General features: G+C 41.0%; 6 protein-coding genes across 13 annotated transcripts; 3 read left to right on the top strand and 3 right to left on the bottom strand.

Moving 5' to 3' along the window:
* Nucleotides 1-15,735: 15,735 nt before the first annotated feature.
* lonrf4 (LON peptidase N-terminal domain and ring finger 4) lies at nucleotides 15,736-26,377 on the bottom strand. The gene is made up of 12 exons (XM_027284337.1): nucleotides 25,474-26,377; nucleotides 24,121-24,239; nucleotides 23,366-23,488; nucleotides 22,444-22,635; nucleotides 22,211-22,337; nucleotides 21,980-22,055; nucleotides 21,658-21,772; nucleotides 21,105-21,226; nucleotides 20,830-20,988; nucleotides 19,687-19,849; nucleotides 19,388-19,537; nucleotides 15,736-18,869 (listed from the first exon to the last, which is right to left on the bottom strand). Exons 1-12 carry the CDS (start codon nucleotides 25,769-25,771, stop codon nucleotides 18,720-18,722), a joined length of 1,794 nt encoding a protein of 597 aa, XP_027140138.1. The 5' UTR covers nucleotides 25,772-26,377; the 3' UTR covers nucleotides 15,736-18,719.
* A 1,003-nt stretch (nucleotides 26,378-27,380) lies between these two features.
* Nucleotides 27,381-29,817, bottom strand: med7 (mediator complex subunit 7). Its single transcript, XM_010737091.3, has 2 exons — nucleotides 29,653-29,817; nucleotides 27,381-28,403 (listed from the first exon to the last, which is right to left on the bottom strand). Exon 2 carries the CDS (start codon nucleotides 28,392-28,394, stop codon nucleotides 27,630-27,632), a length of 765 nt encoding a protein of 254 aa, XP_010735393.2. The 5' UTR covers nucleotides 28,395-28,403; nucleotides 29,653-29,817; the 3' UTR covers nucleotides 27,381-27,629.
* Nucleotides 29,818-29,936: 119 nt separating this feature from the next.
* On the top strand, nucleotides 29,937-37,409 carry itk (IL2 inducible T cell kinase). The gene is made up of 18 exons (XM_027285074.1): nucleotides 29,937-29,987; nucleotides 31,722-31,879; nucleotides 32,020-32,124; nucleotides 32,260-32,341; nucleotides 32,477-32,602; nucleotides 32,853-32,890; nucleotides 33,523-33,674; nucleotides 33,799-33,864; nucleotides 33,976-34,030; nucleotides 34,450-34,529; nucleotides 34,736-34,878; nucleotides 35,021-35,095; nucleotides 35,373-35,541; nucleotides 35,638-35,854; nucleotides 35,940-36,004; nucleotides 36,106-36,224; nucleotides 36,795-36,952; nucleotides 37,043-37,409. The coding sequence occupies exons 2-18, from the start codon at nucleotides 31,742-31,744 to the stop codon at nucleotides 37,106-37,108; spliced, it is 1,854 nt and encodes a 617-aa protein (XP_027140875.1). The 5' UTR covers nucleotides 29,937-29,987; nucleotides 31,722-31,741; the 3' UTR covers nucleotides 37,109-37,409.
* Nucleotides 37,410-38,474: 1,065 nt separating this feature from the next.
* On the top strand, nucleotides 38,475-55,514 carry cyfip2 (cytoplasmic FMR1 interacting protein 2). Of its 2 annotated transcripts, XM_019273998.2 has the most exons (30): nucleotides 38,475-38,686; nucleotides 43,795-43,944; nucleotides 44,048-44,137; nucleotides 44,901-44,978; nucleotides 45,691-45,792; nucleotides 45,978-46,159; nucleotides 46,248-46,344; nucleotides 46,880-47,008; nucleotides 47,110-47,214; nucleotides 47,298-47,386; nucleotides 47,506-47,743; nucleotides 47,892-48,044; nucleotides 48,239-48,378; nucleotides 48,478-48,625; nucleotides 48,794-48,947; nucleotides 49,070-49,226; nucleotides 49,311-49,407; nucleotides 49,494-49,570; nucleotides 49,665-49,773; nucleotides 49,909-50,028; nucleotides 50,132-50,331; nucleotides 50,411-50,498; nucleotides 50,640-50,783; nucleotides 50,941-51,031; nucleotides 52,280-52,410; nucleotides 54,013-54,085; nucleotides 54,224-54,318; nucleotides 54,406-54,644; nucleotides 55,101-55,248; nucleotides 55,347-55,514. In XM_019273998.2, exons 2-30 carry the CDS (start codon nucleotides 43,828-43,830, stop codon nucleotides 55,512-55,514), a joined length of 3,759 nt encoding a protein of 1,252 aa, XP_019129543.1. In that variant the 5' UTR covers nucleotides 38,475-38,686; nucleotides 43,795-43,827. The 2 variants fall into 2 exon arrangements, with proteins under 2 accessions (XP_019129543.1, XP_019129544.1); XM_019273999.2 differs by lacking the exons at nucleotides 54,013-54,085; nucleotides 54,224-54,318; nucleotides 54,406-54,644; nucleotides 55,101-55,248; nucleotides 55,347-55,514 and adding an exon at nucleotides 52,851-53,032.
* A 3,013-nt stretch (nucleotides 55,515-58,527) lies between these two features.
* hmmr (hyaluronan-mediated motility receptor (RHAMM)) lies at nucleotides 58,528-65,326 on the top strand. 2 transcript variants are annotated; one of them, XM_010737086.3, is made up of 20 exons: nucleotides 58,528-58,712; nucleotides 58,917-59,015; nucleotides 59,106-59,182; nucleotides 59,282-59,359; nucleotides 59,459-59,647; nucleotides 59,758-59,844; nucleotides 59,935-60,046; nucleotides 60,176-60,241; nucleotides 60,470-60,543; nucleotides 60,628-60,698; nucleotides 60,775-61,142; nucleotides 61,236-61,384; nucleotides 61,475-61,710; nucleotides 62,694-62,810; nucleotides 62,935-63,135; nucleotides 63,223-63,948; nucleotides 64,036-64,108; nucleotides 64,258-64,434; nucleotides 64,543-64,702; nucleotides 64,877-65,326. In XM_010737086.3, the coding sequence occupies exons 1-20, from the start codon at nucleotides 58,667-58,669 to the stop codon at nucleotides 64,891-64,893; spliced, it is 3,123 nt and encodes a 1,040-aa protein (XP_010735388.2). In that variant the 5' UTR covers nucleotides 58,528-58,666; the 3' UTR covers nucleotides 64,894-65,326. The 2 variants fall into 2 exon arrangements, with proteins under 2 accessions (XP_010735388.2, XP_027140257.1); XM_027284456.1 differs by lacking the exons at nucleotides 58,528-58,712; nucleotides 58,917-59,015; nucleotides 59,106-59,182; nucleotides 59,282-59,359 and having other exon boundaries at nucleotides 59,510-59,647; nucleotides 59,758-59,843; nucleotides 59,933-60,046.
* On the bottom strand, nucleotides 65,205-83,738 carry insb (preproinsulin b). Of its 6 annotated transcripts, none has more exons than XM_027284487.1 (4): nucleotides 83,670-83,738; nucleotides 82,729-82,834; nucleotides 66,503-66,702; nucleotides 65,205-65,820 (listed from the first exon to the last, which is right to left on the bottom strand). In XM_027284487.1, exons 3-4 carry the CDS (start codon nucleotides 66,690-66,692, stop codon nucleotides 65,675-65,677), a joined length of 336 nt encoding a protein of 111 aa, XP_027140288.1. In that variant the 5' UTR covers nucleotides 66,693-66,702; nucleotides 82,729-82,834; nucleotides 83,670-83,738; the 3' UTR covers nucleotides 65,205-65,674. The 6 variants fall into 6 exon arrangements, with proteins under 6 accessions (XP_027140288.1, XP_027140273.1, XP_027140289.1 ...); XM_027284472.1 differs by lacking the exons at nucleotides 82,729-82,834; nucleotides 83,670-83,738 and adding exons at nucleotides 68,354-68,440; nucleotides 68,542-68,583; XM_027284488.1 differs by lacking the exons at nucleotides 82,729-82,834; nucleotides 83,670-83,738 and adding an exon at nucleotides 68,542-68,657 and having other exon boundaries at nucleotides 66,503-66,634.
* Nucleotides 83,739-144,179: the final 60,441 nt, after the last annotated feature.

Here is a 144,179-nt window from a genome sequence, read left to right on the forward strand (position 1 = left end):
ATGTGTTTTCTTTTTTTCGTGATTTTTTTATTTGTTTTATTTTTAGATTAGAAAATAATGCGGAATGAAATGCTCCACGGTCTCGGAAATAACGCTTCATTATCTCACATTTGGAGCCGATAAACACGCTGTTTCGCCAATGTTTCCTCTTCTGTTTATGGTTTATGAAAAGGCTAAAAACTGTTTTGCTTCGCTTACTGCGGACCAGCTCATCTGTGCAGTGCTGAACTAGTAGATTCTACCTGATGTGCATGGTGGTAATGTGTTGTTTTTAGACAGCTGAAGATTTGACAGAAAAAGGAAAAGAACCTAGGCCGCTGTGATAAGGACTCAGGCACATGATCTATGACGTGAGCTACCAAGCCCCACCTTCATTTCGGTTGGTTTTAGTTGAGTTGTTTATTATGTGTCGCGGTGGTGCTTGCCATTGATTTTTGCTGCAGACATTTTGTCTTCTAAATTATCTCCATGCCCAAACTCTCTTCTTCTCCTCTTTTGCATTTCAATAATGCAGTCATGAAGAGAGGTAGTCTAATTTTGTTTAGTGTCTCCTCCTGGCATATGAGCCATGTTTTTCCAAATCGAGGAGGAAAGGAAATCAATAGTGGTGAAGACGCTGCTGCCAGCTCGTGTTGGAGGGATGGAGTAAAGTCTTGCAGCCATCAGGGAGGAAACAATTGCTCCTCTTTGGACTAAACTACCACAGTCTGTAGCAAAAAACGGCAGAGTCACACATATCCTCATCAGTTGACTCTTCCTCATTATTTTTATCCGAGAAGTCACTTGTAATTCACCTCTCTCTTCCTCTGTTTTCTCCTGTGCCTGCCCCTTGTCCCTCCATGTGTGCTGCGTACACCCACCCACAAGCAGCTGCAGGCAGAGACTGCGCAGATATCTCCGTGGGAGGTTTCATACGCTCTCATATGAGCAAATACATGCAACCGTGGACATGAGTGCACATAAGCCCAAGCACACCCACAGAGATGTTACAAGACTGAAGCCCCGCTCAATAGGATGTAGCACCTCTCGTCTCTCATCCATCCAGCCCTCAGGCCGTTTCTCTCAGTCTGAGTGACTGGCACTCACAGCAGGATCAGATCTGAAGACAGCATCTGACACATTGACAATACATATAAATTGCCTCAGGACAGTCTTAGTGGCTGTTTGATTTCCAAACACATATGCTGCTGTAGACACACGCGTGTCTTTTTTAACCACACACACGCACACATAGACACCATTAAAAAAATATTAGTAGAGTGTCTCATTGGGTTATGCTTAAATACAATTTTGGAGTACTAACCAACAGTATTATCAGTATTTATTCTACATCAACCAGCAACATTATACTACTGATTATACATATTACTCTGTTATAGTTTTACTTTCAGTACTGTAAAGAAATTGTTTAACTTCTTGAGAGATACATTTATTTTCTTTCTTGGCATGAGCCACTTGGTGCCAAGCGGGTACAATTGGTTCGTAGAGACGTTTCACAGAAAAAATCTGCCTGCTGTGGCAGAAATTATGCTCTGAGTGCCGTGAAAACCAAGAAAGAGACAGAGAGAAAATCTGAATACTTCTCTCACCAATGTCCAAAGAATGTTCTTGATTGCCGAATTGAGTCCAATTGAGCTTGTGTTTCACTTACAGAGAACATACGCCAAAAAAAGCATCTTTGAGTATTTTGTGTAGCAAAATCCCTTTTTTTTTTTTTTTTTTTCTTCCTCTTGTAAAATGTTCGAATGACTCATCCTGCAAACATTTTACCCAAGTGGAAATTGTACATTCTGAGAACATCCCTGCTGGTGTAAGAGATATCGCCTTGTAATATCCCCCTCATACTTGTATAACCAGTCAAAGGGTATATGCAATATTGCATCAGAGACGATATTTTAGAAACTTTGAATACAATTATCTGTGTCATGTGTGTATACACTGTGTGTGTGTGTGTGTGTGTGTGTGTGTGTGTGTGTGTGTGTGTGTGTGTGTTTATATATATATATATATATATATATATATATATATATATATATATAATATATCGTGTATTATATATACTTAATAAGGCTTATTTTCCTTGCGTGTGTAGTGTTTTCTTCTTCTTCCTTAGCTTGGCTATTCTTCTATTATCTCTAATTATTTTAAATGTGTGTACTAGGCTCTGTAAATACAGTTTATGTGTATGGGTCTAAGTTAGGTCATAGCTTCAGGTCGAACTTGAAAAATAACTATTTTAATTAGTTTTTCTTCATGGAAATAAATACATGCTCAGATGTTGGGAACGGGTTGGGAACCAGTGTTTTAAACCAACAAACTAATCCCTTTAATCCAAATGCCCCAACTTGACTTTTGTGTTTGGATTTCAGCGGCGCAAACATTGTTTTTCTGTGTGCGCTGTTCATTTGTGTTGCCACAGTGTCTTTTTTTTTAATGTTTGCACTGCAAGGTCAGGAAAATTTGAATTCCTACACATAGTGGCTTTAAGTTGTTTTAACCTCTTAAATTATTTGCTAACTCCTAAAATTCAGGGACTGTGTATTAAAAGGGCTATGATTCTCACTTTGTTACACCCAGTTGTTTTGTCTGCTGCAGTGCAGAGCCAACAAAAAGAAGTACTGTACAGGTGGATAGATACTCGAGGCCCAAGGCAGGACCATCTTAATATTGCTTAAGCACTTCAGTGGTCAGTACACACATCAAGGTTCACAGTTTGAAGCTTCACTTATCCCATTAGCTGTTGATTTATAACTGGTAATGCTGTTATATTGCTCTGTAAATGAAAACGTATGAGGTTATGAAGAGTTATCATCCAGCTGGAGCGTTATTGGTCCTCCTGCCTCTCTGTGGTGTTGAGGGTCACCCAGGGACCAAGTGAAAGGGACAGTCAATCACGAGACAGAGCCTGTTAGTCCGACGCTCTCAAGATTAACTGTCCCTGTTTGAGATATGTGCCTCCTCGTTGTTGCGGGGAACAGAAAAGTTGCTCTGGTGTCAGACCTCCTGAAGTTAAGGGGAAGCTGGCGCCTTGAATCCTACTTCTCTTCCTCTGTTTCCCATCTGTCCATCGGGTGGACGTAGCCAGACGGCGGCCTTGAGGGGAAGATGGATGGAGGTAGTAAACGGGTGCTCGAGACTGAAAGAACGGGAGAGCAGGAGAGAGTGTGAGCGAGAGATGTATGGCAGTCCACATCGCCTCAGACAGAATGACAGATGAGGGGATTATGGAGCAGGGCTACTTTCCACAGTGATCAAAGTTAGGGAGCCTCCCTAAACAATCCAGGTAGACTCCTGGCCAATCACTCTGGTGTGTAGGGTCAAAATCCAAGGAGCAGGAAATACCCTCCATTTCAGTGTAATCTAGGCCAGAATTCCCACCTTATATCTCTTCACTGCAAAGCATTGCTTCAAATGCCATTTCCATTTGTGGAAAAGAAACTGTTTTTTGACAACAGAAGACATTTTTCATTCTACGTTGGTGAGGTTGCTGCGAGCTCTGAGTGGGCAATCTCTTCGGTTTAAGCAGACGTTTTCTTTGTTCCCGTTTTCAGTGTCAGAGTTCACTCGAAAGACACTCACATCGCTATAGAAACATTCTTAACTCTTAAAATTTCATCCTTCCCGCAGGCGCAATGAATATTTATTAGGCACACAAATCAAATTTGCCAAGACAGTCACATTACCTAAAATGCATTACTGCAGTAATGGCGCGTTTAGACTAATGCATTTATGTGAAATTTGAGAGTGACTCTGTGAGAGCCTGGAGGAAGCATGTATGCATGTGCAGGTGTATATATGCATTAGTGTGTGAAGTGTGCAGGTGCGATTTCAGTAAACACGCGGTGAGAAGTAAACCCTGAATAATGGATTCAGCCTCGGTAAGAGTAATCAGTGAACCCTGAGCTCAGCCTATTGAAGTTTAATAACATTCTGAATGTCAGAACACATGACAGCAGAGAAACATAATCCCCTCTCCCTGTAGAGAGAGGCCACGAACTAACTCTAACCCCCACCCCACCTCACCTCAGACACACACACACACACACACACACACACACGCCGGTAAAGCCTTTCAGTTTAGCTGGTGTGATTTAAACAGTGTTTAAAAAGCAGCAAATAAAGGAGCGTTTCAGTTGAACAGAGTTCAAATGTTCCCATTATCTGCAGGGTGCTCTCACCTTATCCCAACCAGGTTCTCTCTGTTTGATATTTGGAATAAAAGTCACATGACATACTCCATGGCATCTAGTGTTTTGGCCATGTATTAATGTTAATGTGAAATCACAACTCGTCGATAACCGAAACCTTGAAATCCAGCATGAGGATGGAGATGTTATTTATAATAGTTACAGTAGAAGCTCTCAGACACCCCCTTGAACTTTCGCTCCCTCACAAGGTAACCACATCATAATAATATTCACACACTTCATCCCACACAAGCTCTTCAGTTAAAGTGGTCAGGGTGTTTTGTTTTTGAGGAGCTCCAGTACAGGTTTTGCTTCTCTTTGGGATTATTTATTTATCCTTCCACATGAGTGCAACTCCACTGAACCTTCAAGTGTCTCTCTTTTTGACTCTTTTGCCATCAAGCCAAAGACATCATTATATATTTCCTCTCTTTGCTTCCCCTCTTTATTCCAACACAAATCTTTCCGAGAAACGAATCATCATTCATAATTTACGGGGGCCCTGCAGTATACGATTCACAAATGTGAGTTGTGCGAAATTGCAATGCACACATTCAATCCGGTTCCATCCAACGCTGCCGTAAGATTAGTAAAGGACTGAGGAAAATATTTCACACGCGTAAAATGTGCAGCAATGCAGACAATAAATTGATTTAACTCTTATCTTCTTCTCCCCTCAGATATTGATTTAATTTAAAATGTTTGCAGTAGAATTAAGCACAAGATATATACTTGCATTAAATCCGCTACGGGTGTAATAGAAGTCAGACCTCATGATAGTAAAACCCATATTGAATTCTGACATTCTCTGAAGCTCTACATTGCATTTTTGAGGTCTTTTTTTTTGGTTTTACCAAATGCTCTTAATTAACTGTCATGAGCTCTCGTCCACTTTATTCATAGCGCCAACTGTCATTAACACTACTAGCCCACCACCTTTGAAAATTGTTTCTCTGTGATTTTTGGAAGTTTATCTTTCTTCGCTCTTAACCAGTGCTCAGGACAATTACCACCACCTCCTGCCAGAGATCTGCCTGCCTGCTCTCTCCACCAACTTCTCCTCTGCCAGCCCAGATTGCCCGCCCTCTGCCATCTCACGAATCCCCTCCTTCAGCTCTGCCATTTCCTCATCGTCCGCCGTTCCCAGTTCCCGTCCTCTATCCAATAAACCCCTGTTTGAAACTCATCCAAGTCGGCTTTTGGGTCTGTTCTGCAGCAACCTCAAACAGCCACATATTTTCCTTGGGAGTAAAAAGAGAGCAAGACAGAGCTGAATATTAGACTTAGATTCAACAGGTGGCCAGAAAGATGAATACAAATGAATACTAACGTTGCACTATATATGCTGGATATGTAAATAAGCAGTTAAACCATTTAGTGCAAATTTCGTTGCCTTGAGTGCTGCTATGTTTAGTTCTGTTTACATGCAAGTCAGAAGCTGATCTTGCTCTTCGTGGATAAACGTTTCAGTCCTCCAGATACACCCGAAGTACTCAATCAAGTATATAAACAAGTTTCACTTCAGTCTGTTGTTAAAAAGCAAATATATCACAAGTCTTATTGTCGCATTAACATGTGACATTTATAGGTAAGTGAAAAGCACTATGATATTTATCCCCGCTCACACTGCTGATTTCCATAATGCATCTCAAAGCCAGCAGCTGATTGTTGACATTAAATAGGGAACACAGGAAGACAGGAGTAGTGAAATCACGATGGGCTAATGATGTCGCCTGAGTCTGAATCCCTCATTATCATGAGTTTGCATTAATTCAGTACTTGATCGCACTCCATCTATCTCTCCTTCGCTCTCTGTCCGTGCCCCCTCACACTCTCACATCTCTGTCATCTTCTACGCCACACTGCCCCCATCTTCACGTTTTTCTCACTGTCCTTCCCTAATCTGTAAAACCGCACATTTGGCTCGGTACAGAGAGTGATGAGAGGAAATGTCACATTCCGCTGCAAGCAGCGGACCATCACACCGGAATGTCAATTGGCTGACTTGTGTCGGGGGGTGGGTGGAGGGATGGAGAGATGGAGGGATGAATGGGCGAAGGAGTGGAGGATGACAGGAGCGGCCCTGTTCCATTGTGTGTTTTTTAAAGACATGGCGTTTTTTGATGATTATTCTAATCCCACCAAGGACCTCTCAGCCCGAACTGGGTGCCTTATCTCCTCTCTGCAGTCTTTCTCTCATTAAAACACAATCACAGGCCACCAACTCTAATAAACCTTCAACTTCCTCTTTGAAAGAAGGCGGAGGGAAGAGGGGGGTCTGTCTGCCAGTCCCTCTGTACGTGACGTGGGGAACGGGAATGCTGTTTCTAATCACCTCTGGCGCAAAAAGCCCATTTAAAAATCATTGGATTTGGTGATGTATTCACTCTTTAATAAAGGCTATAGGGATTATAAAGTGCCCCATGAGTTTTAGGCTGTATGTACCTTGATTGTTTTTGGTTGGAGAAGTGACTTTGAACACATTTCTCTCGGGGCGAGTTGTCCAAAGTTAACATGAAGCCAAACACTGGCAGGCATTGACGCTGCAGCCTGCAATCCTTTCTGTCATATTCCACCCTCTCTCTCTCTGTGTGTGATACACACACACACACACACACACACAAACACACACTCCAGAAAGGATTTTAAACCCTCTTTAATCATGAGCTCAAGTGAATATATCAACCCCTGCAGCTTGGCTTAAATTCAAACATGGTGCAGGGAAGTGGGCCAGTTTGTCGCCCGACCTAACGACTTCAACATTTGGCTTTATAATATGTGTGTATGTACTAGGACTAAGCAATAAAGCAAATTTACTGACATTATGGATCTCTGACAGATCCAGAAATTTACATTTTTCCCCCCAAAAACTGCCGCTGTAATTAACCAGAGAATAACTCAAGCGATGACAACTCCCTGGACATTTAACCAACTATTCAACCCAAAGTCCAATCAGGAAATCTAATCTGTCTCTAAACCACAGTAAGCGAGAATGTGAAAAGACGTGCCATCTACTAATGTATAACTGTAAAAAGATACTACTTTTAACAACTATAGTATCACAGTATAAATGTACTCTATTACAAGTAAAAGTCATGTATTCACAACTTTACTCACTGTAAGTAAAAGTACAAAACTATCATCAGCTAATTATATTTAAAGGCAAACTTCAGAGTACTGTACTAGTCATTATTGGATTGTTATTACAGATGCATTCATGTGTAACAGTTGCAGTTGGAGTTGATCAAGGAGAAAAAGGAGAATTTTGTAAGATATCAGGTAATTTTAGTCCATAACAATCAATAAATTAATTAATAAAGTCTTTATGCAAAGTAACTGGTAACTATAGCTATCATTTTGTCATAAAGCATAGAATTTCTCTCTGAAATGTAGCCAAGTAGGAGTATAAAGGTGAATCAAAAGGAATCATTTAAACTCAGCTTGGATGTGATCCCAAGGAAAAATGAGGCACATCAAAGTAGAGAAAGTGGCGTCTCCTTGTAAAGTACTTCTGCCACCCCCCCACAAAAAAATGACAAAACTGTTCTTTCCAAGTTGTGACGAATATGCAAATGCGAATAATGATTCAGCATAACTGCAGCTTTTTTTTCTGGTCTGCACTGATGACAGTGTAAACTAGTGAGAACTAGTTTAAAACATCTGAAGTTGGGACTTTGTTTCCCGTTTTAAAAGACTGAGCACACACACTGATTTGTATCTTGACCAACACTGGAACTCTGCAATGCAGCAAGCAGTTTTTAAGCATTTTCCACCAGCTTTCCATTTTATTCCCTCTCCCCTGCAGCCTTTTTCTCCTCCACCTCCTCCTGAAATCAACAAGTCCACTAATCAGCATGCTCCAATTATATCGGACAGAAAACTGCAAATCAATAAAAACTGTCTGCTACCCTTTACGGAATGCTGATGATCTAAGTGTGGACCTCGTAGAAATCATTTTGTAATGTACCATTTATCATCTACAGTAACTTTGCAAAGACATTTATCCCCGGTCCAGCTCCTCTACACGTCCGCCCGATAAATTCAGCCACAGAGGTGAGCCACCTTGGGTTTAATTGCTTCAAGTAAAACTACAAGTGAAATCTTGCAGTGCTGTTGCTTGTGTTGTTTTCTAAAAGTCATTTTACTTTGTCCCCAAGGCCATGGCCCCTGCTTGCATGTCAGAGATTCAACACAATGCTCTTTGCATCCAGACACAGCTTAGAGATGTAAGGAAAGGGATTTATGGAAATAATATGCATTAAAAAAGATGAGAGAGGAGCCAAAGTCAGAGCAGGCAGCTGTCATTGGTAGTGATTCAGAGGTCTATGAGGCCTCTCACTTTGTTCCTAAATTATTCATGCAATCTGTCAATGCTGCTGTCTAGGCAGACTCTTCTCCCCATGTGTTCAATGACGACAGAAATCCTGTGGTATGTTCACTGCTATCTTCTGCAAATCCCTCCCAGGAAAAACACACCGCATTTACAAAGCTCCAGCACATGCCATTATATGCGCGTGAGTGTACGTTCTCCCACTCGTATACGCTATAGATACATATGGCTACATATGTGATTCAGTGTCCTCTCTTGTGTTTTTGTTTTTCACCTGCTTCAATTAATTTTCTCCGTTGCACTTTAAGCCTTTGAGTGCCGTCGTATGTCTCTGTAAGCCTTCCCTGATGCCAGACAAATACAAAACACATGGCGGCATATAAATATTCAAACACAAATGTGCACATGTGCACACACCATGCTTTACAATCACACAGACAAGAGCACGAAGAAAGGATATACAGAGTGCTTCCGCTTTCTCTCTCATCCCAGAGAGAAGGAGCTTTGCTGCAGTTCCACTTTTCTTTGTGGGAGACCACAAAAGACAGATATTCCTCAGATGTTGGAAAACATGTATTATTGAAGCTCTCTCTCAAATAGCCCCCTAACATTTCCTGCGCCGCACGATAAAATTCTTAGTATCAAAAAAAAAGAGGAAAAACTAAAAGATAAACTTCCTCAAATGAATATTCATCTGTCAGAACTTGCAGATCTAATGAGGTACGTTCAGTCGTACGGCTCAAAACTGAAAACGCCATGCGCCCCTGATGATCCAGGCCTAATGCCACTCAGCATTAGGACAGATTTGTTTCTCATCTATCCAAAGATGACCACTTTTCTTTTTTTTTCATTTCTCTGGATTTGAGTCTTAAAATTTTTACATGTACTCGTGAATTTATTAAAGTAGTTCTGGCCTCACGTTGGAGCATTTTCAGGCATATTGGGCAAGTCAAAATATTGATAAATGAGTTTCATTGCCAGCCCTAAGTGCCTATTTAAAAAATGCGAGGACTGTTTGTTTCTACAGATGCTGACGTCTACTGTTTGTACAGCAGCCCCGAGGGAGGCTCAGAGAACACATAGTCTGAATATACACACTCACATGCACAGACACACACACACGCTCGTAGATAGATATGCAGATGCAAAGACAAGATATTAAGATATTTTCATGCACACACGCACACACCTTTTTAAATATTGTCTCTGGGTACACAGGGTGTCTGCGTCCAACAGTGATCTAATTAAGAAATGCCCAGTGAGCAGATTATCAATGTAATGGTAACCAAGGCCGACCGCTTCGCCTCCATGACAACCAAACATCAAAATCTGAGAAAGTCCCTGTGCTCAGTGACGCTGAGATGCTTCAAATCAAAGCAGTTATTGACTCATGGCGCCCATGCTGCAGGAAAAAAGAAACACTTCATTCTTCTTTTTTTGTTGTTCTTTATCCACGCCACTGCTGATTTTTCACTTCTCCCCGTCGCTGTGTATTGTTCCTTTGTTACAGGACTTATTGTAATGATAAGACCCGAAGACTGAACGATAAATATGATCTCATGCACAGTTTTGGCTTCCGCTGTTTCCATTCAGACGTCGCCTTATCTTCCAGACGCACCTGCTTTGCAACAAACTTAAATCCCAAATTCACCTGAAGAGGTGAGACGCACTCCTCCGTGAGAACACTATGATGACTTGCTGCTGGGAAAACTATGACCACTAGGTGACGAGATGAAATAGACTGATAGCACTGTATTGGCTGAAACGTGCATATTTGTCAAATTGAGCTGGCCTCTGAATCACTGTGTCCTGTTATCTCGTTTTTTCTCTCCTCTGAATCCCGTTTCCGCACTTCTTCTGCATCGTCTCCCCTTTCTTCAACTGCTGATTTCCTTCTTTCATCACCTTTATCATGATCATTATCCTCGCCATTGTCTTTGGAACTGGTAGATATGATCTTTCACGCCGTTTTTCATTGTTCAGATGGTCGTTATTCAAAAGTTATCTCTCCCATATGTCTCTTAGCTTCCTGTCATCCTTTCATTTAAACTAAATATTTGTCTTTGGCCTTCTCTGCAATGTTCTGAACTTTGAGAGCCTGGTGTGACTTGTTCTCTGCTCTATCGTGTCTAAAGCACTTATCACTGGTTCCGCCAAAGATTTTAAAATCTTTTGAAAGTTTAATTTAACCCCTTGACATTCAGATTTCTCCTTGAGGCAATCCTTTTTTTTATTTTACTTGGCCACTCTGGTAAGTAATGGGCTAATAATTCTCCTTTTGAGTGAAATGTCTAGCTCTTGTCTATTGGTTCTGGCAAAGTAATATACAGTAGTTAGAGGCTCTATATTAAAAGAGGTTGTATGTTATATCAGGAATTCAGTGAGACAAAAAGCCCAAGTTGTGAGCAGTAGTGGTGGGCGGATCGATCCAAATATCGATGATATCGATACTAAGTCGGTATCGGTATCGGATTGATACTAGCCTGGTAAGATCGATTCTTTACTTTAAGTTCCGCTCTTGTTTGCAATGCTGCGGTTTCAGCAAACATATGTTTGCACACAGATTTAGCAATTCAATGACGCATCCACCTTATTTATACTGACCTGTATTTACTTGGTATCGGATCGATACCAAAATATGCAGTATCGCACACCACTAATGAGCAGTAAAAACCAAACAATTAGCTGAAAACACTCTAGATAGCTAAGGGGAACTGTAAAGTTTTGGTTTGTAGCTTCATTGTTGGAAAAAATAATCTGATCATCTGACAATCTTTTCTGTATCAGCTTGTTTCAAGACACTATACAACATTTCAACAACTTTTGAGATGTTTTTATAGCTACACACCTCCATCAAGTGGAAATATTCTGCATGCATTGTGCATCGTTTTCATTTCCCCTGGCATATTTAGTATCTTGAATTCTTCAGCTTCTCCCCTAGAATCTGAAATAAACCTATGTGAGTTCTGAACCAGGTTTAGCTGCAGGGCATGAGTTCATAATGACTAACCCACAACAGTGGGTCGGTGAGATTTAAAGGGATAATAGCGTGCCTGGGCAGATTGAGGACCTTGAGAGTCACAGTTTAAAGGATATATTGGAAAGCGATAAATCATTTATCCATAAAAATAGCAAAGTTAAATCAATCAGATATGCTGAAACTTTACTCCAGAGAGATAAACCAAATTATGCTAAACACACACCGCCGCTGGTAGAGCCAAATGTGGCTCTATTTTATAGTTTGGTCGTAACAGTTTTGCCACATTTGCAAACACGATGAATCACATTTGGCCTCGGAGCATACAGCTGGCCTTGGACACACATGGAAACACACCCTTAAACATCTATTGTACGCACAATACATCATGCAGATGGAGAATGAAGAATGCACACGTCACACACACTCACACTGCGTTTTAAAACTCGTCATTACACTTGTCTCTCTCTCTCTCTCTCTCTCTCTCTCTCTCTCTCTCTCTCTGTCCTTCAGGTGCATAAATATACACAAGCAACATGGCATGCACACAGACCGCTTCAGACAACTGTGTGGACCGTACGCAAGCAGCCCCACAGCCAGGTGTGTGTCTCAACAGGCGGTAACTCTACGAATCAGTGAGCCAGTAGCATGACATCACATCTCCTGCGGTGCCCCCCTCCCAGCTTCCTGTTTCTCTTGTCCTTCATCTCTCAGCAGGCGATTCTGCTTCATTTGTTTTTTGTGGGTTTTTTCCCTACAAGAGATCAGCATAACATTAAAGGACATTCATGTTTTTCTTTTTCTTCTCTGCCTCAGAGAATTCTTTATAGTGGAGCAAAGGGATATCTCATCCATCTTTTTTTTTGACATGTTCGTCTGTCAATAACGCAGCATAGGAGGTCAGATTCTTTTGTTCAGCTCACAAACTACAGGTTTAATGTTTGAGTTATCAAGTGTCTTTGCTCGGGTGGAAAGAAAAGCGCTTTCAGACGAAGAAAAGAAAGTTCTGTAGTCTAATCCTGTGACGCAACTCTCCTGCGTCTCTTTATCTTCCTCTGTTTCTCATGTTTGTGTCTCTTTATGGCCAATACGTTTACCTTGACTTTGCAGAGGCACTGTCACACAGGAGTATACTTGTGGGTTTATCATCGCGTTGACACTCGAGGGGATTATACAAAGACAGAAACAAGCAAGGTTTATCAGCTTCAAACGCACAGGAGAACTCACGCATACTGACTGCACGTACACACTGGGGGAAAAAACTCCAATCCTCCAAAGAAGAGGGGCATTGAACATTTCAAAACACACACACACACATACACACACACACACACACACACACACACACACAGATTTGGCAACTTGAGCTCTTTGCCACTATCTCCCTCTCCACTTCACTCAGCGTCAATTCACCACACTTACATCTGCGGGAATTAACTCCCCGCGTGTTGTCTTTCATGCTATTGTGAGCTAAACAAAACAAAATGCCTTTCACTTCAAAGGCAAAGTTTCTTAATTTCCTAATTGATAATCCTGTTCTTGACATTGTGCTTTGCCAGGCTGGATTTTGTTCCTATGACAACAGAGCTGCATTCATCTTCTGATGCACTCTGCGGCCGTCTTTGCTGTTCCACATTGCACAGAGAGCATAGTCTATTTTAGTCAAGACGCCTGTGAGTCGTACCGTAATTATGGGGGGTAATTATTAAAGATTCACACACATACGCACACTCATTTGTATTAATATGCTTTTCAGGACTGAAACACTCATCTTAACTCTAATTCTCCATGTTGCACTTCTCACATTGACCTTTACCTAACATAAATTCACATGCCACCCCGTGGGCCGCCCCAATGGTCATTGACTCATGGTAATGTCAGTCATTGTGTTAGATCGGAAGCAAAGCTGAAACCTTGTGTGACTAGACTGTGTTACTCATGAAGGCTTTTATTTTGAAGAAAAAGGAAGGAAGTGGCTCTGCTGATGAACTCGTGTAACTTCACCAGTCACAGACTTTTTTTTTTTGCAAAGTGATGCTCTTAAGGTAAGAACATAACACTACAGGTTCTTTAAGACAGTCACAACAAAGTTTTGCCAACTTCAGTTCCATTTGGGCCTAATTTAGTTCAATTTGCATGGAAACGTGTTCTTAAACACTTCAGGTGTTGGTGCAGTTCAATTAACATGTTGCTTTTCATAGTATAAAACTGGCACTATGCACTTTACACACAAAATTGTGTATTTGTTAAATATCTGCAATTAATGCTATATGTTTTTTGTTTCTTTTTAAATCATCAAAATCATGTATGTTCAATGAAAAAATAGAATGAATGAAGTGTTGACTGTGTCAATCAATACTTCAGATGCACAAAGGGAGAGAGGACTGACCCTGGTGACAGCTGCAGCCAGTGGTGACTAAAAACTGATTACAGCACACTGCACTCATGTGTTTGCTGTACAAAGCTGAGCACTGCTGATGTTAAGATATTATTGTTACTGTTCTAAATTGCATTGTGATGACTGTGCTTAGTCTTATTAAAACTGATAACTACACAGAACACTGAGCATTTTATTCTATTTTTTAGATTTATATATATATTTTTATATTTTATTATCATAGGATATTGTTGTTACATTGTAAGAATTTAAGTGGTGCTTAAAACTGATTACTACACAGAACACTGCGATGCAAGCTAGAAGCACTAACGTCTGACTAACTTTGTACAGCAAATATTCTGGTGTTCTGTGTTATACCCAGCAGATTTAAAGTAGTCAAGAAAAGCAAGATGAAAACATAAACAGTGTGTAACTGTACAATATAAATACTGAAGTGGGCGATCAGTGAGATTAATTGTTGTTACCCCCTGTGCCCCCCAACAGAAAACTCTCTGGACCCGCCCCTGCCAAAACATCCTCTCTGTGAGGGACTTTCTTCATCATTCCACCCCTGTGAGGAAACTTGGTCCTCTTAACAGCAGAAATACAAAAACACACACAAAAACCAAACACACATACACACACACATAACCACAGCCAGTTCCCCCTTTTTGCGATAACTCCTACAAAACGCCTGTCATCCTTACTCAGTCATACACAAGCAGGGAGTCAGCGCAAGCCGATGGATCAATTTAGTACAGAAAAGCTGTGGCATTCTTCAAATGTAATGGGCTTTGATGTAGACGCTGAGCTGCATTACAGAACCCCGCTGAAGCCAGTGAAACCTCTTTTCATCTGCCTGCTTCCTATGCAGAAGACGCTGGCAGGAAACGTGCCTCACTTCTGCTACACTGTTTCCCCCCCTTCTCATGCATGGAGGAGTGTGCACGCACACCTACACTCACACATCCTCTTTTACTTTCACTAATTTGAGTTCTTTTTAGCCGCATGGGAAATAATTACTTCCTTCGCAGCTTGTTTCATAGGATTGGTTCCCCCTGGCAGACAGAAATCTAACTTCTGACCCTATTTGTGACACTGCCATGCTCATTTGTAGCCTTTATGAAATGGAAAAGTCATAATCTCATGAGATGTTTTTGTAAAGTATGATTCCATCTGTGTGACACTCTACCATCCTACCACAGCTACACACTGCCCCCTGGTGGTATGTTTGTTCATAGCATGTGTTTGTCTTGAATTGTTTTACTGTATGAAAAGGTTTGTCCACATATTTCATATATATTTTTGATCGTGCTGCATGAATATGACACTTTGCAGTGTCTTTCTTTAGTCCGCATTGGATAAAAAGTAATAACAACTATAAATCAGAAAGACTGTCCCATGACAGAACATAACAAATGAATATGAATGGAACAAATAGGTAACTTTGATATAACCCATTTCCTTTTTCTGTGTGTGCACAGTCATGGTTCCAATCTAATCTAAAAATATCATCCAAACGGACATTCACTGGGAATACCTTCTGTCTTTTCTCATTTTAATTTCCATCCACGAGAGCAGGCCTAGGGCTTGTTTCATTCTGCTGCAGCTGCAGCACTCCACAGATCTCTCCAGTAATTATAACTGTTTCCATGCCAAAGTGTCTCGCTATCAGCATGTGAGGCACGTTTCACTTCCACCACCCCTCCCCTCACACCAATTTCTGTCATGCTGTGAATTGCAACAGATCTCGCCACTTCCATTTGGCTTGTAATGTCACGTCAATGATCAGAAAAATTGGTGGCACAATATTCGAAATCGCTCAAGACACGAGACATGCACGTTAAATAAGGACAATGCAGAATGTGCTTTGAAAAGCTTTATTTACAACAACATTGAAAATGTCATCCGGGACAGCAAGCAAATGAAAAATGATCAGATGAAGATATTTTGTTGTTCTTGGCTTGGAGGTGGAGGAATGAATACAAATCAATGGGACAGAAATTGCTTTCGTTTCAGTTGGTTTTAAATATACTCAATACTAGCATTGAGGTATTTGAGCGCAGACTGTAGAGAATAACAACACATATGAGTAGTTCATGCAGACCACAGACCACTGACCATCAGACCACATCAACCAAAATTTCCTGCAAGCTGCAACACCTAGCAAGAACACGCCATCATGCTGCCTTTCCAAAATACAAAAAAGTCTAGACTCTTCTCACGCTGCATTGCCACCAAGAGCTGATCACTTATAACAATGTGGATTCAGTGCAAATTGTTTTTCACTGTGTTAGAGGACATTTTCTGATCGCAGTGCAACTATGGCTAAAGGATATCTGCCAGGGCAAAAGCTACAGCCTAAATCAGATGGAAAATTACGACTGTGCTGTGGTGCATTAGCGGCATCAAAGTCGAACCTATTAAAAGTTTATAGGCAAATTAAAGCTAGAGTTGAGTTCAAAATAAGGGGGGTGCAATAGTTTATCTTTCAAATATATTGAGCGTTTAATCACACGTTGGTGAGTATGTACTAAGTTCTGTTTGTGATGTGAACGGTGGCGTCTTGATAAAAGTGACACACAAAAATATCCATGATTTGAAAAAGAGAGAAACAATAGTGTGAGAGGGCATCTGAAAGCAAACACAAAATGATTTCGCTGTACAAAAATAATACTTCCCTGATAAGAAGTAGCAAAGGAGTGAAATTCACCTCAGCTGCCATGGACCATGTGTTTATCACAAAGGTTTATGAGGCAGGTCATTCAAAGATTCTCAGAATCTCAGTCCCTTTTTTGTTTTGAGTGAGCTTTCATCATAATCGGTAGCAAAAAAAAAAAAACCTTTAAAAGGTATGTAATCTTCAGTCAGGCAGTCAAATCAGCACTACTAGCTTTGGAGACATGCTGTGATAGGTGGCACATTCAAGTCTTTTACTCTAAACTCAAATTACAGAAAACATTTTTTAAGAAATGGAAAAAACGGTTGCCCTTGAGTAAAGGCTTAGTGAGGGAGTTCTGTGCCTGTTTATCAGGTAACCAAATGCTGCCCCACTATCCACCAATCCATCCACTGAATCATCCTTTTGTTGGACTTTTTTTGGAGGGCCATATCAAGTGTCATGATTACCCCCTTTATGTCTAAACTATATTTACAATATCAGGTTAACAGGGCTGCAGTTCTGTGGTGTACGAACTCTATCTAGAAGAATGTTTTCTGGACTGATTCTCACTGTTTTTAAAGTGATATGTTGGCCACAAAGAGATTGTAGTTTACCGTCCACCATAAAAAAAAGGCACTGAAGATTAACTTCAGAGTCTATGAAGTTAGTCTAAAGTGAACTTCAGCTGACTATTACCCATAAAACACAGAAATATCTATGGCACGTTTATCAAAGTTGAAAAACAAAACCCAGTCTGAGCCGTATTTGTAAGTTAATTTAACATAACATTGCAGCTTCAACATTCCATGGAATAAAGCTCCATCCTTGATGTGGTGTAGAGACTCGCAGGTCGTCTCGTGAGCTGGCCCAGGCACTCAAAGGCACAATAACGGGCCGGTGGTAGAGGGGCCAGACAGAGGTGATAAGTCCGACACAGAGGCACCGCACGGGGACTTAGCCCTAGTCAGGCTCTAGCTTAATCTGGAGGAGTTTATCCTCGCACAAGAGATGTTAAACACTGTCTCCTTGGATTGATGCATCACTTCACAGCATCATATGTAATTTAAATTAAAAACAAAAGAAAACAAAACCTGCTAACACAGATGGCAGCTCACAGAAAAATGACACATTTACAGCTGGCACACATACATAAAGTGCTGCATCAATACCTCACCATCAACATACATAATCACGCAGGTTCATATTGTTATACAAAGCTAGTACTGCCTCCATCTCCCGTTCACTGACAGCCTATTCTCGTTGTTATGACTTCACAGACTTTCTTTTCCTGTCAGATGAGAACAAGCAGGATCCAAATACAGCAGAACATCAGCAGCTTTCATTCGTTTAGGAAAAAAGAAAAAGCATCCAGCTGCTGCTGCTATTCCATGTGACACTATAAATTATTATTGCAAATAATACCAATAGTAAACAGGGATCTTTTAGGAATATTCAATAGCATAAAATGAGCCACCGTCAATGGCTGTTAAGGCCAATAGATACAACATGTAGTGTAATACAGCAGTAGTGTCCTTCAGCTATATCCATGTATTCAAAATGATTACCTGCAAAACATGAACCTTAATTAAATCCCCTGATGTGCATGATCCTAAAACATTCTGCTATTAATGTTTAGCCGCACTCCAAACGTGGCTATGTTGATGCAAACAGTTTGATTTTAATAAGCGACTCATGACAGTACTAGTATACTGCTGTTGCATGTTCATCATCAGGACAGTGACACCTAGTGTCTATTTTCAGCTATATCATTAGGAAAATTGATTTATCTGCAAATAATAATTTACCACTTTTTTATGGACCTTAAATAACAGACAAATCTTTGGTCAACCCTGGAGTTCTTACTTTTAAAGCAAGAACAATGTGCGTTCTGAAATTCCCAGGGAAGAAAAATGTCATTAAGAAAACATACGCAAACTCAAACAACTTAAACCTGACTCGGTACTACTGCACCGTGTTAAGTAAGAAAATTACTCTCTTTCTGCCATTGACCAAATGATTTGGCCCTGAGCTGTGACTTTTAACAGTCCCTCCATGGACCACCAGATTTCAAAAACCCAACCTCTGTGCTGTGAGGGAATTCTTTGATTTCACTCCATTCGTATGTGTGTGTGTGCAATGTTTGACTCTCAGATGGTTGCGGCCACGATGCCACTGTGCTGCGGGTTCTAACTCTGAGAGAAGTATTCAAGAACGAGGCGGACGTGTCCCAAGCGGTCTTTGAGTGACGTCAGGGACAGGACGGTGGTTTGATAGGCTGGGTCCAGCTGGAGGACAGAGAGCAGCCACCAGCACCAGGCAGGACCGTTGGACGAGGCCTAGAGGACAGTTACAAAAGGATTAGAATAGAAATGTAAAACATCAACATTACTGCTACTTATTTTTCAAGCACTTTTTAATGTTTTGTATTTTTTACATTGTGTCTTTTTCATCTTACAAATAGCCAATCTTTCCTATTTATTCCACTGAAATGAGAATATATAAAACGTCTGTTTTTATTGTTGTAAATTTAATGTTAGTGTTGTGCAGTAATGGAGTTCTGAGTGCAGTTTGATTGAAAAAGGTTGGACTACAATAACTGAATATAAAAAGAAAAGCAGACAGTGACAATCAAAAACTAGTTTGTTGCGAATTCATTTTTTATTTCCTGTTGATAAGAACAGACGAACGGTGCATGGATAAAACTGATATATACTAGACTTTGGTTTGCATGAATGTTTTGTATGAATGTGTTTGCATAATTTGTAGGAAGCGGACCTAAAAACCTGGTCACTGTTAGAGAAATATGTTGTTCTAAAGTTTAAGAATTACTAAACATCTCTGCTTAGGCTCCAACCTGAATGTTTTCCTCCTTATCTGGCATTGTGCCGTACTGCCTGTTGATTTGCTCACGAATGCGGCTGCCAAGACGCTGGTACCAGTCCTGAGCCTGCTGGTACACACTGTCATGGAGATGCTGCAAAACCTCCAATTCACTACCATCGACCTGGGAGAGAAGAGGACACGTACACGAGAAAAAGACAAAAGAAAAAAGAAAAAAAACATCAAGAGAATGACAGAGGAGAAGATGAAGTTCAGTAATCAAGTGCATCATCTTAAAGTGGTGCTATGGTTTGTGATCTCTGCACCACTCACCTTGAGGTCCTCCAAGTACTCTATGTCAGCGGTGTGGTAGCCATCTCTCTGGCCTCTTTTAAGCACTCTGAATCTGCTGCCTCCCACTGTGTCCACATAGGACCGTCCATCAGGCAGCAGCTCCAAAGTGTGGATCTCTAACATGCAGCCGTAGTCTGCAAACCTGAGGCACATGAAGCAAAACCGTGAGTCTTTACATTTACACACACCATCCAATCCCTTACCAGGATTTTTGCTCATTAGTCAACGCACAGAAAGGCAAGACTGTATATTCATTGTGTTGCAAAGAAGGTTGGACAAAATTTATGTTAAGCCAAAAATGTATTCAAACTTTTTTAGATTTTGTGCACAGGTACATACATGTTGTGTCTATACTATTGAATTTCACACCTTTTTTAGCTGGGATGCCTAAAAAAAACATAGAAAGCTCAGCAGGGTTACTAGTTCTGCCTTATTCTTTCAATGTAATTGTTTTTAATCTACACTGTTTACATTTAAAGGGTGGTTAACTGAGTGTTTTTAATGAGGCAGATCTAGATTAAAGGTTTATAAAGTTGAAATTTTTAATGAGGCAGATCTAGATTAAAGGTTTATAAAGTTGAAACTAAATGTTTAAATGCAACATTAGTGGTATATTTTAAATAGTTGGGTGTATATCAATAAGAAATGCTGGGAAATTCAATATCGTGACAACATACAGTGGGACTAGGAACACATATCTGGTAAGGGGTGGAAATACACAGCAGATCTCACACCAGATTGGCGTCCATGCTGCTATTTCCCCACCCACTCAGGGTCACATGTGACTGATTTAAACTTTGCCCAGTATGCTGCCTGCTTGTGCCGCATCACTGTGAGTCCCATCAGGCTCCACCTAGCCTGCTGTGAGTTTCACAGTTATAGAAATGTCAAGCACAGTTTTTACATACCCCGTCAGCCCAGTCAAAGAAAAAAAAAAATAAAATAATAATAATACTAATCATAATAATAAAATAAATACTAATAATAATAATAATAATAATAATAAACACATGTCAATTTGTTTAACCTCACCTGGATCAGGACTGGCCATATTCTTGTGTATTCTATCAACCAAAATCTACAATTTTTATGTAAACAGGTTGTTTAAATTGACTTCCATACCTCTTTCCATGCTCATAGCTGCACATGCCAAACTTCTTAGTGCCTGTCTCCATGCAGCGGCGCATCATCAGCCGATATCGAGGCTCAAAGATGTGCAGAGGGCACGGCACTCCAGGGTAGGCCACCGTGCAAACGAATATGGGGATGTCCTTAGTGAGACTGCAAGTTGTAGAGACGAAAGAAAAAGATGAAAAGAAAGAAGCAGAACATGTTTGCATACGGGTGTATTTCGATATGCTAAAATGAAGTGTAGCTTATGTGAGGTAGGTGCCTACTTGGACAGTTCAGCCATCTCAGCATCATGGACCTGTTTCCTCTCAGCCAGCTGCGAGGGGAAAAGTTGGGTCATGATGTCCTGGAGCAGAGCCGTGGGGTTGTACTTCCTGTTTTTAAAGAACTGGGAAGAGAAAAGTGTAAGCAATCTGCTATAATAGCAACCTTTTGATGCTTAGAAGCAATTCAATATATTGCAAAAAGAGTACAGTTCTGAACTGTTTCAAATTTGTGGATATAAAATAAAGATTTATTCATTTATTATTATTATTATTATTATTATTATTATTATATTAGTATTTGTTTTCATTATTGCATGAGAACTGAGGAACTGGGAAGTTCTCTTGTCCTGTAACTTAGCAGGGGTGGAGTGTATTTCTAGAAAATTAAACTGTCAAAAAGTTAAAGCAGAGGAGTGATGCACGTCAGTGATGCCTGACCTAAATGTGGTGTTATTAGCATAATATAAACTCAGCAGCTTCCAAAGTGGGGATGTTTTCGGGGAAACACTCTTGGGTTAAAAATAGATGTATGAAAGTGTCTGTAGGTGGTTACCTCTTGTAGTGGCTGTTTGCAAAGTGGACAGCGGAGGTTGTGATCCAGACTCCTCTCTATGCAGTTTTTACAGAAGGTGTGCCCACAGGGAGTAGTGACTGGTTCGAAAAACAACCTTCAGGGAAAGGGCATAGGCTTTAGTTTAAAAAGTCTAGCTGACAAAGGATATCCATGTTATTTGTACAGTATCTGTGTGTATGTGTAAACATTAACCAGAGAGAGAGAGAGAGCGGAAACAGAACCAGCCTGTTATATGACTCTACGGAAGACAAGGAACAGGCAGCAATGCATTATTGATCAGAGAGTACTCCAGCACACTGACCTAATGCAGAGAGGACACTCAAAGTCTGACACAGTGAGAACGCCCAGAGTTTTCGCCCTGCAGTGACTACTTTCATCTAAAAGAGGGAGAGAAAGGAGCGTTATAACGTCCTACTGAAGAAAGAAGTTGCAATCATTCTGCAATTTCAAACCATCTGGTGGCAATTATGGTAAAGCTGTTTGTATGATTTCCTGATGAGGACAATGATGATGAATATGCATATGTACTTACCCTTCCCATGCCCATCTTCCTTCCTCATCATCATCTCCTCGTCCTCTTCAGCAGCAGGGAGGAAGGAAACGGCCTGGCAGAGGCTGAGGCAGCATTCGGTACCCGAGTCATGCTTCACCTTGGAGCCCTTAAAGAGAGTTGTATCAGTTATAATTTGCAGCGTGTTTGCATTCAAACGCCTCCCACAGCCAAGACATTAAAGCACACATTGAAATATTAAACATTCTCCTCACCTGATGTGCCTCTCTATTCCCTTTTCCCTCTCCCTCATCCCCATGCGGGGGGCGTTTGAGGACCTCAGGGCGAGTCGGGCCCTGGGAGCCGCTGAGGCTGGTAATGGGACAGGGCTCTTTCAGGTACTCGGACACCACTTGCAAAATGCAGGGCACCTCATCTGGCACCGCCACACCGCCTTCCTCCAGAATCTGCCATTTGAATCCATAACATGGAACAGATGAGTCTCATAATGATACATGTGTTTCTTCATTTTCACCAGTTCTAAAAACTAAAAAAATCTAAATTAAAAAGTGATTAAAAGTATTATATTGCTGAAATTGGAAATAAAACTAAACTAATTAACAAGATTCAAAACATATCGTTTGAATTGCAGAACTGTGGTAGTTAGAAGTTCTTTTAAGAAGTATCAACACACAATTAGTACTACTACTGTAACGATCACAACAACAATAATAATTACATAATGAAATATACTATAACTAGGAAGAACGCACGCTACCAAAACAAAACTAACTAAAACTAAACTTGGAAAAAAATTTAAGTTAAAAACTAATGAAAAACCTATAATTGCACAGACACATACTGGAAACAATCTTTAATCAGAGCAGACGATCATGCATGATCATATGAACCATGATGTTACCTATAATGGAAAAATCACATTCATGATATTGTTCAAATCAACTCAAAGTCATCATTTATGGACAGAAGCCTGTTTATAATGAAGTCTGTAAGACCAAAGTTCATCAGTCTGCAGCTCACTGAAAATAATAATTAAAAAAAGAAACGCATGCAATTGTTTCATTTTATACAAATGCTACTCTCGCCGATTTATACATTACAGTCCACATCTTCTAAATTAAAGTTCGGTGTAACTTTGCATCAAGTGACCCTCAGTTGTCAGCAAGATAGACAAACCTTCTTGATCTGGCTCTTGGCAGGAACAAAGTCAGCTTGTAAATTTAGGCAACGGTGGAACTGGATGAGAGCTTCTGTCTGCTGACCCATTTCCAGCAGTACATTCCCTTTTCGAAAGAAGCCCTGCGACAGAACAGTCAGATCGGCACATCACTGTTTGTATCTTGTGTCTGACTCCAGAAAACAATAAAAATTCGACTTAATGTCATCGGTAAATTGATCCGAATTATGTCGCGGCAACTTTTTGCTGCTCTAGCAGTGATCGTCATTTGTATTACGGATCACTGGCAGTTTAACTCTACGCTAGTGAAATTTGTAAGTTCTGCAACATAACAATAGAAATGATTTTACATGGTAGGCATTTCTGCCATAGCTGTGAGAAACCTTTTGGCACTGACTAAATGACATTATGACCTAATTAGCAGTTTGCATAACTTCGTGAACAACATAACATCATTTAAAAAAAAGTGGAAATTGCCTTAAAGGCGGTTAGTTTTGCACACTAGGATAAAATATAAAAAGAAAACACAGTAGCTTCTTTGTGGTAAACTAATGGAGCACACGTTGACTTAAAATTCAACAGAGGCTTGCAAAGAGGAGGTGAACTGAGGTGAAATAGCAGCTCTAAATCTGGTGTCGTTGATGGATGACTTCAACAGATTTGTTCGTGCTGTGCAGAAAAAAAAAAAAAACACAATAAAAGCAAGACATAAATGTTTTGCAAACGCTATCAACGCTATTCCTGTCTCCCTCACCTCAGTCCAGTTAGGACGAAGGCGGCAGAGGTAGTCGAGGTCTGATAGAGCGTCGGAGAAACGCATCATTCCGAAGTTGGCTTCAGCTCTGTACACCTTCAAACTCTGATCATCTGGGACTAAGGATGCAAAACAACAACAAGAACAGAAGGAGAGAAGGAGAAAGACATTTACACACATTTCATTCAACAGCATAACCAAGATTATTCAACAAAAGCATGTACAAACTACTGCTCTTGAATCCTCAGAGTCACTATTCCTGAAAGCTGTTGCTCCGGTCGAGTCATGTTTACTGACATTGTACAGTGAGTGAATGCCCCACTTATCAAGCAATAAATAAATCTGTCAAAGCATAACCTTCAACTCGCCAGTGGAAAAAAAAGAGAGGAAGAAAAGAGAGGAGGACGTCATGAACACAAGAGCCAAGAGGGCTGGAGCGAGGGAGGCAGCATTGTTTAATTGGACTGGCAGAGGTGGCCTAACATGTAGGTTATTCAACACTGATTCACTTTAGCACAAACACTCCTACGATCCCTACTGACTATGTAAACTCATCTAGGGCAGGAGTTGTCCCTTGTACTTCCTCGCTGTTGCGTGCATGAAAATAAGGTCATTTGCAGACACAAAGGATCAGTAGCTGTACATATAAGGCAGCAGATCTGTTTGCATGGGTGTTTCTAGGAATCCAAGGCATTAGCTATGGAAATATTACACAACATCCTCTTAACCATTCCCTGCTTTTCAGGTCATAAGCAGACAGCAGAAATGTACTGAAAGCTTGCTCTAAAAACAGAAATTGTCTGTAGTCCGTGTCCTGTTTTTCAAACAGCTGTTGTACCACTAGTTGTTATGTTGTGTGTGACTACATAGGAAGGACCACGGATTCACTTTTTTTTCCCAGTGCAACTACTTTCTTATGCTGCACAAAGCGTTAGTTTAAATGTTGGTGTAAATGGTTCAATGTGCACAAACAGGACAAACAAGACTCTTGAAAAGGGAGCGTCTGTTTTCTGACCCAGTTATACATTCAGGTCATCAATAGCCTCCCACAGTGAATATAATGATGTGTGCTTTGAGACACACACAAGTTTCCTCTCCTTTTCTGTCATCACACCTCCTGTATCTCACAGCTGTGTGTGCTGTGTTCTATAGAGCAGAATGGGCTGCACCAGCATTGGGCACCAGCCAAAAACTTTGAGCAGTGCGTAAAAGTGCGACTCCAAATTGAAGTGTATGAAATCGTAGGCAACTGTGTGTGTGTGTGTGTGTGTGTGTGTATGTATGTGTGTGTGTGTTGTTAAGCAGATCTGAGACATGTGCAGCTGGAATGATGTTTTGCACATGCCCCCTTACCTATGTCCAGCCCCTCGTCTGCGATGCGTAAAGCTTCCGTGAACTCGTCGGTTTTGAGCTTCTCCAGTATGTGGCACTTCATCTTTGTCTCGTCGGGTCGGCACTTCTCAACGACGCTGATGAGCAAGACGTTATTCTTCATGCTTTTCACCTCTCTTTGTTTTAGTCTCTCTTTGCACAGGGGGCATTTGGACGGGAGGTAACCCCCCACGCACCTCCTGCAGAAAGTGTGACCGCACGACATGGTCACCGGCTCGCACATCAGAAAGAGACAGAGCGGACACTCCAGCAGATCCATGGTGGACGGGTTATATCACCAGAAAAACGTCCCACACCGGGAGAGAAAAAAAAAATGTTGCAAAGCAAAGCGGACGGAGAGGCTTTACAGTGAGACAGTATTGCACGGACATTTAAATAACAGTGACACCTAACGACACAGTGATCGAGTCCCCTTCTTTAATCACCTCTGCTCGGACCCGAACCGGTTTCTGTCTCGCAGGGCAGCTGCAAAATTCAGCTCTCCTCACAAATGTCCTCTTCGTGTAAAATTTATCTATTTCCAGCACTAACTTAGACTTGGTTTGGGACGCATTCCCTTTAGGTTACATGGAAGAAGAAAAAAAAAAAAGCTCCCAGTTGAATGCGCTTTCAACCTCCGGCTCCAAACTCCATAAAACAGCCGCACGAAGCACACGGGAATAATTGCACATTAATATTCTTTCTTTTTCAGTACTCCGTGTCCGCTTTTAACCCATGCAGAGACGTCTCCAAAGCCACAAAGCTGGGTTACCGAGTACCATTACATTACATAAAATGAAGACCACGTGACGCAGCGGCGTGCAATCCCATTGGACGTCAGGATGGTTTTTCCGCCCTGTTGTGAAACCAAAGATGCCGAGTTTCATAACATAATTCCTGCGACAAAAAAAAGTTCTTGTTTTTTTTTTTTCATTTTAGTTTAATTAAAGCACTGATTAAATATAATAGTTGATTGTCTTGTGCTCACTGGAGTAATAATAAAGTGAAGAGTGCAGGTAGGGGATGGAAATCACCTGGTCGCAGTGAAGGGAATCCCAGCAGAGGACAATAATAAACAGCAGCCGGGGGGGCGGGGTGGCAAGATCATGACATAAACCCTGTTATGTGCATCCTTTTGACTTACATACCCTGAAGAAAAAAAAAAAAAAAAAAAAAAAAAAAACTAGGTCATGTCTAAACTTCCGTTTTGTAATGTTACAAAAACCCGTGGTGGAGGTGCAAACTGCAACAAGGAGGCTGAATGTGTTGCAAAACCTGTGTTATACAAATCACTACATGTTTTCTGCAGCACTTGTTAGATTCACTTCTTCATGGCCTGTTGCAAAACATACTGTACAGTGTGTGTGTGTGTACATAAAGAAACAGTGTGTACATAATGTGATACTAACCCAACCATTAAATGTTATATTTAACTTTAAAGGTTTATTATATTTTAAATATATTTTTTCTCATTGGCCAAATGTACACATACACATTTGTTAAACCGCCTGTTGTCACTGGAGTACGCCTAACTGGCTGTGTTGTAATAAGGAAATGGGGATCCGAATAAGGAAATGTATGCAAGTCCTGCAAGAAACTACGGAGCCCCTAAAGGGACATGGGGAAAAAAAAAAAGAAAAGTGAAACGTTTCTAGTGAGCACAAGATTTTTTCCCCATGTCCCTTTAGGGGCTCCGTAAGAAACTGTTAAGGTTAAACAACACAACAAAACACTGGTTATATTGCTACGTACTTTCAAACCTAAAGGGTGTGAGGGGGAATGACTATATAACTAATTAGTCTATAAAAGCTGCCCTTTCCGTAACAACTCTCACTAGATTTGACACACGTCATAGCAACAATGCCGTGTGAATGTCAACAACACGCATTAATGCAATCGGAAAGCTCTTTATTGGAGTTTATTACAAATACTGAAAGTTGGCACCGTAAGTTGGTGTGTGTGTAATATTTACATTGTTCAAATGTCTTCACAGGAAACTGTTCTTAATATCTACATGACAGATTTTTAAATAAAGAGAGAGGTGGAAACACAGCAACCATCTTCATCATTTATCTAAGTACAGCATACAAAAAAAAACAAACACAGGATAGAAGGACAAACAAAAAAAGACAGAAAACTTAAGCAATTTCATCAATAATGCTGCACATGGCAGCGTCTTTGTCCCATATTTTGTCTCTCTTTGAAGTAGGGACGCTCTTGTCCTGTTGACCTGCTGCCATACAGCTGGCACCAGCTTCCTCTACATCCATTGGTTCAGTTTTCAGCCTGGGGGCCTGCCCAGAGGAACACGCAACACTAGCTACCGATGACACACTTCTTGTCCCATCACTAGCACCATCCGCACCCTCCAGCTGTGGCAAGTCATCAGGTAACGAGGCGAGGCACCCCTGGATCATCTCCACCACCCTCTCCAGATGTTTCTGGAACCTCTCAGCCGTCTCTAGCCGCTGTCTTTTCTGCACCTCCATCATCACCCTCAGCGTCTCCCTGGCTTGATGTGGCCTGTATTCATTGATCAGGTGGTGCAAATGAACAAACAGAAGCTTTAAATCCTCGAGCTTCTCTTCGCGCTTTATACTGCCAGGGCTCTTGATGAGGATGTCCAGCAGGTCCAGAAAGTTCACGAGGATGGACATGTTGAGCTTCTTAAGCTCTCGCTTGTGGTCGAACTGCATGGGATGGAGCCTCTCGATGCCTTGGCTCTCCAGAGGCCTGATGATGAGGTCGTCGCATTGGAACTGGTTGCCAAACATCATGTAGCTGTCTCTGATGGGTGGAGGCGGCTTGGGAGCCAGACCCTTGCGGATGTTTTCATCCGTGTACTCTTTGATGTACTGCATAGGCGGAGGAGGCAGGGCGCTTACCTGCTGCGGTTCACCCATGATGCGGACCTGAAACAGTGACACGAAATGTTAATCAGTCTGTTACACAGCAGTCATTAGCATGTCTTCAAACACACTCATAATATAAATATTCAAGTGTCTGTCTATAGCACAAAGCAAACAAATGTTACACAAGCACACGCTTGTTTGAGTCATGTTCTTTCAGTCAACAAACTGTATAAAGAGTACAAGTACCCATTAGGAATAATGGAAAAAAATAAAACAAAGCAGCTGTTCATTCTGTGTTCTCCTGAGTATATTAATTCATGGCGACGAGATGTGTTTTGTACGTACAAATATGAATCTGCAAACTTAACCTGCAACTGCAACATAACAGAGTTAAAAGCACAATACTTGTCATCTTAAGTCGCACAGTTTGTAAACTCAGTAATCATGTTTCTTTGTTAAATGCGTAGTTAAACTTCCAAGATTTGAAAACGTGAAAATGCACGGGGCCAATAATAACATCTTAAAAATTAAGAAATGACCAATAAAAGTTACATACAAAAGCACTGATCTCTAACAATGTTATTTTCATTGTCACAATTATCTTTTTTTTTAAATGACAATGTCACCAAATCTAAAAACTTTCACATCTGGAGTCAGATAATAAAGAATAAATTGTATGGGATACGTTAAACTTGCATGAAGTTGATACAAATGTTCATTTTAAACATGACTTATTATGAGTAATGCAAAGTCTGTTAACATTTAAGTTTAAAAACATTCAGAAAGTGACATTTTCTGTCACATCTACAGATTTAAACACCAGTTATGTCCTTAAAATTTCTGTCACATCTACAGATTTAAACACCAGTTATGTCCTTAAAAAGGTTCAAATGCTTCGTTACGTCAACAATACAGTATCTGACAATCCTGGCAGGCCATAAATAATTATAATAATAATAATAATATGTCATTAATAAAAAAAAACGAAGCTGCGGGCCACATGAACTCTGACAGCGGGCCGCGATTGGCCCCGCGGGCCAGACTTTGGACATGCCTGCCTTTAGAAAGCATGGAGCGAGCGATAACTTTAAAGAGCTACCAAGCGGAATAATTAATAAACATCTTCTCTTTTATTCTGTATATTATATAAACCTTGGATATGTTTGTTTTTTTAGTATAAACAAACATTTTGAGACAAGACGTAGCTATGCGGCTACGTGCTAACCTCCGCTAACTAGCTCCGCCGGTGCCAAACAATGACTCCACAAAGAAATAAGGACGCAAATACAGCTGCGATACTTCCACACACCTCTCAGATGACTCCTCCAGCTGGTGAATGTATATTTTAGAGATTTAAATGTAGCAAAATCTCGCTGTTGAACCGGACAATCAACGATAGCTCATAACTAGCCTAGCACCTTTCCATACATTGGAGTGACGTTCTTTCCCTGTCCCCGAATCCTATTGGCTGAACTGTGAGCGTGACTAACTTAAAGTCGTTCTGATTGGACAAGAGCCCCCGAAGAACTAAGCTAAACGCTGATTGGTCAATTTTGGAGGTCTGGTGAATGATTTGTAGTATTTGATGAATGATGGCTTGATTCTTAAAAACACAGTGGTGTAGTAGAGATACGGCGTGAAAAGGTAGACTTCTCTTCACTTTTGAGCATTTAACAGCTGATTTACTAACCTAACTTTAACTTCAAACATGTTTTATACATTAGATTTTATGTATGTTCTAGCTAAAGTCGTCTTCTGGTGAACAAATATATAATTATAGTAATAATAACAACAACAGCAATAAGAATAAAAGTGTATCCATAGAACAAAAATACAAAACTTTGGTATAAAAATACAAATACAAATACAAAATTGACCCTTTTTTTTAATCAATAAAAGAAAAGCCATTCTGTAGAAATGGGGCATTCACCTTAAGTTCTGATATTTTTCTGTAAATTTGGTTTTGCATATGCAATTGAGCATAGGCTATAAAGTTCATCAATCCGAGTCTGCGAAATCTCAAAAGCAAAACTAAACCTTTACACATTTTTATTGTTTATCAATGATTTCTTTGTATTTTTTTTAGACCTGGACAAGTAATTGTGCTGTTTAATTTGAAAACTGATCTTTTGTGGATACAGTTTAATAAGTTCTGATCCTTTGTGACATTTGTCACTATACAGACGACATTATGACCACACACTTACTTATTTGTTTTATTACTGGAAATATCTGACCTATCATTTTGCATAGTGTTGGCGTTTTGTCGTAGCTCTCTCTGAGCATTAAGACCACACACACACACACACACACACACACACACACACACACACACAAGCTCCTCTCTTTTTCAAATGAGACATAATTAATTTGCATTTTCCAATTCATGGCATTCCACCATAGAGCTCAGTGAGTATTATGAGAAGATTTTTTTTAAAAATAGAAACATTTACCCTACATGTAAACATTTTTATCACCCCTGATTTTCTGACTACTTCATTTTCCACCTATTCCTTTTGACAAAAGCATACCTTACCCTCAGAGAAAATTGAATGTGATAAGTTTGTCCCCAATCCATGTAGCATCCATCTAAATCACTCCGTTTTTAATCTAACTTTCTAAAACTCTGTTATTTTATTCAAAGTAACATGTTTCCCCATGTTGGTTAACCAACTCTGTTGCTGGTTGAAGCTACCAATATTGTTTTTTGAACATAACCATCTAAACAGTCTCTAAAATCTCTATTTGTCTGTGATTATAGGATGGAAGAGAGAGAGATAATAATAAAAAAAGCTGAAACCATCTCACAACTGTTCTATAGAAGCACGGGCAGATAAGATGACAGTGAAACAAGGAAAATAAAAATATATATACAGGCAAAAAAGTCATTTTGTTTGTTTGTTCTTTTATTTTATTTGTTTATGCTCTTCATTTTCTTTTTAGATTACATCACTTGTTACTTTGTTACATTGATTTAAAAAAAACACCTCTGTTCAGTCTTCAGTCAGGATACATTAAACCTAAAGTTCATATTCTGGTGGAAAATGTTCAAAAGTGGAGAGATTAAAGAATCACCTCAGTATTGCACATTCTAGACACTGACTTATTGCAACATAGTCAGTGAAAGTGCATCTGTGTGTGTGTGTGTGTGTGTGTGTGAGAGAGAGAGAGAGAGAGAGACAGAGAGAGTGTGTAGGCATGTGTGTGTGTTGCTAGTGCAACCCATTTCTTGCCGTAAGGATGTGGTTTACCGAGTTCAACAACTTTATACCGGAAGCTCTACGGCTTCTATCAAGTTATCATCCAGTACTTTTTTTTTTTCTGTCACTGCGAGGTGTTCAGTCTGTGTAAGCCAGCACTTACATAGTGTTCTCTTAGTGTTGTTCTTAGGTGTGACCATGTTCCCCAGGGTGATTTTGAGGGGAACTATGATTAAAAAATCTCAACAAAAGAAAAGAACATCTCCATGCAACTACAAAGAGAGGTTTTTCGTGTTGGACACCCAGGACCTGAAGTATTCTGAACGCCGTCCAGGGGTAGGTGATCGCTGAACATACTTCGCTGCCTAACTTTATAATCTGTAGACTTGGCCTGTATATTAAGCTTCCTCACAACCAGCTATAATTGTAATCATACTGATGTAAATATACATAAAGTAAAGATCATGTTCTCTCAGAGAAAGCCCATGGTGAAAGGTTGCATCGAGCTGTACAAAATCAAGTGTGTGGAGATTGTGTGCAGTGATGTTCCCATACCATGCAACTATAAGTACCCTTTTCAGGTGAGCTTTTCAACAAATAGAAACAAAAATAAAATGCGGCTTAATGTTATATACAGTAAGCATAATGTATGACTAAGCATGGAGTAATAGTATGACATAACAAAACCATTTTCTCAAATACAAATGTCTTTACAGGTATTTCATGACAACCATTACCTCTATATCTTTGCTCCAGACAACGATTGCCGTCAGAGATGGGTCAGAGCTCTCAAAGAGGGTAAGCAACTTTAGAACATCATGCTTCAGACAATGATGGCAGTGCAACAGATTACTGTAAACCCTTGACTGTATATAACACACATTCACAAACGTGGTATTTCAAGCTATATTTCTTTTATTCTGTCTGACATAGAGACAAAGAATAACAATTTAGTGGCAAAATACCACCCAAACTTCTGGATGGATGGAAAATGGAGATGTTGTCAACAAACAGAGAAACTGGCAACAGGTTGTCATGTATATGACCCAGAGGGTTATGGTTCGTATTATTTCGTATCTTCTTCCTTTTTATTGATATGTTAACCAGTTTGAGTTTGAGTCTAGTTTGTGTATTGGAATGAGGCTGACATATTTTTATCTAAATGTATATGAACAGAAAAGACATGTCTAACACGTGATCAGGCCAATCTTGAAATCTCAAAAATTGAGTGCTATTACATAACTACATACATTTCCTATTTTGTGTGTCAAAAATGTTCTCCGATATAATTTTTCTAATTTCTCAACAGCTTCAAAGAAGCCACTTCCTCAGCTCCCGGATCCAGAGGTACTATTCGTTAAGGCTTAAATAACATGTGCTGATGAAATGTTTATGGTGTAGTGGTCAGTATTGTTCAAGTTACACGAGGATAGACAAAATAACCTTTTCAATATTTATTCTATAGCTTGTTTGGCTTGAAGTTGTTATTCTTTGAAAGGACTATTTTGCCTTTTTTGATAGTCTTTAATCTTTTGAAATTATGCCCCTTCTTTTTACCCGTGAAGCATGTGGTTTAGGCACAGATGATTTTGTGTTCTGCGCAGCTCGGTTTACCATCATCCATTGCTCCTATCTCACGGTCGAGACCATTTGACATAATATTCTTATTGTTCAGTACAACTCTAATAGCATTGTGATTATTATCGTTAGTCATTACTGTGGTTTGTCTGCTGAGTGTGCTTTTTGGAAAAATAAATGTAAGTGAAAAAATGAAATAAAACTAAATCACTGCTTACTTATTATCTCGCTACGTTGTGCGAAGAGACACTGCTGTAAAGAATTATATGTTTTTAAAAGTATTACACAGCAACTGCTGTCCTCACAAGAGAGGAGTTTATTAATTTGGAATTAATAGAGCTTAATAATATTCCTATGTTTTTAGATAACATATTCTTTGTTTTTTTTTTTATCTCTGCTAGATGATACTGCAAAATTCAGGACAGAGGACTGTCATCGCTCTTCAAGACTACACGCCACTTGGAGACGATGACTTGCCTCTTCAGAAGGATCAGGAGTACACCCTAATTAACGGCACTCACGCTGATTGGTGGGCCGTAAGTAATGACAAGGGGTAAGGCACAAAAAAATCCTATCCCAGTTTGACAGCTTTCACTGAAAAAACAAAACAAAAAAAGACTTTTTACTGTATAATGATGGTCTGTAACTCATGAATGTTTTCCCTAACCCCTCATCAGGGTCACAGGCTTTGTACCCAGTACTTACGTAGCTGAAAAATCAAGCAACAACTTTGAGCGATTTGAGTGAGTTTAATTTAATTCTCTGTTAACTGAACTTCTAACATGTTGATATATGCAATTCTACTCTCTCCTCTCTAGATTTAATTTATTTCTGGTCAATTTGTCTTCTCACAGATGGTACAATAAAAACATAACCAGAGCGCAAGCAGAGGATTTGTTAATGAAAGAGGTAAAAAAAAAAAACAATTTCAGCATTTGAGAATCCAGTAATTATTCCATTTTCTTTTGTGCAAATGCACAAAATAATAATTCCGATGACAATTAGCAGGATGTCGCCCCTGTGTGATGCAGTGCACAACTGCTGTGCAAAATTCACGCCAATGCACCTGCACGGTTAGAATCTGACATGACATGGGACATGAAAAATGTCTCACAACCACAATGTTTCCTCCAATCTTGAATTTCCTGCTGTGTGCTTTGCTAAGTTTTGCAAGTGGGAGGTGGAACATCTATCCATTATGTATTACCAATAATGAATACTGGCTAGTGCTGCTGTAAGCTTGATCAGTAAACATGTTTAACATGTCTGTTACAAATGTATTATTTAATTTGGATGATTGTATGTTATGTTTTATGTTCTCTTTTGAGGGAAAAGAAGGTGCGTTCATGGTGCGTGACTCGAGACAGGCGGGGGTCTACACAGTGTCAGTCTTCACCAAAGCACCGGGGTACTTTTTACTCCCTTCTGATACATATATCTGTTTATTATAATACTATATATACAGTACATCTCACATATATGATGATGTGACATAATATCTTGATTCACCTGCTGTGTAATTACAATTACCTCGACTTGAAATCAGTAGTATCTTTTTGACAACTTATCTTTGGGAATTTGTGTCGCATAAAAGTATCTCTTTATTGCCTTCAGGTCAAATGGGGAGAAGAATCCACGAGTGAAACATTACCAGATCAGACAGACAGAAACAGGGGAGGCCACATATTACTTGGCAGAGAAGTACCTGTTTAGCACCATTCCTGAGCTCATCCATTACCACCAACACAACGCTGCCGGTAAGTGTGCCAACACAATTAACATGAGAAAAAGAAAAGGTAGTTGAGAGGATAAAGCAGCATGTTTTACAAACCATATAGTAAACGGGATTGTGTGATGTTTCATAAAAAATAATATTTTTGTGTGTTGTCTGTGTGGCAGGCCTGATAACACGCTTGAGACGCCCTGTCTCTCAAGATGGAGGTTGTTCCCTGAATATTGCCGATCCTTCAAAAGGTTAGACGCTTGTTAAAATGAAGCTTAAAACAATCTTAATGCTGAAAAATGTTTTTGCTGACCTCTAGTGGTTCTCACACAAGCATGTTCAGGGTGTGTTCTGACTAGTGCTGTGCATCCAACCTGAGACTTTACTTTATTATTATTAAAACTAATTCTTTGATCTCTCTGCTGAAGCTTGATTCATATGTGAAGTCATTGTCTAAATGTGCACATCCTCTGCGTTCTCTATTGTGATGCTTGATTCATCTTTCACCACGTGTTTGCCGCTCCACAGATCAGTGGGAAGTGGACCCCGGGGAGCTGACCTTGGGTCAGGAGATAGGCAGTGGTCAGTTTGGATTGGTGCTTGAAGGGCGATTGAAAGAAAGTAAGGTGGCAGTGAAGATGATCAGAGAAGAATGCATGTCGGATGAGGAATTTAAAGAAGAGGCTAAAATCATGATGTGAGTGCATTTCATAATGTTGCCTTATACTGTCCAGGTATTACTCAAAAACCACTCAGGTTATGTGTGTGTCTCTGTGTGTGTTTTTTTTAACAGGAGACTGTCTCATTGTAAGCTAGTTCAGCTCTACGGTGTGTGCACCCAGCGTTCTCCCATGTGTCTGGTGTTCGAGTTCATGGAGAACGGCTGTCTGTCTGACTACCTGCGAGCCAGGAAAGGGTCTTTGTCTCAGGATGTGATGTTGGGGATGTGTCTGGATGTCAGTGAGGGGATGGCTTACCTGGAAAGCTCCAACTTCATCCACAGGGATCTGGTAAACTAACAGATGAAAGCTGTTTAAGATTACACTTTTGCGTCTCTGCTCTGTGAGTAGTTAATCCTTCCTTTGCCTTGTTCAGGCTGCCAGGAACTGTCTTGTTTCAAAGAACAATGAGGTGAAGGTATCTGACTTCGGGATGACCAGGTAATTCTTTTCACAGTCTTACGTATTGTGTGATATTTTTACAATATTTTTTACAGAGGTTAAACTGCTGTGTAATGGTGTTTCCGCCCTCTGCACTATAGATTTGTGCTTGATGATCAGTACACAAGCTCCCTGTGCTCCAAGTTCCCTGTCAAGTGGTCGGCTCCAGAGGTCATCAAATACTGCAAGTTCAGCAGCAAGTCTGACGTCTGGTCGTTCGGTGTGTGTTAATGTGTCTTTGCCGTCACTCATTTTGTATTTATGTGTGTCGGGCTCACTATTTTTTATCGTCATACAGTAGTCACAGGACACACATGTGCTATAAAACATACGTGCAAAAGATTGAGGAAACCACGGTTACAGAAGACACACTTTTTTGTAACTTCTGAAGAAAAACAAACAGTTTTCATGGTGTGACGCCAACTTGTGGATTTACAGTAATCTCCAAGAAGTTAATACCGTTAGGACCATCACAGAGTTTAAACAGGCAGTGACTTGTCATGGACAAGATTCTTTGTTCAGAAGTTGTGACTTCATCGTATCCAGACAGACAGATGGTAAAGCAATATGTTTAATTACGATTACATAAGTCACAGGGATGATTTCCTAAGTTTAGCTAAGCCCTGCTGCCAAATGTATAAATTTATGGCTCTAAAAGCAGTTTATAATTAAATTGTCAGTCAGTACTTTTACTTTACTTTTACAGACTTCCTGTTATAATCTTTCAAAATGATTTTTGTTTGTTTAAAACAATGTTGTTTATTCTATAACAACTGTTCACCCTGCTCAGGTGTGCTCATGTGGGAGGTGTATAATGAGGGCCGTCTCCCTTACGAGAACCGCTCTAATGCCGAGGTGGTTGAGTCCCTGAACTCAGGCCTGAGGCTCCTGAAGCCCCGTTTGGCCCCAGACGCCGTCCACCTGCTCATGGAGTGGTGCTGGAAAGAGGTGGGCACAGGATTTTATCATATTTCCAGTATAAGAACCGTCAAATGTTATACTTGACAGCAAAACTTTATTATTATTATTGTTTTTCAGAAACCAGAAGATCGTCCATCCTTTGCTCTCCTCCTGCATGAACTGGCCTCCATCTCAGATCTGTGAACCATGATAAGAGTTGAGGTTAAAGAAAGATTCATTATAGCTATATTTATTTATTTATGTTTTTTTGTTTTTTTGTTTTTTTTATCAATGACTTGTCAGATTTTTTAAATCTTTTGATTGAAATGACACAAGAGAGTTTCAGATCCCTGGATTTTGCACTTTATCTGTTTCCTCTGTATACAAGCTCTTACAGTTCACTGCAGGTTCATGTTAAGGTTTCAAATATTCTGTACATTAAACTAGGTGAGATGGTTTATGATGTTTAACCCACTGTTCATTAAATAAATCCATGCGAAACACATTTTTTCTCTCACTCTTTATGTTTTAGCACCAAAATAATGGCAATGTGATGGGAATACATTTGGTTTCCAGAGATGGAAAAAAAAAAAAAAAAAGGTTCCTGAAGAGATTTAAAATACAACTTGACCCAAAATCTATTTTTTGACAAGAAGTCACCCCCCTGTGAGCTTGAACGGTGGCTGTAAAAAGCTTGTTGTTTGTGCTTCTTCTTGAATTCAGGTCAGCTGCAATGAATGTATGATTTAAACTGTCACACGTTTGCCATATGGCTAAATACGGCACCAAATATATGCAGTTTGGATATGGTTACACGCAGCTAGAATAATATATAATAATATAATAATATTTTTAAATAATAAATAATCATCACTGGGACCAAAGTAAAGAGTATATGAAATCACAACTTAACAGGTGAATAATCATTTTTTTGCTAAAGAGTAACCAGGACAGGTGCTCTGCTCTGCAGGCGGTGTGGACGAAGATGGGACTACAGGTCACACAATGCTCTCTGGTCCGGAGAGACATTGCCATATGCACTGTCACAACATATCTACAATTACAAAATCAAGAATGAATCTTAACATCCATTACATATATTATATATATATATATATATATATATATATATAGAGGATATAGAATATATAATAATAATAGTATATATATATTGCTCATGCATGAGCCTTTAACATTTCAGTAATTTGGCCTTGGGTGTTTAGCACAACAACTGAATGTGCATTGTAATATGATTATGCATTATACATCTATTTTGTACACATTTGAAAACAGTGTTTCAAACAAATATATACTGAACACAAATGACCAATGTGGTTCCACTGACATCTAACCACCAGGGGGTCTGAGGTGACTGTAGTTATTTAATCTGGTCTTGTATCATCAATATATTATAATAGCATAGTTTTGGTGTACATTTCAGAATCAATCATATCTGGGGGTGAAGCAGGAGGAGCAGGAGGATGAGGAGGAGAAGAAGGAGGAAGAAGGAGGAGGAGGCTCCTCATCCTCATCAGCCCTCGCTTCAGTGTGACTGTCCCTTTAAGAAAATGCACTTGCAGCCATTTTCTGCTCTTTGTGTGGGGTGGATTAGCACTGGCTGGGGAGGTACTGGGCGAAACTAGAGCATCAATCGGCGGAGAAGACGAGGAGGAAAATAATAAATAATAATAATAAAATAAAAAAAGACCAGCAAACACTGGACCGTAGTCGCTGATCGCGACACCGTCTCTGTATATCGCCGGACGGACATGCAATTTTCAGGTATGTGGATGGAGCCGCAGCAGCAGCAGCAGCAGCAGCAGCAGCGGGGCTGGTGGAGATGTGCGCTGGGTCGGTGATGATGGCTGGAGATCGGAGTGCTGCTTTTTTCTCTCTCTCTCTATCTCTATCTCTTCTATAAGCAGTATCTGTATTTATCCATCCGTGCACACACATTTAGATAAGATAGATCTCTCTCTCGGCCCTTTTTTTATTTTTCGAGCAATCCTCCAGCCCTTGGGTCTTTTTTTTTTTCTCGCGGATTATTCTAACACATGAATGGGATCCCCGTTAGCCTACATCGGCACCGTAGCAGCTCACACACTGAGGATGGGTGGGGTGAGGAGAGAGAGAGAGAGAGGGTGCCTGTGTAAGCAAGTGCACACTGATGAGAAGATGGATCACGGTTTTTTTTTTTTTTTGAGGCTGTATGGGCACGTTTTCTTTTGTTTTTTTACACACACACACACACACACACACACACACACACACACACACACACACACACACACATTTCACATTTCTCTCGCCTTTCATCATCTTAGTATTTCACAAATATCCGACCAACCATGATGATTAGATGATGATGATCAACATTTCACAGCTGTCTGTCTGTCACAGCGGCCTGTATCAACAGGGCCCTGTTACTGATGCACGAAAAAGACAGGTTCACCTACTTCCGTTATTCACACACATGCATGCATGCATGCGTGCACACACACACGTAGTGCACACCGCAGTTTTTGTTATTTTAGTTTTTTTTTATTATTCTAATATATCCATCCGGTATAGATGTGGATCTGCTGCTGGTGCAGACTCATTGAGTTGTAAATCTGTATGCCAGCCCCTTTACCAAGCAGCAGTGATGTAATGATGAGCCTGTTGGGTGCTGATCCATACTACATGGAAGAAACATAATATTTCCAGTCAAGCCTTATTTATTTATTTATTTATTTATTTATTTACAGTCCAAATTTGTCTCCAGGCAGCATGTGACCGCTTTTTTTATTTATTTTTTACACCATTTGGATATGGAGAAGGACAAAACAGCCTTTTCATAGAGAAACAAATCTCAGACGTAGCATCAGATGACGGGATGCCTCTCCGAGAACAAGACAGACCTGATAGATGGGTTTATATAAGAGGTAGTGTCAAGATTATTGACTCGAGGGTGAATTCCCTCACTGATGTCACTGTAATGTGCGCCTGATGAGTAGATCAGTAAGAAAGTGAGCCGCCTAACTAACTCGTTTGTTTGTGAGTAGATCGCCGGAGTCAAAGCAATCAAGCAAACGGGGCTGTAGATTGACTAGCTCTATGTTCCCGAATGTGAGGATCCGCTCTGCTGTTTGCTTTATGTCTTTATATCTTTGAGGGGTTTGTTGACTGTTGGTTGGACTAAACAAGGCTTGTATTGTGTTGGACGTTCTGTGACAGTGTAAAGACTAAATGAGTATACAAAAGAAAAGATAGTTTAACCAGTAAATATGAGTTTATTCCAATAATATGGCTGGAATTATCTTATATATCATACCGCACAACAAACATTAATATAGGTAACGCCTCTACACAGGATATGATCACAAGCAGCTGTTCTTATTCAGTAAATAGCGAGACCAGAAAGTACAATGCCGACTTAAATAACCAACCAACGAAACAGCCACAGAAAAGGGGAAGTGGAGTTAAACAATGCAGGACAAACAATGATGAACCAAAGTATTATTATTATTGACCTTAAAGTCACAAGGTTCCTTCTGACAGTCTGTTACAGACAGTTTTTCTTATACTAAAGGCTGCTGATGCTGGTTTAGGTTTTTGTTTACAGCCCCTCTACCTGTCGAGCTCGGGCCATGTGAGCCGGGCTTATGTTACATATTCATGTGATGCTTATTGTTCCTGCTTCTAAAAAAAAGAGAGCGTGACATCATGGGGATCATGAGACAACAGCACTTTTTTTTCTCTCTCTCTCTCTCTCTCTCTCTCTCTCTCTCGTTCTGTCACATACCTCAGCCGGCTAAGCGCATGATGACACGCTATAGACCGCACAGATGCTGCTGGAACACAAGTATGACTGGTGTCCATGCCTGTGGGTTTTGTCAGTGATCATGTCCAAATGTTCACAATCCACGCTGAACAGATCTCCTCTTATTGTGAGGAGGAATATATATTACAAAACTAGCCTTGGGGGGAGATCCCATTGAGTGGTGTGACCCTGGAGTTGACACACTTTCTCTCACTCTCTTGTCTTTCTCTCGAGGAGAAGATGTAGGCCTATTACGCGAATGGCGAGCAGCAGCACATACCGGCCATGCTTCTCTTCTGCAAATGAACTAATGCTGTTTTTAGCTGTTTTTTCCTACCCTTGTCTCATTCTTCGTTTCTTTTTAAGCACTTCCTTTTTAAACCGTTGATTCCTCATGGTTTAGTCTTGTCATCTTGAAGATCTGACCCCAGCTCTTGATGTGTCAGGTTGACCAGGGGGAATTTTGCCATGTATATCAATAATGTTCTGTGTTTATTGTTCCCCCCGGAGTCCAACAACAGTATGGGCTTTCTAAAAAAAAAAAAAAATGGAGTTGTCATGTGTGGCCTACAGCTAGGTTACTAAGTGTCCAGAGGGGAATGAAGGGGCCCTTTGCCTTGTAACACACACACACACACACACACACACACACACCAACTGTTGAACAGAGTCAGGCACAGGGTGGGAAAGTTTATTCAGCCAACCCGGGCTTCAGTCTGTGTCTATATTCCCAAGCACAGATGGGAGTTTAGTAGCACTGAGCATGTCTGTCTGCCTGACAGAAGCCCTTGTCGCGAGCTGCATGTTTCCTTTTCTACAGCGTGAACAGTTTAAAAATAACCAACCGAGTCTTCAAAGAAGCGGAGAAAGTATGAATCCAGGTTGTGAAGTCGAAGGCAGTGGAAAGACTACAGGAAGCTTTTTTAACTTCAGCGTTATAAGGTTACAGCAGCGCTGTGGGCTTCTTCATTGTGCACCAGTATCATCTCACATCCACAGGTCTTTGACTTTTCTCATTTTCATATTTGCAAGCACATCACTTTATTGAGCAGGAAAGGTTACGGCAAAGAACTACAAACTCCCAGCATGCTAGTTGTGCTGTCTGCTACAGAGATAGATAAAGTCACCTCGTCACTAACTACTGGAATAGATAGATTTGACAGAAGAATCCAGTGAACGTCACTGTGGATGATTTTGCCTGATTGAAATCCATATGTGAATTGCTTCCTCCAAGCCAATCCACTAAAGTGTCGATCACTTGGGCCATGTCAGAGGTACAGTGACTCATGTCTGATTCTGGCCTCGAGGCTGGTGGTTTACCTCATGCAAATATAAACTTTGTGTATGCTAACTTCGACAGTTTTATGTGACAGGAAACTCCACCCATCATGTCATGTGCATGATCGTGTGATATAAGGGTCTGTATCTTTTGGAAGTAACATAGGTCTTTGCTTGCTGCAAGAAGCTATTTATTTTTCTCTAAAATTGATCCCTATAACAATTACAGTCTAATATATATATGATATATATAGATATATATATATATATATATATATATATAATATATATATATAATTATATATATATATATATATATATAAAGATTTCTTACATTTATTATTATAAGAAGGAAAATATGGTATTTTTACACTTACTTTGCCTTTATGATGGTGATGAGTTCCTTCTTACGTGGTGGGAGTAGCAGTCTGTTGCTGAGGGACTAATGTCTTTCCATCTGACAGCTTTAGATGTCTATGTCTAGATGACTGCCACTTACATATAGAAGTATTACTGTGTTTGGAAGTAGGTAGGTCGAACTGCAAGGGTAAATAAAAAGCAGTTTGACTCTAAAACATCCAATAACTCACCTTCATCCTTAATCTCTCGGCCTACCTATGGCAACGAGAAGAGAGACAGCCACGTCTTGGCCCTCTCGGCTCTAGTTTTGCTCTTTCTGGCTGTGAATATTAAGCTGATTATCGGCCCTGTCAGCCCCTGTCTGCCAGGTCAGACGTGAAACACACATTTCTTAGAGGCACATGATATACGGGTGGGCATGTGCACACTGCTTTGGCCGGGCTGGTGTTTTATAATGAGAAAGAGGGCACTGCAATGACTGTAAGGGGGGTCTAGCCATTTATTTCCAGGACAAATCAGATGGGAGTACAGTTATTTAATAGCAGTGGATTTTTAAGCCTTACGCATGAGGTGCACACGTATTCTGCATTCATGCATCTCACACAATATTGAATTTAATTAATAAACATATCACCTATGAGCTTCTGTGAAAATCAGTGGGTTGACTTGCATTTCAAGAATTATACGCTTCAAATATGCCTCCAGTCAAATATGAAGGTGGAACGGAAACAGTTTGAGGCCCCTGCCCTTTACTTCCTCTCAGCTCTAGTCTGGTATTAATATATATATATAGTGAAATGTGAGAGGATACAGGTGCAGAGTGAACATACAGCAGAGCTTAGCTTAACCCAAACGGCAACTCCGCCAAAGAGGAAGTGGAGTTGTCTAGACATGCAAAAACGATATTGGGGTATTTTGTTTCTGAGTGAAAAGTGAAATATTGTGACTACAGCACTGAAATGGTCACTTTGTGTTGTGCAGTACAACAAGTTCCCCCTTATTATTCCCCCACTCATTTGATCTGTCACTTCTAACTTTTGTAAGGTAAATTATTCGACTATTTCCCCATAAGTTAGTTAATATTTAGCTAACACATTCAACCATTGATCATTACTTTTATCTAAGTATTTCAACCTTTTATTCCATACTTTAAGTACAGTATTTATCTGTTTATCCATACTATTTTGGTTATTTTCCAATTATATTTTATATATTTTTAGTTTTCAGTTGTTCTAGCTCAATATGTGAATACCTTTACTTAACCAAATCACATTTCCTGTCCCATCTACCACACAGTCACATATGTATCCACTGGCAACTGCAGAATAAACCCCCCCCCCCCCCCCCGGGGTACAAGCAGACCCATTTTGGGTCTTCTGACCTTCTGCAGCAGAGCTTCTTCTGTGCCCTTATCTCATATCCTCACTCCCTCTTTCTCTATTTCTGTCAGACTGGGGTGTTGTGTGAGTGACGCCTTGTTACCATGACGACCCACGTGACCCTAGAGGATGCCCTGTCCAATGTGGACCTGCTGGAGGAGCTGCCCCTCCCGGACCAGCAGCCATGCATCGAACCCCCTCCCTCCTCTATCATGTACCAGGTACGCGCTCACACACACACACACACACACTGTCGCCGCCAACCCACCGTCATCACTGTTTCCCTTTTTTTTAACTCCTTTCTCCCTCTCCCTCTTTCTGCAGGCTAATTTCGACACCAACTTTGAAGACAGGAATGCATTTGTGACCGGCATCGCCCGTTATATAGAGCAGGCTACAGTCCACTCCAGCATGGTGAGATCTGTGCTCCAGTTTTTTTTTTAAACCACACACACACATGGCATCGTATTTGTTTTACATCTGATTGGTTAATTCAATTTGTTGTTGTCCAGTTTAAATAGTTAGCTGTTCCCCTTTCAGTAAACACAAAGCCGACTGTGGGAAGCAGCCTCACGTCCTTAAAGAGAGCCTTGTTTTTTTCTGAATTGATTATCATTTGGCTCTTTTGTTAGGATTTGGCTCAGCCTGTGGCCAGAGGACACACACACACACACACACACTCACGCTCACACTAATACCGACACACACTTCCCTCACACACTGGTGAATCAAGCAAGCAATGGACCAGTAAACCTCTTTACTCTGATGGTGAATGGAGAGTGTGATTTGACTGGCAAAGAGGGGAAGTGGTGCTTTATTTAACCTTATTTAATCAGGAAGCTCGGTCGAGATTGAAGCCGGCCTATCTGAGAACACTTCTCTCTTCAGCCGGAGTCATGGAGAAATATGTCTCACCTATTTCTGAATGGAAGAAACGTTCCCCTGCTAAAATATTTATGAAACCCCATTCACCTGGAATAAATGACTCATCTGAGATCTATTACATCTGATAATCTCACAATATTTAGTTTTGTTAAGTTCCTTTACAAAGAAAGTCCACGTCTAACATCCACATATTAAGATATTAAAGTATTAGCCATGCAGTAGTTCTGTCAGTTGAATACTTACTGTTATGAAAATGGTTAATGTCAGTGTTGCATTGTGTCCATTTGTGCAGAATGAGATGCTGGAGGAAGGACATGAATATGCTGTGATGCTTTATACTTGGAGAAGCTGCTCCAGAGCCATTCCTCAGGTAACACATAAACAAATAAACACACCCACACACCTTATTATTTTCTTTTCGTGATGTGATCTTGTGACTACCAGACTGAGACTTAACAGAAAGGAGATCCAGTATTAAACCAACCTAACAGCATTTTCTGGGATGTGGAATAAAAATGTAACTTGTATTTCTAGTTAGTTGTCACACTGTGTTCGTCAACCTGCAACACACACAAACCTCATGGAACTGTGAGACCATAGCAGCGGTTGCTAACATAAAATGTGGTTGGTCTATTATCAAACTTGACATCATTCTGTTCTTGAATAAGAAACTGTCAGCGTTTTGGCTTTTACACTGCGGTGCACTTGTTTGGCCAGTTCCATGTGAGATAAAACAGAGATGATCCTATCTTTGAAATGTATTAATTGTTCGTTAACACTGGTGTCTCAGGTGGGACATAATTTCATATCCTCAAATTGAACAATTGCAACTCATACACACATGAAAATTTAGAGACCTCGGTGGTGGGAATCACGTTTACCTTCAAACATACTATATACTAGGTTCAAGGAATCTTTATCACCGAGGGGCAATATGTTGTGCAGCAGCACACAAATAACACGTATACCAACAAATACATACTACAAAATATATATTTCTACTACTAAATATATACTATTAATACTACATAGTGCTGCTTCAAAAGCAGGCTGTATGATGGCGCCCTCTTGTGTTTTTTTAGGTGAAATGCAACGAGCAGCCCAACAGAGTGGAGATCTATGAGAAAACAGTGGAGGTGTTAGAACCTGAAGTGACCAAGCTCATGAAGTTCATGTACTTCCAGGTAAGACGGCGTCTTTAAACCTTAAAAGCATGAGAGACCAGCTCTGCAAAATCCTTTAGGCATGCAATTTCATCTTGGGGTTCTGGGTGTTAAATACCTTTTGACGCAGATAGATGTGTTTTTTTTTATTTTTATTTATTATCAATAAGAAAATCCTTATATCCTGATTTCTTTGTCTTTTACAGCGGAAAGCCATAGAACGTTTCTGTAGTGAAGTGAAGCGCCTGTGTCACGCTGAGAGAAGGAAGGACTTTGTGTCCGAGGCCTACCTGCTCACTCTGGGCAAATTTATTAACATGTTTGCAGTGCTGGACGAACTGAAGAACATGAAGTGTAGCGTTAAGAATGATCACTCTGCCTACAAAAGGTAGTGAACCTTTGAAATAAAGGAATCATTGTAGGATACCTCAGTTGGAGCCAAGTTTAACATTCCTCTCCTCCTCCTCTTCCTCCAGGGCAGCTCAGTTCTTGAGGAAGATGGCCGACCCTCAGTCCATCCAGGAGTCCCAGAACCTCTCGATGTTTTTAGCCAACCACAACAGGATCACTCAGGTTGGTGTGCTGACTCTGCCTTCACAGTGTGTGTGGTGCAAAGTTGACTTTCTGTATGACAAAAGTAAAAAAGATCTTTTGACCGAGACGTAGCTGCAAGTGTTTAGTCTCTAATAGCACAGAAAATACAGCAATCGTGTAACCCTAATACTCCAGGAAATGACATGCTAGACAAGCTGAGTGGATGAATAACTCAACATTTGTGCTCTCTAAAAGGCGACGTGACAGATTGTGCAGTCTGAATGAGAGCGTCTCATAAAGCTATTAACCTAAACATTGACATCAGACCTGCGGAACAAGCAGTATTCACCCAGACAGAAAATGATGGCAATGAGAGCTGAAGATTGTTTCATTTCAAACGTTAGAGAGCACAGTCCAATGATGGGAAATTATTTAGTCTGAAGGCTGAAGGCTCATTGAAGGCCTATCAGAAACATTGTATAAATGATTTTAAATTTTCAAGGTAGAATGAGCCTTTTGTGTAAATGAATTTATCTGAAGGTGACCTGACCATTCCATCTCTGTTTCTATGTAGTGCCTGCACCAACAGTTGGAGGTGATTCCTGGCTACGAGGAACTTTTGGCAGACATTGTTAACATCTGTGTAGACTATTACGAGAACAAGATGTATTTGACACCCAGCGAGAAACACATGTTGCTTAAGGTACACACGTTTTGACACCTTTGCCTACAACAGTCCGATCTTTAGCTGGCTAAATGTCCTTTTGCTGATGTCAAACGAAATCGCCTCTGTCTGTGTGGCAGGTGATGGGCTTTGGTCTGTACCTGATGGACGGGAATGTGAGTAATATCTACAAACTAGACGCCAAAAAGAGGATCAACCTGAGCAAGATTGACAAGTTCTTTAAAGTAAGGCTCTCTCTTTTATCCAGAGTTGCTTTTGTGTGCACGACATGAGTGTGAGTTATCTTTTACTGTGTGTGTTTTTTCAGCTTCAAGTGGTGCCACTGTTTGGAGATATGCAGATAGAGTTGTCACGCTATATTGAGACAAGCGCTCACTATGAAGAAAACAAGTCCAAGTAAGAGGACCTGTCCAGCCTTCTATATATCTCCATGTGTACAGAAATGCTTTCAAACCAACGATTGTTGACCACCGCACCATCTGCCCAACCCCCCAACCCTCCCATTTTTTGCCCAGGTGGACATGCACCCAGAGCAGCATCTCGCCACAGTACAACCTGTGTGAGCAGATGGTGCAGATCAGGGAGGACCACATTCGTTTCATCTCGGAGCTGGCGCGCTACAGCAACAGCGAAGTGGTGACGGGCTCGGGCCTGGACAGCCAGAAGTCTGACGAGGAGTACAGAGAGCTTTTCGACCTGGCTCTAAGGGGTCTGCAGCTGCTGTCCAAGTGGAGCACGCACGTCATGGAAGTTGTAAGTAAAAAATTTGAGGAACTTGGCTGTGTTTTTTTTGTGTGGGTGTGGAAACTGTTTGTGCTCCACTATGTGTGGGTTTAAGTATGGTTTTGCAATTGATCATTTGTGGCTTTGATCCGTTTATAGCTCTCTTTGTGTCTTCCAGTATTCGTGGAAGCTGGTCCATCCCACGGATAAATTCTGTAACAAGGACTGTCCAGGAACAGCGGAGGAGTATGAACGGGCCACGCGATACAATTACACCAGTGAGGAGAAATTTGCTCTGGTGGAGGTCATTGCCATGATCAAAGGGCTGCAGGTAAAAACACAGATGTTGAGAGGCTCTTCTATTGATGTTGTCAACAGCTGGCAACCTCAACAGAAGAGCTACTTGATGGTCAAACAGTAAATTACATCAAACATGAGAAACTATCTACCAAACAAGATCATGTTTATTAGACCTTACGATCAAGATGACGATGATGATCATGGTGTTTTGTGCGGTCTGTGTAGGTTCTGATGGGTCGAATGGAGTCAGTCTTTAACCAGGCCATTAGGAATACTATTTATGCAGCGCTGCAGGACTTCGCCCAGATGACCCTCAGAGAGCCTCTGCGCCAGGCCGTGCGCAAGAAGAAGAACGTCCTCATTAGGTACACGTGCAAAACGATGATCTGATTCTTATGGCTCTTGTTTTCTGACACTTAAAAGACCTAAAGCGCTTCTATAATGCTGTTTTTCTTTGTCTGTAGTGTTCTTCAGGCCATTCGAAAGACCGTCTGTGACTGGGAGGGGGCGAGGGAACCTCCAAATGACCCCTGTCTGAGGGGGGAGAAGGACCCGAAAGGTGGATTTGACATCAAAGTGCCCCGCAGGGCAGTAGGACCCTCCAGCACACAGGTAAGATGAGGGACAAGAACGTGGCCAGAGCCATCACCATAGCCATGTTGTTGCCCCCTACTGGCCTGGAATGCAAATGACACCCATATTGGCACTTATATGGTGAACCTCCTTAGGATGCTCGGGGAAAGAACACTAACACTTTTTACCTTTGTGTTCCCTCTGCAGCTGTACATGGTGCGCACCATGCTGGAGTCATTGATAGCAGATAAGAGTGGGTCTAAGAAGACTCTCCGCAGCAGTCTGGATGGACCCATAGTAGTGGCGATAGAAGACTTCCACAAACATTCTTTCTTCTTCACACACCTGCTCAACTTCAGTGGTGAGTAGGTCATATTCAGGCCACTCTTGTAAAAATGATCTTTTAAAAATTTAAAATGAATTTCAATGCCTGTAGATCTGTAGACATTTAAGCATTTCTGCTCCCTGTCTTGCGCTGTCCAGAGGCCCTGCAGCAGTGCTGCGACTTGTCCCAGCTGTGGTTCAGAGAGTTCTTCCTGGAGCTGACCATGGGTCGCCGAATCCAGTTCCCCATTGAGATGTCCATGCCCTGGATCCTGACTGACCACATCCTGGAAACCAAGGAGCCCTCCATGATGGAGTAAGATAAAACTTTGAGCAACGAACCTTTAAATTAGGTTTGCATATTGAGACTTGATTCTAACTGCAATTCTCCTTCCTCCAGATATGTGCTGTATCCTCTTGACTTGTATAATGACAGTGGCTACTACGCTCTCACTAAGTTCAAGAAACAGTTCCTGTATGATGAAATCGAGGCCGAGGTAAGGTTAAATTTCAAATGTAGTGATCTTTACCTCAGCGTTTCTCTTTAGAAACGGCACCTTTAATAGTGTTTTCTTGTTCTTAGGTAAACCTCTGCTTTGACCAGTTTGTCTACAAGTTAGCGGATCAGATATTTGCTTACTACAAAGCAATGGCTGGAAGGTAAGAGAAGTGACTGTTTTATACAAGTTATTGACAGATACTGTATTGACGCAGTGTCTGCAAACCTCAAAATCACATCCAATGTGTTTTACAGTGTCCTCCTAGACAAGCGCTTCAGAGCAGAGTGTAAAAACTATGGCGTGATCATCCCGTACCCTCCGTCAAACCGCTACGAGACACTGCTCAAACAGAGACACGTACAGGTACTGGAAACCTTAAAGCAGTCCTAGGCTATCAGAATGCAGATCGACAGCACTCATCTTGTCATCTTGAAATAACTTTTTGCACTTTCCGTGTTATATTTGTGTTATCTTAACTGGTCCTCCTGTATCTTCTAGCTGCTTGGTCGCTCCATCGACCTGAACCGTCTGATCACCCAGAGGATCTCTGCGGCGATGTACAAGTCTCTGGACCATGCCATCAGCCGCTTTGAGAGTGAGGACCTCACTTCCATAGTGGTAAGAACACACACCAGTGACACACACGCTTCCAAAACTGGAACAGGACGCACATCATAATCGTTCAACCTACTCATACATACGCTGTATTCCTCCATGACAGGAGCTGGAGTGGCTGCTGGAGATCAACAGACTAACCCACCGGCTCCTGTCCAAGCACATGACCCTGGACAGCTTTGACGCCATGTTCCGCGAGGCTAACCACAACGTCTCCGCTCCCTACGGACGAATCACGCTCCACGTCTTCTGGGAGCTCAATTTTGACTTCCTCCCCAACTACTGCTACAACGGATCCACAAACCGGTCAGTTTTTTTTTTCCATATGTTTGTCTAGATACATTTTTTGAATAGCGTGTGGTTTTAAATGTCATTTTCTCTTCAGCTTTGTACGCACAGCTATTCCCTTCACCCAGGAGCCTCAAAGAGACAAGCCAGCCAATGTGCAGCCTTACTACCTGTACGGGTCCAAGGTATGGTGCCTCTGACTGACTTGTATTTGAGATTACAGGAAAGATTTTCCTAAAATCTTGTAGAAGCAGTGTCTGTAAAGGAAACCCATCCACCCACTGTTCTGGATTGACACTCTTTCTCTGTTTCTTTTCTCTTCTCAGCCTCTGAACATTGCCTACTCCCACATATACAGCTCCTACAGAAACTTTGTTGGCCCGCCTCACTTCAAGACCATCTGCCGTCTCCTTGGTTACCAAGGCATCGCTGTAGTGATGGAGGAGCTGCTTAAGATTGTCAAGAGCCTGGTATTTATCTTCATTTTCCATTGCGTCCCTAAAAACACGTTTCCTTCCCCCCTCAGTGAGCTGCATTCTTACAGGGAATCATTTTGTTCCATCTTTGTGCCGTCTCTTTCCACTTTATCCCGCTGTGTTCCATCTATCTTCCTTTTTCACTTTGCAGCTACAGGGAACCATACTGCAGTATGTAAAAACACTGATAGAAGTCATGCCCAAGATCTGTCGCCTACCGCGCCATGAGTATGGCTCCCCAGGTGAGCTTATACGCCCTATTATTACAGTGAATCAAGTGCATTTGGGGTTATATCTGTAGAATTAACATTTACAACACTAGTTTTCATGCAATTTAAGCTGTGATGGTGAATTTGCCATAGTATGTCATTAGGAAATGCCTCATGTGGCAATAAAAGTTACAAAAGTCTAAGAATGTGATTACAACATGTTACTGTTTGTATGTTTGTATCCTCCTAGGCAGTTTTACATCATGTATAGGGCTAAAGGTGTCAAGTTCATACATAAAATTGTTATATTTTAATGTAACCTTACACATAAAACATTAACGAATAGAAAATGCAGAAACGCTTTTACAAGAAAATCCGAAAACTCAACCCTACTTGAGTCAGATGCATTGTATCGGGTCTATTTTTATCTTCTGCTACATCTAGTACACTTCCATGCATACCACGCAGTTCCATTCCCATTTTAATGCTCAGCCCTTCTCCTTGCTAAGCACTCTAGTGTTTTGCGCACACGCAAGTCAGGGCTTTGAAACATTACTGGAATAAGATATCACTTGGAGTAGCTGTTAAAACATTTGCAGCAGAAGAAAACGCTGACGGCATAGAAAGCACTACATCATCGAGAATCAAGCAGCCAGCGTTGTAAAAGAGTTAGGAGGGGAGTAATTCAGCTAATTGGGGACACAGTGAGGAAAACAGCAACTCTGCTGCTATGAAAATTGGGTTTGAGATAATATAATGTAAATATAACAACAGAAGGAGTCATAAATTATCTAACTGTCAACATGCAATAAGAAATAAAATTCATAATTACATCTGAATAGGACAGAAATGTTTTCAAAAAGCACACCCTTTAAAGCATATGAGGTACTTCACTTCTCTAATTACCTACTTTGCACATTTGCGTATTTCCTGCCCTGCCTGCGTGCATTTTGGCCAGAGCACTGTGCTCAGGTTAAATGTCATTGAGTTGGGATATGATTAGAAGGAGGGCTCAGTAATCTGTAGATTAGATCTAAACGCTGAGCTCTGTACCTTGTTTACCCCCTGTGAACTTACTGTCAGCAGTTAATGATCCTCCTGTCGTCTGCTGTGAGGGCCTGATGCTCACACCAAATGTGGGTCAGGGCAGTTGGCCTGACATCATACCGATAGCAATAGATTATCAAATAATGAGGTATTAGAGGGCATGTTATGCAGAAATATGGATTAAGCAAGGTATCACAGCTGCATTTTTTTTTCCTTCCATTTCTACTGTTCCAGGCATCCTGGAGTTCTTCCACCATCAGCTCAAGGATATCATTGAGTATGCTGAGCTGAAGACAGATGTCTTCCAGAGCTTAAGGGAAGTGGGAAATGCCATCCTCTTCTGCCTGCTCATCGAGCAAGCTCTGGTAGGACATGTACTTTATACACTTCCCTTCAGACTGTTATATTATTACACCCCTGTTCCTATTCCCCACGTTCTCTCCGAGTTGTTTTGACATCTTGAGTTTATCTCTGTACTTTCTTCTCCCCTTATTCCACTGCTTTTCCAACCTTCCCGTGGTTAATTGCCTCTGTGGTCCCTGAGCATGCTCAGTGCTCGGGGGAGGCTGCTAATGTGTAGCTTTTCTTGATTGCCATGTTTCTGTGCGGGTGACCAGTAACCCGGCTGCCTGAAAGTTTCTGCTCAATTTATGACGTTGATTCACATCCTAAATCGAATGTCACGGACAGAAACTGTCAGGCGCCCGGGTTTGCGTGCTCCAAAGTGTGTTTTGATGTTTGTTTGTTTGTGTTTTTTTTCTGAAATACAACTCTATTTTTCATTTCACGCTGGCATCTACTACAGGTGGTAAGGATTTAGGTCTTGTCGTTGGTATCAAAGTAACACAGAAATCAAATGTTTCTCTTTTGATCTCTTGTTGCCTGCTGTGTTTCTCTTTCTGCTTTTTTTCACAATGTTAGTTTGGCACACAGAGTTTCACGTCCAATCAGCCATGGAAGCAAAAGGACAAAGACAATTGTAGACTTAAAAAAAAATGTTTTACTAGAAATTAAGTGAAAATACTGTTTAAGAAGTTTAAAAAATGATTTGTCTTTGGAGACAGATGATTGAATAAATGTAAAAAAACACATCTGGCTGCTGTATTACAGAGTCTTTATGTCCTTGTCTTCCATGGAAGAGGTGATGTTCATTTCTGGTTGGTTGTTGGTGCAGTCTTCACTCTGCACCTCTTCCTCCATTCTCTCTTCTGTTTCTGGGGGCCTGTGATGCCTGTCTACATAACACTACTCAGCTGTCATTCTTTCTACCATTTCTGTCTGACTGCACTGACCTGTGTGTGTGTGTATAGAGTGCCTGTATGTGTGTCTCACTTTTATCATCGCATGCCTGTCTTTTCTCATCCATCTTCCTTTTTAGTTTCAAGATGGTTTTCGAGATGCCGCTTCACTACATTCATTTTTGATTCATGGCTTGCTGTCTTGACTAACAATCACCCTAACAACCACCTTGCTAAATAATCTAGACACCACGTAGCTCAAACACCACTAACACACCGACTTATTACCCAGAGGGATGAGAGTTTATTAAGATGGTTGCAAACTTGACCTCTCGCTGCTAAACCAGATTAGATTGGATGTTGTACTTGTACGAGAATGACAAATTCTAATCCTGTAATATTGGCCTGTCATCATGGCTTGATAAACATAACCCCATGCTACACATAGGCATGCACTTATTCATTCATTTATCTTATCTCCTTCTTTTGCATAAGCTTCAGATAGTGTTGAGTAATTCATCAGTTAAGCCTTTAAAATATGCTTTCAAACTTTGTGTCTACCTGACACAAATGACTTTGAGGACTAAGTTAAGGAATTCAGCTGGAAGAATAAAATCAACATCACCTCATGGCTACCTGCATGCTCTGTAAGGACGTCCATAAAGCGGAGTGGGTGTTCCTTTTTTACTTGAAATGACCGTTTTCTTGTGTTATTCTTAAATCCTAAAGTCTCAGGAGGAAGTGTGTGACCTGCTTCATGCCGCTCCCTTCCAGAACATTCTGCCAAGAGTCTACATCAAAGGTATTCCAAAAAAGGGTTACAGACAGAGGGGTGAAAACACATCATCAAGTTACTCATGTGCAGCTCAGTGCCTATTGATTTATGTGTCATTTTTCTATTGTGTGTACATCTACCTCCTTGTGTTTCTGTGCTATACAGAGGGAGAGCGTCTGGAGGTGAGGATGAAAAGGCTCGAAGCAAAGTACGCCCCGCTTCACCTTGTGCCTCTAATTGAGAGGTTGGGAACCCCACAGGTAACGTCTGCCTGTAGATAGAATAGACTACAAATTACAAACTTTTTTTCCTTAACATACTAACAATACTATTTCTCCCCCACTCAGCAAATTGCCATTGCCCGTGAGGGGGACCTGCTGACCAAAGAGCGTCTGTGCTGCGGCCTTTCCATGTTCGAAGTCATCCTGACGCGCATCCGCAGCTTCCTGCACGACGGGGTGTGGCGCGGGCCTCCGCCCACCAACGGTGTGATGCACGTAGACGAGTGCATGGAGTTCCACCGCCTGTGGAGTGCCATGCAGTTTGTTTACTGCATTCCTGTGGGCACGCACGAGTTCACAGCAGAGTAAGTAGCACCTGGCTGGAGTTTGTGCACCACAGGAGCGCATTTGAAGATGTGCAGCGTTTTGTAGTCTTTTTTTTTTTTCCCCAGTACGCCTTGATGTTGCAGTTTCTGCTCCTGCTTCTGTGGATAAAGCATTCGTATCATGCTGCCATTTATTATGTGGCTGTGCTGCAGTAAGAGAGCTGAAATAAACAAATAACATTTATATAAAAAGATTTAAGTTGTGGTGCGTACACATGATCCAAAAAGAGGACCTTTTTGTCACAATAGCAGCTACTGGAAACACTGTGGGGCACACTTGGATCAGGAAAGAGGAGAAAGGAGTTACTTTAATTAATTAATTATGTAATCTTGTCACATATTTTGGAATGTATTTGCATAAAAGTAGCTGATGGAAATCTTGCACCTCACTTTAATTGTTAAAAACTCTCGTGTTATACGTGTCTTGCCTTCCAGGCAGTGCTTTGGGGATGGGCTGAACTGGGCCGGCTGTGCCATCATCGTGCTGTTGGGACAACAGCGTCGCTTTGACCTCTTTGACTTCTGCTACCACCTGCTCAAAGTCCAAAGACAGGACGGCAAGGATGAGATCATCAAAAATGTGGCAAGTACACTGTATCCATATCATCATAAAGCCCATGAACACACTTCTGGATATAGTTTTTGACTCATACCTTTTGTCTATTCTGTTTTCCCTGACAGCCCTTGAAGAAGATGGCAGACCGCATTAGGAAGTACCAGATCCTCAACAACGAGATCTTTGCCATCCTCAACAAGTACATGAAGGCGGTGGAGACAGACAGTTCCACTGTGGAGCATGTTCGCTGTTTCCAACCTCCTATACACCAATCCCTGGCTACCACCTGTTGAAATAGACCCTTCACACATTAGTGCACCCACACACTCACATACACGCAGACAGACAAACACACACACACACACTCAAACACACATAGCTGTGATACTAATTTCTGCCTCTCCCTGGTCTTGTAGAGGTATAGATTACCACGATGGCTCCCCACAAGCTTCAAGAATCCAAATACGAGATCCTGTCAAACTGTTCCTCTATCTAAAACGTGTCTGTGTTTGAATTCTCGAAGCATTAACCCCCTAGAAGTGGACCAGGTCAGAGGTGGAAGTGTATATTCACCTTTTTCTTTTTTTTTTATTTTACTCTCTGTGTGGCTCTCACACACATTCATGCATGCCTTCTCTTATTCCTTCCGCTGCACACCTGTGGATCGGACCACCGATACAATGCCAAACGAGTATCTCTATCCTGTGGTTTGAAGTCACAGCCATCGGGATTCAAAAACACCTTTTGAGAATTTGCAATCAAGAGCTGAGACAAAAGTAAATCTAACAAGATTGAAATAAATAAAAACAACTAAATAATGTAACAGATAACTAATTTTCTTAGTTAAGTTCTTTTAAGTGATCCATGGTGCTCCTGAGTGCTACTACATCTACTAACTGTACTAGCACAGGCACCTGTGCTACCATTACACGTGACGCAAACCTGTTTATCGTGAAACATTTCAAACCCTTCACTCATCTGATAATCTGGTCTGCCCATGTTCATGAATCATAGTGTCTATTATGATGCACTTCTTCCGTACCTTTTCGTCACCTGCTTGCTTTTTAAAGGAATGAAGGTACGTCGCAGTTTTGATTTGCTTTTATTTATCTCGCCCCTCACATTCAGGTTTTCTTGCTTCCTGCTGGCACATTTTTATTTGGTACCAGGTCCACTGTAAATTTCACTGTTGAACTAAGTGAAGTGTTGAGTGTTGTACTTGTTCTTGTTTTTAATTATGAATATTTTAATTTACACATCCTTGGTATACTTGCCTCTCTACTACTGGCTGGAAAACCTCATCGACTCTTTTTTCATTTCACTCTTTTATCTGTTGGAAAGATTTTTTATACATGAATACAGTGATATTATTTGCAATTTGGAAAAAGACACATCTTCATCTGGGTAAATGTGTTTGCTTTTTCAAGAGTAAAGAAAAAAAAACAACAGCAAAAGAAACAGATTAGCAAATACCTCTAGGTTGTATAAAGACAGTGCTGTACTAGATTAACCTGTTTTGAGTGTGAATGGATGATGTTGGTCTAGCAGACCTATGAAATACTCTGCACATAAAGGAAAAAAAATCATAACTAATATGTCAGTTATAATTAAAGGGCAGTTTCCTAAATATAGTCAGTATTTACTATTGTTGGACTTTTGCTTTAGATTTAGCAGTGTTATCAAAATATGCAAAATTTGTCCCCATTTTTTTTTTTTTTCACATATGAAGGAAAACAAAATGAATTGTTAAGAAGTAACCCTCCTCCAACAGCCCTGTGGTCTTTTTTCTGCTCAGTTTTGAATGAACAATGTTTCTTTTTGTAACTCCGGTGTCTTTTTATCATATTTATTCAAACTCTGACGTATTGTTCATTTAAAGGTTAATCTAGTCGAAACGAAGGTACCAATGTATCATCTCAAAACCTTAGCATGGCAAGTGTAATTTATTGTCATCAATGGCTCCATTTGTGACATGAGGCTTTGTTTATGATATTGTTGTACAAGTGACCATGTTTTGAAGTACAAAAAAACAAGAAAACAATGGAGAAAAGAATATAAAATGTACAACAATGGTCCTGCAAAGGATTTGAAATTATGTTGTATTTCCATGAAATAAAAAATGTTTAACTGAAAAAAATGAAGTTGTGTTTAAGATAAGTTTGAACTCATTTAGCTGTTAACAGACTTATTCGGGTACTTCTGGATCATTTCCTCTTATGAAGATTTAACTCAAATATTACGTTTGTTGACTTGACTGACACTTGCACACAGGTCCATAATTCAATGAAGCAAAGTTTATATAATGTACATGTTTTTTAAAGGCATATATTTATTAATTTAACTAAATAAGATTTGACAATTATTAGGCCCTATGAATGAATAAATAAAGGGAGGAAATGGAAGAGGTGCCAGGTACACCTGGCAGTGTAAAGGAAGATTTAAAACAACATTTAGACATACAATTTTTACAAAACAATTTAACAAAAATATATTTTTTAACACCTAGAAAATGTCACAGGGAAATCAGTATTTCTAAAAAAGGTTATGTTTGAGTTATTACTTCACTTATACTAATACTCAGACATGGGACCAAGTCACACATGTGCAAGTCTCAAGTAAGTCTCAAGTCTTAACCTACAAGTCCCAAATAAGTCCCAAGTATTTTTTTCTTGGGCAAGTCAAGTCCTGTAATAGGTCAAGTCCAAGTCAAGTCACCTTTGGCGTATTGTTGTAATTTTAGCTGCAGAATCTGATCTTAATATGATCGCACTGTGATCATCAACATTATTTAAAATTTAAAAAAATTATAATAATAAATAGATTTTATATTCACATTTCATATTCACACTGAAAACATGATGTGAATAACACTCAAGTCATCGTGTCCCGAGTCTTAAACTTCCAAGTCCGAGTCAAGTCTCAAGTATTTCATTTTTTGTCAAGTCAAGTCACAAATCATAAAAAACAGCGACTCGAGTCGACTCGAGTCCAAGTCACTAAGTCTCAAGTCCCCATGTCTGCTAATACTAATAACTCATTTCCTTTGGTATGCTGATGAGTCTGCATGTCCACAACTGTGACAACTTTATGACTAATCAGCTCTAATTTCTTCTATGCATTCCAGTACAGATATGATATAAAGTTATTTACAGGGACATAATATATACTTTATACAACTAGTCTTATACTTTATAATAGGGTGCATGGTGTTTGGGTTGACACACATTTGAATAAGTTGTTTACTGTCGGGGTTGGGCAAAAAATGATGACGTCACCCAAAGCTGGATGCCTATTGGCCGAACGCACGCCAACGTACCCTTGACGTTATTTTGAAATTTCAGCGGTGAAGCGTTTTGTTGTGTGTGTGTGTGTGTGTGTCACAGAGCTGCACTGCAGCCTTGTCGATAAAATTCAAGACTTATTTTCGCATATCGGATTTAAAAACATGTCGTTTCCAAGAGCCCCGTTGAAAAGGTTCAACGAGAGCGTAGGTAAGTAGCAGCTAAGTAGCCTTAGCACCACGAAAACAAGCTGTGCAACCGTTAAGTGGCGTTAATTTATCTCCAGCAAACTAAGCTCGCTGCTTTTCTATTAAGACGTCGACATTCAGGTTGGATTCAAAAGTACATAAACTTTTAAATTGTTAAACAAAATTATTCAATACCGTGGCTAACGTTGTGCTTTTTGTCCGAAAGGTTGTGCCCCTGCGCCGGGAGCCTATGAGATCAAATCTGGGGACCTGAAGGGAGCTGCTACCTTCGACAAATCTGATAGATTCAGATTTGTTAAGGCAGGTTGGTGACCGTGAGAAGCATAATGCAACTGCTAATAAACACACAGCACGTCTTAAAAAACATGAAGTTTTGTGTATTTTTCATTACCAGCCGCTCTGCCACCACCATCACCCTCCAGAAACCCTCTGGTGTCTCCTGTCCGGAGGACAATGTCTGTTGATGGCCTTGTGAGTTTTCTTCCAGCATGTAATAACTCACATACACATCTATCTGCTGCTTCTATAACAATAATATGAACTCTCTTTGTGTTTTTATCCAAACCAAAGGTTGAAGGGTCAAGTGTAAAGAAAGAGAAGAACTGCATGAGCATGGAGAGGAAGCAGCAGAAACTCCTGGAGAAAGAGGTATAGGTTTATTTGTTGTCTGTAATCAGCAGATGTGTTGTTGTTGTTCCTTTTGAATATGGATTCAGTGTTTTAAACTTCAGCTTTAATCCCCACCAGATAAGGTCCCTGGTTCAGGAGCGAGGGGAGCAGGACCGTCGCCTGCTGGTTCTGGAAGAGGAGCTGAAGAAGGTTGAGGCCAAGCTGCTGGCTACAGTGAGGGAGAAGACGGGCATTGCTGCCAATGTTACCACCCTGGAAAGACAGCGGGCTGAACTAAAAAAAATCAACGAATTCCTAAAAAACAAGGTTTGTTTTTTATCTATATATATATATTTAGATGGTAGTTGCCTTGATTACGTCTGCATAAGATGTGTCTTATATGATTAAAAAGACTGAATCCATGTTTGGTTTTGAAGGTTTCTGCTGACACGACGAAGAAAAGAATCAATTCTCTCACAATGGAGTTGATGGAGGCCAGGAACACTTTAGATGTTAAAAAAAAGGTATGGCTCGTGTACACATACTTTCTTATTATTTGGGAATATTACGCGTTTAGTAGATGCTTATGTACTCTGTGTGTGTTTTGTGTCCAGGAGTTAAGTGTCCTGCAGGTTAACAGTGAAGGTCAGCTGAAGGTGCTTGAAACTGACCTCCAAGCTGCCAAGGCGACCGTCACGAGTCTAAAGGATAGGAATAAAGACTTGGGTAAGATTCAGCAGCAGCAGATAGGACACTGTCATATGTAGAGAAATGAAAGTGGATGAACAGCAACATTTAAAGTAATCAGAGATGTACTTTGATTTAAAAAATAAATAAATAAATTACGTTTTACAGAGGATCTTCATCAAGTGACCAAAACTCAGAACAAAGAGTTGGAGAATGAAAACGCTAGATTGCAAGGTATGATTATAACCAGATTTTTCCTTGACAACACATTTAGTCACGTTTACCCGTAACTGCCTGCAAATATAAGCTCTGGGCTCGTTCGTCTCTTGTACTTTAAGATTACTTTATATCTATATCATTGACCCTGATGTACAAATACAGTTCCAGGTATCAGTCTTCCTTCTTGTGTTTGTGGGTTTGTTCCCGTATGCTTCCATCCATAATGGTGTGTTTATTTTCCAGCTGTGATACGGGAGCTGAGGGAGGAGATCAGAGTTGTGCAGGGGTATCTGGATGCAGCCAATGACGAGATTCAGGTACAAACAACACCTATGGAAGCATATTTCTTACAAAGGTGGACATCCTTTCTTTATGTTTAAGACCTGTTTATGTGTTTGCAGGATCTCCGCTTGAAGCTCAGAGAGAAGACAGCGGAGAACACTGTTTCTGCCTCCCATTTGGAGAAAGTAGAGTAAGTGAATGCTTCCTACAAACAAGTTAGATCTCCACTGTTATACCCTGACACTCATTTGTCACTTTTCCCACAGGCAGCTAAAGACCAAACTAGAGGAACGCATTACTGAGCTAGAAAACGCTCGAGATGTGCTGAGACAAAAAGAGGAGGAGGCACAGAAATTCCAGCAAGAGCTGCAGGTGTCGAGTGATGCTTTAGTGGAGGCGGAGAAGAGGTTGGAGAACCAAGAGCTGGAACTTAAATCTTCACAGAAGCTGGTGAGCGAGATGGAGGAGCAAATAAAGTCGGCCACCCAAGAAGTTCAAGACTCTCAGGCAACGGTTCGACAGCAAGAGGCAGAGCTTGCTAGACTCAGAGAGGTGCTCAGAAGAACGGAGAAGGAGCTGGATGAGAGAGTGGCACATCTTGAACAGAGATATCTGTTCTGCGAGGAAGAGAGAAGTATGTTCGCCAAGGTCCTGTTATGATTTTAATTTAAATTGCTCAAATAAATAGGCACTTGTGTGATGCATGTATTGTTTTTTATTTTTTTAGGCAAGACTCAGGAGCAGGGGCTGAGGAGAGTGGAAGAGTTAAAAACAGAGCTCGTCTTGCTAAAGGAGACTAAAAGAGATGAGAAAAAGAGACAGTTTCAGCTCGAGCAAGAACATGCTGCTCTCACTAAGGAACTGACAAAAGAAAAGGTCACACACGCTTTTTGTCTCACACGTTCTCTTTTAGATTCAATGTGAAATTGCCTAAAGCAGTCGCTGACTCTTTCCTCTTTTCTACAGGCACTTGTGGACTCCCTGACTGTCCTGGTGGAGCAGGAAAGGGAGGAGTCCGAAGAGCGGTTGAGACAGCTGAAGGAGGAGATGGAAGAGGTCCTGGGAGACCTCGCTCTCATGGAGGAACAGGAACAGCAGAAGCAGGAGGTGGTGGAGAGGAGTCAAGAAGGCCTCCAGAGGCTGCAGGAGGAAAACAAGGCGCTGGAGAAACAGCTGAGTGACACCAGAGTTCTGTTGGAGAGGTGAGGGGAAAAAGTATGAAGTTTGAAAGTCGCACTTGCATTAAAAACAGTCTCCTCACTTCACTGCTGGATTTGTTGCCTGTGCCTGTTTGTTGCTATTTAGAGTCACAGGCAGCTGGGAACATGTCCCGGCAAATACAGAGCACCAAGTACAGAAAAATAATTGACAGGTTGCCAGTCCATTACAGGTTCGACACAGACAATGGGTCACTGTCTATTTTTGTTCATGACCAATTTCAAGTTTGCCAAGTCACCTCGCCACACCATCTTTGGAATATGAGGGGAACCGGGGCACATGAAGGGGAACATGATGTTTTTATTAGACAGCAGAGAGTGCACGAGACAGGGAAGATGCTGTAAACATAGCAGGCATCACACTCAACCAACCTTGTGCCTGAAATTTGGCACAAGATGGCAGTCTTTTGACGAGCTGTGGCTCCAACTAAAATCCTTTTCTTATTTAACGAACCTGACAGTGATCTTGTACATTATTTGATTACTTATTCATCTGATTCCTTCAAATGATTTGCCCAACCAGCAGTTGAGAACTCAAAGCCATTTAATTTATTATCATACATGACAGACAATTGTCACATTTGAGAAACTAGAAACCAGATAAGGTTTGGCGAAATGAGAAATGACAACTATTTTGGCACCTTGCTTATCTCGATCAGCTGTTTGCTTGCAGCTCTGCTTACAAAGGCATTATTAAAGCGTTGCTCTGAGCAATTCAACATCAGCAAAACACTTCCAGATATTGGACTGATGTGTTGTCAGGACTGGTATGTTAGAAATTAGGTATGTGCTGAACATTTTATTATTTTTTTATTTCCACAAGCATTAGAACTCTGTAAAATTTAGAAAAGATTAAAATATAAAGATGTAAAATAATCTTATGATCAAGTGTGTATCAGTTGAACTATGTGTTTTAGGGCAGTAAAGTTACTTATAACGCGGCAAAACTGTGTGCTTATGATTTCTAGTAAGAGCAACGATGTAGCAGATTTGAAAGAGCAGCATTTCACAGCAATGAGGGAGCTCCAAGAAGCGCACACAAACTCACTGAGCAAGATGGCAGACATTGTCACGGAGCTGGAAAGGTAAGCGCTCGACTGTCAGTATATCTCGAAGTATTCCTCGAATGTCAGTTTGATTCGTGTCGGCGTTTAGCTTAAAATTCTGTCAGCGTGTAAGGTTCACAAGGCTGCCTGTCTCACTGTTCAGTGCCAAAGAGGCTCTGAGGGGAGCAGAGGGAAGACAGAAAGCGCTGGAAGCGGAGGTGGAGAGAGTGACCCAGCAGATGAAGGAGGAGATGAACAAAGTGGTTCAACAGAAAGAGGAGGAGATCAACAGAGTGAAGGAGGGGTTAGAGGAGCACCAGGAGAGACAGTTAGCCGAGGCGGAAGCCAGGGAGGAGAATACAAGGTAAACTTTAAATTCACTTTCAGTCTGTGTTGAAGTAACTGTCACTTTTCACCCTTTTTAATATTCTCTTTTTCCTTGACTTGATAGAATATTGCTGGAGGTGCAGACTCGCCTTGTACAAAAAGATGAGGAGATGAAGGCCATGGAGGCGAGCCATGCTGCCCTGATCAGTCGGCTACAGCAGGAGCTACAGCTTCAGACAAAGGAGCGAGAAGAGGCACTGGGGCAACTAGAGGAAGAGAGAGGTCAGAGTGTAACTCGGCTCCAAAACGAGAAGGAAAAAACCCAGAAACTGCTAGAGAGGGTCAGCCAGGAAAAAGGAGAAATAATAGAACAGCTCCAACAAGAAAGAGAAGAGAAAGTTAAAATTCAGACAGCCCTTCAGGAGGAAAGGGGGGCTTTGGAAGTTGAAAGAAAGGACCACCAGCAGGCTAGGTCAGAGGTGCTCAGACTACAGACTGAGCTTGACAGAGCAGAGGCGGTAAGCAAAAGCCTTTTGTCTCAAGTAGAACTCAAAGACCAGTCCAAGCTTACTCTAGAAACTCAGCTAAAAATGGCAGAGCAGGACAGAAATCAGCTGCAGTCTCGCCTGATTGAGGTTGAACAAGATGCTTCAACGCTCCCGGCCCAATTAGACCTTATAGAGGAGAAGATGAGGGCTACGCAGCGCGAGTTGGAAGAACAACGACAAGACAGACGGGCTCTGCAGGAGCAGGTAGAAGTACTGACTCAGGAAAAGGTTACACTGCAGTGGGAGATGGAGGAGCAGCGACAGGAACTCCAAAGACAAATTAGAGAAACACAGGAGAAAAGGTGAGCAAGATTGGATTTTGTGCGATTTGAAATGTGTTTTTTGTACAATTTGCACATTTGAACTCCCTATTCCTTTTTTATTCTAAGCTCTCCAAGTTCAGAGGTGGAACACTGGAGGAAACAATATGAGGAGCTGTTTGCAAAAGTCAAGCCCTTCCAGGTCAGTTATTTCACATTAATTAAAATGGGTCAGTGTTGTGTTTTATAGCTTGTTGCACTGCCCTCAAGTGGCCAAAACTATCAACTCATCCGGGTTTAAGTAAAAAGGGTTAAAACCATCTCAATGTTCCTGTTGGTGTGCGCCCACAGGAACAGCTCAATGCTTTCGCAGCAGAGCGAAATGCACTGCTCAACGAAAACGGAGCAAACCAGGAGGAGTTAAACAGACTGTCTGACGCTTATGCTCGCCTGCTCGGCCACCAGAACCAGAAACAGAAGATCAAACACGTGATAAAGCTCAAAGATGAGAACGTCTCCCTAAAACAGGTAACGCACAAGAGCAGTACTATCTGCATTCTATAGCTCACGCACACCTTTTTTGTCTCGTGCCCGTACTTCATCCCCCGTGTTCTTTTTCTTGCCGTTTGTGTTTAGGAGATATCTAAGCTTCGGTCACAGGTGAGCCGGCAAAAGAGTGATCTGGAGCAGCTCAAGGCAAAGCTTCCTGGGGCTCCGTGCCGCAGGTTTGATCCTAGCAAAGCTTTCCAACACAACAAAGAGAATAGGCAAAGTGAAACAACTGAACCTCTTAAAGGTGAGTACGAAACTGTCCCACTGCAACATCCTGAACTTTTAGAGATGTGATAAGAATTTAACAGTTATGTTTTTTTGTTTGACAGTTCTGTTTAGTTTATTTTTTTATTTTTTTTACATGATGCAATTGCTGAAATATCCGTCTGCAAGCCTAATTCTTTGTTTGTTTTGTCAGGAAATCATTATGCGTAATGGAGCTCTTCTACCAGACAAGAACTGACAACTAATTGGCTGTAGTGTTGAGTGTATCCCCCACGTACTGATGTTGTAACAGTCTTTTGCGTTAAATTGTTTCATAGAGCGTGAGGATTTGCGTCATCTGTATTGATTTTTAAAAAGAAATGTTAGGAGCAGATTGCGTTCATATGTGTGTGTGTAAGTGTCTGCATGTACAGGAGCAGTGTGTAAAAATAATGAGGGAATAGTTGGTACATGCAATCCAGAGAACAAAAGTATAGTCAGTATAAACATGTGAAATGCTTCTTTTATTGTGTTTTTTTGAAATTTTATCTCTGCACTTAGTAATTCTTAGGGTAGCAACCTATCAGCAACTATTTCAGGCAGGGTAGCTGTTTATGAATCTTTCTTCTTTGTAAATAAAGCCAGATTTTAATGCGCAACAAAACAAAAGTGTAATTGAGAATTATTGACTTTTGACCTGTGCAAATGCTATGTATACATTTTTTTTTTTTTGGGATCCTCTTGGCCATGCCCATTCTCAGCCAGTAGAGAGCACTCAAGTACTGCAGCCACATGTTGGAACGCAGCAAAAAGCCTTTACAACCCATGTTTCATCCACACAACAGTGTCTGTCAGCTACAAAGAACACAAATTCACGTCCTTACAGAGAGGGGCCCTGGGTTATGGGTCATGAAGCTTTATTTCCTTCAGTTGATAAGACATAGCCAGCAAGTATTGGGCCAGAAATTGACTTCTTACAAGCTATGAGTGGTACTAGTTGTGGAGTGACGGGTCAGTCGCAGTAGCCCTCCAGGTGGTGAATGCTGCAGGGCTTATGGCAGCACTGCTCCACGATGCCTCTCTTCACTTTGGGCTCATCATGGCCAGGCCGAGCCCTCCACGGCCACTGGTACTGTTTGGCTCTTTTAGACAGGAACCCTTTGGAGTAGAGAGAGATTCCATAGCACTGTGTTTAGTCCCGCCGCTGCTGGACAAACCTTCAGTTCCTCAAGCTCAAACCATTTACACTGTTTACACTTTAATGGAGACTTAATGGCTAGGTAATCTGATCTCCCCAATCCATTTATTCTTGCCAGTCTCTACTTCAAGAGGAGATATGACAGTGCTCCAACAGTAGCATATTATAGCCTACACCTAAAGTTAACCTTAAAACATCAATAGATTGTTTGAGGTAGATCATCCAAATAATGTTTTTTTGGAAATAACATGAGGAATTTAGGGATTTGACCAATTTTAATTTCTCACATAGATGTTAAAGCCACAACGAGAAACCAAAAACCTGGCCAAACCAAAGAATTGAAAAGAGGCCTGATGCAGGCTTTGCACACTAATGGTGGTTTGGATAAATGCATATATTTAGTTTAGGGTTCAAAGTTTCCTGCATGTTGTCTTTAAACATTTTTCCTCCAGCAAGTTTCCAAATTGGCATTCTCATTAGACTGAGTCTGAACTTTAAACAAGGCAGGCAGAGACAAAAAAGCCAGCCTGGGGTCTCTGGGCAGTGCCATGCTGTTCCTTTCTGAGCTCCCACTGTCAATGGCACAATTAGAACTTATTTTACACAAGTCAAATAGAAGAAAGCAAGTTAATTTGGCCTTACCAAGCAGATCTCTCAGGTCCCTCTTGTGAGGATGTTTTTGACTGTAGAAAAAGCCCCGCTCTCCGCATACAAAGTAGAGGGCATCCACCAGGTGGGAGCCACACAGGTGCTGGACGGGGTCTGAGGACACCCCTGGAGAGTAGAGCACCAGCAGTAAGAGCATGGCTGCCACCAATGGTACCCTGGCCATAAGAGAGAGGCTTCTTGGACAAAGCACAAGAAGTAAAGATCATACAAAAAATAGTACACATCTGATCAAACTTTTATTATACTGGGTCAAGACAAAGGCAAGAATAAAAAAATAAAACTGAATCCAGCCATCAATACTTTATACCTCAAGGCCAGATGCTTGAAAGCTTAAGGATGAAGTGATGTTAAAATTTGAACAGACCTTTTCTTGATGACACTCAGGCATTACAAAACCACTTTCTTTTAATAGCATTTTGATATAGATCTTTTGCGATGTTCCTATGAAATTCCACCACATAGCTTCAGGCCCGGGAGTATAATAGCTTAGAGACAACACTGAAGTTGCGCAGCAATACCCCAACTCAAAATAAGAGCTTTGAAGTGAGCAGAAAACAACAATTCATTCTTTCATTGAAAATCAAAGGCTGGGATGAAAAGCCGCGGTGAAATGAGGTCTGCAGAAAGTCAGTCAGTCATTGGATGATATTTGACTCAAATCTTTGAACCTTCCAAATTGACGCAAGGTTAAGCAGGCAAAGACCAAGATTAACCAGAAATTGCATCTTGATGACCTCAGTTGGTCTCCAAGCTGCTGCTGATGTGGTAATGATACTTCAAAATTCCTGCAAGAATCGGATAGTTAAACTCGACCGCAAAACTGTGTGTTATCTTTTTGATGTTGGACATTTCGTCGTTTACATTTACAGCCTGCAGCCATCCAAGGTTATGTTTAATGTCATTTCTACACAGCTCCTATTGAAGTAGATTGAAAATTGATTTTATTTTGATTCCTTTTGCTTTATTTTTACCCCTAGATGAGACTTGCGCTATGAAAGTACTTTTCTATTACAAGCTAGAAAGAATGTGCCTGTCCCAATATCACCATGGGTGGATACTGTCAGCATATCCTCAAGGTCAGTCCCCATCCTTGCTGACCAGCTTTAGCAGCTACAGTACTCGAGAGCAGGAAAGAGTTGTTAGTGTTATTAGACAAATCCTATTTGTGATGGATATTCTCCTGGTTTTGAAGTTCAGTTCCATTTTCAAGGTGAAAAGCATATTTAGCAGTCATTTGGAAACTATATAGACCTTTTGTGGACATCTTATAGTGTATAACAGATTATTGGATTGAAAATGAATCATTTTAACAGTGTCTTTAACAATGCACCTGTGCCAGGCATTACAACATTGGCAGAGCTCTCTATCTGGGCCGTCACTCCTCTATCCCTGTTGGCTGTATGCCAGGCTCCTTGGCACGGGAGATTGGTTGAATTATAGATCCTGCTCGTGCTACTCTTTACTTTCATCCCTGGTTATTATACACATAAATTTTCAAAGTTGAAATCTTGAGGGAATACAGAGAACCTTGCTTACCTGTGTTTGAGGCCTCAGTACAGCAGAGCAGTTGGTAGCTACAACTAAAAAAGGGCCCAGGCCTTTTACGACTGTACAAGTCAGAGAAAATATCCACTTGGCAACCTTTTCCCTTTATAACTCTCCACCTCCACCTTGCTTTTGTAACGCTCAGCAGAAAATGCTGAGAGAAAATGCCTCTCATTAACATGCTAACCTGTGAGCTGTTGATCTGTTCTTGAGTGGCACTAAGTCATTTAACTAGAGCGTGAGCCAACAGCAGAATTAAGACAAGGTTGTGACACTTACCCTGAGAGATACCCAGTTCAGCCCCTGCTGTGTGGTGGCCTGACTGGCACAGTTCATAGGTGACAGGGGAACACCATATGCTATGTTCTGGTCACAGAGTTTAGATTAGACTACACTCTTTTGAGCTTGTTGTTGATCTCTTGTGGTGTGTTTAAGGTGAAGCTGGGTGTGTTAGGATAGGTACTTACACAACATACAGTGCATTTCTGAAATTCCTTTCAAAATGTTGGAAAATAGTTGCTGAAAACACGTGAAAAGACTTTGAACAATATATTACTGAAATGTGGAGTTGGAGGTTAAAACAGTTTTTCACATGTTGCCAGTCCAGGATTTTGTGGGCGGTCCTAAAGGGTGGCTTGATGACACAGTAAGGTCACCTTGAGCATACATGTGACTTGTTTCAAAAATGCTGGTTGACTGCTCCTAGGAGTGGGTGTGGCTTCAGTGCATTCAGCACAGTCCTAGAGCTAACAATACTTCACATTTTGACACCTAATTTCATACACTTGTAGATATTTTCAAATTTGGCTGGATGGTTGATAACACGTTCTTTGGTCTGACAAATTCAGAACACATATTTATTCTGACTTTACATTGACTTTAAAGATCCAGTGTGTAAGATTTATGAAGCTCTATTTACAGAATATGGCAAAAAAAATATAGCATTTACTTGGATGAAATCACCTGAAAATAAGAATTATGTTTTTGTTGCCCTAGAATGAGCCTTTTTCGACATACACAGAGTCTGCCGTTTTGAACCAGCATGTTTCTACAGTGGCCCAAAGCAGACAGACTAAACACTGGCTCTAGTTTAGCCGTTTCTTGTTTGTCGTGCGTTTCACAGCCACTGTGGTTTTTCCTTCACGCTTAGAACAAGAGAGTGAAGCGGGGTTCACAATACACAATTACACCACTAGATGCCACTAAATCCTAAACACAGGTCCTTTAATACAATGTCTAAAGAAACCACACACAAAAAAAACTTTTGACATTTCACTTTCTTGGAAATGTTTCTTCTTTTTCAACTAGTTACAATGTGCTACCCTGAAGTATGTTTTGTATTAGTATACTGTTTTGCTGCTTATTTCTGTACCATTTTTGTCACTTTGTATCAATACTTACAGATAATATGTGATGTGTCAGTGCTAACTCAGGTTCCCCTAAAAACAAGAATATATAGTAAAAAAAAAAAAAGAATCATTCATAAAACGCTACAAACACTGGTTACGTTTTTTTCTTGCTTCATTACACTGATTTTGACTTGTCTCTTGTCATGTACAGCAGCTGTTCTTTTTAATTTCAGTCTGCCTCCAGTATCTGAGGGTGGGACAGATTTAGATGAGCGGTGACACACTGTATAATTTTATATCAAATGATGACTCAATTGTCAGGCCCTGAGGACGCAGCACAGCTCCATACTATCACCTCTTTGCCTCTGTGATTTAATTTTGCTTTTAATATTTATAATTGATACAAGGCACCACTCCATGGACATCGTTGTAATGAAAAGCCCTGTAGAGTATAAAATAGAGCATGTACAGGAGATTAGAACGGAGGACAATATGAATACTGACAGAAGATGTTAATATAAATACACTGAATCATTTTTCTTTGGGTAGATTTTTTCTTCTTTTTTCTAGTGTATATATTATTATATAAAGTGTTTGTGAAATTTGGGGCTCTACCATAGACAATGGAGCTCTGATTTGTCATTTAATACTAAGTTGAACAGCCAAAAATATTTTAGAACATGTACAAACCAGAACTTGCTACTTCAGGGACACTTTAGAAACATCTTAAATAAGAACAAACTCAGCACCTATTCACTGTGTATGGAGCCGTGGAAGATATTACGTCTTCCAGTGACTCTCAGGGGTCAGTTCAGCAGTTTTTAGCTTCAGGAAATGGAGGCGCATGTTCCTGAGTATTAGCTGAACTGTCCTCGGAGCAGGACTAATGTGGTTTCTAAAAATGTGTCACATTCCCCTTTTAGCTGTCATTGCAGCTGAAAAGTTAAATGTATTCACTAGCTGTGCGCTCACCTTGAAAACGATCTGGTAAATCCAAATGTATTTTAATAGACGAGACGGAGTTCTGTAATTTTGCTGTAACCTAAAGAACTTTTTGAGCCAAAAAGCCTGAAGATTGATAGAGCTATCACTTGTAAAAGACCCACCATTAACTTCTAAAGCGCTGGGGTCAAGTTACATGTTATTTGTGGTATTTTATATTTGCATGCTGTTATGTCTTTGTACAGCATGGCTCACCTTTTGGTACATGACAATAAATAAAACATGCAATGTCTGGACTAGATAGCTCAATCCGTCTGTAACGTTTGCTGCTTGTTCTATCTTTTCTACACGTTTTTCATTGGAATCTGTCCTCTAACAACAAAAACGCTCTACAAGTAAGTCTTTGGCAGCGATGACAGCGGGGGGTATACATGCTTTTCTGAGAGAAATGTTTCAAAGGAACAGTTCTGACATGTTTTTTTGTTTTTGCACCCATGGGAAGTCAAAAATACAAAGAAATAATATGTAGATTAATATGTAACCTCAGCAATCTAACTGTTACATAAATATCAAACAGGACCCTACCAAAAGCAGTTCAAACATCACACTCAAGTAAAAGAAGACCCTATTAGTAGCCTTCTGGATTATGTGTTCAGGTGTTCATGCTGGTAGATAGCTAGATAGATACATAGATGTGTATTTTTTTCCCGATACTATCTTGTTTCGATGATTTTTCTTTAGGTGTTATTAGTCCAAGGGAGTTCTGAACTTCTTTTCCCTAATGGATGACAGCAGGAGCAAAGTCTCATGATTTTATGGAAATTACAACAGTTTTTAATTATGCCATGAATGCTAATTAGTTTTTTGAGCTAACATATTGGTACCAGGGTTGCAGAACCTACAAACAGTAGCAATATAAAAGAAATACGATAATAGACAGTTATGAAAGATCTCAAATAGTGTATCTTGATACAGTAAATATGACTGCAAATGCCTCTTCACAGTGATCTCACTTGGTCTCTGATGATTTTTTTGTATTAATACAAGCTGTTTTCTATCATATATATGGTAATTTGTTGCAGAAACAAGTCAGAAAAACCAGAGCCAATTAACCCAAAGTTCAACTTTTTCATTTATTTTCCTCAAGGGGAATAAAACTGTTTCTAATGAGTTGGCAATACAAATCTTGTAACTTTTTAGCATTTCTGATGTATGAGAACATGATCAAACTGACACAATCAAATATCCTTTTAATAGGTAAGACAAAGAACATTATGTGAGGGTCCATGTGTGTTAAAGTGGCATTTTAGCAGGGAAGCAGATGTTCATTTCCTTTAAATGACAGTGGAAGAGAGTGCTAATGAAAGGATGGTCTTTGGAGGAATGATAAAAGAGAAAGGTGGGGGGAAAGAAGCCATCCAGCTATCCACCTTGGCACTGCGATTTGAGGAGGTGTTAAATGTAGAACCAGGAAAGGTCCAACTTTGCCATGCTTTGAAAGTCATTCCTCGAGGGAGGAGAGCAAAGCTGCAAGAGCTGCGAACAACAGGCACATCCTTCTCTCCCCGGTCGCATGGCTGCTTCAAACACACACATCAAATACCAGGGAGAGGACTAGCAGACACCCTAGACATGCAGAGACAGACAGAAGTTGGGTGGAAAAGTCGGCTGGGTCCCTAAGGTGGGAGTTGCGTAACTCGTCTTCTCTTCTACTGCGTTTGAGGAGATAAAAGGGAGTGAGGAGTTCAGCCTAGTGAGATGTTGTTAATCTGTTCTGATAGTGAGCCTTTTTACTCCCATAATTATCTCAGACTTTCTGAAGATGGAAACTGAAAGGAAAATGTTTGGGAAAAAAAAAGAAAAGAAAGAATCGTTGACTCACGCAGCAGACAACAGAAACAGCTTGGATCATTATGTTTTTATGTGAGAGTTTGAACCGTAAGAAGGCAGAAGTAATGAGACAGATTTCCATAAGTCAACTTTGAGAGCAGGATACATACAAAAGCTCTGTGAAGATTCATCTCTGCTTAGACTGAGCAAATCTTTGAATATTGAACAACTTCCCTTAAAAATAACCGTAGGTCAAAAAGATAAAGCGTCAAAAAAATGTCAAAAAAAAGTGGAGAACTTTATTTATTTATTTATTTATTTATTGAATTGTTGGCAAGGGCAAACAGTTTGGGTTCTGGCAGGTCAAGCAGCCCTGTCATATGCAAACATTGTCTCATGCAAGCGTGCGCATACACACAAAAGACAGACTGGACACGTCTGCCTGTTCCAGACACTGCCCTCCATGTGTGTCATGGCCTTCTGGCTCAGATCCATGACAGAAAGCCATGGATTTTCATAAAGTGTGTGTGTGTGTGAGAGAGAGAGAGAAGGCTGCCCTGGTGTCTGCACTCTCCTGTCCTGCAAGTGACAGTCACTAATGCAGTACTAACCTCTGTCATGACCTACTTTGCTATGCCACCTCTGTCCAGACCCTTACAGATCACACACACGCATTAATAATGAATAATAGGAATCTCTTTGTAATTCCAAAGGCATTTAAAAAAAAAAAAATGTACTTGATTCATAGCATACACACACAAACACACACACACACATTTGAGCAGATTAGAATTAGAAGTTGACAGGTTGAGTTGGGGAACAGAGCTTGGTAAGAGCATTGTTTGACAGCTGAGAAAATGACTACATGTTATAAATGTGACAAGTCCCCAAGAGAGAGGTGAGACGGGACAGAATGATGGCCGGTTTGATTTTCAGACCAGAAAATAGATTTCTATTTAAACCCTCATGCGGCCGGCCTTTTCAAGTTGAGCTCAGCGTGAGACAAGAGAATTCAATTTAGAATTGGCATTTTTCTAGTTTGCGCGTGAGGCGTCCTTTAGTTTGATGGATTGATACGAGTGCGCCTCACTTCCTCTCCGAAGGCTTCTTTTTTTTTTTCACACCATATCTAAAGTGGGGGGAGATGTGTCTATTTGCAGTGTGACCCTCCCTCCCGGGTATTACCCTTCAATGCACCAATGAGAAGCAGCATCAGCTTGAAATGTGTGTTCATTCACTTCAGCTCGGGACTGATGTGATAGAGTCTTTGTGTTCTTGATGCTGACAGCATTTGAAACCAGTTTTATGATTGATAAAATAAATTAAAAAAACATGTTCGCAATGACTATGCAAGCATGCTGGTGTTTAGCAGGGTAATGCATAATGTTACTGTCGGTTACTGCGTTTACCAGTTTGATTTAGTCTAAGTTAATCAGCACTAACTGTATTTCAGCTACAAAAAATGATGGTTAATCTGTCACCTTCAGGTCTGTAAGTGAATACACAAGCTTACAAACTCTGTGTTCAATGTTCCATATTTATATGCAAACTTGCAGCGGTTACAGATACAAACATAAATGCACTGGTCTACAAAACTACACTTACAGTTATTATATTTAAAGAAAAACATATTCAAACATATGAAAACATCAATCAAACTCACCAAAAAAACAAAACATATAAAAACATTGCACAGACGACAACAAAAAGCTGAACACAGCTGGGACATGCTGGTTGTTGCCATGGTTTGTGACTCATGAAGTTATTGTTGTCAGCTGGTGGTAAGTGGTGACGGAAAATGAACGCAAATGCAAGTTTTTTTTTTCCCCCAGCTGTGTCCGGGCATGTGCATCATTTTTGAGTGTCTTCCGGGAGCCGTTTCTGTTGTCGTTTGTGATATCTTCTCTATTTGGTAGTGTTTTCTCACTTTTGCAGCCTTTTTTTTTCCTCGATATGCGACACCTGTGTTGTCAAATTGGTGCGGATCTTTTCTTGCGTCTCGAGCAAGCTGGAGTGTGTTGAGCTCTCACAGCCACCACAGACGCATCCAAATTTAAACACATCAAACTGTTGTTGAATCAGGACAATAATGGTGGACTGAGTGACTGACATCACCATCTGCCCTTCTAGCAATAATAATCTATCATCAGAGTAGTTAATATATTGTCAGTGTAGTATGTCAGTGGGTGTATATGTAATAATAGGAAATTATTTTCACTTTGGTCACGAATCATCTCGTAGTTACGGTGTAGGATAGATGGAGTTAAATCTTGAGGATTATAGCAAGGCTGTGCAGAGCCACCTGCCATAAGGAATGCTTATATGCTTGTCTGTGTGTGTGTGTGTGTGTGTGTCTACGCATGTTTGCACAAATCGATATGGCTGGTATCACCCCCCTGAGCCTGTCTCCCTCTGCTCTTAGAGATAAAACAGACGTACAGCCAGACATATGAGTGGGATTAACAACAGGCGCTTATTTGGGAGAAGAAAAGAGGCAAAAGCTAAAGATAGAGGGATTTCAACACTTTTCATTATTTTCGAGGAGAATGTGTACAGCAGGTACTGCCAGGGAAAAGGTCAGAATCAATCAATCCAATGTTGTCTGCCAACCTGCCTCAAATTGCATATTGACTCAGTGTAACGGCCTCTAAACCAATGGATTCTGGATTCTTGGATGCATGTTGACAACTTTAATACCACAGTGGAGCTTTTTCTGGAGAAGTACCTATGTGCCGTTATTGGGTATCTCAGGCAGTTTTGAGTTGATGTTACAAAGCCTGAGCTGTTCATCTCCTTCCTGCGCTATTTCTTTCGTCGTGAACTTTCTCTAACATTGCTCCGGTGTAAATGTGAGCGAGAGAGAGAGACGTGCTGGTGGTTATAAGAGCAGAATGCCAAACACGTCCATGTTTGTGTGTGTACACCTGACACCCGAGAGTTATCTCGATCTGTAACTGTCTGCTATCTCCAGGAGCTGTCAGCGCGATACATATAAGCGGTGTGTAGTTGTGGAGAATTGCTGTATGTTGCCTTGTTGGCTTTGAGTTTGCATATAGCATGTTGAACAGAAGGCACTGCAGCTTTGATATGTTGATGAGAACCTTTTATGTTGTGTGTGTGTGTGTGTGTCTCTGTGACACGGTGTGACTATCAGTATGTGTGTCTGCGCATGTGTTAGTCTTTTGCTCAAGAGAGCGGGAGGGCGGCGCTTCAGATGTCCTGTCCTTTCATTCCAGAGTCCTCCTTTGAGGTAAGAGGATCCCATGGAAACTTAACATTTCATTGTGGCTCGCCGCAGATAAAGATTGAATTATCTGTGTTCTCCTTAAATCCCCATTCAATTTTTTTTTAACAGGGATGAAAGATTTTGTCTTTGGTGCCGGAGGAGCTGTGTACCCCCGCTGTTTGGTAATATCTGAAATTAATTCCTCCACCCGTCCCAGATGTGCCTAAACAATTCAAGGGCAGTGTTAGATCCTCAAATTGAGAATTTACTGAAAGGCTTTTGTAGCACAGCCAGTGATAGAGTTTTTTGTTAAGCGTAATTTCTATTTATCATTACTGCGTCCTAGCACAAACTGGTTTGTATGGCCCGGGCAACAAATTATATGTGACGCTCAATCACAAAGGGTTGTTACCCATTAATGGAGGTAGATTTTTGTCCAGTGCGAGAGCAAAAGGACAGAGAAGATAGTTCTTGGAAGTGAAAGTAGAGAACTCCCCTCTGAGTCACAACAAAGAATAATTTCAAGGAACAGAAGGCAGGGTGGGAGTGGAAAAAGGTGAAAACAGAGTCTATCCAGGTATGGCTTGCTCCATAATTCAACAGTATCTGGACCAGAGCTTCTGATCCACACAATATTTCCACTACATATATATATATATATATATATATATATATATATATATATTTATGCACACACACACACGCACATTCACTCTACACTGTATGGCTGGCCTTTGCCCTAGCCCAGTCGATAGCTGTCTCAGGACATGGATCCTTCTGAATGCTGATTCTCCATTGCGGTCTTTATTTCATCTGAAGATGTAACAGAGTTTTCCTTTTCAAGTCTGTATCATATTTGATTGGACTCAGGTGATTAAGCAAGGAAGATCATTCCTGGGTTTGCAGTAGTAAAAATTTTCACTAACACGGAGAAGAAAGTGATGTAGTTTCTCTTTGGTTTGTCCTTTTTAAAAAAGAAAAAAAAAACATAAAACACTTTTGTTTAAATCCTCATTGGTTTATTTTTTTGTGGAGGCAGCGCAACAAGCTGTAAACTCTGTAGAGCGCTGACATACACCACTTTAAGAATTTAGTATGGGCAATGTGTGTTCACAAGCAGTGGTTTATTTACATATCGAAAAGACCTGAGTGACATTAGCATTCATTTTAAGTTGTGTTTGTGTCCATCTAATGATTGTAAGTCCAATATTTACACTTCTTTTTTTTTTAGTTCTTAATCTTAACCAACTCCTAAGGAAAATATCTGTCTCCTTAGCCGTTAAATGATCCGCTATGTTCACCAGCTTGTCTCTAACTATGTCTGTCTGCAGTTTGGTGCTGGTCAATTAGCGTACAGTGTGTGTTTATTTTTCTCTGAACAAAGAAATAAAAAAAATAAAAAAAACTGTCTGCTTCAGCTGAAAATCCACTAACAAGAGACACAAAACAGTGAGTTCAAAGATGTTAACCGTCTGGTCGTCGACTGGCCGCAGGTCTTAACATCTCGTATATACCGGCTTTTAGACGCTTTAAGACGTTGGACTTAACCACTCTGGTGCCTTACCCAAACCCGATCGCCACAACGGGATAATAAACCAACTGTAACCCTCTGTTTCTGTCTCTCTGTCTTCATTCCCACCCCCTTCTGTGGTATGTGGTGATGGCACGCTCGGTGTGGGGTTATCGGGTCGATTGTGATGACCCGTGCATTGCCGTTGGCTCTCCTCACCAAACTGTGTGAGTTGTTGGACAGCACAGGGAGAGTTAATGTGTTGACCCATAACCCCAACCCTAACCCTAACCCTGACTTGTAATGTTGATTTTTAAAACTTATTTGACCTGTTCGATGGATTAAATACATTTAAAATAATAAACCACAAACTGAATTTTAAATCATTACTTTGTGAAAGCACGGGGGTCAAAATGATGGTTCTGGGGGGTGTTGGAATCTTGGTGGTTTTAGTGTTAAAATGGTTTGTTTTGCTGAAAGAAACTGCAGCATGGGGGCTAATTCTTTGTGGGTTTATCACTACTAGCAACAACTTTCACATTACAAACAGCAATTAGATCCATTGCTATTAAAAATATTCATTAGAACACCTAGTTTTTAGTTAAAAGGCAACATGATTTTGGACTTTTTGACTCGCATTCCTGTGGGCGTGTGACCTTTTTGGTTGACCACACCCGTCCAAACCCAAGTCAATGGCCTAAAGCAATGAGAAAATAATAAACTTCAGAGACTTGAGCATTTGCAACACCTGCAGGATTTAGCACATCCTGCTGCAGCAGATGTAAACAAGAAGAAACGACACTCTGAAGAAAGGAGAATTACTAGCACAGAGGCCTTGACACTAACAAGTGTCTAAAGGACAAAAGGGAATTGAAATATGGCTCAAACCGTGTGGAAAGTTAAAGATTCCAGCTTTAAGCATTAAAACAGACAAAAAAGAGTTTTAATAAAGCAAACAGTGTCGATGATTTAGTGTGGCCAACCTGACTTGTCACAGAGGCAATCCTTCTAATAGAACCGCTCTGATTTATCGCTTAGACTCTCCACAATAGAGACCGTAATGGGCTTTATTCATATTTTTATTTTATGAAACACGATGAAAGGGGTCATGGTGGCCATTAAGTGGATTAATGGTGTGTGTTGGGTAAAGAAGATGCTATAAAATCTTAAAAGTTAATGCTGTCATCTGCGGACTGCTGTCCTGATGGAGTGGGAGGGGCCACGCGCAGCTAATAGACATAATTCAGCCAGGTAATGTCGGATAACTGGGGGACAAGATGGATATCACTTGGCAATGTTACGGGGTGTGTTGTGGTGTGCCGACACATTTACGCAGGTTATTTATGCTCCATAATGAAGAGCATAATGAAAATTGGACACAACTATAAATATGAGCAGGGAAAGCGTAATGTGGGGGGATAATCATTGATGCAATTAAGGTGTCGAACACATGCAGTGTGAACCTGGCCTCCCCTGACTCTCTCCTCTTCCTTTCACCAAGGCTGTATTTCATCCCGAAACATCACATTCAATCAGTCAGGGGGGGGATGTCAGCATAAATCTCCAGCTCTTGCACAAGGAGGCTGGCATTTTAAATATGTTAATGCAAAAGCAATAAAGTCGTTGGTTAATCTATCTCTGAGATTATTGACAACTAGTGTTACGCTGTTAGCGGTCTTAATTGGTGTGTGTGTGTGTGTATGTATGTCTGTGGACACCGCTCTCACTGTGTTTGTGTGGGAGAAATTCAGCTTGGTCTAGAAAGAGGGAAGGAGGAAGGGAAGGAGGGAGAGAGAAAGTCAGGCCAGGATATCTTGGAGGGAGAGAGATGGAGACGGATGAGAGGGGGAGTCCGGGAGCTGAAGTGACCCTCCGGACCAGATGCTGATAAACCGCCATCACTGAGCGTTCTGTCAGCTCTGGCTCTCATCTGTCACTGTCACCCTGCTGCATTTCACCCTTTTCTCCTCCTCCTCCTCTTATTTCTCTTTCTTCACTATCTCTGCATCATCTCCCCCCCCCCCCCACCTATGTGTATCCTTTTTCTTTTTCATGTTACATACATATATGAATATCATTCATCTCTTAACACGCTCTCATTCCCTTCCCTTTGCTTCTGTTCTTTAAACGCGCTGCTTTACATCCAGTGTCTCACAGCTTTGACCATTATTTCCACGGACGCAGACAGGGACGGAGGCGTTTCACTCAGCATTTGGAATTTCTCCTCCGTGTTGGTGAAGCACAAATACGTTTTTTGATGATTTCTTTTTTTCTTTTGAAATATGTTTCAAGCGGTTGCACTTGCAAACAGAACAACATAAGCTTTGTACTGGCAATAAGCTACAGAGATGATGTGTTATGATTTCCATGTTGCATATGCTAATGCATGCATAGCTGTGAGGCTTGTGTAACATGTTCAGGTGGGCGTTCCATGCACATAAAGTTCTTTCACTGTTACGCACTGACCTTTAACCTCAGGCTTTAGTAGATTAATGATGACTGGCTGTGTGGTCTTCATTTTGTGTGAGGGTGAATGCTTGAGGACATGCCTGAATGCTTCATCTTTCTTTGATCTGATATTATGTGACGGAGAAGATAAAGAACAGAGAGTTCCAGGTATTTCTTCCTGTGCTTGAATGTATAATGTAGCATGTGGGTGGAGTGCAATTTCAAGATATTAAAGAAAAAAAAATCAAAGATTTGACATAACATCTAACAACACTTTCTTTGCCATGGAGGCTTTTTTGCTTGTTTGTTTTTATAATGCAACAAAAGTATAAAATTCAAAAACAGTGTGATTCTTAAGTCCATTTTGGTTTGAAGGAGTCAAATCACGCTGACACATTGGAGCCACGTATCCTTCAAAAGTAAAATGAGTAAGGGGACGGTGAATGCTGTGTCCTTGCTCGGCAGTAGGGGTTCAGCAGAAATCCCTCAGGTTAATCTGTCTAATAGCAACTATCCCGGCTGTCACAACCAGACTGGGACAGCCACTTGCAGGCTCAGATGACTTTGTTTTGTCCCTGTCAGAGAAAGCCCAACTGATTGGGACTGTGTGTGTGTGTGTGTGTGTGTGTGTGTGCATGTCTCAAAAAAATAGAGCCACGTAGACATTGATTTGTGTTTGGTGGAACAGATCAAATTGTCCCCTCATGCTTGTACCATGGCAGAATATGGCAGAATGTGTATGTGTCTGTTCGGAGTGTGCCTACGTCTGTGTTTGAGGATTATGTGTGTGCGCGCACACACGACATGGCATCCCGATTCCAGGGCCAAACCCCATCATTTTGCGCCTGTCACATTCTGTTAAGTGTTGCTCACACTCCTTCCTTAATTCCCTACATTCCCTTGTCACCCCCGACGTCAATCCAGACGCTCATAAACAGCATCTCTCAAAATGGCATCCGATTCATTACACACCACTACTCACAAAAAAAGGGAGAATACAACCACCTTCTGCCCACACACACAAACACAGCAGTGTCTGGTATAGTGCCAAAGCTAAGCTTAAATTTCTCTCACGTCCACCATGCCTTTATAACATTTTGTTTTGCTTCTGTCTACCGGGACATACATAATACTGTTATAAGTGTATGGATGATGCATAACTTGATACGTGTAGTAGTACTTAATGAGAAAAATTTATTACAAATTGAAACTCTTGTTGTATGATCAGAAGTGAAAACGTCTATGGGGGGATCTACAGGATTTGTTGCTGTATACTATATATAGTATCATCACATTGAAAATCTGTGCATAAAATCAATCAGTCCAATTTGCTCAATGGGGGATATTGTTATAAAATGGAACTTTACAATGCCTAATTCATTTATTTAAAGTAGCTAACTAGTTAAAAACGCCATAATCAGGGTCATGGGGTGTTGGAGCCAATCCCATCTGGCATGGTTTTTTTAAAAAGGTATACCAGGGTTTACCGTGGACAAGTTGCCAGTTCATCACAGGGTTGACACTTAGACTATGACTATGTCACAGTTACATTTGTACCTACGGGCAATTTAGAGTAACCACCTATTGACTGCATGTATTTGGACTGAGGAGGACGTTGGTGGAGCCGGAGAGAGCTCAAGCAGACACAGGGAGAAGATGCAAACTCACAGAAAGAACACAGCTGAAGTTTAAACTCCTGGGTGTAAAATTTGGAAACTTTTGACTTTGGCAACTACTAGTTGTAGATAACGAGTTTCACAAGTTCGGTTAAAGTTGTTTTTTAATGCGTGAGCATGGACAAAATAATGTATCATAGTTCATTTATAATTATAATGCTGCATGAATTATTTTTGACCACACTGACCTGACATAGTATTTTTGCAATTGTCTTCTTACAAACATCCTCCCACTCGAGTCGTGTTTCTAACCCTAACCCCACCTGACAACTTTAAGTCCAGTAATCACCAAAGAAAACTCAGTGAAGAATATCTAGGACAGATACTCAATACTAAGCTTTCCTCACCAGCTTAGTTACTAACTTTGTGTGTTTGACGTCTGGTGTCAGGTGCTGTGTTAACCGCACAGTCCAGTCAAGAACATGTTTTTATCCGTCAATCCATCCATCGCAGATATTCGCTTATCTTTTGCAACGTCCCAGCTGGCTGGAGTCTATCCCAGCTAAAATTGGATGGGAGGCAAGGTCAGCTTATATATATATATATAATATATATATATATATATATATATAAAATCACATATCACACATTTGCCTTAGAGGAATTTTCAATCTGCACAACATCCGAGACCTTCTATCCTTAGACGTGGCCCATTCTTTGAACTGGGTCACGAGAATAGAAAAGTTCCACATACTTTGTGTGCAGAAGGTCTAGGGAATAGTCTATCGGTAGCCATGAAGGATTAGTTGGAAAATAGCCTTGCCGTCTGGAAATGCCACAAGTAAGGGATGAACTACTTTTATTTACCATCCTCTACTGAGGAGCAGCTGCACAATTCACCAGTGTAGGCGAGATAAGATTGGTGTAAATAACAATAATACGTTACAATGAGGTAAAATGCCAGATTGGTGGTAAAATAGAAAAAAAAAGAAAAAGTTTAGTCCCACAAAGCCCCTTAAATGGTTCACTTGTACTGCTGCAGCAGGTAGAAAAGTGCCCAATGCTCAGACCCACCATCCTCAGAGGCACTCAGCAGCCCGAAAAGAAGAAAGAATGTGATCAGGAGTGACACTCTCCTCCATCAAAGTTTATCAGGGCACTCAGCCACCTCAGCTAAAATCCTACTATATCCTATAAAGGTGTCAACAACTTGCGGGCCTAAATGCAAGTCATTTGTTTTGGTTATTTAGGTGTAGTAGATTTTCTTTTTTGTGTGTGTTTGATAGTTTTAGTTGTGCAGGTTCATTCATGTGTTTTATTTTGGGGCCTATTTTGCAGTGTTATTTCATTTCATGCTCAACCATCCCTGACTGATTTTTTATTATGACTTATTATTATTATTGTTGTTGGACTCCCTGAGTCCAACAATAATAAAAACTTGAGTACACCATTTGCAACACTATTGCTGAAATTGAAGAATTGCATGCAGTTTTGTATGTATGTGTGTAAGAAAGGAATTTCACTCAAGGCAACCGTTCATTCTCATGAGTAAGTGTCATCAGTTTCTTTATGGAAGCTTAATCTTCGGCTGCAATGACCTTTTGTACATTCAGGTACAACAGTAGCGTTACTCTCTGTAAAGCTGTGGTTAACGTCTTGCTTTCCTACTCACAATGTGACTCTCTGCAAAACACCAATTAACCCTCATTCACACATACATGCAGTACACTCACCATGTGTTAGAGGCTGTGTGATGGACTGACACTTTCCAGTCTTCAATGTCCACAGCCGGTGGGAAAGTAGAGGGAGAACCATGAAGTATTTTGGAGGTTCAGCCAACTGCTGGGCAAAGATATGAGACAAAAATTTATACACCACTTACACACCAGTGCCCCGAGCCAGAAGAAAATGTAGGGGTTGGACTGGCCACAGGAGATCTGGCTAGAATCATTCTTAGGGGTTTCTGTCTCACCCACAGGGAAGCAATGATTACTATAAAGCACTAACATTGCTATATTTCAAGAGGTATGTGCCAGAAGATGTTGTAAAGTTGTTCTCACAGCAGGCAATGCTGAGCTTTCAGTGAAGTCTCAGTACTAGACTGAGTTGCACCAGCTATTTGTAAGTCTGTCATGAGGTCGGTGTGTACAGTTCCTCCTAAGTTCTTAGGAGCCACTAGTTAGTTTCAAACTAGGAAAATCCAGTTTCACTGTTAAAACGTACCTTACACTTTAGCAAAGTGTAAATCGGTTGATCACCCTTTCCAATCAAACCAATCAGTTGTATAGTAGTAGCTTCTTCATCGGCCATTGAAAGCAGCTACCTGCTACGGCTGGAAACAAGTTTGATTACAGTGATGAGACCAAATTAAAATAAGTTGGGGCCCATAAAAGCAAAACAATGAGCTGAAAGATGCTAAAATGCTTCATAAAGCCGAGGTAATTCTCTGTGGGTTCATCACCATGAATGGCTCTTTTCATGTATAGTTAATTCACCCAAATAGTCTATTCTCAATATAACAATATTGACATCTGGAGCGATGAAATATGAACAAAGACTAGTATGAGAGCTAAAAAGGGAGAAAAATGGACAGTACTGCAGCAAAGGACAGTGTTGTGAGTTAGTATACATTTTAAGCTATGTATATGTGTAAGAGCAGATAAGGCGAGCGTACCTGATTAATGAATGGAGTGTGACTTTCCGTTTAATCACTGCTACAGATGCTGTAGGACATAAACTCCTTCCAAAGGCCTGTGTATTATGATAGTGGTAGATGATCCTACGCCAGGACAGAGGATAAACTAAAAATATATTTGTGGTTTGTTAGTGTTATGATGACACACCGCTGTAAACACCAACAAATGCTTTGAGGATTTGGAGGTAATCATATCATTATTGTTGATAAAGATGCATGACATTTGCTGAAGTTCCCTCAAGCCTCGAGAGGCATACAAAGTACACGTAAAGTTGCCACTGATCTTTAATCAATTTATCCTGCAAAATAAGCCGCAGAAATAGGTGCTGGATGGTGCCGCATTAAAATTCTGTTTCATTTCACTTCAAAAGAGGCTTTTAATGTTTGACGTGTTTACCTTTGAAAGTGGACCTCTTTGAATCATTCCTTTATTGGGAGTTCCTGCTGTATAGTCCCTGGAAATATGTAGGGGAATATTGAGTGGACTGTTCTGTTTGGGGGTCCTGTAGAAATATATAAGAAAAAAACATTCTTAGCATGGTATAATCAACTTGGTAGTTTATGGCTTTTCCCAATTCAATGGGAATTGTTTATTGATGACATTTATCTCCGTTGAGGACTTCAGCAGTACATACTTTGGATTCTAATAGTGCTTTATTTGAAAATCCCAGATAAGTGTATTTGTCTTATTGGAGGAAGTTAGATAGCTAACCCAGAATTGTAACTATGTAGGATATCATACTGAACACAACAAAATAGGATAATGGATCATGCAAAATAGCGATCCAGAACAATAAGTTGATAAACACATTAGGAACCTGCTTTGTAGTGCATCTAAAAAACAGACTAATGAGGACCGTTCAATGTGAAGTCTGAAACATATCCGTATGTTGAGAATCCGACTGGTTTTTATGTATTTCTTTTTTCACTGGAAACAGCCTAATTGTTAATTCCACTAACAGATTGCTGTAAAGGTTGCCGGCAATTGATTCCAGCAGTACCAACAACAGGATTTAATCCATGTATCCTGCATAAATCATACACTAACCTTGAGCGATTTTCAAGCCAAACTTTCCATCTCTATTAAATCTGTGAATTATAATTAACATTGCTGGCGAGTCCAGTATTAGTTACTGTGGCCATATGCTCATCTCCCTCAGCTTCACAACAGCTGAATCAGTGGTCGTCTCTTTTAACCAGAAAACACAATATGACAGCATTTGGCAAGTACTGTTTTCTCATCTTAATGCCACTGCTGGTGCCAAAGCCTTGCTTACTTTTTGATGAACTGGAGCAGAGCGCCAGTAGGTGGCAGTGTTGCTCTTTTGCAGTTCTCCCCACAGGTTTCTTGGCCTCTACTAAGGCCCAACATTGATTAATTAGTTTATGAAATCTTGTGTGGACTTTGGTGTATTGGCTCTTGTCCTCCCCGGCTCTCCACCTCTGGTCGTAGACAGATTAACAGATAAATGGGTCACCATAGAGTATTCCAATGTGAAGTGGAATCAATATCTATTGTCCGGTAATGGCTTCAGAAAACATAAAAGAATCTCTCCTTTTCCTCGTTTCAAACCCAAACCCGCAAACTTTCACAATTTGCCACACTGAGGAAAAGGCAAACTCATGAAAAACATTTCACTCGCTTGAATGTGTAAAATAATGTGTCATTATTCACCAAGGCTGTACCATAGACGAATCAAGGCTTCTTCACTGTCTACAATAACCAGTGAATACTTCAGTGTGTGAAAAAATCTATTGTGCCTTCACAAAATATTCATACATGAGGTGACGGAAAACCTTTCAAGCTTTGCTAAATTGCCACTGGTTGTTAAGCATATTGTTAATTTCAATGAAAATTAATTTTCTTTCATTTCAATTTTGTAAGGTCAACTAACTTTGAATAGCATAATGAGAGTCCACCATTATCATTAAATGTGTCCTGATTGGGACTGGCCTCGACTGAACAGTTTATATGCTTGAAATAGAACAGGAAATTGTGGGTGCAAACCTTCTGGGAAAATGATAAGGAGAATCCTCTTTTTTTTTAATGAATCAATTGTGTTTCTAGCAAAAGAAATTAATTACATACCTAAATATCGCTTATTGAAAGAGACAAAAGAGTTAAACACTTGGCAATCAGGAGATAAAAAGGCACTTAATTTGTCATATAAATGAAATGCTGAATGAAACATCATTAATTAGCAGGAACAATAAGAGTAGTTGTTTGAAGGATACAGTGAAGGGTGAAGGCATATGCTCGTGATCAAAGCTCTTGAGTTGAATGAAACTTTCGGATCAAACGAGACACTTAAATTAACAGCTCCATCAAGAGTCGATAAACAGGGAGATTATTTACATGCACACGCAGCAATGCACTTGTCAGATGGATACTGTATAATGACACGCATATACTGTTCATGCACATGTGTTTATAAGGTGGTAGATCCAGGCTCAGATCTAGTTTACTTGTAAAGGCAGCGTTAATCATTTCTTCATCATTTCATTGGATGTTAGCAGCCCCGATGTAATCGACCCGGTGTGAAAGTCTGCTTTTCCCTCCCTGTCAGAATAGGATGATATGAAGATGTTAGGATTCTGTGGGTAACATGGGCTGCTGAGTTTATCCTTCCTTCGCTAAGGAGAAAAAAATATTATGACAGATACTATGGCTGTGTTCTCCTCCTTGCCTGACAACATGTTATGCATTTTTATCTATAAAACACTCCTCAAGTGTAACGGCAGGACTGGAGAGTCCACAAATCTGTTCAGATCTAGTTCTTCAGCTGGATTGTTAAATAATTGCTGAAGCACTGTTTGTATTAGCAGGACAGAGTGCCCTCTTAAACCTAGGCTCCGACTTCCAGACAGCCTCTTTTTAGAGAGGCGAGCCATGAAGGTCATCACTAATTCAACACTCTACACTCTGTCCAAGCAACAAAAACGTCCCCAAGAAAGAAAAGAAAGCCTCTGTTTAACATATTTAATACCAACCGTGTGCAGATCTAATCACACCAATTCTCTTTGAAAAACCTAGAAAATGGTAATTAATTTTTCATAGTGTGAATTAGAACCCTAATTTGGAAATGTGAGATCAAAAGAAACAATTTCAATAGCTGGCTAGTGGAAGTAATCCTTAGTGGCCAAGGACAAGAGGCTGTGGTCTCCAAGATATCCCCAGTGGCAGCTTCGCAGCAGAATGCAAAGAGGGATTTACTGTTTTTTTTTTGCTGATTCACATTAATAAATCATGTACTTATTAAGCCAGCAACATTCACAGGAGGAGTGAGTCATGCTTAATTTTTTTCATAATTTCATTTCATTTATTATTAGAACCACCTCCCTCTTTTAAATATCATGCATAAATCTGCATTCCTAAACCCGCCCTGTGCACATACATCCCCATAGGTTGTATAGTACATGTTTGACAAGTAGCTAAGTGAGCAGTGCACACATTCAGTACGTTGCAAAAGAAGCAATTGCATTAGGTTGGGATCACTTCTGCAGGCTGGATGGAAAGGTCGCTGAGGTCGTGAATCACGGAGGAATCCTAATCAGGCCTTGTTGCAACTCTAATTAATTACAGCCCAGAGGGCAAGAGATCATACAGAGACCTACAAGCCAGCACACATGCAAACTCTGTCTCACACACACATAGGAACACACACGCAAAAAAAAGGGAAACTGTATCCTTGGATTGTCTTACACTGCTGTACACGTATCAATCAGTGATGCTGGATGTTCTCTGAGAGTTTGTTGATGAAGTGTTGCCTAACCTGCCTTTTATTCTATCACCTTCCCTCAGCCTCTTTGCCCCAGTTAGAAATGTCCTATTTCTAGATAATGACTTTTGACAATCTCCGGAACACTTGCCAGGACTTGTTGCATCCAGCTGTTTTAATGCGCGGGCAACAGCAAGACGGCAGAAATTTGCGATTGTGAAAACAAGGGTGTCCTGGACGCCTTTATAGGCAGCAATCAATTCAGAAATCAATCTTTCAGTGTGATTTTCACATCACACATTACATAATAGCCCAGAGAGAAGCATTTCTTTGAAGAACTGACACTTAGTCTTGTTATTGTTGCGTTTTTTCTTCCATTAGGTTAACTCTTGTCATGGCTGCAGTGGAAAATTGACAGCATGATTTCTCGTCAGTTACTTAGGAAAAAAAAACACACCACGATACAACAGAAATGCACAACGCTAACGGCAGCTCTTTAAAGGATAGTTCGACGTTTCTGGAAATACTCTTGTCTGCTTTTGCTGAGAGTTAGACGAGGAGATCAATACCACACTAAACACAATACTATACTATATAGAGTGAGCAGTCGGTTAGCTTGGTTTAGCACTGGAGACAGGGGGGAAACGGTGAGCTTGGCTCTGTCCCAATGTGTAACATCTCCCTACCAGCACCTCTACGGGAACACGTCTCTTGTTTGTTGAATTTCTGAAAAAGGTTCCAACCACAGCACCTCAGACCTCTAAACTGAACCACCTTCTCTCCATGTCAATGCTATCTCAGTGATCAATAAAACTGTCAGTCAAACGGAGCCAGGCAAAAAAAAATGTTAAGTTCAATTGTTTATTAAAGAATAAGTTCCCTGCTCTCACTGCTCCAAAAGCAATTTAGCAACACAAATTCAGAAAATCACAAAAAGCAGATGGTGACTGAGTGTATTAGGGTTGCCACCTTCAGTGTGGACAAATAAGGGACACATTGCTAGCAGCTCCATGCCTGTGGGATACAAATAATGTGGGAGGTCTGTGGTTCATCCCCCATTAGATTTGAAGTGTCAGACACTTAATTTCCTGCTTTCTGGCAAACCTTAATTCCCAGAATTGTGCTTTTTCTACAGCAATTTGACATTTCTCTGCTGTTCTCAACATCAATGTAGAGAGAAAAAAGTCAATAAGAGTAAACACAGTTTCATCAGTTATATTTATGATCAAAACACCACATCGTAGACATAGTTAAAATGTTTTGATCTGTCAAAATAAACTATTTTGTATATTTGAAAGAAGCAGGAACTCAGTGATAAACTCCGAAACGGAAAAATACCACTATGGTACATGACTGAACAGTGAATTTATTTGTGAAAATAAAATTCCCTTTTTTTTCTACTGTCAAACTGATCAGAACAACTCTCCTTTTGCAGAGTGAGGGAAACGTTGCTTCAGGTTAGACAGTTCACCACGGGCAACAGAAAATACTCTACGGCTTTGTCATAGAGATTGTACATATTCCCATTGACAGGACTGAGCCATTCATGGTCTATCTGCCATTCAGATCTGTATTTGGACAGCCTTTTCATACGGGCAGACTCGAGCAGGAGGTATTTGGTGACATTTTACAACCAGGGCACAATGACGTTGAGTGACAGACAACTTGTCTGTCATTTTAGGTGTCATTCTCTTCAGTGATTTCTGATTTAATACTCTTTTTCTGCTGATGTTTTGTGAAACTCAGTATACTGTGAATACCCGTATGGCACACTCATAACGGTCAGAAAGTTGTGTGTGGACCAATGGACCCTTTTCACCCCTAATGGGGACCATTGGCATTGTGAAAATGCTGAGGAAGCTTTTGGAGCTGAAGTGGTTGCAAGTGGTTACAAAGATTTTTTTTTCTTTGACAGTCAAATGTTGGTGCTAAAGCTTCGTCGACAAAGAAGAAGAAGCGGCCGTCATTTCCGCTCAGTGCATAACGGCCATACTCAAACTGAGACAACACTACGCTGCCACTGTCCTACATGGATGTGTATTAATGGAAGTATCCAAATTGAGACACAGCTAGGCTCTGCAAGCTTGGCTCTGTATCCGGGTATCACATCTGAACCAGCGCCTCTAAAGTAACACATAGTCTCTCATTTGTTGAATTCCTACCAAAAAGATGAAAGTGTTAAGAAAACATGTTGTGCTTGTACACTTATTAGTGAATCCAGAAGGTGCTACGAGACAGATTTTGTTAAAGCGACAGTCACACATGACCGACTATGTCAGTCATTTTGGAGAAACTGGATCTTATCTCAGAGACTGAGATGAGACAGGAATGGCAAGTCCAACAGCACCTCGACACACCCAGCACCATGATGCAGCATCATGTAATGAGTTCGGGTGCATGTCTCTGTGACCGTCCAGAGATCAGTGGAAAAGATTTCTGTCACACGTCACATCACTACGTCATTCACGTGAGCACACGTTGGTGAGTAATTAGGGTAGATTTGGAAACTCTGCTGACTTTGTTGTGTTTTATGTACCCTCAGCTGTCTTCTGGTCTTTTAGTGTCATACTTGATCTGCTGCTGATATGTTTGTCTGCTCACTAACATGGCGTTTTAGGATAACTCAGGAAAATGTGCAGTGTTTTGTGTCTCACTGCCTGCTGTATTATAGTATAGGGGCCGCTCATGTCTGTTGTGTGTAAAAAAAAGACGTGTCTGGAGAATTTTGCTTTTAATTTATACCCCCATCTTTTTAAAGCAGTCCATCAAGCACAGTATAAACACCTTGTCTACGCCTTGACTACTTTTGCACATTTAACTCACCCAGAAATGTATTTGCACACTGTATTTGCACATTTGCACATTGTCACATAACTTCTGCTGCTTCATTAGCCACAGAAGATTGTGGTTTCTTGCAATAAATACTGACCCACAGACGGATGAGACAACTATTCGTTTGGTGTGTGTTATGTCAGATCTCAATTCATTTTTCAAGAGCATTTACTGGGGAATCTGCACTCCAAACCTGCAGAGGGCGACCACACAAGAGATGTCGGTGCTCTCAGCAGGAACCCTTAGAGGGAACATATTTTCCTGCACACCCATTGGGAATGCATGGCACTAAATGTTTGGATGCAACTAGTCTTCTTCACCTGCGCCTGGAAGTAAGGAAGGACCACAATTCCTGATCAATCTGAGAGACGCAACTGGTAGGAAATAAACAACTTTGATGTGGATGTTTAATGAGGTCATGCTTCTACACAACTGGGGTTAATTATTATTAAGTCAATTACAGTTTAAGTTGAATAACTTTGGAATACTAATTATTATTCATGATTTAGGTGCATTTAATTAAGTATGATGATACTTTACGTAACTAGTTTGAGATTCTAAGTTAACTTGAATTACTTTGGTTAATAGAATCTAGAAACTAGGATAACATTGAGGGAAAATATTTACTGTTCTTCTTCTTTTTACTGTTCTTATTCTATTGAATTCTATCATTTATTCATGCCTACTGAAATCATCAAACCTAAACCCATCGTTAAGAAAATAAAAACGGAAGAATAGGAAGAATTGAGTTGTCCTTTGCATCCTTCAATGGTTGATCAAGCATTTTTCAAGTTTGGGCAGAATTGTGGTTACAAAAACACACAGAACTTGACAGTGTGAAATTACTTTTCGTATCCCTTCCTTAACCATTGTAGGGGGGAAAATTCAGCTCTCAGAATACTGAATGTCCATCAGAAGGGGATCCAGCAATGCATACCCATTTATTATATGTTTCCAGTACAAAAACTGAAGGCTAAGCTGAGAGTGAAAGAAAACTGACGCACCAGAAGTGACTCATTCTGATGACGTTCATAAGGACTAGTAACTAATAATAATGGCTGTGTTGATGTGCCGTTGCACTTGCTTTCCGTTTGGCTGTGTTAGTAAAGTTGTGAGCTCCCTAGTTTTTCTTTGACCAAATCTTCCATAAATAATGTTGCTGTAACGTCGAACAGAGCCAGGCTACCTGTTTCCAGTCTGCGGGTTTATATTTATTGGACATCATTTGAGAATACTATCAAACTTCTCATCGACGTCTTGGTGAGAAAGCAAGACATCACCCTGAATATTGCATCACTGCTGTAACAGTCTGGGTGTATTTGTGCACGCCTCTTTAAAAAAATATATCAACAGCCCGGATAAAGGATTTAACGACACAATATAAAATGATGGCACATAACATATTGACCTTGTTTGTTTTTTAGAAAAAAAGAAACCCTTTCAGAAAGGTTATTGTGGTTTTTAATATTGGATACAACACTTGCGTTGGTGGCAGCAGCATTATAAAGGCCAGTGTGTGGGAGCTCTGATTAGCTGTAGAGAGGCCAGCCAGAGGCTTCCAGGGCAGCTCTGTTTGCAAACAGTGAGAAGAGCAAGGGCAAGCCAAAGCAGGAGATCACAGTGTGTGTGTGCGTGTGCATGCATAATGATGTATATAGATTTTTTTTTTTTTTTTCATAAATTGGACAGTGATGAGTAAAACTTTGCTGACTCAAATTTTGGAAGTCTCTTCTAGATCATCATTTCCTGTTTAAAAAAAAAAAAAAAATTGTGATCTTTGACAGGCCCGAGATCAAAATACACTGATCAAAAAAAAAAAAAAAAAAAATTTAAGGTGATAAATCATTGACTAACAAAAAGGATGGCCAGTATGAATATGTTAACCTTGAGTTTAACATTTTTACTAATGTGCTGAGTAGGTGAAAATCACTGACTTAACTTCAATAATGCCAAGTTCTCAAACTCATACTGATGCAGAGTACATATTTTCCTAATCGATTTAGGAGCAAATCCTCCACTGAAGGCAAACAGGACTTTAGTATTCATGGGGGCATGTGTGCCGCTGACTATGTTAATAATGCCGTCTTCAGAGAGGCTCGGGCTATAATGAGGATTTGCGAATTCAAATCACAGTCTGCTACATATGTCAATGCCATCAATATACCACAGCTTGAGATCTACAGTCTCCTCTCCACTTCTGACACACACCGACTTCTTGACCCTTCCCACCTCAACAAGGAAACAGTAGGGAAGTTATCGGTGCTCCCATCAGATAATGACAAGATGATGACTGGCCTCTGGCCCCGGCTTCATGTGTTTACAGGAGAGCTGTTGGCAAGCAAAAGGCATAAAGGGAAAAAAAAAAGTAGAGAAGAAAATGGAGAGAGAGGTTTAAGCACCGCCGCTATTTACTACTTGTCAACATATCAGCAAGTGTGATGCAAGCAGAGTTTGGTGGAATTAAATTCCCCACCACTTTCAAAAATAGAGTTGCAGTCTTTATTTCTTATGGTTACACTGTATGCTTTAAGAGAAAAAGAAACCCTTACAATGAGGCCCCGTCTCTGCTTTAACTATGTTTAATAAATGTTTAATAGGATGAGTACATGAGAATCAATCTAATTTAGCCATTCTCCAGCTCCCTGTGTGTTGAACAGTAAACGTTTATGTAAATGAGAGCTGGCTCGCGACTTCTCCCTCTGGTCTGATCTCAATGCATGCTATTTATTCAACACGAAAAAAAGAGGGAGTTCATGAAAGGATTGTTATTACATCAAGTCGGAGACACTCGCGAGAAGTGTAATTTTTGAACCCTATAATGCTGGGATGAGCACCTGGGTAGCTTAAGCACATCATTATACAAAAGACTGCCTCGTTGCACTGTTTATTTCCTATAATATCCCTGGGTCTCTCTTTAAGCTTCCCAAGCTACTCCTGTATTTTGTACGTTCACTTCTAAATAGTTACTTTGAAGAATGAACTTCGGGTCATTATAGCCGAAGTACTTGATTAATTAAGTAGTTAAAAGAGAAGGCGCAGAGCAATGCTTAGCTGCCTTTTGGTCAACACTTGTTTGCTACTGTTTATTAAAAAGGATCCTTTGGGTGAGGAGACCTCTTAAATGGGGTTAGAGCTTGTTGAAAGGAGCATTTCGCGGTGAATAATTGGATTGCGGCTTCTGGCATGCGCGTGTTTTAAATGTTTGGATCGAACGGTGCCTGGGGTGTGTTTACCTGAGAAGGCTCTACCCCCCCCCACACACACTTCTTCTATCCTTCTTTTCTCCCTCCCGCCGTCCATCGCTCCTCTCCTCCTCTCTAATCAGTCTGATAAAGGATATCCTCTGCAGTCCCCCAGCCATAGCTCTGCAGCAACAGATTAGGCAGTCTGCACGTACGCACACACTCATCGTCTGCTGTTTGGGAGAGATGGTGGGGCCGTTGGAAACGGCCAGGCAGAGCCGAACAGAAATACAGATGGACAAAAGGTACACAAGCACCGGGATGTAAAGTGAATCCACGCAGACACACACTGGTGATAGTTTTTCTTTCACGTATTATAAAATATGCATACTCAGTCACAGGCTTACACATGCATGTGAAGCACGCTGGCGTACACACACACACTAGAGTTAACAAACTCTCAGACTTGAAGTACTCTGCTAACAAGCAGAAGTGAGTGGCTCTGACAAATTGGTGTGCGCTGATGAATTGGTGCATGTGTACTTTGGCTAACAACACTTGGAGTAATGAGCAGGTTGCCCCTAAAGTAACCTCTGCATGCTGAGTTACAAAGATGGATGCTGTCTCGGGATGGCTGCAGGAGAACACATGCTTACACATCTGTGTGTGTGTGTGTGCACGCACGCATGCATATTTGTAAGTTTGCAAGAGAGGCTTTTATATTTGAATGCATGACCAGAATCCTCTCGGGGTCATCACAAATGTCCCCAGACTTTTTATGTGATCACTCCAGCACCAGACTATTTGTGTGCATATAAACGCAGAGTAGAGCCCGGGAAGAGCTCGTTCAGTGGCTTTTACTATTCTAGGCATGTTGTATTGAGACCGTTTGCTCATCTGCAAATGGTGTGCGAGATGCCAAGTCAGAAGCATTAGTAGATGGTGTTGCTGATTTCAGGCACGTTTTTATTTACTCTGAGCATGAAATTAGATCACTCAAGCTGTTTGCGGCACTAGAAAGAGTCTGATTTTGTAACCTCCTGGTAGCACTTGGAGGTCTCCAAAACCATTGTTCCTAAAATACACATGCCAACACTGCTGCCTCTGTGACAAACCCATCATGCTTTACTTGCTATGGCTTTTTTACAGCTTCATGGAACAAGGCAGAGGAGAATACAGCTGCATCTGATGAAGGCTGTGCGTTCATTAAATGCACCAGCGTCGCCGGTTTTTGTGATTCTTTATCAAAACAATGAATACAGGCATATCCTTTTGTATTGGACAATGCTTGCTCACTCGAAATACACTCTCTCTCTGTGTTGCCTCCCAAGTGAGACAAGGCTTGCTCGGTGGAACAGCTTGTGCATCATTGTGCCCTCATTTAGCCTTCCCTGTTGCCGAATGGAGGCTGTTACAAGCCCACATTCTCGCAACTTTGATAGCTGTGGCAAGGAGCTTAAATCACACACTTTTATGACCTAGCTTCCTATACCCTGACACACTAGACTGAATAAGATGACATGCTTTATAATTGGAGAATTGCTGCACCTGATAGTGTGTAGGTGCCTTTTTTTAGATTTACCGTTGATGGAGTTATTAAAGCACAAATCAGTGGTGCCTTTTAATGCATGTGGCTGTTTGTGAGGACGCTATTGCAACATGACACGAAAGACTAAACACCGGTGATTCACAGTGTCGCCACCGTGATGGTCACACCTCTCCTTGACCGCTGGTTTATTTAAGCCATAAAAACACACGGCAACCGTTAAAAGTCAGAGGTTGTCATATTTACAAAGTTACCTTGAAACAAAAAGCAGGCAGGTTATTTGAGCTGAGCACAATTATCCAGGGACGCAGACTGAAACCAGACGGAGAGGAAAGTTTTTGCTGTTGAGTTTGGAAAATGTCCGATTACAGAGTCATGTGGAGAAAGGTTAAATCTCAACACTGTCATACTGGGATCATCAGGCAGTTTTTTTCTTGTATGAGCACGCCTGCTTTTACACATGTGTACGATTTCTCTTTAATAAGGTCCTGAACTTCATCAAGAGACGCGGCATGGTGCCATTATCTGCACCCAGAGAGCCATGCAGGGCCCCAGTGGCTGATGGGATTAAGGAACAAAGAGAATCATGAGATTAGTCGGGGTACGGCAGAGGAGCAGGAGTCTGGAAGGCAACCATTTTGTTTACCTTTGTCTTTATTCTTTTATTCCATTTCCTCGATGTTGTGTTGTGACTCCCTGTCGGGGGGCGGGCGGAGAGTGATATCTTGTTTGGCTCCTGACAGCACCACTTGGAGAGGAAAATGAAAAGAGATGGTGATAACACAGAGACTCACGCATTCACACACACCTCCTGCCGGCCTGTCCACCCCACGCTGTTCATAGGGCAATTCAGCCCTGGCAATTTAGGGGCCGAGTTAAAGTGGAGAGAAAAGCTTAAAATAGTGAGGCAAGGCGAACGAGAGGGGGGGAGAGGAGGGGAGAAAAAAGGAGACCTGGGGAGTGATTGGTGGAATGGTGAGGGACAGATGTAATTTTCAGACAACGGCAGGGAAGTGATGTAATTTTCTGGATGCAATTTGTGTGTGTGTGTGAGAGTGTTTTGCGTGCATTGCATCCGGCTGTCTGCGTGGTGTGTAAATGCGGGACAATGCAGATGCTAAAGTAGCACTTGGATGGAGGACTCATCAACTGAGAGAAACAAAACATGTCATTTTGACACTTGAATCTTTTTGGGAGACACAAAAATTGATTTTGTGATATAATGGCCACCTTCAAAATGAAAGAGAGGGTTTTTCATCTTGTGCGAAGGCTTAACTAGTTTGGTCTCAAACACATCAGTCTTCAGACTATATTAAATGAGCTTTCACTTTAAAACTGATGATTGAGTCACTAATATATTTCCTTTTTTTTCCCCCCTTGCTTTTCATCTTAACAACCCAGTGATAAAACAACATGCGCAGCAACTGTAATCTTGAGCAAATGAGCTTTAAAATTTGGGAAGGACACAATTGATATTGCTATCATTGTGAATTGTGACTTTTACTTTGCCTTCTCTGTTGGATTTGCCAAACTAATGTTGTGCCGGGACAACATTGTTTGATGCATTATGCTCCTGACTGTCTTGGAAGACAATTAGCGTGACAGATGAATTAAAGAATATGAGGCTATTTTCTCCAGGAGATGGATCCCTCCCGCAGCATATATCCATTTATGGGTGCAGGGGGGTGGGAGCTGGCTATTTTCATATCAAAGGAAGGAGAAACATTAAAACTTTAGTGTTTGGTAATTGAATGGTTTAATGGTAGCACTATCAAAGTCCACCAAGGACATCTTTGTTTTTTAACTTAAAATGCAATGACACTGGACAGAAAGTCACTTTAAAGGCTAAAGCTGGAAATATCTTTCTTACTGTGAACAAATCCCATCACAAAACCGAAACCAGTGATTTCTAGTGTTGCGTATTCTATTTTCACATCTTTGTGACTCTTTTGTGAGTACAAAATGTGTATTAATACACAAAACATGCACTATTTAGCCCTGTTTGTGGTCATTTGGGGGCAGTTTAACAAATGTAAAGACACAGTTGTTATTGTCAGCAGTTAACTATTTATACATTCAGCAGACGCTGATCATTACTCGGGTCGTGTTGAGTCAAAGTTAGGTCACAATATTCAATATTAAGTCCTTTCAGATCTTTTTCGGTCCAAACCAACTCCTGAAAGAAGTATCTGTCTCTTTAGCTGCTAAATGTTACACCGTGTTCAATAGTTAGATGCAAATTTTGTTCAGTGCTGAAAACAGCTGCCTACTGCAGCTGGATAACGGGTTGATGAGTGCAGTGACACTGAACTAAAACAGTAAAATTTGGGGGCCGTTAAACCAAAACAATGCGCTTAAAGACACCGAGATGCTCGTCAAGCTGAGGGAACTGCAGAGTTGGATGATAATTCTCTGTGGGTTCATTACTCAAAAATACTGATTAGTGGATTTTTAAGTAGCACTTGCTAAAAACTACAATGCCTGCAGCTGTTTTAACAAGAACGGAAATGAAGCTATATGGGGTGACCTGCTTCTGGTGCCACAGACAGACAAGTGAAAATATAAACTACTAAAAGTATGTGTTTTATGTATTACTGATTTTTGTCTTTTGGCTGCATTTGTTTGCAGATATAAGCATACAAATTCATACTGCAGAGTTATTTACAATCCGCACAAGCATATTCATTTGCATCAATACATCTTTGAAATGTTTAAACCTTAATCCCGACTGGAGTCTCTTTCTCTCCCTCTTGTCCCCTGAGTTTACTCTCCACCCTTTAATTAAAATCAGGATTTAAAGTGAGTGCCACATTTAATTCCTCCCTCTATAACAGTGACTGATGGTGTAGAATTAATCTAAATAAAGCGGGTGATGTCATGTGGTCACCATAAACATGACAGGGCCGGCTCCCGTTGTTAAACCGTCCTCTTACCTCATCCTTCTCTCATTACGCGGACAGCAGGTCAGCCGCAAGGTTGGAAGGTGTTAAACGGAAAAGACAGATTCTGCTAGTTACACCTCCTGCTGGTCTGTGCGTTAAATGGGCTTGATAAGCTTTACTGGGCTATGTCATCATGTGACTGAGTAGCTGATTTAGTAAATCCTGCCAGAGGTTACAGCGAAAGGCAGATATATTACGAAACCCCTCATAATGTGCCCAGATAATTGGGTAGTTTAAAATAAGACCCTATAACTAATCAGGGATATGAACCATTTTTTAAAGGTGTAAACACACAGGTCATGACCACATGAAATCACAAAATCTGTGCAGCCAAGCAGATTTTATTTGTGCATTCACCTGAAGATAAGACAACGTTTATTGGCTCCTCTCGTGACCTCCTCGTCCTTGTGAATCTCAGCGGGATTGTTACTGTCTTGATGGAAGGTTACCTCCCAGTATAAAACATTCAGCCTCTGCAACAACAACTTTATGGAACACCTGTGGGAGCGGGATTTTATGAGCTCATTGGCTGCGTGATTTTACATTTTCCAGTTGGCAAAGTGACATATGCTGCAGGAAACAAACACGAGGTCTTGAGACACCCCCGCTCAAACCTTACCGGTCGCATGCAGATTAGTTATATTATAATGTATACCAAAATACTGTGACCTTTACTGTCCCACTGAGACGATACAACTAAGATTTAAGAAAGCAATGCACAATAAAATAGCCACCTTGAACCATGGGGCCAATTCTCATAAAGGGTATCTGATGGTTCTGCATTAACCACATACCCGTCATTACATTTTGACAAAGTCAAAACGATGAGTCAACAAAGTGTTAATACCCAATTAGCACCCTTTTTTTTTTAAGAGCCTCCAATTACTACAACCATTTGCATGCATTTTGCATAACCAAGCAGGCAGAGCCTGAGCAAGAAGAGCAGTAGTTATATATCTCCTCGTCGGCAGAGCACCTCAATTCTTTTGGGGGCAGTTGAAATTCTGCAGGAGCTCAGTTTTCATTTTCATAGCTGCATTTACATGCTGTCCCACTGTCTGCCCCTTTGAGTTATATCAGGGGGCTTTATCACCTGAAATAAAGCAGAGATAAATGTTGCTGAGAAAGTGTAAAACACAGGCCCCTCAACAGTGTCTATGTGTACTGTGTGTGTGTGTATGCAGGCAGGCATGTGTCTGCCAGTGAGTGTGTGTGTGTGTTATTTAATGCTCTAAATCTTGAGCCCGTGTGTGTGTGTGTGTGTGTGTGTGTGTGTGTAAACTATGAGCATTCTGCAGACTCGGCTTCTCACGCCGTTCCTACGTTTTTGCTGAGGGTGCAATTTCAGCTGCAGGAGGTCACTGTCTGACAGTACACACACACACACACACACACACACGGTCACGCCTAGACATATAACCACTTTTGTACCTATCCTGACATTTGACACACATATGGATCCAGCAGCCTCTAAAAGAAGTCCATTCCCTTAGTGACATTTACCTGGGGTTAGCAGAAATCATTAGTTAAGGTCAGTTTTATAACGTCAGATAGGGGGAAGGGGGATGCCGGACTTGACTCTATCTATGCCACTCCACTGGGCAGTATAGCTGAATACTGTATAGCCATGTGGGTGGGTGCACTGAGCAAAAATGTCATCTGAAATAGATCTGGCACATTCTGATGAACGCTGTGTATGCGGGGGAAAATACAGCTCATCTCCTCCTAACAGAACCATGCTTATACTTAAATTTGAAAAGTGCTTCTCACTGTATTCCATCTATTAAGGCCCAATATCCTGTTTGCTTGCACCTATGGTGCCTCTGTTATCTTGTTTGTACTTTAAACAGTTTTCCCAGACTCGAGCTCCTTTATTTGGGGGATGTTTTGGTGAACCTTTTGAGCTCTCCTGAGAGGCTGACTCAACTCCCTCTGAAAACACAACTCTGGAGAATAACAAGGGAAATCAAAGCACTTTCAGAACTATATGGTAAATAGAAACACAATTGTGTAGTGTACGTGTTGTGTTTGTCTATAAGTTTGCATCTAAGAGGTAATGAGTACCAGTGGAGGGATTTAGAAGAGGCTGATGCACAGAAGCCTTTCTGAATAATTATTTTTCACACTAACTCGCTATATCCCTCATAGATCACTTAATATTCCCCTTTCCCCTTTTCATTCCATACAAGCTTGATTTCTTACAATATACCTACTTAGAGTAGAACATCCACTGATTTGGGATTCAGAGTAGTTCGCTATAGTGCATAGTAATGAGGAAGTCTGTGGACAAAAGAAAACCTTTACAGCTCACGGATGCAAATGGATTCATTAGAAAGCAACCTCATTGGCTCAATTCGAATCAGTTGACAGGAAGGGACGGAAATATTCTGATCATGTACCACTGGCGTAGGTTATTTCTTTCTCTCTCCCCTTTCCTCAATGATCCACTTCTCAACTGACCGGACTTGAGTGTCCGTGCAGACTCATAAGTGGTTAACTGAGCACTGCAGCGGATCCCCAGTCATTTAATGACACACCATGAAACAACACCAGGACATAATGCAATATCATGGCACAGTCCAATTGAATCATACCTTGGGGGTAGGCAGTGAAACAGCAACACCAGTAAAATCCAATAAAGGAAATAGAAGTGACGGATTTGGAAGGTAGTGATGATAAACTACCATTCTTAACAGCAGAAAACAGATTTTTCTTTACCGTTGACTTTCTGCCTATGCATGTCTGAACCTATAATCAGCTACATGCAGTTGAGAAGAAGAGAGAGTTACTGTAGGGAACCGAAATTCTTGCTCATATACACAATCCTTACTCTTCTCATTTGATGAAAACATTTTTTATTCTGACCCAGCACTGGTGAGACAGCGTGAGAGTGCAGAAAACACTGTTCGTTTGCCAAGCTGTGCAGGGCGGAGCACAGTGTGGATTCTTTGCCAAGCCGCGCAAGACAGGACTAGACTAGACTAGACTGGATTCTCTTACTGTAACATTTGCCATGTTTAGGGAATGAGGAGTGGGACATAGGTGGGTAGGACATGCTTTCTGTTGTGTAGAGACGCTTCTTCTTTTTCTCCGTCTTCTTGTTCTTCTTCCTGCTCTTCCCGTTGTCGGATGTTCTTCTTCTTCTTCTGTATTCAGCAATTCCTGAGGCTCATGGAAACAAACAGTCCAACACAAAAGAGATTTCTTCTCTGTCAGCACAATTCTCCTGTTCCTGTTGGGTTGGAAATAGCCTTTGATTGTAGACACACACACACAGAAGAATTCGATTATCTATCATGCGACCATATAGTGTGCATTCGTGCTCATGTCATTGGAAACATACACACGGAGTGATGTGAAGATGTGTTCCGTAAAATTGAAAGTGCCTTCTCAATTGAGAAATAACAAGAAGATACTGGGAATCCCACTCTTTGGGCAGAGAAGGAACATTCTTAGTGGGCTCAGGGAGGTGGACGATTGAGGTATTTAAGGGATTTATCAGATTGTATCTGTCTGTGGTCCTCCTTGTGGTGAGTGGAATAAAGCATTAATCATAAAGGTACTTCAATGATTTGCTAATTATATGGTGAGACTCATAATTAAGGTAACAAATCCTCATGTCAAACTTCACCTCACCATGTAAATGGAGTGTGCATGTTCACGTTTTTTTCTGTCCAATCATATACACATACATTAATTTGCCTCTGTTTCTTTTAGTAATAAACACACTACCAGAGGAGCCAACCACTGTTTTTTCTCAGACTCATTAGATTTTAATGTGCCTTTAACTAATCAATTAAATGGACCATTTTCTCTTTTATTTTTCTTTTGGGGCTTTGCTGCTGTGCAGGGCTGGGGATAGTAGAGTAGCCATCCTGCATGTGTGCTTCATGGTGTGGTTCGAGTCGTCTTAGCTTACCGAGAAGGAGAAACTATGGAAGGCCCTATCTAATGATTTTTCTTCTTTCAATTCTTTATAATTCCTTTTAAAAAAAAAAAATCTTCATAGCTTTTAACTATTATTACAACTTGTTCCTCGTGACTGAGGAAGTTGGCATGGGTTTGGCCTATATTGTGCAGAAGAAGACTTAAATGATGCATGAAACGTCTCGTTTTTATGGAGGGGAAAGCACACGAAGCCTGACAAAGCAAGTTGATAACCACTGGCGTGGTAACCATTATATCCGACAGGGGGATTTAAGTTTTATCAAGCCGGCTAACATAAAGAAAGCATCGCTACGTCCAACTAGCTCTGTGGTACACCCCTCCGGACACACTAACATATTAATATAATGCATGTTAGCATGCTGGCCGATGGGAATGCTATTAGTCTTGCAGGTATTTGGTTATAAAGAAACAGAATTTTGGACAAATTAGGATTTTAATCTGATGGTGGATGAAAGATAAACAGAGTTATCACAGTTCATGCTGAGGAGGATTTGTATGCCTGGTGGCAAAGTTGCTCCTATATCTTTAAATCCAATGTGTTTGTTTCAGCTCTCTGTCTCTCGGTCTGTATATTATTCACTCTATATAGCATTTATTTGCAGGACTTTGACTGAAATGATAATCATCATGCAGCACACACTTTGAATATAAACAGATGTCTGCATCACAAACACAGATACACCAAGGAGCACAGACTCCGCGGACGTGAACTATGGAAGAAAAGTGTATTCTTTCTCAAATTGATCCAAATAAAACAAAACAACCGAGAGGTTATCGCGAGGACACTGGTGTATTCAGCGCATTTGCTGTTCTTAGTGGTTCATGTCAACTGTTTTGGACAGATATCCCTGCAAGTAGTTTGTCCAGGGGAGTTTTCATATTTTATTTACAACACAACAACATTGGCTGTTTTTTTTTGTTTTTTTTTGTTTTGTTTTCACTGGAAGGAGTAAGAAATATGTTGCAAACAAGATATCTAGAGAATTGAAGTGTCTGCATGCATTTATCAAGTTTGTCAAACTTGCCAAAATACTCCACATGGGCAGTTTCCTTGGTGTTCTCACCGAGCTACCCTGATAAATTAATAGTCTGCTTTCCTTATGCAGGGACGGAATGAGCTGGGGAGAAGGGCATGAATATAGTGAACAGTAGGGGACAGTAATTGAATCCCAGAATTATTGATTTAGTCAGAGTATCACTACGGGAGACCTACGGCCAAGATAAGTTGTCTGTAAAGCTCTGATTAGCATTACTGTGCTAATAGCAGGCTTACTATAATTATGCTTTTGTTTCTCCGACTATCTCTCTCTGCTTTTATTCCCACCCTCCTCGTTCCTTTTCTCTCAGTCCCTCTCACGTGACTGCTCCCTACCAAGATAATGCACGGTAAGTACTATTCTCCGACCTCTTACTCATCTATTGCTCCACCTCCCACCTCGCATTTTCTCTTTTGCCCTTTATCTTGCTGCCCTCAGCTGAAGCCACCCCACAGAAACCTGTCTGCTCTCCCACCCTGTGTGTCCAATTCCCTTGGAACTACGGAGGACATATATATGTGCTTGCAAAGGGTGCACACTTTCTTCTAGCAGCAGTAAAGTCATGTCCCTCTCCCCTGGGCGTGAAGCCAAAGGCCAGCGCCTGTGTTTTACAACGAACCTCTGTGAAAGCATGGGTAGATGTGCAGCGATGGCAGTTTCCCCACCTCAGTCCCTGGCCTCCCCACCACTCCCCTCCAACCCCTAAGCCCCTGGGGATCCGTGAAGATAAGGATTGAACATCTCCGGATGCCACTTTGCATAAATGTTTAATAGCAGGGAAAACATTAGCATCAGTAATTAAAGCAGTAATTTAAGCCTAGACGCCATCAACAGGCGAGCTCCTTCCACGCTGGAATAACACCACTGAAACACAGTAATTAGCTTTGCTTTGATTGGACGGGATACTAGGTTCAGGGAATCTGTGTTTGTGTGTGTGTGTGTGTGTGTGTGTGTGTGTGGCTCTGTGTGTGTGTGTATGCACTTTTCCACATCGGCATACACATTACAAAAGAGGACATACTTTCTGTGTTTGCCTACCTTGCATGTAGGAGAGAGTTTTGCAAATCGCTCATGCTTGTTCTTGATTCACGATTGATCTGCTGCTCTCTGCATGGCCTGCTCTCAAGATTGATTGTGTGTGAATGTGTGTACCCACACCCAGTGTGTTGAATGGCAATTTGACGTTGGTTTGGACAGTGTTTAACATTGGCCTGAGGAGGTCAAATATTGTCTTGGACTTCCCAAAGGAAGCTGATGTTGTCCTATGTCATCATCCATGTTCTGAAAGTCTCCCCCCCTCCCTCTAATTCCCCCTAAACTCTAGACTCTAACCTTTCTATCTATCTGGGACCTCTGGGACAGTACCCTGCATTCTTTTTCATTAAAGTGCTATGATAGCAATATGGCTGTGAGGGGGATGATATGTTTTGCTTTTTTCCACTGGCATCAAAAATCGTTAGGAGTGCAAGGAGGTCAGCCTGGCTCGTATCTGGCTTTTAATGGGTCCTTAAAGCTAGGCCCCAGGGATGGGTGTACACACACACACACACACACATACACATACATAGACAAACTGCAGGGTGTCTGAAACCAAGCCAAGACCTTGCTCTCTTCGCCCCTCTCTCTTTATTTCACTCTTTTTTTTCTCATTTTTCTGGCCAAATAGCTGCAGCCCTTTGATGTATTGCAAAAGACTATTGCCGGTGCATCAGCGCTATTCTGTGATTCTAACTCATCCTTGGCTCTTGGTTGAATCTGCACTCATGATTGTTTCTCTCTCTATTCCATTCAATCTTGTCATTCTAAAGCACACTTTGGTCCTATTCAAGGTGCATTTCTATATGGCTGCTGTCAGAAATCCTTATTCATGTATCCGCACAGTCAAACCTGTAACCTTTGACCTCAGCAGTAGGAAATCTTTTCACTTGTGGCGCCGACCCGCTGCGTCTCCTCAGTATGCTGATAGCGTTTCTGTGCCGTTTAATTAAGCGTATTGAGTTTGCATCAGCAGTGGGGTGTTATATGGCCAGCTGGATACGCACACACTCGCATAAAAGTTCGCACAAGCTCGCGAACACACATTCCCGTACGGCCATGCACACCCCTATCCATCCCAGCTGACAGCTTGTTAATTGCCAGGGGGTTAACTGGAAGTGGTGGTGTAATTGCATCAGAGTTTTAATTTACCCTGGCCTCTTATTTATTTACCTAGCTGTAGATTTTAAAGCAGCATTAATCGTCTGGGTGCGTCAGGACAAAGTGGGGATCGACAGGCTTGGATGTCAAGTCCAGCTTTGGTCCAGACAAACCTGTAGATCGTTCGGTTAGACTTTGCAAGAAGAAATGACCTGGACTGTAGTGAAACACAAGAGAGCGCTGCATACTTTGGAGGCAGAATATTTAAAGCTTATTGAAAAAGAAGATAATAATTGAGTCACTGTGATGTTCTTTAAGGCTTCAGGGTCTTTTCCTCATGAACTGCTACAGTGTTTTATAATCTATGGCAGTGATGAATGAGCTTCTGCATAGCTGTCTTATTATCAATGCTTTTGCAGATAGACTATTTTAAAAAATACTGAATATTGCATCTTATGAGGCCTTGATGCTTGAATGCGTGGCATTTTATGACTGCATTGACTTTTTATTTATTTTTTTTCCTTGTGTTTTTTTTTTTTTTTCATTCCTGACCTCGGGGAAACAGAAAAGCAAGAAGGCCTTGGTAATCAAATTTATTTGACAGGGACAGCAACTTAAAAGTTCCGCTGCAGACTAACCTTTAGTTCAAGGCTTTGAGAACGGAAGAGGGGGGAGACACTTGAATACCTATGAAACACAGTTTAGAAAAAAATGTCATCTCCTTGATATATTTGACCATGCAGGCTTTGAAAAATGACTGGATTACTTTGAAAATTATGAATTATCTGTTTGAGTTACGATTTCTTTTTGATGTTGAAGGGTTTCTTTGTGTGTGTGTGTGTGTGTGTGTGTGTGTGTGTGTGTGTGTTTGTGTGAGCTCTGTTTGTTGTACATCAGAATAACACTGTGTGAGGAATGTCGGGAAAAAAGGATAAATTCCCAGAAGCAATCCAAATCTGCAGCTTGATGCTTTCTGTCTTTATCTATCCAACCCCGTACCACACCCTGACACACACACACACACACTTCTATGAGCCCATCCATCCATCTCCTTGACATGATTGTTCCTCTCTTGTTACTTTATGTTCTAATCCATCAGCTATGAGTAAAACGGCAATTACACCCGGCCATCGATGCAGCCAGCAGACAGAACCAGAATTATGGCATGGTGCATTACTGCAAATTGCTATTAAAGTTCCTTTTTTTTCCTCTGGAGCACGGGGAGCAAGTGGAGAGTAATGGACACTCATAATAAGGCACATCATTAGGATAGATTTAGTAATCTAATGGTTTTAATTGCAGCCTGCAAATTCTCCATACATGCAAAAGTATCCCACAGAGTTTGAGTTGTGGTTCTCTTCCTGTGCTCCCCACTTGAAGTTGGCGTTCCCAGTTTGTCATAACTGACTGTGCTGCTTCTGCCTCCTTTTATCACCACTTTTCCCTTTTTTTCCTTGTCATTTTAACCACATATTTTCTTGTGAAGTTATTTGCAGTCAACCAACAGCAGCTGGGTTGCATCGTTGCCAATTTACAAGCAGACTGTTCATGATCTCATCTGGACTAATGCACGCTAAAAGGTGAAACCGCAACATGAAATATGGCTTTACCTCTTGATGTATCAGAGTGATACATGAAACTCTGCAAGAACGGCCCTGAATTCAATTACTTAATGAGCAACAGAATAACCCACCAGCGCCACGCGTAGACGGGAAAAGACAGCATACGCTAAAAAAAAAGGCGAATGATAGAGGATAGATGGAGAGAAAGGTGAAGTGATGAGCGGCATCCTGTAAGCCAGTGCTCGAGGAGATGGATGGTGTGCGTGTGGGTGGAGTTGTCCTTGGTGTGGTGCTGATTGTGTATGAGGTGGTGCTCAGCAGGACAGATGGTGCTAGTGGGCAGATGAGTGAATAATGATGTTTCACCACAGTGCAGTAATTACCTGCTCCTAGGCCCGTATTGGCCACATGCATGTGTGCATATGGATGCTTACACACACACACACACACATTCACGCACATTCATGCATACAATCCTCACATAACAGTATATGCACATAGACATATGCACATAAATACTGACTTACACAATACTGACAAGGCTGTCCTTCCAACGTCAGGATTGATCGAGAGTTATATCTGATGAAACACTCCACGATGTACTGAGTGATGTGAAGTGTGTGAGAGATTCAAGCACGCATTTTAAATCAGGTCAAATCCATGCACCTGCATGTGTATTCACCGCACTGAAATATGAGTGTATATGGTGGTTTCATACTGACAGAGTTACAAAATGTTGGGTTACCTAAATGAATCCCACAGTTTGAATTTGGTGTCTGAAAACATAATCTGCAATGCAGTCATGTCTTTACACCCACAGGGGCTACATAATGTTATCTAAACAGACAGGAAACAGCATAATCCCCTGGCGTCAATGTGAGTTTGGCTCTATAAGGTTTTGTTGGTGTTTACAATGCAGTAAATATAGTTTCAGTGGGATAGTTGTGGTTGCTAATTTCAATTCTAATTAAATCGTAATCTACTTTTTGGGCATTTGGGCATCACAGAAGGGAAAAAGGCAAATGCTTCTGACTTGGTGCCATGTCAATCAAAACTGACAGTGTTTGCTGGTGGGAAGCTGGTGAGGGATCCTAAGTGCTTATAGATTTTAAGCCATGTTAAAACTCAATACTACTGACTGGTGTGTCTTCAGACCCCCCGAGATATACTTTTTCTCATATCTCACAGGTGCTTCAGTTGATAATTCCAATTTTTCATAACTTTCGCAGTCAACTTCTTCTGCTTAATTAGTGCTTTTTAAAAATACCAATGCCCACCCAGTTCTGCCTCTGCAGTTTTAATAGATGGAACTATTTATTGATTTCATGTTTGCCATGGGTACTAATTTAACCCTTACAAACATGTCCATATTCAGTGTCTTCACAGTATGGTCCGGGTCAATTTTGAAAATCCTCATACCAAATTTTGAACTACAGATCTATCTGACATTAATGATATGATATGATATTAAGGCTCGAAGTTGTGCATAATTAACAGCGTGGCTGCTTGATTGACAGGTACATACAACATGTTTTAAAACAACTTCATACTGTCATTGGTGCTACTACTGTTTATTTTTATAATGTTTATAAAGAAGAAGTAGGTCAACATTCTGTTACAGTGGTTGTTCCTTACAGTAGTTTATTCAGTGGCTACAGTGCTTTTGTGTTAAATATGTCGGTAGGATGGGTTAATACACTTCAAAGCATTATTGCATCAAATAAAGTTGGAAGTACATGGGCCTTTTGTGCATTTGCATTTCAGTCATAAGTGTTTGGATTGCAAACCATACAAAAACCACAAGCACTGCAAATATTAAAAAGCCCAGTATACAAAAATATGTACCACACATTCTGCAGTATGAGTGGAATTTCAACTCAGCAGTGCTATCAAGGATTACAAGCTTAGTTCAGTCAACAACACCATTTTCTCAATATTGACATAAAAACAAAGTATTACTAGAGACATAACATTTTCTTTGCCCTTTTTTTTTTAAAGCTGCTTTTATACGATCAAATGACTGTATGCCACAGCCTCATGGATAATTCTCACCTGACTCTGCAGTGTCTCTGTGTATGGATTGTTTCAAGTCCTAATAAGTTACTCATATTAGCTTTATGGCCCAGAAGTTTACTGTTTTGACTCACTCTCACCACCTCATCAGTGTCATTTCCACCAGCAGCAGGCACTTGTTTTGAGTGAAAAAAAAAAAAAAGCTCTAATAAACCCACTCAGCAGCTGACAGACAAAGTTAGTGACTAGCTGGTGAACACAGCGGAGCATTTAGCAGCTAAAGAGCCAGATATTTCCCCAGTTTTACCAGGTGACCAGACGCATGACTTCAAATGACTCATGCTCACGTTGCTCCATTTCTGCTGGATGTAAACTGAAAGTGGCAAAATCAGTTTTAAGTTATTATTTGTATCTCTTTTCAAATGACCGGACTCGTTTATCATTCGTTTTTCATCTGGTTTCCATGTACCTTACATGAACTATTTGTGATTCACAGCACTGGCTGACTTTGTCAGTTTATGTGCAAAACAGTCTTCAGTGTGTCAAAGTTACAATGCAGTGAAAAAAAAATAGGTGGAAGAAGAAAGATTGACTTGGTATATGATGAATTTAGATCTGGACACACACACACACACACACACACACACACACACACAGCCTCTAGCTGGCAGGCCAGTCTACGGCAAGACTAGCAAACAGACTTTTTTGTACTGCTGGACTCATTGAAAAAACTCCCGGTGTTTCAGATAGCCAGTCATGCCCTTCTCCTCAATGCTGCCAGTTCTTTTTACCCAGTGCCATGTCCTGGGTACAGATCAGCAGGGACTTTATTTCATCAAGAAGAAGTTTGATTTTACTTTATTTATTTACTTGTTTACTCACTTACTGGGGCAGAACAAAATATCCCTGCTGCTGCTGCTGCCCCGATAAATGAGGTCTAACAGCACCCTCGGCAAAGGCGCACATACAGGAAAGGGAGGGATCTTTCCTTAAATGATTAATGCTCGACCGTCTAAACTTCACATAACAGTTTACAGCAGGCACCAAAGTGTGTCGGACCACCACGGGTCACACAGAATATCAAGAGCATCATATGAAGCAAGCCAAGCACCTTTTCTCAGCTGCAGACACATTCTGTCCATGAGGTGCAGAACTATTGTAAAATGTTAGAGCAAGCTCATATTCAAACTAATGATTTGTTTACCATGTTGTCTAGCCTACGCTTACGGCTGCTTGCGGCTACTTTATATTTTATTTTGTTTACATTTTCTCTCCGGAATCTCAGCTTCCTGTCAGCTCATTTGCATAGAGCTAGAGTTATCAGTGTGGCTTGACACGCTTGGGATTAGTGAGTGGTGTATTCTTTTGACATGTGTAAACACTGTTCATAAAATATTTCTTAGCTGTGATATAAACTGAAAGAAAAAAACACTGGCACATAATGAAAAGGGGTCATTAAAAGTTTTGTTTTGAGCTTTATTTTCATCTCGCGTGTGTTTTTTTATGATCAGGACTTTGGGGATAGTGAGATAGTAAGAAACACAGCCAAACACACTTTACCAGACACCAGCTGACTGACTTTTATGGTTGATAAAATAGCTGCTACAGCACTGACTATTCCCAGGTGCTATTATGTAGAATATTTAATAAATCTCTTGCTTGAGTCTCCCCCTCTTAATCCAATCCTGCACTGACTGTCTCATTCACATGATTGTGTTGAAGTATTCCAGCTGCCCACTTTCAGTTGTTAAATATTAGTGTCTCCACCGTTTGAAGAGTGCTCTGTTTCTAAGTTGAAGACTCTTGAAGACTCTAAAGCTTGGTCTGGCATTACTTTCTCCAGTGCTGTGAAACACTGCCTTAAAATGTGATGAAGTACTTTCTGATGGCTATATTGAGAATCAAGTGAGGTTTGGGGATTAATGAGTCCAATGAGACAAACCGATAAAGAATTATCACCCAAATCTGTGATTCTCTCAGAGAGTTGAACTTTGGTTCAGTCTCACCGCCAGCCTCACATTTTCAATTAAAAAAGCTCTCATAGACAGATTGTACTGTACATGCCGAGCACCGAATGGCAGACGCACAAAGTTAGTTAGGAAACATCGCTGAGGCTTTAGCAGCTAGAGAGTCAGATATTTCCCTCAGGAGTTAGTGGACACCAAAAAAGAGAACTATAAAGGCAAGGAACATAAATCCAAATGATTATTAATGCTGCTCCATGTCTGCCATATGTCTAAATAGGCAACTATTAGCCAACAGGTTGCAATGGCATATGTCAGTGCTGTGTTTACAGCTTGTTATAGTGCCCCTAAGTGGCCCAAAATAAAAAAAAAGAATGTATGGTGGCCGTGAAACTTGCAAAAAACACAAAAGTCCCTCTTCAGAGCCAGTACCTGCTCCCCTTGCAGATATAAAGGGCTCATTCTAAGGTATAAAACCACAATGATTCTGATTTTAAAGTGATTATACACTAAAGAAGACATACTTGTGAATATTATATTCCATTTCTGCCAATAAATCTGTCTAAATCTTACGCACTGGACCACTAAAGGCAGTAACCTACACCACCAGATCCCAGGACTGGTTAGTCTTAGGTACTTCATGCATCACTTTGGAGCTGGTTTCCATAACTATGCAGTATACTTATTGAATCTCACATGCTATTCCACATTCTGCAGCTGTTGTCCCCTGGTACAGGCAGCAACTACTTCATCAAAATCATCTGCTGGAAAGGCACACAAATTACCCACAGGAACCTACTACGGAGCTTGAAACGGCAATCAATTTTGCTGCTATCACAGCTGATGTCATAAGTGGTAAACACTGCTGTGCATAGCTTATGCTAATGACTGAGACCGGAGAGGAGGGGGCGGCAGAGAGATGGTCCTCAGATGATAACGTCCTTTACTGCAATTGGTTAAGTGATGAGTACCGGTAAAAGATGCCAAATAAATTTGCCCTTGGGACACAATAGTAGACTCTACTATAACATAGGGTTATGGCTTTGTGTTGTAATGCATAGAAAAGACCTCAGGGGTCTTTTCTTCAAAACATCTTAAAGACAACAGAGGGGATCATGTAACACTTTAATGTGCCTTTGTAGATTTAACGCTAGCTGTGATTGCCATCATGTTTTTTTTTATATGTGCAGTGTGCATCCCAAGAAAAGCCTTTATTTTATCTTTCATCATTATGATTAAATAGTAGTGCAATCTCTCATCATTAACAAGGCCTCTTGATCGCTTTGCCTTTGTTGGCTGTAGCAGTTCTAATAGGATTTTCAATCTTTCAGCCTCGGTGTCTAAAAAAAAAAAGGGGGAAAGATAAAATTAAATTCAGGTTTTTGTTTCTCTCACAAGATTTTCGAAAGTGAGAAACTGAAATCGGCTGTCAGAATGTCGGTGATTAGACTTAAACGGGGATGAAACAATGTGCAACTCTGAGCCTGCAGAGGCAATGACCTGTCAACAAACTAGGCTGCAGAGACCACAACAGTCTCCTCCGATCCTCCCCCACCTCCTTCCCTGTCTCCTCTCACTCTCAGGGGGGGATGTATCCTCATCTCAAAGGCCACTGCATCACTCACTTAGCACATGCTATTTTCAGGACCTGGAAAAGTTGCGACTTTGTTCCTCCCTCTGATTTCTGTCTCTTTTCATCTTCACTCTCCCCGGTGGGGTTTATGTAGTGATGGTGGACTCGTGGCAGATATATACCATATTCTCTTGTCAACACAACAAACTCGACATAATATCTTCTAGGAGCATCACAGAAAGCTCCCCGGAAGATACCTCAAGGCAGAGCGCCTCCGTAACCACTGAGCTGTCGAGAGCTGCTTGAGTCTTGGATAAAAGTAACTGCAACAACCGCGTTTAAGGCGAACGCAGCGATCCGCTCTTTGACAGTATTCTCATTTTCTTCAATCAGAAACCCAATCATTTGCTGCAGATGTGAAGGAAAGATGAACGACAACTCTAACTGTTCTAACATTGATTTCTTTTGCGGTTTATTTTTTAAAGTACATCTCTGAGTTAATGCCTCGAAATAAATAAAGTGGGCTTCCAGCTGCTTTTACTGGCTCACTTGTCTTTTTTGATTTGTCAAAATGCTAACCCAGAACCCGGGAACGCACTAAGAAGTGGGACAGGTATTGGAAGATAAAATGGAGGGATGCTGGTAAAGTGCGATAGAGGTGTGTGTGCCTGTACCTCTTCCTGGACTGATCTGTAACTTAAGTGGCAGGTCTGATCTTGTAAAGGTCATCCATGACATCAGGAGTCGGCTGCTTTAGGTTTGATGCGTATTGGTGCTGATAGCTGCACCACTGGTGAAATCTCCGTCCTCTCTTTCCTTCTCTCTCTCTCTGTCTCTCTGACACACACACACACACACACACACACACACACACACACACACACACACACACACACACACACACACACACACAAATAAGGACACACGCATGTGCAGCAAGCCTCAGGTATCTGAAAAGGTCAGTCCTACTCATTCACTCTCTTTACTGCTGACCAGTGGGAGTGTGTGATAAAAGCTTTCATGATGTGTGTGTGTTTGTGATTATGGCTACGTTTGTGTGTGATTATGGCTGTGTGTGTGTGTGTGTGTGTGTGTGTGTGTGTGTGTGTGTGTGTGTGTGTGTGTGTGTGTGTGTGTGTGTGCCTTTCAGGCTCCTTTCATCAGAACAAGAGTTAGGAAAGGGACAAGTGAGGACAAAGTCAACACAAGCACAGTTTTGGCTTAATAGAGTTGTGGACCTTTCGTCAGCCACATCTGTGTCGTAAGATGAGATTGAAAACAGTTTCAGAGAGAAGCAGGCTCATATGAGAGAGTTTTATTCCATATTTCCTCTGATCAGTATGTGATGTTATGTACATTTCCACTACTAAATTATATCAGAGCTACAGGGTCATGTCATACTCTGCGGTTTCTCTTCTCTTCTTCTTGAAAAATACCTTTTTTCAGTCTCATATTACTTCTAACCTTCTCACTTTCCGTTTCTCATGATCAAAGTTAGGCCACCACAAAGGCAAACTCAACACTTCAAGCAGATTTTTCGCATTGAAAGTCTTCAAACCTGCCAAGCTTTTAACATGAAACATTCACAAGAAGTTTTTTTTTTTGTGTTTGTTTTGTTTTGTTTCTTTGACAGCAGCTTAACACCAGTTGGGAAAACTGAAAAGTGGAAATAATTAAATGAATAGGTGGATGAAAGAGGCACTACTGTTAGAAATCGAAAGTCAGAGCGGCAAAGAGGTGAGTTGTTGTTTGGCCTGTCTATAATTTAAGACTCTGCCATTATTTAAATACCAGATTTTATACACGATAGCTTGGACTGGTTATCTTATTTCAGCACAAAGACTGTGAACAAGGGGTAACAGCTTATGCCTTGTTCTTCTCAAAGTTAACAAAATGTAGCTTTTCCTTCATGCAACCTTAAGTCTTGTCATCAGGAAGAAGCTTTCCAAGCTTTCCAGATTGAAATATGAATATAACAAAAATTGTTATTTCTTATATCTATACATCTCAATTCCATAGAGATGTCTTATATGGTGGTACTGTATGTTTGTATGTGTAGTCATATTTGTTAGTAAATGAAATGGAAAGAGAAAATGCCAGTGCGCTTAGTCATTTTATTCTGATGGCTCAAGGACCGGAGGCCTTAAGGGGGGACATGCAAGTACATGTAAGTGTTTCAGTGTTTGTGCCACTGCCTGCGTGGTCTCCATAAACTATATTTATTCTGTGCATTTCCACAAACAGCACTATAAGCAAATTAAGGTAAAAAGCAGAGCAGTGAAGTTGAGGGACCTTCCTTTAATGTTAAGTAGCTTGCTTCCCAAGAGCCCCCCCCCCGAAGCTATGCATACTCTGTCAGATGCAGACACAGAATGGACTTTCTGGACCTCACCATGGCAACCATACTCATCAAGAGTTACCCAAGATGCTTTATTTCTGCTCTGGTGTGACTTTTTCTCTTAACCTCAAAAAAGTTTCCAGCTGTTGAGAGTTTTTTTTACGTCTTTGTCCTCTCACACTTTGGCTAAGAATGATGGAATTTAGAGACATTTTTGCTCAGCCGTCATAAACTATGATGTAGGGACTGCTGCCGCCACCCATTTTTAAGAAAGATGCATAGCCCACCCCCGTCCCACCCCCGTCCCTAAATCCACACATACACACTACACACAGTCTATCTCCCTTTTCCTCACTGTCAGACTGTGTCGTGATGAAGTCTCTGTCAGTCTATCCTTATTACCAATAGAGAGGTCAGTGCAAGTTCACGCTTACATCACTCAGCCCGTGACAGTGGCAGCACTCTCTGCTAACAGAGAAAAAGGAACAGATGTATAGAAAGGAGGAGGAGGAGAGAGATGATTCTAGTTTATGGAGGGCTATATCCATCGAAGCAGCCCTGTCTCCCACTGCCAACCATTGTTTGCGTGAACTGAAGGAGTCAGTCAACCAGCTGAGTCTTGTCTGTGTTCGCCTGCCATTTAGTGAGATGTGGAGGCGCGAAGGAAAAGAGGAACGAGAGCAGTACAGCACATATCACAGGAGGAAGCTTGGGCCTGAGTGCTTCTGTGTCTAGAATATGAAAAAGGGGAAAAGAAAAGCAGCAGAGGACGAAGAAAGAAGGATCTCCCATATGCTTTTATAGGAGACCGTATACTATTTGTTTCTACCCAAACTTCAGACAGCATTGATTTCCAAGGAACTGGATACGGGGAGCTTTATTTTCCCACTTTACCTTTTCAAGTATTTGTTTGAAGCACAGGTATTGAAATCCTTCCTCTGCTGCACTATTTCCAGCACACCTGGAGGGCATTCAGCAGTGCCGTAAGCTCCGAACCATGTTTCCCATGCTTCCATTTTTCGCTTTCCCCATTTGATCAATCCCTTCTATTCAACATGACCGCTATTTTGAGCTTGTATTTCACTCCTCTCTCCAGGACTTGCCCCTCCATCCCTCTTCTTGCCCCTGAGGTTACTAGGTTAGGTTCCCTGATGCTTTTTTTACACCTACGTGTAGGAGAAAGGTAGCTCGGCTGAGGTGCTTACGCTCGGATTTCTAAATTTTATTTATCTCCCCAGGTAACCACACCTTCTCGCCCCCCTCCTCCTCCTCTCTCCTCCTCCTCCTCCTCCTTTTCTCTACTTTTGAAAGATATAAGCCACATAGTAGAGTCATAGTACAACGCAAAGGTCCTCTGCTCGCCTGAAGAGAAATGCAGGATGGGAAAAGGCCAAACTTTGTTTTATTATTGACATAATCCTAAAAGCTTGCGCCTGTGAAGCCAGATCAATTTTTTGCACCTTATCCTATTATTAAAAGCTGGCCTGAGGGGTAAGGACACACGATCTTACAAGGAGAAACAGGAGGCGAGGAAAAACATGCAGCGAGGAGGATGGAGACACAAACACTGGTCCTCTCTCCTGCCGGCTCCATAAAACATGTATCTAGTATGAATTTGATTTTCCAGTACTGTCATTAATAGATGAGCTAGCTGGTGCTGGGGTTGCGGCCTGTGGAGCAGGCAGGCCTGCTGTAATACTCACGGACAGGAGTGAAGATAGAGACAATCACGGCTGCTATGAACAACACTTCATCACTGTCACGTTTGGGCAGAATTCAATTTGCAGATGTCGAACTCGCCCCCCTCTCCGTCTCTGCGTCATATCTGGATTGTGAGAGAGGCATACAGTACACAGACACACACGTGCACGCACAAAACCTCCACATTTGCACAAATGGTGCATGCTTGCTTATTATGTGCTTCTTACAGTACAAAAATCACACAGGTAGAGATAACTGTGTTGTGCAGAATAGATGGGGGGGAAGGGAGGATTGAAGAGGAGAAGAGATGCACTCCAAAAGCTTTTTCAGTCCAGACGTATGATCAATGGGTTTTTATCTGTGCTGCGGCAGTACATATTGTGAGTGTTATATCACTCACATTATAAGACAGAAAATTTTGACTAAAAAAAGTACATATCTGCCCACGTGGCACAAAAAAAAAACAACAACCGAAAAAACAAACATTTAAAACTAGAGAAACTTGCTTCTTTTAAATTGCACGATGCACAATGTGTAATCAGTAATCAGAGGGATCTTTCATTGCAGTCTGTGGGATTTCAAAGCACTTCAGCGTGCATTTTCTAAACAACAATAAAAAGAGAGAATTTATGATTTTCTAAATAGTTTTGATTCAGTAGACTGCTGAAAATTGCCAACCAAAAAACGGCGGCGTATAAAAAGAAATCACCCATTCATTGCAATTAACATAAATGATGGAAAGTTTAATCAACCAACGTCGAACTATGGCGTGAGCATCAGCGTCCGTTGAAATAGCGTGCTGTAGCATGTTAGACGTGTACAGTCTGTGTTAACAATACCTGTCACCTTGATGATGTGCACGCTGGAAAGCGTATTGATGTTTATCGATTATTTCAGCCAACCGACAGGATTTTCTACGCCTCATTGTTGGTGCTCGTGATGATTTGCTCTCCGCTGACAGTGGCTGAATTTAATATTGATATGCTCATATGCTAAGTGATTAGCACCAGGCAAACAAATCTGAGATGCAGTGTGTGATTTGAAATATGAGAGAAGAAAACATTATCAGCATAAAATATTTATTGGCAAGGGCCACTAATGAAAATGTGATAATGCTTTAGAATACAGGCTAATTCTTTTGTGCAAGGGAACAAACACTTGATATAAGGTTGTGCCGAAATCTGAATTACACTCACAAATTACATTACATTACAAAAATCTCTACTTATAAGTAACACACCATTATCTTTAGTAATTACGTTTTAATTACGTTTTTCTGACTAACATGAAAACTGTTACATGAAAACCAAAAATCAACAGTGACTTTTAGTTTTCATAATGGCCCAACTGTCTGGCTAAGACATGGCCAACGTTATTCGTCATCGATGTTTACACACGAACAAATATGAAGAGGTAACAGTTATGATGTTATGTATTGTGTTGCAGAGATTTATACTGAAATGAATGTACTGAACAGCTAGCCCCAGTCCTTTCTTGTAATACCACTTGTGCCCTAAGAGGCGATAATAGGTCACTGTAGTGTTCAAATCTGCTCTCAGTTGAACATGAGGACAAAGATAGCCCGGGGGAGGTCTGGCAGAGAGACCCAGAGGCAGAGCTCGAGCTTCTGAAGTCATAAACTCCCAAAGCAAAGCTGGGGCTGTTTTCCAGCTCAGAGAAGAGAGAAAGAGTTTTTTTAAACTTTGGGATTAAAAAGTGGATTTGTCTGTCACTGTCACTGCTCGACCTGTCTGTACCTTCGAGACATGGAGGTGCAGACATCCACTATTGTTACTTTAGCCATGTCTGGGTCCCTTGAGCTCTATGATAATACGTGTTTATACAAAGTTTGGACCAAAAAACTAAAAAAAAAATCAGTTGAGCTCACACTGCAGTGACGTTAGTAAGTGGGTTTAGTGGTTCATAGTTATTCATGTGAATAAACACAAACAATCTCATGGCCATATTGTTATCACTTGGAATTACTGTGAGATGAGGCAAGATTAGAAGTTTGGAAAGTTTGCTATACAAAGTTATAACTTGTGTCAGTGCATCAAGGTTTTGGACGAAGTGAAGCCCACTCTCTACTTGAAGAATGCGGCCATGGAAGTACTTCAAGAGGAGTGGGGACTCTGCAGTCAATGGCGGTATGAAAGAGAGTAGTCAATATGAAGGTTTTTCCAAAAAAAAAAAGTGTGAATAATCACAACTGCAAGAAGTAGCACACAAAACTTCACAAAAATAATAAGCTGTTGGGTCCAGTAGTATGAGAGATTAGCTGCAGATTCATGGACACGCACACAACCAAAAATTTACAAGGGTGAAGGGTAGGAAACAGGTGGAATAAAAAAAAAAAAGAAGATAAAATTGATACTTCTTTTGTTGAATATCTAAATGGTCCACCACACTTTTTTATTAATTTATTTTATACCTAATGCCCAATAAATGCTCTCTGTTAGACACTATGTGTCTTTGGCTTCTTAATTGTTTATGATATGAAAGGACATAAAAGCCTTTCTTCTCCTTTGGCATCAGTTTTTATTAAAACATTAAAAACATAAACATTTTTATAGGCCTTGCTATAAAGGTTATCTGATCATCTGCATATAACTTACACATATATTGTTTATGAAAAGTGTGAAAAAGCGTCTATTAGTGAAAGAAAAGCAAAAGTGATAGCATAAAATTCACTGAAGAAGAATGAAGTATTTCCATGTCTCCAAACTTCTTAAAATGACTAATGTGAAGGTACTTGGAATGAGATGGCCCTTTTTCCCCATATTACATGAATAATAAATGCGGCAAGGTTGTCAAACTTTATGAAATGAAATTTTAAAAAGAAAAATCAAGCTCTAATAATTGTAAATCACTTTCTGTCTTGGCTTGTTTTCCATTTATTGCACATCGGTTTGAAGAGCAGACTGGACAGGAAAACTCTAGGTTGTAATTCTGATATGACAGTCTACCATTTCCCCGTTAAACCAAAACACATTCTTCATACCGGCCTCGCTTCTCCACCGAGATTATAAAGTCAACACGTTGAGAAAAGTTCACGTCGCTTTGTCCGTGTTTATAATTGATCACATACAATGAATTGTTTTTCTGTCTCTGAATTGACACAGTAATGGTTGCCTGTGATGCATTCGACCACTTTGCTACTTACTTTCAAATCAACACACATAATAGGCGATGATTACGCCAGCCAAGCTGCACAGCCACGGCAAATATTTCCTCTAAAGAATCTAAAGACTCTTTGAACCCCTTTCAGCTCCACACAAATGGAATCGATTAATAATTGCTTTCCTACTCCAACAATGATTAGTTATTTCATGTTGCCATTTGTGTACTGTTTGATTTGTGTGACGAGCGAGGCAAAGTTTATGTCTGTGTGTATCCAGGGACTCAAGCCTGTGATTTGTTGTGTAGGTACCTGGGAAATGTATTCTTAATTGCGTCGAAACCTTGTTACACCCGCAGACTGGCAGGTCACAAATAACTGGCCAGCTGCTCTGTGGCTGTGGGCACATGGGGGGGGGAGAGGAGGAATATAAATGGATGGATGAGAGAATGTGAGTTTGGAGGGGAGGAGTATTTCATCCCCTCATCAGTGAGGCTGCAGGTGTCCTGCTGTCAGGTCTGGGTGGGCAGGGGTGTGATGTGAATGTCTGATCTACACTGCACCCCCTTTCTTTGCAGTGGAGGCCGCCTTCAGGCATTTTCAAGACTCACATTAACTGGCTGTAGAGCAAGTTAGCACAGCGTGGAGTCCAAACAATACACTAGATTAGTACCGTACAGTGGTACAATGAGGTTAAATGAAATGCAAGTAGCCGTGGAATATTTGTTTTTGTGTCTTACTGATGTATCCTGCAAGCATTCGCCATTTTTGTTGTTGATTTATTAATGCCTCTGCATATGTCTGGATGAGGAAAAAGCTCCTCTCACTTCCTTGATCACGCAGATCAAACACTACACAGGGGACACCTTGTTAAAATGTGCCATTGATTTCCAGACCTATCCATGTCTTGGTGATTATGAACAAGATTGGAGTTTTAGCTTAAATGGAAATGACTGATGTTTATTGGCTGCTAATAAGCTATTACCTCAACCTTGCTGCAAGCTAGAAGTCAATCCATGCTCATTTCACTTGTAAGGAGGAGGGAGGGGCGGCAGGGAGAGGTGGGGAAGAAAGATGGGAAGGTGGTGGTGGCAGGGGGGTGGAGAAGGGAGGGGGGGGGAGGGTTGGAAGTATTAAGGAGACAGAGGGCAGAGTGAGATAAAAAGGAGAGAACATCCGTGTTTGTATTTCAATGTGCCGAGAGTAAGCTGCAGCTTAAAGCAATTTATATACCTGTGAAAAATGTGCCAACCATTTAATGGGTGTGGAATTAGCTGGGAATGGAACAGCACCTATTTCAAGGGCAGGGCTGCTTGCAGATAAGCATCACCATTTACTGTAATATTGGAGCCAGAGGATAGAGTCCTGTTACACAGGAGATTAATGAGGCCCGCGTGTCGGTGTGTGTGTCTGTGTGGTTATTGTATTTATATCTTTCCTGGAAATGTTAAGGTTTCCAGGAGCAAAGAAATTAATATTTCCTCGTTTTTGACACAGTACACCACACATGAATTGATTGTTGCTACTGCTTTGAGGAAGAAGAGAAAAAAAAAAAACTCATAGCAGTGCCATCCAGTGGACGGAGCTCTCCTGTGCAATCTGTGTGTGCCAGCTCAAGATTGAGCCAGCATTTTTAACCTGTCCTACCTACTTGCTTATTTGCAATATTTGTTTCTGAACACAGACATACTCAAAATGCGTGCACTCACGCATAAACCAGCACAGTCACAATCCCCGCCCACCCCCTCACCTTCTTCTTCTTCTTCCTTTTTTTTTTTTATCAAAAATGATAGATGAGAGTACAGTTTCTGGTGTATTGATTGCATGCTTTTATGGAATTACATCTTTGGAACAGGTTGGGCTTTATACGGAAGACAAATAGGCCTGACTAAATGAGAGTAAGCACAATCCACTGTGAGCTCGCTAGTGAGATTGGGCGAGAGGGCACATAAGGGGCAGGACCAGTTCCAACACCACAGACAGACATCCATCCTTCCTCCCCTCCTGCGTGTCGTCGCTTAGGAAAGAAAGATAGCGCTCCCCAAGTGGAGATTTTTGAAATGGAATCCACTCCGCTTCTTCTCCTCTACATGCTCCACTCACCGATATGGTAACACACTGCAGCCCTGAGAGCAACGGTTCAGCCTGATGGGTTTCTCCTATTGCCACAACATTTAAATGGACCCGCTCTACTTCCTTTATTGATTATTATGAAAGCATTTCATTATACAGGAAGTTATATGGCCAACAAGCAATTATGAATTCAATACTGCAAATGTAAACTGAAATGTGTCTTCAAGGCACGTGCGAGAGGTGAAAAAGTCATTAAGCTCGCTCTCCGAGCACAAGCTCCCCTAAACACACACACACACACACACACGCACACACACACACACACACACACACACACACACACACACACACACACACACACACACACACACACACACACACATTAAGTCTAAGGGGGAAAGGGAAATATCGCCATTTTGGGACATTAATTCACTCACTTGGCTGGCGTGTGGTGTCGGGGTAATTTGGTGATGGCAGGGCAGTCCATTATCAGAATCAGAAATATGGAAATGGTGCTTACTTAAGCTGTTTGAAATGGAGGGCTTGCAAACAGGCAGTGAAACTTCCACAGGCACCTGCAGCAGTAGAGCTCATGTGGGTTAAAAAAAAAAGCAGCATCTTTGTATTAGGTGTAAGATATATACAACCTAATACAGACATCCATCATCAACCTGACATGTTTAGTGCATCCTAGTGTGGTACATCCTGTGATGTACTGTTGCGTCTGCACTACACCGACAGATGTACGCATACGCCCGAACATTACATCTGTACTGTATGTTGAACATTGTTGAACGTTTTCACTCCAAAACAATGTATGCTACCATAACAGCCTCCGCTCCTCTGGGAGAGCTTTCCACAAGATTTTGAAATCTGGCTGCAGGGACTTTCTTCTTATTCCCATTGCATTTTAGTCAAGTCAAGTTCTTCTACTGAGAAAAACACTTCGTTATGCAGCTCATTTTTGTGCATAGGGACATGTTGGTGTTGAAACAGGAAGTGGCTAAACTGACACAAAGTTAGAAGTGCATGATTTCGCTTGGTTTCCAACTCTTTATGAAGCAATGCCTGCTTGTTACAGGGTTCATCTGTCTCTGGCAGTGTTGTGTTACCAAATCAGATTGATTCACCACTTCTACTTTCTTAGACTACTTTCAAGGTAAAATTGTTCAGTACTTCAGAAGAAAAAGAGAAAGATCATTTTGAATGTTACCGTATTTTTTCTTGTACTACCAGTCTTTAAACCTCTCAGATTTACCTTGCGATCCTTTTGTCCAGTCCTGATATTCATCTTAATTGTAGTTAAGGGAACTACAGCCAAAATCATAAAATGCCTGGGCGAAATGTATCTGATGCATCTATTTTTACAGTATATTTTCAGTCAGCATGCCTGAGATTCTTCTCCTGTTCCATCTGTAATAACTTTCACCAGATAAGAATGCATGCCTGAGAAGAAGTCGGCTTTAACCTACATGTTAGAAGTTGCACAAGATGGAGGAAGGGATATTCACTGGATTTCCAACTAACGTCTCTCTGTCTTTTATACAGTGTGTAGTTGGAAAGAACAATTAGCAATAGTTATCTGTGTGCCCTTCCTTGGGGTAATCCATTAATCCATCCTTTGCTTCTTCCAACACAAGATGGAATGTTTTTTTGGGGTTGTTTTATGAAATACTGAGGGCGATGTCAGTGAAGAAATTGGTATCCCTGCCTCTCATTTCCCTCTTTCATGTGGCCAATTATCCACATGAAAAAGAAAAATACATCATTAAATAAATTTGATCCATGAATGCAACTCAAATTCCCGAGAGCTGTTTTCAACCAAACTAATAAATGTTTTGGCTTTCCTTTCATCATACTTTTTTTTTTAGGTAAATATGGGTGAAAGTTGCTACCACGCTGACTTCACATGTCATCTGTAAATTCACTGCAGTCATGAATGGGGAATTTTGATGAGGGACAGAGGGAAAGTATTTCAAAAAAGGTTAACCTTAGAGCTATTTAAGACAGGGATTATGCAGGAGCCAGAATAAGTAATGCTAAATCGCACACTGAAAACTGCAATCAGTTGAATGAAAAATATAATGTGACTTTAGTGCTGCTAAAAAACTGATAAAACAAAGTTTCACATTTAGCCGAAAATGGACATGTAACTTTCATTTGGCATGAGTGGAGAAGAGGGGAAAAATCAGAGGTAGATGCAAGGCAAAGAGGGAAGTGAGATTTTTTTGCTGTGTTCTTAGCGCTTCAATCCCCTCGAATGATCGTGGCGAGCAAGAGCAGAGGGAAAAAAGGAAAGATGTTCTTGCTGCAATGTCTCTGCCTGACTTGTAGCAGAACGATAAGCTTGGCAAGCATCCCTGCAGGACAACTGACCAACGGTGGCACACTTCTTAAGCTGAGAAGGAAGGACAGAGGGAAAAGCACGCACCATATCACACAGGCAGCATTTCCCATCTCTCAAAGTCTCTGATTGTCATACATGAACCGCCTCCAAGGACATAAATTTTTCAAGTGCGCCGCCGCCGATGTTATTTGTTTGCAGTGATTTGATATTTCTCCATATGAAAGCCTGTCAGGTAGCGTGTCTGCAAGCGATGTGGGGTTATCACATGCATTATATAAACATAAACAAAAGAGAATGATAGCTCGTGCATGCTTTCTTCCTCCAAAGTAAACAATATGATCTGTGGGAGTTAATACAGTGGCTAAATACGTGCATTTCAATGATGCCTGCAGATATCTGTGAATGGAAATGAATTTAAATCGTGACTGATGAACTGCGAAACGGCACGCAGGACTGCTGTGCTCAAAATTGTGCACTGGCTGAAGCCCTGTTGCTCTGGGCACAATTGTATTTACAAGTAATCATTGCAAGTCCCCACAGGCCGCTGCCGGTAAGAATATCTGTTTGACGATAATATTGATATTCGATTTGCTTAACTGAAGTCAGTCTTCTTAAATAACATCCGTTATACACTGCCTTGCTCTCTGTGTTGAAAAGTGTCTCTGTATAGGAGCAAAGCTGCATGAATGATTTGAAAGGTTGGTCCTTTATCAGATCTATCACCGGGAGCAAATTAAACCATGTGGAGTCAAATAGCCTCAATAAGAGGTCTGAAACGACTCAACACAATATTCTCCTTCCACCAGGAATCTATAAATGGCCCATTTAGCATCTGTGACCCCAATGCCTGCTACTGGAGGAGAGTTATGGCCTTTCAAAAGGAAACTATCATAGATTTTAGTGAAGTAAGAAAATGTCCCCAGGTACCGCTAGAGCAAATGAAATTATGCATGACCTCCTCATTACTTGGCTTAATAAGTGATCTATGGACTGGGAACAATAAAGATCCAGATGTCATGGAGACGTATGAAGAGGAAAGAATAAAAAAAAAAAAAGATGAAGATGGAAAAAAAATCTACAGAGCTGCACATTAGTATTGTAGGTATGCATGGAAGTGTGAGACCGATTCCACTTCTTTCTCTTTGTCATTCACATATGCACACACACACACACACACACACATAGCAAGGACTGTGATATCTGTCTCTCATTGGTATTCATTGACCCTGGGATGGAAAAATGGGCATCGCAGTTTTCATTTAATCAGACTGTTATGGGGATCAGCTGTATGCTCGCGTGTGAGCGTGAGAGTGTGCATGGTGGACATGAGCTGTCAGCAGATATTAACGCAGACTTGTCAAGGTGGAGGAGCAAAGAGGGTACGGAACCTGAATCTGGGTTAAGTAATTGGATTCTTGTTCAATAAAAGTTGAGCTGAGAGTGTGTTTGTGTACGTACAGCATGTGTGTGTGTGTGTGTCTTTGTGTGTGTTTGTTGTAGGTTTTGCATGTTCAGCATGCTTAAAACTCGACTTCATCTCAGAAAAATATTGCATGAGCAGAGAAGGGACAGGTGCATTGTTCAGAAAACAACAGGAAGTTAGTTATTGAAGTTTGTCCCACTGATTTGGCTCACTGAATAACTCAACAGTCAACAGTTGGAGACGCAGCTGTGACACACAAGCTCATTTAAAATCCATGATTGTGGCAGTAGCCATCAAAACTTGCACTTTTTCCCTCATTAATGAGTTAAATCGGAACACATGCAGACATGACACCGATACTTTTAGATGCAATACGACTTATACTTTCTAATTCAGCCATTTTCTGATGATGACTGTTACGGGGATTTTTAAAGAAAAACTCTTGAATAAGGAGGACTGGAATCAAAGTATCAAAGTTTAAGTTGAATTTATTATTCTTGTACAAGAAGGAGCATTTAACAGTGCAACACACAAGAGGGGTTACAGACAAAAGGCTCCCTGAGGAGCTCTAGAAGAAGAAGATATACTTTATTAATCCCACGAATGGGGAAATTCTTTTTACACTCTATTTATTTACATGCAATTTAACCAAGATACACACACATGCAGTACAATTTTTGGAGCGAGATTGTGGAGCCCCCCTGAGAGGTGCCCAGGGAGCAGCAGGGGTTTGGTGCCTTGCTCAAGGGCACCTCGGCTGTGAACTGGCACCTCTCCAGCTACCAGTCCAGCTTCCATATTTGGTCCATATGGGACTTAAACCGGCCAACCTCCGGTTCCCAAGCCAAGTCTCTATGGACTGAGCTACTGTCGCCCCGACAGTTGGTTGGACAGTTGGTTCTTATACATTTTTTAAAATGGGCTGTCTCAGACACCTCCCTCACTGATGAGTCTGCTCAGCAATGAAAATTGTGTATCAAAATGACCCTTCTCAGGCCTGTTTCTCACGTCCTTGTCTCTCCTGTTCCTGAACTACTGATATCTCTCCCTGCCATCCTCAGCAAAACACAGTCCAAATAAGGGAAGTGCACGAGACATGCAAAAGACAGGAAACACACATTATATGATAAAAACATCTGAACCCCAGTATAAATCCTAATGTTTATAACAATGACTGTGAATAAACACCACATTCTGAGGAACTTCTGTGGAGAGTCATCACATTTTTTGCATTAGTTTGCCTGGCATACATCAGACCACAGGGACATCTCTGGATATAGATAACATGAGTGCGATTGGATTTTGATTTCTTCGCTATGAGTGGGTGCACAAACGTCTTTGCATCAGTGTAGCTGGAGCACTGGCCACAGTGACCACAGAGATAAAAGCTGGCAGGGAGAGATGCTATCCCAGTGGACAGCAGGAAAGATATGAAAGGACAAGATGGTGTTTTACATTACGTGCTCGTCTGAATTATGTTAGTGAGGGTTTGAAAAAGAAGGACTGCTTTGGAGGACATGCCCATGTTTAAGAACCGTTCGTTTTACAAATGCTCTATTGTAATCAGTTGAAAAGCACCACTTTGGCCTTTCAGCTTTGGGCTTTTTGTTCCATAGAAAATGTCTGTCTGTGCTCTCTGCTCTTTGTATCACCCAGCCTTAAAGGACTCCTTTAGTCCAGTGGATTTTGACTGATTATCATTGTTTTTATGATAGTTTGGGCATACCATGATTGCGTAATTGCTTGTGTGCACATTTTTGTTCACAGGAGAACATATGGAAATATTCATGTGGAAACTGTCAGATAAAGTTATATGTAATATGTTTAGTGCTGTGCAAATAATCAGTGTTGCTCCCCAGAACTGCAATTCTTGAGTGCTACCTCTTCACATTAGGTGAACAGAGGGAATGGGTCCTTTTCCACAGAGTCCGCCATATTGAACTGCCATGTTTTCTGCAGTACAGCCAGAAGCATTAGCTGAAGATGGTGCCTTTTTGCACATTTCACAGCCATCATAGTTTCTCCTTCATGCTTTGCAATCCACAGCTACACTACTGAATTGCCACTAAATCCCACACACTGATCAACAGAGCAATTTTAGAGTGGAATGGATTTACAGGATTCTAAATAAAAGTCTTTCCATGAAGCCATTACAAGGCTGTACCTTGCCATGATTGCAAAATATATTTGCCCCAATATTTAAAAAAAACGGAGCGAATAATTTCAAGGATGGCAGAAAAATAGTGGCTGGGCATGTTTTTAATTTTTTTTTTTTTTTTGTTGGCCTGAAGGCAAACAAGTGTACAAACTCTGTACATTAAAACTAGCGAGCAGTTCATTGTCATTGCATCCACAATCTTTTGCCAAAAAAGTCCATGTTCAAGCTATTTGGGCCTTTTCACTTGCAGCTTTAATTCCCCAGAGCTAGATAGAGAGTCTCCCATGTGCTAGCAAATGGTGGACAAAGCAGATAAGAAGAGTATCACTGAGGCACACTCCTGTAGGTCCCAGTCAAGCATGAACCTGTCTGTACTCTTTCTCTCTCTCTCTCACACACACACACACACACACACACACACACACACACACACACGCGTAACCACTCTGTCACTTGCAGAAAGAAAACGGACACTTTGAAAATCACCTGTGTATAACTCCATAGTCTTAATGTCGAAGTAATCTCGAGTTCAGTGGTGGCAGTGAAATCCTCCATTGATCCATCTACTGTCTCATCCTCATTAGTGTCGAGCAGACGACAGAGTGTGAATGTCTTTCAGCTGCTCCCTGTGAGTCCCCACACACTCCCACACCAGCTGGAACTTATAGTCCCTTCAGTATGTCCTGGTTGTTCCCAGCAGTCGGCCACATGGCCTGTTCACCCGCACAGCAGTAGTCCCAGGAGGTGTTTTTACCCAGGCTCCAATCCACCTGCCTGCTCCCATTAGTGTGAAGAAGTTGCGGCCTGACCCTGAGGCCCTCTCAGATGCACACACTGTCATGGAGGGTGAAGCCAATCAACCTGTGGATGAAATTCATTTTGGCTATGTGTGTTTCGGACCTTATTTTTTCAGTTACTGTCAAAACTTGCGACCACAGTTGAGGGTCAGAGCGAAAAAATTGAGTGGGAAAATCAGTTTGTCTTTGTGGCTGTGCTCTCTTTTTGCCCCGGTGGTCTACATTACTGTAGCCCTTGCACCAAAATGACAGTCAGTTTCATCATCTATTTCAAGGAGCGAATCATGGTGTCGGATATCAAAGTACGGGACATCATCCCCGCGTAGAAACATCCTGTTACTATTGGACAAAGGCTTAGGTTTAGTTTCAGTGAAGTTTTTGTTGGGCTCAGGGTGTCTTCTGCCTTTATCTTACATTAGTCAGTGAGTTTGCTGATGTAACATGTCTAAAAGTTATAGCTGCAGTGAAGAGAGCAGAGTTTCACTCACACCATTAAATTGACTCTGGTTGTAACTGCTGAAAAACACTGACAAAAGATAACTAACTTGCATCCTAGAAGTATGCTGATGTCAATCTGCTTCATTTTAATATTCAGGACAGCAGGTCCTGAGGTTGCAGGTTCATATCAGCCTTCGCAAAACATTGCATCTACACGTGCACATAACATGTTGTCCTATACAGATGTATAAAAATACTAGACAAAACAATCTCCGTACATGGTCAGATCATTAGCTGGAGCTTTCGAGCTTTATTTGCAGGTAGAGCTGGCCCAGTTGTGACAGAATTGAGGATGTTCAAATTACATTTTTAGGACCACTTTTAGTTCATGTGGCCTTAAAAAATTGAAAGTTCATTCTTGATCTTGGAAACAGTAGCTGACAAAATACATTTTCCATCTCACTACAGGTCTGCTCAGCTAGTGCTTGAATAGCAGACAGTGCTGAAGGCATGGTTTAATAAGCCGGGTGTTACTTCCTAAAAGTAAGAGTCATACTGTAATTCAAGTTCTATAAAAATCTAAATTTGAGACTACATAATAGGCCTTTTTCACAAGAGACAATTTGATTTGGCACAGTAGGTGTAAATACTAAAACCAATGATGGCAGAATTTCATTTACCTGCTTCAGTTTCAGGGTCCTGGTATTGTTCATGCTGGCTCACTGACACACTGTCATGGCTTACTGGGACACTTAAATGGAACAGAGGCACCGTTAATGTTTCCTATTATCCTTTTACTTTTTCCCATTATGACAAGTCAAAATGTCTGCTGTGAGAAATGCTTATCCCAAATTATGGTATGTTAAAGGTCCAGTGATTTAGGAGTATCTATTGGCAGCACATGGCAGAAATTGAATATAATATTGTGTTTCTCAGTGTAAGCCTGTTAAACTCGAAAATAATAATTGCGTTTTTGTTACCTTAATGAGCCTTTTATATCTCCAACCGGAGCTGCTCTTCTTCCATGTTGCACTGCCATGTTTCTATTGTAGCCCTGAACAAACAAACCAAATACTGGCTCTGGATGAGGCATTTCATGTTTTTCACACATCTTGCAGCCACCATAGTTTCACTGTGAAGGACAGGGTGGGGCAAGGGGGTTGCAATCACCAACTACAATACTAAATCCTGCACCCTCAGCATCACCCTTCAGCATAATAAGGGGGTACACCAAGTAAACTTTTAAATTCAGTTGAAATCATTAAATTTTTGGGAAAAAAAGAAATTAAAAAACAAATTTATTGCATTAAAAAAAGAACATGAATAACTTTCTTTTTACTCACCTGCTTTATCTAATCAAAAGTATGTATGTGATTGCAAATGGTAGAACTCATTGGCAAACATTGCGATTGTCACTATCTATCTTCTACCACATAATGATAAAAGTACATTTTTGTACAATGAATTCACTGTGTATCTGTACTATATGCAGGCAGTGCAGTTCAGGTCTTTGGCTTGGTACAAAGCAGCACTCAGTCTCTATTACTGGGAGAGCAGGAGTGTCTGACTGAAGCCAGGGAAGCTCAAGGTAGCATCATAGATTTGACCAGTCAGTCGTGTAGAGCACTAAGTCCTTCATTTACTCCCCCTGCCTGCCAACCTCACACCATTGCCCTCATGTGCACACAAACACACACACACACACAAACACACAACTACATGCACTGAACACGACGTGCAAGCACACAGAGAGACGTTTAATGTAGGCAGTATGTCTGCTCATTCTCTTTCTCACACACACACACACACACCTGCACAAAAGTACACACACTGTCCTTGTTTCCCAACTCACTCACTCACTCCACCTCTTCACACACACTATTTTAGCAGCCTTGAAAAGCTAAATGGTGTGAAGTTGAGTGTTGGTCCATCTGTCTCCTGGGTGTTTGGAAGGGATGAGAAAGACAGTGAGCAGTGGGAGGAACACGGGGGAGAAAGATTGGAAGAAGAAAAAGGAAAGGAGGGATTGGGGTCAGGTCCATTAATATGAATCACCAGCAGAACCCCACAGCGGATCCATCTGTGGTTGTACATCGCCCAGAAACAATTCACAGCCTAGACAACAGGACATTAATGGGTGAATAGGGGTAAAAAAAAAATAAAAAAAATACTTATGTCATGCATGGATTCCTGCCCGCGGTTCAAGGTTTCAGTGGTATTACAGACTTTTCTCCATCACCGTGTTGCGGGTAGTAAAAATCAAATGTTCCTGCCACACTTTTGTGGAAGAAGAATCTTGCTAGTTTTGAGGTGAAACAATTCTTCGGTACCAATTGAATGTAGTTTTCAGTAACAAGCTTCATATATTTGAGAAGAGAAGGACACTTGAAGAGACACTTTATGGTGTAAATTTATTCAGCACAACATGACAGTAGAAGGGCCAAGGCTACTGGTCCTGAAATCAATATTCTCCTTTCATGGATACTTTAAACAGTAAATGCCTGTCTTTGAGAGAGAGCTATAGGGGCCAATGTGTGTAACACACACACACACACATGCACACACAGGTGAATCTCAGATTGGGTGATGAATAATCCAGATCTACTGTATATGGACATTATACATAGCAGAGTAGTAGATATCTTTTATATTTTGCGCTATACAAATAAGAGTAGCTTTATTATTGTGAAAAAAATCATCTTACCTGTTAGGTAACCTGAAGATATTCATAATGCAAAATGCATGAGGAGAGAAAAGATACAGGACACCGTGGTATAAAAAGGTCTTTTAAACTCAATTCCAAATGTGTGGCTACAAATCACTTTACAGTATGCATTCGACAATGAAAAATAGGGATGAGATATTGCAATGAACCCTAACTAATCGCTGTGGTCTATTCAGTAGTTCTGCACCACTGTTTAGAATTTGTATTTTGGTAACCTCAGTGTATCGATTGGAGAATGATGCAGAAGTTGTTAGAAGTTGCTTTGTTTAAATGATCAAATTCAGATTTCAGTCTTTGTTGATTCAGTGACAGGACACAGGGAAGGCATTTAACAATATTTGAAATGCTGTGTATCAGTCACTGTTGAAATCAATCACATTGTTAACAGCCTCACTCAAAAATGCAACAGAAGAAGAGCAACTTGAGCATCAGCTTATGGTGCACCCAAACAAACTCGGAGGATTCGATGCATCAAGCTATTTTAGGAAAGAAGACGAAAGAAAACAGTCGATAATGTCAACTGGAATAGTCACAATGATACTCTAATGATGATCTAATGCTGTCTTCGGCATTATGTGAAATACGCATCTGCAGCATATCTGATGTGCATCATTTTGTGAAGCTCCTTTGTGCTTGTAGGCAAGTGAAGTGAATACCATGCGGTAAAGGCTGAATCCAGCAGTAATAATGAAAAGGAGCATATAGACAGGCAATTACAGAATATCAATATATTGACTGGCTAGTGCTGAAAAGGTATGTGCCAGAAACATATAAACATGGTGCTTGATATAAGGAAAATCTCAAGGCTCAAGTATATTTTATGTGGGGCTCCATGTCCCAGGTGACTCCAGCAGAAGGCGTGCAAGGAGGTTTGTGTTGCTGCTGTCTTGCCAAACTGTCAAGAGATGGTGTCAATCTTTGTCTTGTTGAATTCTGGAAAGTAGGACGAGGCGAATGTAAACAGGTTGCGTTTCGACCAGGCCTGGCACAAGTTCACAGTACACATTTGGCACAGAACAAAAAGTTTATGGTCCACCTACACTAGAAATGCTGTTCAATTACTTACAACAAGTGCATCCACTAGTGTTGACTTAACTAGAGTTCACAGTTGCCAATGCTGTGATTCCTCTGTACTCTGGAGAGTCTCTGTGAGAAGATGCTGAGGTAAAGCTCCTCATCTTCAGTGGATCTCGGAGAACATGCTTCCAACCTTTTCATCAGAGGCAACAAACTGACTAAAATGTCATTAGTTCCCACATTAATGATGATCTTTTTGATGCCCAGATGGTTCAAGTATCATTTTCTGGGCTGAGTCACAAACTATGATGCTTGGCACATTTATCAAATTTGCTCTTAACATCTCTAATTAGACAACAAGCATTAGTGATGGAATTGGTCCTGCCAGCATTAGGGTTGTGTCTGGCATCAATGTCAGTGTACTTGAAAAAAAAACAGTCCTTGGCCTTGGACTGAGGTAAACCTAGAAGCGTGTGGGTTGGTTGTGCAAATCAACCCAAATCAAGCAAATCTCCATTAATGCACAAATAAGACAGAGGAAGAGTGTCTTTCAAATCTTCAAATAAGGTGCAATGGGAATGTTTGTGTGAGATACTCTCTGGTTGGAGTCAATGATGTATTTACCATTGGGTGTATTTACTATTTGCTGTCTTATCTGGTGTTTGAAGGTGGGCTGATACCCTTTTGTGCTTTCAGGGAATAAACTGCTGTGGTACACGTCAGCTTGGTGCAGGTTAGATATTTGTGAGGAGGCAGTAAGCCTTTACCCAAAGAGGACAAACATTTCTCCTGGTAACTCAAGCTGACACCTTGCTTTACCTATACGCGGTATATGCTTTGTAAGGCAGTTGAATGCCGGTGCTAATAAGCCAACATTAGCTGTTAAATACCTCCTAACCTGCTTCCTTGGTAAACCTTTTTCCTGTTTCTACACATGTTAAAGGCCCAGTGTGTAGGATTTAGTGGTATTTAATGGTGAGGTTGCAACCAACTGAATACCCACTGCCTCATCCTCCCCTTCCCAGTGGGTAGCACAACCTACAGTGGCCTCAAACTGACGGAAGACATGAAAAGCCCTATTTAAAGCCAGTGTTTGTTTTGTATCTTCTGGGCTACTGTAGAAACATGGAGGTGCAAAATGACTAACCTTGTGAAGGAGGACCTGCTCCATCTGTAGATATATAAAGGGCTCATTTTGAGGTAACAAGAACTTACTATACACTATACACACATGAATATCATGCTCTATTTCTGACATTACGCCAGTAGGTCCTAAATCTTACACACTTTGTTTAAATACAGAAATTGGAACTGGTGCAACTTTGATGCAGCAGAGTATTTACACTAACATTTTCATGTTAACATTAAAATTTCTGTACATTTTGAATAAAAAAAAGTTATTCTTTCATTGAAGGACAACATTTGTTTGAGTGCGACAGAGCGATAATATAATTCAGTAGGGAAATGCTGTCCTGAACCCAGCTACTTGATATACTGAAATTACCTGAGCCCCTGCAATTTCCCACGACAAGTATCTCAGAGACTGCGCGCGTCTTTCTGAAAATACAGAATGTTCTTGTGTCCTCCATGACTTACTTGACGAAGTACCTATTGGCCATAGCGCAGACTGCAAGGACGGAAGGTGGATTACAAACCTTGAAGTCTACTCACAGATGAGGATGAATGCAGAGCCCCAATGCTCATCATGGGGGTGATGCATCATGTCTACAGAGTGCTTTAGGTATAACATTGTGCTGACTAAACAAGGTAGGAAAACAAAGATTTTACGTCCAAACTGATCATGAGTTGTCAAGCACGCAGTCTCAAACTGTAAATTTGCATTCTCTGTGCACATGTTCCTCAGAAATGTGTTCCATCCAGGACAGCTTGGAAAAAAAACGACCACCTTGGCATTCTCGGGATTGATAATCAGAAAGACTGTGTGAGGGTTTTTGTGCCAGTAATGTGCATCCAGGCTAAGATTAAATCTCCCTCAGTCTAGTGTGAGTAAAAACATTACTGGGCGTATTTAGGGAAGCTGTCAAAGCTGTCCCTTCCAGGCTATGTTCAATTCCACCTCCAGTCCCCCAAGGGGTAGTGTCTGGGAATTAGAGCTGTCTCATTCTCTCTAACCCACCCACCTGCACATAAATTCACACACACAAACACTCCTGTTGGCCATGACCCATCTGGTTTCTTTCTACTTCTGTGGTTTCCCATGTCTGATAAGGGAGCCAGAGCTGGTTAGCTGACAAAAATACATTTAATTACCCTCCAGCAACCCACCTACCCACATATCCAGACAGGCAGATGGACAGACAGACACACACACACACACACACAGACACATGCACACTCTTTGCTTTTCCTGGCCTTTCCCCCATCTCATCACCTGGCTTGACAGTCTTATGTAAGTGTCCTAAGGCGGGGAAACAGTACAGTATGTGTGCAGACACGAATACACACCGAGACATGCACTCACTCACACACGCACACACGCACACACGCACACACACACACACACACACACACACACACACACACACACACACACATTTGAGTATGGATTTGTCCACAACTAGTTTCGTGTTGATGCAGGGTGGGGGCTTGGCCTGTGAAATGGCCTGTCCATCCACTTCAGCTTGTTAAAGTCTTGCGGGAGTAGATTGACTGTGACATGTCTAGTCTACCTGTCTATGTGGAGATGGTTACATAATGAGTCAGTTTGAAGGTCTGTAGGTTGGCTGATGGGTCAGCTCACAGTGTAAGGCATGCGGGGAAGAAATCAAAAATCTGAAAGCAATGACTAACACGCTGAAAAGGAAGATACCTTTTATGCAACACAAACACACAATATGAGCGTTGAGGTAGTCTATTTGATTATTTTTCTTTCAATTTCATCAAGAAACAAGAAACAAATGTGTTAAAAAACGTGATAGACAGAAAGATTTACCATTTAATGAGTAATGGAGTAAGATGTTTTACACTCTATTTCCCTCAGCTGTGCCTTGAGATTCTATCCATTAAAAATCTCAAAGAGAATCGATTATAAAGTATGAAGACGTGTTTGATTTCCTGCCAAATAGGGACAGAGCTCTCGCTCTGGTTATATAACGACTGAATTGCTTGTAGCAACAGCCTTAGTACCCTATTCTCCAGCAGTATCCCCATAAGACAAACTTTCTCCAAGACCACAGGACACATGTAAAATGGACTGAACTCACATGAACCCTCTAGTAACTCTGCAAGGGTAAAAAGCTGGTCCCCTGTTCCACGACCAGAACAGAATCCGCATTGCTCCTCCTGGATCTGAGGTTTGACAATTGGTTTGAGCCTCCTCTCCAAAGTTCTGATGATACACAAAACTGATCACTGATCCAAGTGTTCTGGTACAAATGCACATATGAACCAACTTATGCTTGAGTCCATACGCCCATAAATCCAAGAGCAAAGCTCCACTCAAGTTCAGATCAGGCAGTCAGTTCTAATTAAAAATGAACTAATAACCCCCTCGCCATTATTTTCCATTTGAAGTACCCTAACAGAACACTCAAGTTCCAAGGTGGTATCATTTTCAGGACCCCATTCAGAGACTCTGAGCATCCTGGATATTTATAACTGCTATATTGCTGCATAAGCAACAAATCAGAGCCTTTCTCTCAGCGACTTGTAGTTTCATAGAGGCAACCCTAATGTTTGGTAGGGAGAACTCCATTACATTACTGCTCAGACAGAGCTTGTGAGTATCCCAACATGTGCCTGGCATCTCTCACCCTTGGCAACTGAGCAAAAAGGATGTGGTCATCCCCATTCCAGGAATCTCGTCCCAGACCCAGTGCTAGAGGTGAGCCCAACTACATTATATCTAGTTGGTACCGCTCCACCTGCAGGACTAGCTCTGGCTCCTTCCCTGCCACAGAGGTGATGTTCCAGTCTGTGATGCCACTGGTCACCAATCCTAGATCCCTGCCTGTCGGCTCCATGTAGTTCTTGCAGGCTGTGGGCCCCATGGATCAATGCCCAGCCCTCTACCAGGTCCCTCCAGGAGGGGGGTCCTACTTCAGTTCTGTCTTAAAATGAAATGATGCCAAAACCTGTGGCTACATTGTACAGTAAGGTGCATGTGGTGACAAAATGTATCCATTACACTGTTAACTGTATTGTATTTTGATTTGTGCATTTTCCTTTGAGAAAAGTGACTACAATTTACAATTTGTCTTTGCAGCTGTGAGCCGTTATAAAGGTCAGCCAAGAGTTTGGGTAGTAAACTGTGCCTAGTGAAATTAACTGTTCTTTAATGAGTTTCTTCAAAAGGTTTCTCTGTCTTTATAAGATTCTATGAGTTTCGTAGTTAAGATAAGGGTTAGAGTCCTCATTATTGGAAAACTTATGAGTTATAACTGAACTTTAAAGTTTAACATCTCCTGGTGCTGCCAGGTGCAGGGCATGAACTGTATGAATGTATGACATGAGACCTTTCAGTGGAAATACTTGCAGCTTGTATTCTCTGAGTGGTATTAGTGTTCTTACATATTATAGTTGCATACTCATGTTGTCTTCTTTGCCTCATTTTACTCAAAAATTACTAAGTAATAAGTAACTTTGTTCATCTCTCACTGGAGATTTCCTCCACGGTGCACAAGATTGTAAGTTGTAACCTATAGGACAAATGCTCAAACATGTATTCCAGTTCAGAGGCCGTATCTAACATGCACACAATGACATTGCTGACATGCTGCAATCTAGGAGGTATATTGTCTACCATTTTCACCGTCTTAGCACAATGGCACAATAACATTTTTTCATAGGAATAAAATAAGAAAAATAGCTGACCCTGATGGGAATGCCATTAATCAACCAAATTGTTATATTTCAACTTAGGCTAAAGTGGTGGACTGACAGAATTGTTGGCTAATAGACCAACAATTCTGTCCCTAGAAAATGAATAAGCTTAATTTGCATGAGTCATTGAAAATCGCTTTCTGTTATTATGGATGAATAAATCCTGTGTTCTACAGTTTGCTATTTGCAGCATATTTAGTGTGCATAAGGCTTGCATACACTGAAAATGTAATAAACTGTTTACTAAGATTGCATAGCGCTGTGACAGTGCTATGATTATATGGAGCATTAAATCAAAGGTGTGATTCAAGAGCCTGTGGCCTAGAAGTGCTAATAGTCTGGCAACGCCCCTGTCTGTGGCCATGTGCTTCATGTGCAGCCTGGTGACCTGGATAAATCGGTTTAGGTCAGCTCCAGGCAGCTGTGAATTGTGTGAAAGTTTGTTTAGAAGGGTGTTAAAATGGTGTGGTAAAGCCTTTGGTTATATTCACCACTAATGTGAACACGCCTGCTCAGACATCTAAATTTTCAAGAGGCTCAATGATGGCACACAGTGCAGAAAATAACTCATGGAATCTGATCCCACCACGAGACAACTGTAACAGATTACAAACACATCCCTCGTAATATACCTCACTAAAAGTTATTCACAACAGCTCACTCAATATGTTTCAGGCCACAACACACAGACTATCAAGTATCATGACAAGTATCTCTTATCTACTTCGAAACAAATCTGATTCCGTCTGAAACAACGCCACTTGCTTTCAAATCATCATTCCAACACAAAAAGCAGCGACATAATGAGAAAGTAAAAGAAGGAAAACCTCATATCTGGTGGTTGTAGGACCATATATATTTCATCAAGGTTTTCTGAAGGAAATTGTCTTTGTAAAACTGACTCAACTCATAATAGTACAGCTTTGCTGGCAATGATAGCATGCAGCTGAAATATACTGTTTTACTGTGATTCTAAATCTTCTTGGACCAAGGTCTAAAATTGTTTGTAGGGAATGGCAAAGCGGAATATATGTAATTGTGAAGGAGAGAGGAGAAGAAATTGACGGCTGGACTGAGACAGGTGGATACTAATACAGAAATGGTGTAAAGGCAGCAGACTGTGGATGATCTGCATGTCAAGTATCTTACGCAGACAGGAAGACATATCAGTCTTTGCTCTGAGGGGCGTAGCAGGACTGTATCCCGTCTCTGAATTTCATCTTTCAGTCAGTGTCGGGGCGGAGCCGGGGTCAACATGTCTGTCTGTTAGTGGACAGGCACATCTGTCACATACATACACAACCGGAGATACACGTCACTGCTGACAGTGATCTGTTTTTGATAGAATAATATATGTGTGTGGTTTCATTTCAACATTAACACTCTCATTCCTATCAGGACCTGTGTCCACCGTCACACAAATCTAGCAATGGATCATTAAACACATCAGCACTTATAGTAACCAGCCACAGCTGTGATTTTTCATATAATCAGTGGTGCATGGTAATGCTTCCAGCCTTGAGGAGAGACAAGCCATACTCTCCCTCACACACACAAACCGTAAAGGACAACTTAGCTCAGGTAGCGCAAAGCAATCTTGGCAGCCAGCCTTGGCATATTCGCAGCCTTTTACTATCAACACAGTGAAACGCAGGGCTGACTCTCACAGCGTGCTGGCAAGGTAAGGTGTCCTTGGGTAAACTGACGTACAAACCGCATACAGGAAGAGATGGTATTCAGCTCCTAGATGATAAGACCTCACCAGCTGCTTTATGGCTCCGTTAATTTGAAGCTGGCATAACGACAATTTTAAGTGTCACTCAGGAGTAAGGCCGATGGATGGAGAAAGTTAAAAAAAATAAAAAAATAAATTAAAGCAAGAATGAGCAAGAATCAACACAAGCTAGAGAGAAAACTCAGACATAGAGCAACAGATGCTGAATATTGTGCTCATTTATTCAGTGCCCGCTGTGTTAATGGCTATGTAAATCTGCTGGTCTCACAGAGTGGTAGAAACCAGCATTGGCAGGCCTCAACAATGCAGCCTAATTGGAGATAAGCCTGAACAACAAGCCTATAGCATGGCCTCATAAATTACTGCTCCTACACCGCCCCGTCCAGTCCTGTTCTCTTTTTATAACAGTCCCTTCTCTCTGTACCTCTTTATGCTCTCTCTTTCTTTTGCTTTTCGAACCCATTTCCTTCAATTTTCCCGCTTGTTTACCGTTAAAATCTTTTTCTCTTATCCCACACTGTGATAAGACCATCCTCCACTCCTCCTTTCTCCCCTCTCCTCCCTGTCTTTTTTTTTTTTTTTTTTTTTTTACTTGCCCTGGCCTTACCAGGGTTGTAAAGAGGGCTGTGCAGATTGAACAGTAAATTAAATTAATGTAGGCCATTTCTCAATCATTTTTCATCCCCCTAAAATGATTAAGGCTGACGTAAGAAGTTCATTAAAACAGAAAACATTAGGCTCATTAAAAAGCCATTAAAACTATCGCAGAGAGGTGATTTATGCTTGAGTATGACTGGGGGAGGAAATGATTGGACGGGATGGGGGGAGGTGAGTCCGAATAGGAGGAAATGGGAGACTGAGGAGGTTTGATGGTGGGGAGTCAGCTTTTTCAGAAAAGGAGGCCACAAATGGTAAACTCATAGGAATTAGAGAGGGATGGAGGCAAAAGGAAACAGTGGGTGGCAAAGCATTAGAGGTTTTTAAGTGCCGGGACCCTTCCTTTCCACTGCACCTAAACCGGAGCTCTGACTGTTAGAGAAAACAGCTCCCTCAGTCTTTCTAATGTCTTTGCAGTAAGTCAGCAGAGCCTAACACCAGACATCATTAACTGTTCTTAACTCTGCCCATTAGGCTCTTGGCATTTACCAAACTAAATGTCATTGTTCCTTATCATCATCTGTAAAGCAAGACACAGTATATGTGAATGTAACGCAGAGATGTACCCGTGCTTCAGATTTCACCTCTGCCTAAGTAACAAAACTCTTTCACTTGTCTTGTTCTATATATTCCATCCTTTGTGTGTTACATCTGTTCGGAATACGATGCATTCAGAGCGATAGGATCTCAAAAGCCCATTCTCCTCGTTTGACGAGGCAGAGGGAGAGCTTTCAGCCTACTGTTGCAGGTACAAAGTGGCGGAGAGATCGCCGGAGATGGAGAGGCGGAGGGGAATATTTTGAAGAAGGTCTTTGAAGCAGCAGGCTGCAGTTCTGTGTCGGATAGATTCAGCTGTGTGCGCTAACGTAGCAGCTGGTGACTCAGACAACAGTGAGCCGGGTTTCTGGAGCTCAGCTCACCTGGAGAGGCTCAGCAGATCGGATGGTTAGATTCTGCTCACTCTCCCCGTCTAGCTGGAGGCAAGGTTTCACTGATATGTCTGCTGCTATCAAGCAGACGAGCTGTCTGCGATACTAATGCATCGCCGCATATTTAACTTGGCAAACATAGCAGAGACCTAGTTATATCTCTCCTGATATTTAAGCTTTTGGAGAAATTTGACCAAAGTTTTAGTTGAACCTATTTGTGTCAGGCTTTACCTCGAAGCAGAAGAAGACACTATTAACTGATTACGTTCTTTCTTTTTGGTTTTATTCATAATCATTCAATCATTTTCTTTTTTTTTATTCCTTTCAACTTGTTTTACTTTCTTCTTTATCATCTCATTGTAAAGAAAAAATGGTATAGAACCAACTAAACATATCAAGGAAGAAATCCTTTTCACATTATTCATTCTGATTCTCTAAAACATGGTCTGTCAGTTTGCAATTTATTCAAATATTCGGTGGTATCTTTGAATGTGGAAATGCATACATATTGTAATCGTCGGACACATAAAGCATGCAGAGCAGGCTTGAAGGGGGTGGTACACTGCAGCTCTTTTGCTCCCTCTAGGTATGCTCAAGTCTGTTGCATTTCCTCCTTTGAAGACAGAGGAAAAACCTTTGCATGCAAATGTGCAAAAGTGCGTATGCACACACAAACACATACACATGCCTAACAAGCTCCCACTTTCATGCAGATGTTTTTGTGTTTAAAGAGAATTCCAAATCGCAGCATACACAGGCCAGTTGATGCTTTTAACCCAAAGGGATCCCGTTACAGACTACCTAATTGTGTGTGAAGCTGCCAACTGCTTTTTTTCATCTTTCTTTTTTTTTTTCCATGGGTATGTGTTTAGAGTCTAACCATCCAGCTGACAAAGACTGAGCTAGTTAGCAGTCTGCAGACACGAGCTGAGTTTCTGTATGTGTCAATGAGTATGTATGTAGAGATGAAGATTGTATGTGTGTGGTGAAGTCCCACAGAGAGAGGATGTCAAAGACGTAGTTGGCTGTTGGTCACAAATGTAATTTGCAAGCTGACAGTTCAAAGTTACTTCTCTGAGTAGTAATATATCAACCCCGTCTCCCTGAAATGATCTTATCATATTACTAATTTGCCACAGCAAATAGGTTTTGATGGCAACATAATGCAGCACAGATTGTGTTTTCACCCACATAATGAATAAACACTATTAATTAACATAATATGGAAAGTCACAAAATGTTGATATTGAACACATCTTCAAAATGTTTTGATTTGTTTTCCTGCTATACCCACTCATAGATACTTAACTTTTTTTTAACTGGTTATGAAACAGTCTCAGTTTAATAGCCTGCTATATGAGTATATCTGACGCCTACATTTGTTTATATAGTTATTTCCAGTGGCCTGTTCTTTCATGTCAGAGTCTGCTTAAAGACAGATAAAACAAGCCACCACATGGGCCACCAGAATCAACACAAAATGAAAGTTCCTTGTAGAAACTTTAAGGGAAAATTGCTGTCTGGATTTGATAATAAAAAAAGGCAAGAGAGACTTGACATTTAACCTAGCCCACAATCTTTTCAGAACCTTAGAGCAAGCAACCCAAAAGGGCTAATTTACCTTGCTTTATTCCATCTAGGGTGGAGGATCCAGGAAACCAGCAGAGACTCCAGGAAGCCACTGGACCTGACCATGAAATGGTCTAGTATATAACTCCCAACAAAAAAGTAGGTTTGACAAATCTTGCACAAAGACTACACACAGGGGAACTATTTCTTGGCTGGCACCAGTGCCCAGGCAACCAGTGGAGACTGAAGGAGGTGGTTATTGACTCCAGCCAAGAAATAGTCTGGCACATAAACTGACAGTTCATTTTCATTTTTTGATTTTGCATGGATTAGACAGACACAAATGTTAATTAGTGAGCTTTAGAGGTGCAGGTTGGCTGATTATGTTACTGTTGGATAAAGCCAGGTTAGCTGTTTCCAGTCGCTGGCTGTAGCTTGTACGGCAGAGATGTGAGAGTGCTATCAGTCTTCTCATCTAAGCAGGGAAATGCATTTCCCAAAATGTCAAACTATTTCTTAGACCAAAAAGTCCTGTGCCCTATATCCACCTATCTCGCTACAAATTCTGCTGGGTATAAGAATGTAGCACTTTGTTCCCAGAAAAAAAAAATCCTGGCAATTACATTTTCTTTAAAATATAACTGGCAAAATAAATGATTTGTGTATAAACAGAATTTCTAGGGGACAGGGCTGCATATATAATGACAAATGATTCATTTGATCTCCTTCTCTCATTCATGTCTTCACTTTGTTTGACACTCTCTCCCGACTTTGACTTGTTTTTGCCTTTCCCTCTACAACTTCTCCCCCTTTCCTCTGTCACTCTCTGTCTTAGCCTTTATTGCATAATTTGTCCACAAAATCCTCTGATCTGTTCAGCTCCAAAGGATCCTGTTGACACATGAATTATGGAATTGGACATTATTAAACATTGTTTCGTGCTCCTCTTTACATTGTGTTGTTATGCATTTATTGGCAGGACAGTAGTATTTGTCTTATTTGTGCAGTTACTGCGCACTGTGCTGTTCCACTTTATACCCAATACTTCCTTATAGAGTTGTGTATAGTAATGCATATTCAAACATGGGTCTGAGGTGACTGTTTGCATATACATGGGATCTCTCTGGTGTGAACACATTAGTACTATTTGTGAATTGTCCTGTGGTTTCTTGTTGCTGTGCAAACATAGTTTAGAGCTTTGCTGAGCCCCACAGCACGCTTGGCCGCATATTCATGGCAAATGTGGATGTATATATTTGTGACTTTTTTTCTGCATAATTACCACTGAATGTGGGATCAGCCCGTGGTGTGTGTGCATGTATGTGTAGCACGTCCTGTCATGAGGGGTGGTGCAGTGGTCAGCATGAAACAGAAGTTTGCCCAGTCTAACTCCAGAGCTCATTTCATTTCACCACACACACCCCCCACCCAAGGCTGAGTGGAGCTAGTGGACTCCCTCAACCCAAATGAGTGACACGCACGACCAGCTTTAGGTTTTTAATGAATTAGTCATAACTGCCATCATCAATCAATCAATCTATCAATCTTTCAGTCACTCCAGCAGTGCTGCCATGGGGGCATACATTATGCATAGTCTGTTAGTCTGAAAAAGGGGAGACAAACTGCTCATTTCACATGCATACGTTTGTGTAGAGCTCTAAAGCGCCTTTTGTAAGCTCATGAAGCGTTAAAATTTGGTGAAGCTAACTGCGAGGTGCCAGCTGCATGAGTGAGTTTAACTCTGTGATGGAGTGACTAACAGTTATCTTGACTTCCTGACAGCAGACCATCAACTGATTTCTCTCCATCTATTCTCTCTTTCACCATCCAGACTTATATCTGTCACCCTTGATTTGGTAACTGGACAACTTGTAGCCGTTGTGTGCTTGTTTTTCTAAATGTTTTTTTAGGTGAGTGATATATTTATTAATGTTCAGTGTCTGAAAAACAGAATAAGTTCAGAATTTCTGTGCAAGTGTCTTATCTTCCATGCATAATAATGGAATAGAAATTACCTTATTACTTGTGTTGCTTGTATCATTTTCATTCATTTTGAGGGGTACAATAATCTCAAGGGTTGTGTTTGCGTTTATTATTTATTCATCATGTTGCTGGGACAATAATCTAAAGACTCAACTCTCATCTGAGGACAAAAGTCTACTAAATTA

Source organism: Larimichthys crocea, chromosome I, assembly GCF_000972845.2.
Source record: "Larimichthys crocea isolate SSNF chromosome I, L_crocea_2.0, whole genome shotgun sequence".
Classification (NCBI taxonomy): Eukaryota; Metazoa; Chordata; class Actinopteri; family Sciaenidae; genus Larimichthys; species Larimichthys crocea.

Coding starts and splice junctions, on each gene's coding strand:
- lonrf4 (XM_027284337.1), bottom strand. CDS start 25,771: ATGGATCTGCTGGAGTGTCCGCTCTGTCTCTTTCTGATGTGCGAGCCG. Junction 24,240..25,473: donor AGACGAGGGGCTGGACATAG/GTAAGGGGGCAT, acceptor TTGCATCCTTAG/TCCCAGATGATCAGAGTTTG. Junction 20,989..21,104: donor GAGATGGCTGAACTGTCCAA/GTAGGCACCTAC, acceptor TACAACTTGCAG/TCTCACTAAGGACATCCCCA.
- med7 (XM_010737091.3), bottom strand. CDS start 28,394: ATGGGTGAACCGCAGCAGGTAAGCGCCCTGCCTCCTCCGCCTATGCAG.
- itk (XM_027285074.1), top strand. CDS start 31,742: ATGTTCCCCAGGGTGATTTTGAGGGGAACTATGATTAAAAAATCTCAA. Junction 33,675..33,798: donor GCCGTAAGTAATGACAAGGG/GTAAGGCACAAA, acceptor ACCCCTCATCAG/GGTCACAGGCTTTGTACCCA. Junction 36,225..36,794: donor GTCTGACGTCTGGTCGTTCG/GTGTGTGTTAAT, acceptor CACCCTGCTCAG/GTGTGCTCATGTGGGAGGTG.
- cyfip2 (XM_019273998.2), top strand. CDS start 43,828: ATGACGACCCACGTGACCCTAGAGGATGCCCTGTCCAATGTGGACCTG. Junction 50,332..50,410: donor TACAACGGATCCACAAACCG/GTCAGTTTTTTT, acceptor TTTTCTCTTCAG/CTTTGTACGCACAGCTATTC. Junction 54,645..55,100: donor ACGCACGAGTTCACAGCAGA/GTAAGTAGCACC, acceptor CTTGCCTTCCAG/GCAGTGCTTTGGGGATGGGC.
- hmmr (XM_010737086.3), top strand. CDS start 58,667: ATGTCGTTTCCAAGAGCCCCGTTGAAAAGGTTCAACGAGAGCGTAG. Junction 59,360..59,458: donor AGAAACTCCTGGAGAAAGAG/GTATAGGTTTAT, acceptor AATCCCCACCAG/ATAAGGTCCCTGGTTCAGGA. Junction 60,699..60,774: donor TCCCATTTGGAGAAAGTAGA/GTAAGTGAATGC, acceptor CTTTTCCCACAG/GCAGCTAAAGACCAAACTAG.
- insb (XM_027284487.1), bottom strand. CDS start 66,692: ATGGCCAGGGTACCATTGGTGGCAGCCATGCTCTTACTGCTGGTGCTC. Junction 65,821..66,502: donor GGACCTGAGAGATCTGCTTG/GTAAGGCCAAAT, acceptor TCTACTCCAAAG/GGTTCCTGTCTAAAAGAGCC.